The following is a 144179-nucleotide window of genomic DNA, read 5'->3' as shown; positions in this document are numbered from 1 at the left end:
CCATGAGCTAGTTGTAGTCATGCTGCTATACTTGAATCCCTCATGCTGTGTTGTCAGTGACCTCAGTGGTGACCTGAAGTAATGGTTATATTTCCTTTTTTTTTCCTTAGGAGTAACAAGTAATTCAGCTTCTGTATTCTAGGCATTAGTTCTGAGCTTCTAATAGTGAACAAAGACCAATCATTATACCAGTGGGCATTCGTTATATCTTCTTACACAGTCAGATGTTTAATGCAAGTTCACTTGAACATGCACACAACATATGTACAGCACATAATTTATTTAAGGTGTTAATGGCAGTAGAGGTAAATTTATTTTCCTTGAGCATGGCAGTGAAGTGGATAGCTTGCTTCCCATTGTAATCAGTCCCACAGTCTTGAGACCGTTGAAGAGTTTCTGGTAGCTAAATAAGAGCTTTCTGGGAAGAAAACCAACTATTCCAGAGTACAGTCAGGTAGTTCCAAACTGTATAATGAAAATTCTCATACACACTAACATTTGCAGTGAATACAAACAAATGAGAAATTAATACAAATAAAACAGAAGACAGAGAAAAATCTAGAAAGACATTTGAGCTCCAAAGTTTTAACTTTTTTTTTCTTTTTTTTCACTTCTGCATTTTTCATCTCTCTGCTTCTTTGGGAAGTTCAGATGAAAAGTAAGCTAGAAATGTATATGGTGTAAAACATATAATTCTTCGAATAGGATGAAAATAAGTAAAGCTTCTGCAGATGTGCATGGTAATGAGGATTTAATTGGAAGGCAGGTGCACATAAATAAGGAGCATATGGAAAGGCGCAACAGTAAATACAATAGGACAGAGCTCAACACTGATTTAAACACAAAAGAATTTAATCTTTTTTTATACTCATAAGATTTCCCACAACAACCTACTCCGATAAACATTCAAAATTTGGGACACACAGCTTACATTACAGAAAATAGAAGCTGTTTCAACAGTGCTATGTTCTTGCTATCGAAATTATGGCATTTACTTATAACTTTTTGGTTATGAAACATTTGATGTATTAAATGATTCTGATGAATTAAATGTGAAAATATGCTGCACATAAGGAGATAAGGAGAGACAACTACTTCGTGTATTTGCTATATTATTTCAGAAACAAAAAAAAATGTCTTAAGAAGTATTTCAAGGCACACTATTTGGATACCAGAGGTCAAAAGGGTGAGCACTTTGTGGATATCAAATATAAAAGTTCATGTTCTAAATTACGGATGAGATACCTGGATATGGAGAAGAACATGACTGTGTGCCATTTTAAATTTAAATTTCAAACAATAAACTACTACTAATAAAAATGTAAAGTTTCTTACCTCTCTGAAAAGAAATCAGAAAAAGTAAAAGTAAGCTTGGGGGAAAAGTTACAAATACAATAATAACAAATATAAATAATATTTTTTCATTTAAATTGGAAGCCAAACAGTGCTGAGTTACTACTCTGCAATATCTGCAATAACTACAGCTAATACTAGGCCTTTTCCTCAGGACAGCACATTGCTGAAACATTGCCCTGGAAACCAGGTAACTAGGTATTTCAAATGTGGAAATGTGTTGTGTTTTTTCTTGTTGTTGTTGTTTGTTTGTTTTTCAGAATGAAGTAGCAGTCTTTTACAAATATTTTTGTGTTTTGGCTTTGTTTTTCTTTAATATCCTCTCTGCTAATGTTAACATCAAGCTTGTACTAGGAGGGAAGACAAATACTTTGACCTTCCCCTTTTTATACATTCTAAACAATGAGCTAGAGTTAGATGTCTTCTAAGTACTGGCAAAAAAGGACCGAAAAAAAAAAAGCCCACAAAAAAATAAAGCCTACGATTTTTCTCAGTGTTTTTGACAAAGAAAATTTAATAGACATAATTACACTCAAGAAGAGAGGAAAATTGGTCGAGCATGATTAAAATTTGGCAAAGCTGAAATGGATATTCCTGCTCACTGGTCTGCTGGTTGCTGCAGGGAAGCATAAATACGTTATCATTTAGAATGGACAGTGTTTAAGCTAGAGTAGTATACCAAAATATTCAGTTGGTGAAACCTGGGTGATGGTTTTGCAGGTTTTACAGGTGAAAGTTTTACAGGACAGTTTTACAAAAGGCTATTTACTCTAGCACAGCAGAATGCAGCTACTCAGGAAAATAACTGTGAGCACGGCTTGTGTATCGGTACCTGGGTTGAGACAGCATTGATAAACGTCAGTGTTGTTTGCTCAGAACCAGCTAGGTCTGGGGAAAGACGGGCTGAGTGCCATTGCACAAGATCATCCAGAAGTTTAAGTGTGACTTCAGTCTGCCATTTACAAGAAAGATGAGTTAAAGCTGGGATGGAAATGGAAAAGGTCTACCAGGGGAAACGGGATTTGGGTCTTCTGGGGGGCCTCTGCAGGAGCACAGCTTGCTTAAGCTCAACAGACTGAAAGCTGACAGAGCCCCTGAGAGCTTTGTATGCAGTAAATGCCAGGGAGAGAGGGACAAGAACTGAAAAGGGACTGGCTGAAAACACCAAAGGTTTCAGGTAGAATTGTTTATAAAGGCCAAGTAACTGAAGTCTGAAGGGCAATGTATACTAATTACACATTCTCCTTCTCTTAAAAATGCAGTGAACTAACACAAACAAACAAAGAACACCTTCTGCCACATACACGTGGCACAGATTACATTTTTATGGTTTATCAGTGAAGATGAACCTGAATTTCAAGCACCCAGAAAACTCCTGGTTCCAAAGGTGCTTGATCTTAATGGGCTGAACATCCCTGAGTTTGAGAGAAATACTGCCTTTCTCTACCCGGTAGTTGTACCTCATGCTTAGTGCATTGTTGAACTTCTCTGAAGAATTCTGCGAAAGCAGATATATAGTCACGGCCTAAGTTACACGGATTTCTTAAATGATAAGTCACTACAAGAAACAAACACCCTTTTTCTTAAGAAAACTTAACCTCCTAAAATGCAAGTTGACATTGTCATTTGTAAACTACCCTTGTCTACTGTAATAAATTATGGAGCATATAATGTGAGAGTATTGCTTTATTTCCTTTGCAGCCGTCTCAGTCCAGAACTGCTTGATCTCACAGTATTTTTGCCTCCAGAGGAAACATTTATGTGAATATAAAATAATTCCTAAAACAGCTGAGAGAAAGCATGATATTTAATTTTACTTTGTCACGATAAATAGATCAAAAAGACCAACTGAGCTGCCTCATATGTCTCACTGAACTTTTTGATTCATTCCCCATAAGCATTCAAAGTGTTTTTTCCAGTCTAGCTATTAATGTCACTGGCAATATGAACTTTCACCACTTCCCCTTGGAAAGTACGCCATGGTCTGAAAAAACCTTTATTGTCAATATAATTTAGAACAGACATCAGAAAAAGCTGATTTTATTTCATTTTCATCTTATTACACCTCATCTTTGGTTATTTATCTTCCTCCACAGCATTTTGTATGCTCAGAGATGGTGAACATCACCTCCTCCTTGCAACCAAGTTGCATTGTGGGGCCTGAATTTTACATGCATTTTGTAGATTGTTCCTACAGAAAGCAGAGTAGGTTATTTCCTAGCTAGTCTAAGGGGCAGTAAACAACAGATTGCTATGGCTGTTTCTGAACACAGATGCTGAAGTGTCTCTGAATGTGATTCATGAGTGTGCCAGGAGCTGATGCCCACTGAAAGCTTGGTTGCAAGAGTTGAATCATGCAAGCATCCAGAGAAGAACAACACGCATTGCTGCAAAAGAGCTGTGTCTGTGTGTACATATAAATTGCTGATATGCCAATAAATGGTGTGCCAGTAAGAACACGAAAAGTGAATGCCAGAATTTTGTAATCATGAGAAGGCATGCAATACACCACGGATCGCTGCTTTTGTACAGCATGTGTGCACACGTGTGTTTTAGATCTTAATGGAAAGTAAGCTTGAAAAGAGAAACATACACTCCAGTGTGCACCATCAGTAGACTGTGCAAAATAACTCACGTGAGGTATTCTGTGATCTGCCTGTGTACGTGCACTAGCAAGTCCAGTGTTAGCCAAGAGCATCAGCACATGAGGCTACCTGTACTTTGTGGTACTGCATTATAGAATCTGCTACAAAATCTACCCCAGTCACAGAAGTAATTTATGTATCTGAAACAAACACATAAATAAATAAATCCCCCCCCTTTTTTTCCCCAGTTGTATAGGGATATTTTTTCAGCCAGATCTCTTCTTTTACCTAAGTCGAGACACAGCAGCTACAATGACAAAGCAGAAATGAGCAGCCAAAGCAAAGGCTGCTTATGTATTGCAGCTGCATATGTGTAGCACAGCCTTGGATAAAAATATAAATGCATGCATATGTATATCTATGTCTGTCTGTGTAGGTGTGATATGCATACATATATGTCTATATACATGTATGAACTTATATATACATGCTCTGTATAAATAAGTAGAAACAGATCTAAACCCATTTCCCAGGCCCCCTAGTACTAACATAAGCAGTGTAACAGACCTTTACCTCAACGGCAGCGTTAATTCTTCAGGGTCATCTCCTTCCCACTGCTTTTCCTCTATTCCCAACCTTCACAGTTTCTCAAGAAACGTGACACGTTTTTCATCAAACTTTACAAAGTTGCTTATAAATCCCGTGGAAACAAAAATAATTATACCACGCTTTATCTGCATATTAAAAAGTAAAACAAACAAAACCCACCCAAACGTTTTGTCTGTGAGAATAAGGAAAGTGTTGGAAGGTTCCTATTCAGGTCAGCACGCTTACAAAATATCTGACAATATCATTCTGACCTCTACTGGAAGCGCTAAGTATTTGCAGGCTGAAATAGAGGAACATCAGCAAACCCTGAGCATTACATCATTTAGAGATGTAAAAAGTATTTTCCAGTATCTTTTCAACATTAATTCGGGGATGCTACAGCGAATAGTAGTGGAGAGTTGCAACACTACCAAAAAACTAAAGAGGAAATCAAAATCAAGTGCATTTACCGAATCCTACATAAAGTCACAGAAGACGATCATATACATGGCCATAGAAGTAAGCGTATTGAAACACTGCAAAATATTTTTTTTTAAGCCTGATCATTTATATGTATTAGTTTTTACATGTCCATGGACTAGGCCTGGGAGTTATAGTCACACTAAGTACAAACATCTACATCATATCATGAGATCCTAAAGTTCTTTGTGCTTAAAAAAATCATTATGAAATTCAAAATGACATTCTGAAAAAGACAAGAAAACTATTTTCTGCCAAAATCTCAGGTACTTATGGAGGAATGATTAACCCTTCCAGGTTTGCATCAGAAATCACAAAGGCTGCACAATTAGGTTAGGGTAAATCCTGGGAGAGATCAGAAAACTTACAGCTTAGAAACCATAGCTGAAAACTGCTGTTCTGAATTTTGACCCAACCATATAATTTACTAACATATTAAAACTGACGTCAAGCCTCCTGGAACTGTTGTGTCTCATCTTGCTTCTTTTCTCAGTACATAAAAGGTATATAATGAGCCTGCAAGAGACTAATAATACTGTTAAACAGTAATACTGTTCTACATTTTGAATGGTTTTGGTGTTTGCTACTGCAAACCACTAGAGATGAGCCAAATTTAGTGTTGTTTTATTCTGCCAGTATCAGGCACGTGGAAAGCCAAAGCTCACCACTCCAGCCTGTGAATTCTCTTCCAAGATCAATATATGGTAGGTGCAAACTCATCTGTTGCAAACCACTGTAGCTCCAGGGACATACACAAGAAAACACACTCCTCCAGCTTTCATTGCCTCTGCTGAATTCACGTGTTTTTTGGAAAAAAAAAAATAGAAACTTTTTTTTTTATTATTATTTAAACAAAGTCTTTCTTAAGACATTACACTTAGAGGATGCTTATAGTGGTCACCCAGTCAATATCCTCCTTTAAATCTTGGCCCCGAACACAGATGAAAGTAAAGGTGGATGAATGTGAGGAACAGTAAAAGAACAATTCAGTAGGACTGAAACACATAGTAATCAGCTAAAACCAGTATCCCAAAATATACAGGACAGTGTGTATTCCACATAATATTAACTGAAGCCACCTGAAGCCATTTTGAGTATGCAACAACACAAAGTCTTAGTGTAATAAAGCACATGGAACTGCCAGAAAAGCTAGTATTCGGCCTGCTGCAGTTAAACTGAAGAAACTTCAGGAGAGAGTAAGAATCTTTCATAATATTGCATTTGGCAAGAACAGCATTCAATACAGCATTATTCTAGCAGAACAGAAGAACTGGATGTAATTCATATTTAAACGGGACACACTTGGAAGAGCATATAGTGGTGCATGCTCAAATGAAGAGGTTTCCACCAAACGCAAATCCAGAACTATGAAGACTAAACTGGCGATCAGGATGCCCTTTCTGTCATTGCAAGTTACAGAGTATCTCACATTCTGCCTTCCTTCTTACATAATATAGGGTGATAAATATGCTTGACATAAATCAGTTATGAAGGAGCACAAGCTTACTATACACATCTCTAAATGAAGGGAAGGATTTTTTTCTCAGCATGAGATCAAAAGCTCAAGTTATATTTAAGCTCTAATGAGAAGCAGCCTTATTTATTGATGGTGTTTGGGGCATAGGGCCAAGAAAGCTTCTATGTTCTAACCCTGTAGCATACCAAGTACTTTACAGTTTTGGACTGTAAGTCCAAAAGACTGTAAGTCTGTGACTCCATTTCTCCATCACATAAACTGGGATTATAATATTTAGTTATTTCTTAATGACATTAAGAGAATATACACAGTCATTCTTTGTTGTACTTAAACTCCTATCCCAATCCTGCAGGATCTATAATCTAAATGTGAAATATTTTAGATCTAATCTTAAAAAAAAAAAAAAAAAAAAAAAAAAAAAAAAAAAAAAGAAAAAAGAAAAAAAGCATAGGAAAGGTGCCAAATCTCAAACTTCACTCATCTCCTTGCCAGTACAAGCAAGAAGAGAGGCTCTTCACCCTATGCTAAAAACAAGGAGGCCTCAGGCATCGTGTGGCTTTCTCAAAGGACTTGTGTGGTGATGCGCTAGGGGAAACACATGGCAGCCAGGGTGGTGGGAGATCTGGGAGGCACGTACAGCATGAGCCAACCGCTCAAGTGTTATGCCCAGGCATAAGGTTTCTAATGGCATGTAAGCAGGTGCTAAATCCATGTGTTTTTAATAACAAACATGTTTGTGGTGGTGTCTTTCACACTTTATTAGTGGAAGTCTGTCCAAGTAACCCCATGACTGACATTCCAGTATTATCATAAAGAGAGGGACCACCTCTTATAGCAAAGAGTTCATGTGTCTTTTCAGGCTTTGTGAGTCAAAGAATCTCAAGAATCTAGCCACAGTGAAATTTTACTGCATGCTGCACAACAAGAGAAGGGAAAAAGAAAAAAAGAAAAAGAAAAAGAAAAAAAAAGCTTCTCTTTCAAGTCTCAATTTGAATTTGAAATATTTATATTTTGAACATTAAAACACCTTTTCCTCATTCTCAGTTAATGGTTATACTCAATGCCACTTCACAGTCCTTCTGAAGAGGCCTTGATTTGCTACAGCTTGTATGAATGCTCAGCTCTTCAGCCCTCACCTAGAAAGTAGAGGACACATTTTCAAAAAGCTCGGTAACATAAAATAGAAGTGACATGGCAGAATAACGGAAGATTTCGAGTTTTAACAGTGCAAGGGTTTTTTGTTGTTGTTTTGTTTTTAATAAATTCTGTTTAATATTTCAGAGCAGGTGCAGTGAGAAAACATGCGAGCATATCTAGATTCAGAAGTTCCACCATGAACTACAATATCTGACACTGTTAAGTAAACCAGGAAAGAATTTGGAACACAGAAAAAGACAGCTAAAAAAAATCATCATTCGCATCATTGGTTTTGACTGTTCTTTACCTGTTTAAGATTATAACATAAGACATTTAAAACAAACCTTCCAAATATTGAGTAAATCTTCCAAAAAATTATGAAAGAAAAGCTCTTGAACTGAATAACTCTATTGCAGACCAGCAACAGTTTCAAAAGTGGATGTAAATACCGAGTTTTCTTGCAAGTCTCTGTTGCTTGTAGGCATAACATTTCAAAATATGGACATTTGTACTGTCAATAAGAGGCTAAAATTAAAGGGTAGTTTGAAAGGCACTTGACCAACAGTGCATTCAATCTGTACTTATCTTGGACAACAGTCTACTGATATTTAAGACGAGAGAAAAACATCCAATGATTAAAAGATGCATTATAATTAGAAAAGGATTATTTTTAGTACTATTCTATCCTTCAAAACTGCTTACCCTAAAACTATTTTCAAATTTATTTTAATCCCATTTCTGAAAATTTACAAATCTGGTTGGAGTATTTTATAAGTAGTAAGCAATAATAAGAAAGAGAAAGGATGGCCAAGGGTTATATTGCTAGATAGAAGCTCAAGAGACTCAGACAGTTCTTCATCAGTCCCCCCCTCACACATACCTTTAAAAAAAGAAGAAAAAAAAGGGGGGGGGGGGGGGAAGAAAAACATGATGCAACCAACTTTCTTGCACAAGGGAAGAAAAGATTCTCATAGTCTGCAGGAAAAATTCTACAGAAGAGAAGACCATAACAGTGAACATATGGAAAACAGTGAACTATGGGGAGGAAAAAAAAAAATTATTAGGTTATGCATTTTTTTGTCTATACAGAACAAAATAATACTCCTCCTGCTAATTATGATTTTGACATTAAATTTGTTCCCACCGCAGTGCCAAAAACATACATACTTAATGGAAAAGAGATTAACCTAAAGACTTTTGAAGCTTAAGAAGTACTTTGCTCAAAGTTGTGCCTTTTATTTCCAAGGTGGCAGGATTTTTTGTTTGTTTGTTTTGTTTTTGTTTTGTATGTAACAGTGAGATTTGGGGGCAAGGTATAAGTATTCTAAACCATATCATACAAAATGTTTCTTTCCAACTGAAACAATGAGACCCCCAAGCTTAACATATATTTTTTTCAACTACTCAGTGATCATGCTATAGATTTAAACTAGCCATAAAACCTAGGCAAAAGAGAAGAGATGCTTTAACCTCTGCAGTGAAAGTCAGGGAGATTCTTCTTACAATATTTTTGTTAAATCAACCTGAAGCAGGGTTCCCAACATCCAAAAATCAAAATCCTTTGCCCATATATTAAAAAAAATAAAAATAAAATAAAATAAAAAATTGAGTATTAATTTGAGCAGTGAAATACAGAGTAGATATCCATAGACAGCCTACCGCATGGTTTTGTTGCTCAACACCTGAAACTGTAAACTTTTAAACATCTAAACTCCTTGTGCTGAGGTCAGGAAAATATCATCCCTGATTTTTCTGTGCTTCAGTTTGATCTCTCTGCCAAACAAACAATACTACTTTCCCTTCCTCAAAGAAAGTTTTGTGCAATTAAATTACAAGAGGCTGAAGTTTTGTCTCTTTCCACATGCTCAGCAAGCGAGACAGCAGAACCATAATTCTGGCTGGAGTTTTTAAGCACAGCTACAGTATAAACAACCCTCCAAGTCCTTTCAGAATATTACTCTTTCTCAAAAGACAGTTACTACAGATGAAAGAAATTATGTAAGGCATATAATCAAAGAGAATGTTTTAACAGTGGAAATTGATAAATTGTTTCAGTCTCAGCTCAAAAGACAAATGATCCTAAACTGGTTACAGAATATATATCAAGCTTTCTAGGTAAATCGAAGCTGTGGACAAAAATGCTATCTATATATTTAAATGCATTTTAGGGGAGAAAAAGCCTCCTTCTAAAGATGGCTCCATATTCTTTCAGAAGAAACATGCATTAATGCTAGACTTTATGCTGTTTGGCAATTGTATTCTTCGGGAAAAATAAAAGCCCTTTCTCAGTGCACATCTGTCTACATTTTTCAGCCTGGATAGACTGCAACCTCTGAGCTTGTGCAGCATTACTTGTCCAAAGGATATACATGAATGAACATGGACCTCCAGCCTGGGAACACATTTCAAGCTTGCCTGAAATGCCGTGAGACCCACGTGGGGCTTTCCAAGCCCTTGACTTTGCAAGCTGGTGTAGATGACTATTGCAGCTCTAATTTAAACACTCAAAGTCAATAGGTTCAATCAAGAAATCAGTATGAATTCCAGTATAGATCACTACAGAACCTATAATTAGCTATAAGGACATTCAATGAAGGCATAAAATGGTCGTAAGAGCAAATATGTGGGCAACTTAAAGATGACAATGTTTACAGTTACAAGTGGACAGACTCACCTATTAGTTCTTTATAATGTTCTTACACACATATTACCCAGTCTTTCTTGATGTATTTCATTTACATATTGTATTTTATTTATTAAGGCATCTGTTTCCTCCTCAGTGCAAGTTAGGACAGGGAGCTTCTACAGAAGTGCAGTTCTATTTGTAGAACTAAAGGAAATTATCCAACCTTTCTAAGCTTTCCATAAAAATAAAATAAGAAAATCATATGTCAAAATCATAGTCATGCCTTACTCTCAAATTATGAAATTATGAAAACAAACAGAAAAACAACAGCAAAAAACATCAGGTGCACCATTACTGCTCCCCCCCACATTATTTTTTTTTCTCCCTGAAAACCTTATCTCCTTCTCACAACTTCCCTATGAGTCCCATAATAGCAGTGGATTAATTTTTACTTGGTTGTCATCATTCTTCCTTTTGCTCTTCTATAGTAACTTCACTCAAGGAAAAAACAAAAACAAAACAAAACAAAAAAACAACAATCAAGATACCACCTTTCAAAATATTTCTGTGCCTTAATTTGCATGTTCTTAACAGTCAGAAAGAGAGGTCTATTAAATATGAATCCTTAATATGTACATGTAATTCCAAGAAGTGAAACTATCATCAAATCCGAAACTACAAGCATGCTCCAGGAGAAAGCAGTCTTTCCCAGGTCTTTTTGAATGCTCAGATGTATCAATTTGCAGACCATTCTGATCATCTTCCAGAGGTTCAGACCACTTTGGCTTATGAGTGTTATCAAGTGGGACCTTAGGGCATTTTTGATGGGATTGAAAGTACACGGGAAGCAAACATAGCAGAGAGCACTATATGGGGAATGTGAAGAGGGTAAATTGCATTCATGTCACAAAATATTTTCACTTTTTCAAGGAATCTAAGCTGTAGGCATTTTGCTGTCAGTAAAATAAAAGATTTGTTCCTGAACTTCAAATTTGAAGAACACAATGTTAAAAAAGCACATTAAAAACAGCATCAGCAGCCACTACAATTTTTTCAACCTAAGGGGAAGGGCTAAGAGTATCTATTACAGACCATGTAAACCATATGAAGAAATAAACAAACAAGCAAATAAGCAAACAAACAAACAAAACCAACACCAAAAAAAAGATCATCAGAAAGGGAGTTTATTCAATTAAATTCATAGGTACATGCTGAAGTAAGTCGTATTTAAATTGTGTGGAGACACAGAAGCAAGGCTAGGTCTGATAAATCAAAGCTGGATCATACCACTGTGCAACTTGCACTAGACCCTCCTTTCCCATTTGCCCCTTCAGTCCCTGGCCAACAGAATGAACTCATTTTATTTACAGGATAAATTGTCCTCCTACTGAGAAGGACAACATTGTACCTCTCAGCAGTGCAAGTTCAGTGCATTATTTATAGTCCAATTTTAATTATTTAATTTTTCATAACCCGCTGAGAAAAAAAATAACTAAAAAGACAAGCAACTTAATTGTGCTAATTTTTCCTTCTGCACACTAGGGAAGGGAATTCTTTGGGGTCATTTTCTCAGGAAAATAAAGCTAACCCTACTCCCAAGCCAAACAGAGTGAGTAGACAAGTGTTTCTTAAGAGGATGATGTTCTGTCCCTGCAAGGCACAGATTGATTCTTCTTTCTTTCCAAATCACTAAAGAAAAAAAAAATTAACCTCACCCAGGTGGCTCTAAAAAACTTGCATGTACTTTTTAGACAGAGAATGATTTGTTGTTGCAGAGGCAGAGAGCTATGAAAAAGCTTTCTTATGGAGAGCCAACTTTTATGTAATTAAATCAAATCTTGAGTCAGTTGTCCACAGATAAACCAAGATCCCCAGTCTCTAGAAGGAGCATTTTCTGTGGAAACTGGTGTAATACTAACCTTCCTGTATTCATAATATAAAATCTCCAAAAGACATCTGCTGAAACTTAGGCCAAAATATGTCTTACTCTCTGAGAAAATTTAAAATAATAGGAACTAAAACCTGCTGAGCCATACTTTAGGGAGTTAGCAAATGTCAGAGAAGCTTCCAGTAAACGATGCAAGAGTCAATAAACCAATTTGTCAGTATTTAAACCAGAATAACCTTCGCTTTCATAGTCTCTCAGCTTCTAGTTCTCACTAGTTTTAAGACTAAATGGAGCATTTTAAACTACACGAAAGTACACCTGATTTATGAAAAACTGTTCAAACTACATCATCTTAAACAGATGACATTAAAAGATGTAATAGTGGCTGCTTCCTGTCATTTACATTTTCCCCTCTGAAGAAAACAAAATTTTCAATGTTTCATTGGAGTACTATCTTTGCATACAGAAACAAAGTGGCTTAAGTAGCTTATCCTGAATGAAGAACAAAAGTAAATTGAAACCCTTTCAGCACAATGCTGGTCATAAATACTTGCAGTATATACAACATTTGCAATTACCTACCAATTAAATGCAAGGGTAGTGCACCCTAACTAGTAGCTGAATTGGGATATCACTGTATTTCTTTACTCTAAATGGTGATCTCTGCAAAGCATAAATTAAAGCTAGTTCTACAAAAAATACATTAAATTCATAGCTGTTCATGAGGCTTCCTCGTCAGACTTAGGCCCTTCAATATAGGACTCAAGACAACTGCCTTGCTGAGGAAACAAGATTTGAATATCAGCACATTTAGAGCTAGGTATTAGAAAGTGCTGAGAATGAATTAAAAACATCTCTTGTCTTGTGTCTCACCTGGGCATTAGATACTTTACACAGATTTCAAGGAAGTGTCTATATGCACCAGGGAGCCAAGACTGAAAAAAATTACATCCACACCTTTCCCTTTTGAGTCCTTTCTTGTGGCTTGAGAGTCCCTGACTACTTGGTCCTTAGCCTAGGTAGCCTTTTACTGTGTGCTTTTTTCCTTCTAATGAATTTGGTAAGTTTTTGTGAAATTTTCACTAACAGTAAGTAACACCAGAGAGGAGGCGGTGTTTCATGATAAACAGAAAAGCAGTTTTGAATATGCAACAGAAGCTTCACCAGCTTTGACACAAAATTACAATGAAATTTGGCGTCTCAAAGTCTTTCCTTATATTACTTATCAAGCATGAATTTAATGCTTCATGGGAACTTAATACTCCTCTGTCCTAAAAAAGTGCACTGAAGGCAGACATTAGGAAAAGGACTCAGTCATCTCTGCAGCCTTTCTTCCTACACTACAACACACCATGTGAATGTTGCAATCGTGAAGATGGGACGGCAGAGACAGTCCAGCCAGGAAGCCTGGACATTGGAGGCAAAGAGTGGCATAAGGAAGAACAGCAAATAAGGTAAATGTCACTCAATGTTGAACCATATCAAAGGAAATTACTTTGCTTTTTAAATCACACGTAAATATCAGCATATTTGATTAGAGAACGCCAACTAAAATAAATATTCCAATCATTGTTTTCTGGAGTGGTTCATAGTGTAGCAAAGAAAATATATATATTTCAAGGAAAATTTTTAATTTTTCTGAGCTTGGATTCATTCATCTCATAACTGAAAGAACAAGAGAGTTCTTCCCAAAGTCTCAGCTGGAGCTATGCAGCTTTCTGAACTCTTCCCTTACCTAGTCTCCCTCACATGATGTGTAAGATCTCTTGCCTCCATAAACAATGCTTTCATACTTCAATTGAGTTTTGAAGCAATTCCTTAATTCTTCTACATTAGGCCAAATCATGTTAAAAATAAGCATTCCTTGGCCAAAATGGTATTACAAAACAACATACTAACTGTTTCTTGCTTAAGTGACAGAAAAATTCACATGAAAAGACAGGAGAGAGTGAGAAGAAGAAAAATGAGATAAAAGAAAGCTGTGATGAACAGTTCAAAGCAGGGAAAGTTTTAGTTCCTAGGGACACAAGAAAAGTGTGTGTGTGCAAATAGCAGAAACTATGCAGGGAAAAGGGAATGCAAGAGAGTAAGGAGTAGGTTTGTTTGGTTTTTAAATTACACATTGATTTTTTTTCCTGGAATGATACTCTAGGCTCACCAGTAACTCATTTCAATAGGTTTACAGCCTGCTTAGTCTTATTTATTTTATAACTCAAAACTGTTAAAATGCCAAAGTGGTCCCAATTCAGTCTGATATGCCAAGATCTTGTCAGTAGTCAGTACAGATAATTTCTCTGTAGCATATGAAAAATAAATATTTATGTCTTTTTGTACCAAGTCTGGATTATGTCATGCTATAGTTCAACAAATAACATGAGGGTAAGTACAACAGCAAGTTTCCTGACTTACAAAATATCCTATATTTTACACTAGGGTTACACAAAGACCTTCTTCTAAAACAGATACTGACAAAGACTAATAGTAGATTCTGTAAATTAATCTCAGAACCCTGACGATGTCAAACCTCTTGAGCATCATATACAGTTTATGGTATGGTATCATCACAATCCTTCAATGGAATTACAGTTTGGTAACTAATCTCTCCCTATCAGTTACACTACGCAGAAACCGTGAAGTCCAAATACAAAAAGATCACAGGTGTGAATGATTGCACTTGAGTCTTTTCCACCAACCATATTTCTAAGTCTGGGAGTGATAAATGGCACACCAGTTATAAATGGGCAATAGGGTCAGTGGAACTAAAAGCTGAGAGTTCAAAGAAAAGTCACAATTCTTAAGAGTTCAGGAAAAGGCCAGAGACTGATGCTGCAATGTTTCATTGATAGATGGCTGGAGCTGTTATACTCCAATTAGAGAAGACAGCTGATTGGCAAATAACCATTGCAACACGAACACTACAGCCTTAGACCATCCGAATCACCTTATTAGCCTGTAAGTGTTATAGCTTTCCCACATCCATGTAAAATTTTTCCTTGACAAAGACTGAATAGCCACAAATAAAATAGCCACAAGAAGTTCTTGTAATAAGGAAAAGAATCACATGAATTAAAAATAAATCACTCACATCTACAGTAGTCCACATGATGACAAAATCTGAGAGAAGAGGGACTTTGCCATTATGTCTACGAACAAGATTTATTATGGCAGACTGAAGGCCAAATCTACTTAAAAATTAGGTACCTAAAATAGACAAAATTCAGGAATTATAGTTTAGACATACAAGTTCAAAAGGCTGACCAGGAAGCAGCTTAACTAAACAAATCTGTATGCACACCTGAATCTCTGACTGGGCAAATCAGAGAAGTGGAAGGGAAAGGTGACAGCATCTTTCTTTAGTTTAAGAAGCTTATGTTTAGACCATTTGCTAAGGCATTTTAAAAATGGTTTCTAGACCCCCTTCTAAGTCCTCCAGTCCAGGAGAATATCCTGTACACAAGAGTACTTTCCATCCTTACTGTGGCTGTGCAAGTGTAAAATAGAGGGATAAAAACTGATGGATCTGGAAGATGCACAGGCAGGAGGGAACTTGAGGACATGGCCATTTGCCATTATCATGCAGGAGGGAATGATAAGTTGGTTCCTTATTTCAGCTCCAATGTTACTTCTTTTTTTTAAACAACAGCCTCGTGTAAAAATAATCACCATGGTGGGGCCTGGAACAATTCTGCTTCCTGCTAGATAAGATCCAGATTCTAAATAAGCTAAGTTGGAGTCATCTCCAGAGGCTCTCCAGCTCTATAAAAGATTTGCTGAACAGACTTTCCTGGGCTGCATTTTCAGGGTTAGCTCAGATCTGGAGGCAGCAGATCTCTACAATCTTCTTGTGTCATAATGTTATATGCTCGAATTTGCAGGACCAGGGCCTAAAATTGGAAATCAAAAGGGATCACGTACTCTATATATAAAGAAAGATTTGCATTAGGAATTAAATTACATTTATTTTCTAAATTCTCTCCAAAATAAACAAACTTAATCTTTGCTTACTACTCTTTAATGCATCTCTGCAGTAACAAACAAACAAACTTGATCTGTGTCAAATCTCTTTACAAAAGATTTTGAACAGTAATGAACTAAGATAGATATATATTTGCCACAAGATTCTTTGAGACAGAACATGAGGAAATTTTACACGGAACAGCTATTCACACTATCTGAAAATATTCTCCAGAGATCTGTATCTGCTCCTACAATGAATTACATAAAAGAGAAATAATTGGCCATAAACACTATCATGTTTTAGACTTACATTATGGATTAAATGTGCTACTAATACTAAAAGAATTCACCTATAAAATGAATGAAATGGCTATCAAAATTTAAATGAATTTGCCTACCTTTAAAGACTAGGATTACAATGAGAATAAGAAACACTGTTTACAACATCCAGAACATTGTTAAATGTTACTGTATTAGGTTTATTAGGTTATCAGGTTTATTAATTAGGTTTAGTAGTGGTAGTAGTAGTAGGTTTCCCCTATTAAGTCACTCCTTACCAAGAGATGAGACTCAACTCTTGTTTTTAGAACTTAAATAAAAAATAATATAAATGCTCTTAAGTAAAACATTCATAAGGCAGGAAATGGGGAAATTAATTCCCTATCTCCCCTACATGTATATACAGACTGCACAGTCTTTATGTGTTCATATAACATTTGCTACAGAGTTCACTCCCTCATTACAAATACTAAATGGGTAGCTATTCATTTTTTTCACAGCAAAGCCATTATCTTTCTTGAGCTACAGATAGCTGGAGGCTAGGAAAATATCCTTGGGAAGTATCACTGTATGCTGATACATTATATATTCTTGCTTAAGCATCTACTAGTGTCAATTGTCAGAGAGTTACCACTAGGCTACCTCGAGTTGTGTTACAGCCCCATATGGCCACACTAATAATGCCAGAACTGGTTACAGTCCTGGTGTCACAAACACTACACATGCAGCTAGTACTGGCTCCTTTATGTTCATGTGTGAGAATTGTACTTACTGCATTTATCATAGATAATCAATCATAGATATCAAGATAATTCTTACTGTATCAGTTCTTTCCAGTATGCTTTGGAAGATGTGCTTATCTAAGAGTGAGGGGCATGCATTGATCTAGTTGTACATCTTGACATTTAACAGCATTTAAAATTTCAAATAAGCCTACCTTAGCAATCAAGCAAGCAAGCCTGACTGGTGTATAAATTATCTGCAACTTAAAATGCAATGATTTTAAGTTATTTTGTCCCAAGCACTGGCTCCCCTCCTGAAGCATGCCACTGCCTGAACACTCATCTGGGCACAGCGTGGGCAGATCTTGTTTAGTCTGGTTTCCCCAGTGCTTCAAAGCCAGCAGCACAGGCAGGACAGACAGGGAGGAAGCAAAGAAAGGTAGTTTGATGAGATGTCTGGGGAGGGCAGCGAGGAAATAAAACAAGGAGGAGACAATGATGAGAGACAAGAGAACAAGGCAGAAGTTACATGGACATCTCCAAACAGATTGATCTAGAAAAGGACAGTGGTTCCCATTCATGAAGAAAACTAAAACCACTGAAATTAGTATCACTTCACAGAAATCCACTGCCAGACAGTCATCCTTTCCTCAGCTAAGCATTTTGTAAGTCATTATTGACTACACTTACTTTGTAGAGGAGTGTATTTTTAATACACTGTGTATGATATCACTTAACTTGTCTATGACTCCATTGCCTCCTTTTGTATTTCCTTCATTTTCCAGCTCACTCATTTTTCCTCCCTCACTGCCTACCTACCTTCCACAGCAAAGCTGAGATCTCACTGAGAGCCTAACCTGCTACACATCCCCTAATTTACTCCTTGCAGGTTATCGGAGCAATGCATGGCATTTGACAAGTGTTCCGCAAGTGATACAACATGAGGGAGAGGCATGTGGTCACAGTACTACAGACTGCCCTACAAGCTAAGAGAGAAATCCTGTGGAAGATGAAGATACAAACAACAACCAAAAAAAGTGCATGTCACATCAGGATGGTGTGAAAACAAAGGCTTTCAAAGTTTGTAACTTATTCTCAATTATGGACTCAGATTCAATTCAGCATACCTCCACAGGTGGAGCACACCTCCAGCCATCAGAGATACGAACTTAAACACCTGATTTGCTTGATATGGGATTTTGCATGGCAGAGAATCCTTTTGTTCAAATTGTTCAAAAAATTAATTCTTCTCATTGATTCAAAAATGGAGCTAGAACCTTGGTCTCAAAGATCCCAGAGGTGTAACCTGATCACCACCTGTTTTGAGTGTGTCCAGCTCCACTGGAGCTATTCCGCTTTGCACAGAGTGAGAGACATTACCTGGATAGCTGGTGGCTGAGGGATAGGAGAGATGGCAATCTCGGCCTGAACCTTAGCTTGCAGTGGGAGCTTCCATAACTGAGTTACTTGCTATTTGGCAGCAGAACATGCACACACACATTCCCCTTTTCCCCTCTTATCTTCCACCCCTAACGTGTGATTAGGAAGATTTTTTATGAATCAGAATTAGATCAGATTTCTTTAACTGGAAAATTCTCAATCAGCTCCATTCATACAAGGCAGACATAGGGCAAATGAAAAACTGTGCAGTCACTCTGACAATTCCTATGCAGGAGCAGTCTGTCAAAATTAAAACCAGAATTCAGCTTTAGATAGGTCTGTTTTTTTCCCTGACAATTTCAACCTTTGAGACCAAATTATCAATTTTCAGAGCAAAGATCAACCTCACTTCAGAGTTTAGATGTCAGAAGCCGACAACTGGTGCAAGGCAAAAACTGAACTTTGAAGTCCTGGACTTTCACTTAGGACAGCAAAAGTCCTTATCATTTGCACTTAAATGACAGTGATTTTTCTCCAAAGTACAGATTGCACTGAAGCTCTCCTGCAGAAGACTGAACTTTAACTTCCATTTTGAGAATACTGCTCAGAAAAAATAAATAAATAAAAATACAATTCGGCACTTCAAAAGAGACATTTGACTTATCCTTGTTTCACATGATTGCCCCTTACAGCCCTTGAGCAACTGCAGTTTTGGGAACATTTCAAAGAGAAATGCTCTAGCAACGTGTTCATTTGGTATCAGAGCAAGCAGTTAATCTGAGCCGGTAAGTGAGTCTGTAATCCACATTATCACACATTTGCAAATGTACTACTGCTTAGCTATACATGTAGCTTAGTTTTTCTCAGTCTTATTTTTAAGCTGTGGTACCTAACAAGGCTGATATTTTACAATGCAGATAAGGTGTTTCCATATATTTTTCTTTATCGACTCTGAAGAAAAAAATAGCTGCATCCATTTGGGCTATTAATGGCTGAAAGACATCATTAGCCTCTTAAAGTTTGTGTTGAAATGTATTCTGTTATTCTTAAGAAAGCAATCATCTTTTATCGCAGTGAACTATAATGTGTGTATAGTTACATATCTACTATGCACAGGTGTACACTTTTGTTGTTGTTGTTGTTTTTGTTTTTTTTCAAATCTAAGCAACAGCACAGGCAAACACACTTTGGTTTATATATACACTTATGCTCTAAAACCATTTGCCATATTTGAAGCAAAACAGAACAAACAAACAAACTAGAATTCCCAGTGTCTTTCTGCATTCCAGTTAAAACACTTTATTATCCATACTACTTTCTTTTAAGTTCTCAAATATGCTCCATCTGACTTAAAACCTTATAGCAAGGTTACCAAGAGGAACAGAATCAGGTCAGCACATTAAACCAGATTCCTCTTTTACATCAGCTCCCAGGCAAATCTTCAGATTTTTCTTGTTAATTACAAGGACATTAAGACATTAAGAAGGTCTCATTCTTTCTACCTCAGCGATTTATTCTTCCCACATGCAGATGTTGTAATTCTTTAGATGCCAGTTAATTAAATGTTCTAGCAATAACAATAGGATCTTAATAGAATAACTTTGATTTATCAACCTTATAAAAAGTTTGTCCTTTCCTTTCAGGCATCTGATTTTACTATAGGGTATGTTGAATTACATTTATAATTCTTGAAATAAATTATCTAAAAAGTTCCATGTCTGACACCCTAAGACATGGCTACAAATTCAGTCATTGCTTGTACACAAGTATTTGAAAATTTGCCAAAAATATTTACAAAAATAAGCTGTAGTATCAGAAATACCAAAAGTTAAGCAAGTATTAGAAATATAAGCAGTATCAAGTTAATCAGCATTAGACCTGGTCAGAAGAGATGCTCTTAAACAAATATCTGCTTGTTTGTCAAATACACTTGGTGTAGCTGCAGTACTAGGGTAAAGATGTCAAATTTTGGAGGTGTTTCTATTCAGGTATTTTACACTTGCATTATGTGGACTCTATTCATAACCTTGATTTGACACAAAGCACAGAACATCTGGAACCACATGTGTTTGGCTGACTTGCTTCATGTTGTATTGCAGGGGTCACCTCAGCTGTTCGCTGTCAGAGTCATAGCCTGGTGGCCAGAGCTCTGTCAAGTTCTTCCTCCTGTTCGGTTTCCCAGATCAGGAAACACCTTGTTCTGCCTTATTTTTCCCTTGCAGAAGCATGCATTCAAGCACCCTGTCATTCTTATTCAGAATGAACTCACAAAGCTCACACAACCTGTGAATGAAGGCAGCGAGCCTGCAAACACATGTGTGCTTAAGATTGCATGCGTGAGTAGCCTCAAGGAATTCAGTCACATCATAAAGGTAAATAACAGGACCAATGCACAAGATGGAATATAACACATTATTATCACTAGAAAAATCATCAGACACCATCTCCACTATCCTGCCTGCCCTTTCCAATATTCTTCTCCTCATCCTGTCTGCTGAAGGAGACTTTGATTCACTGGGATGTTAAATGTTACATGCAGTTATATGGGATGTGAACCAGATGACTGCAGTCTGGCAGAAAGTTGTAGGTAGGCTGTAAGAAAGTTTTGAATAATTCTACTCCCCAAACAAAAATAACTGATGCAGAGAGATCTCGAGTAATTATCCAAACTTACCCAGCTTATTGTTAGAGTCATTAGTGTTACAGATTTAGGTAGGCTCAGTGATTTCAACAGGAAAATTAATCACTTACAGAAGCTTTTAAAAGAGAAGAAACCCTATAGAAAGGATCTGAGTAATCTCAGATTTACACGAGTTGATGAGCAAGTGGCAAATACACCAGTAAGTTCTGAAAGATATTTAGGTAAAACCAGAGGTATCTGGAGATACATGGAGTATTTTAGGAGACCATTTCCTAAGTGAAACGTTCAAAACTTTATCTAAACTATAACAGAATGTGCAACTAAGGAATATGTTCTACATCAAAGATGCTAAAGTTTTCCTTAACTGTCAATTAGAAAGTCATAATTTTTCACATTAGAAAATATCACAACAGTAGTTGTATATATGTCAACTTTCATATCTCAGCTTTATCATCATGCTGGTAGTAACCAGAACACAAGTACTAGGGTCCTGAGAAATAACAACAGGCGAATCTTGCCACTGTCACTGCTACCTAAACATGCTCATCAGCTTGCATGACTGGACACTAACTGTAAGATTAAACCAGAACAGATTCTTCCTCAGGCTGCTTTTGTTTACAGTTAGGGAAAAAATGGTTCTGTTCTTTAGCTACTTGTAGTTACATAGCCCGACAAAGGGTATTTCATAGTCTTCCTATACAACTTGATAGTGCATTTATAAGATACTGCTTACTTGGCTGGAAAATCCCTTAGGAAAACTCTTACCTTATGTGGAGGAGACAAATTAAACTCAAGTTTGCAGCTTGAGATTTTTTTTTTCCTTCTAAGGATGAATTTATCTCTTTTCAGTTCAGTACCTCTGCTCTCTTCTGACCTAATTTTGTCTGTGATAAATGCCAGGGTTTCAGTGACGTCACTTGAGCTCCTGTAAGAAAAGAACTGAAGTAAAAAATGAATGCACTCAACATTCCTGCTCTGACTGATTGCTTGTCAGGACACTAAAAGCCTTGCAAGGCTATAGGTGAGGTAAAGCCTCAGAACTGCCATTCTTTAGACAAAATTGCATTTCAGTTTTCTACTAATTATTCTGTACCGACATAATGAAGTTAAAGCTCATTCAGACTAAACAGGTCTACAGTTCGTATAGGCCTGATACGGAGTGTTTTATAGGATTCATTCCCAGGGGTATTGCATGGCTAGAGGACATTCAAATTGAATTTCAGCCTTGGTTTAGACGGGAGAAAGACAACAATTGCATTCTACTGAGAGGCATTGCGAAGCACAGCTGGCCAAAGAAGTTTCTCATTTTGACTGCTTTCTTTTTTTTCCTTACCCAAGCACCTTACAGGCAATGTTTTTGAAATAGCACGAATGACTTAGCACAGCTGCATCTGCTCTTGCAGAAGCGGGTATGAAATGACCACGGGAGGTGTCTGGTAGCTTGCCATCTCAACCCTTCTGGATGGATGCTGAGGTGTGGTCAAGGACCTACTGCCAAAGCCCATGCCGCAGAATGAGGTGAGCAGGAAGGACCAGGCGTGTCAGGGGACAGAAACATGAAATTGTCTGTACTGGGTGAGGCCAAAAGCACTTCCAGCCCCATACTCAGCTCCTACCATTAATCAATAACGAAATCTAGGTGAAATTTCAGGGCAAGAACTTGGTAATTGTTCCTCTATTGTATGCTCCCAGCTTCTGACACTCCATGGCCTTGGGGCTTGCTGAACAAGAAGGTGTTTTTTCCAAAGCTACCAGAAAAAAGGGCTCATTGCTCAACCATGCTAAACTCCTCCCAGGCTTGTAGGACTCATTTAGCTTTACCTCAACAAGAGAAGCATCCCTCATAGAGCAAAGAATTGAGTAGGAGGGGAAAAAACATAGAAAGCAAATCAGATAAACTTAGAATCATCTGTCATAAAACATTTAAGGAAGAAGTTTTTCTTTAGAAGCTGTCCAAAAGTAGCACCTCATGAAACAGTTGGTGGAGGGACAACAGTTAAATACTTGGCTGCATGATACATACACTTAACAACGTAATAAAAACATTGTTAAAGGATTTCTTACAGTAGAAATTACACCAAATTGTGCTACTTTAGTACCACTATGCAGTTCAGTGATCCATTCCAAACACTCCAAAGTATTTTCAACTTGCCAGAAAACACGGAAGTATATGACCTCTCTTCTGAGGTCTCAGTTTGCCAAGCAGCCAAAAATTTGTTATTTAGGAACAAACTCCTACTAACAAAAGAAGACATCTTACCCAATGTGCACAAGAACAAAAGTCTGCTAATGCTGTTAACAGACACTCATTTCACATGAGATGAACTAGAAAATACTTTCATCAGAAGAACAAATTATCCTCCATTAGAACATCTCCATTCTTGCTACAATGCACCTTCATGCCTCTGAAAATAGAAAAAACAAACAAACAAACAAAAAACCGTAACCTTATTTTTAAAGGAATAGGATTATCAAATCTCCAAACTAATGACAAAATGCAGTATTATATACATGTTAAGAGTACAGCGTTTCCCAAGCCTACATGATAAAATTCTGTAATGTCTTTAAAGGTTTACAGAGTCTCTGAAAAGACAATATTTACTAATTACATATCGCTTCTGATGTTCAGATGCCCAAGTGACAACTTAAAAAAAAAATCAATCAATATTTAAAACAATACAGCTACAGCTCTTCTTTACTTCATTATTGCTAAAAAGATGGCTGAATTCACATGACTACTGCAAAACTGTGCGCACACACACATTACTTGGGGACCATCAAAACCTGTAGACCTACACAAAAATGCTTAAGAGAGTTTTTATTGTTCCCATTCTTTCTTCTGAAAGAAGGGTAGACAGCTTCCGTACACCCTATTGCATAATCATTTCATCTCCAAAAAGCATTTGGATTTTCAAAGATGGTTAAAGGAAATTAAGTGTTGTCCCACAATGCCAATGATACTGAGATGTTTAATGTAGTAGCATCTCTTTTGAAAGCTCACCTAAATTTAAAAGAAGTTTCAAAAGGTATAGGCATATTAATTATTAATATTCTCTCTTACACAATCCTTCCCCATTTCTTACAGAGCATTTAAATACCTAAGCCAAATAGAAACCAGAGTCCTCTTTACAAAAGCACCCCGACTATGGAGAACTTCACAGAAGATCAGCTTTGGGAGAAAAAAAAAAAAAAAAAAAAAGCAGCTATGGACATCTTATCTTTACTCAATTTCTCCACAGGTAACTTCAGCACCCTAGATATTTTTCCAGCAATGAGATTTAAAAGCCTCAGTGCTTCATTCACTTCTGAAAACAGAATAATATTTTCTAATATTATTTTATTAAAATAAATTTTAATATTACTTACATAACATACAACCATTAACAGAATGCCAGTTATGGAAAAAACAGCAGTAATATCTGCAAAACTTCATATCGTTGTTGTTAAATATCTTCCTAAATTTGATACTCTTTCCATACACACTTTTTAACTTATATTTGAATTGTGCTGGCCCTTAAGACTTTTCCTCAAATTGCTAAATAGGATTTCAGAAAAAGATGTCAGGGTTGCAGTAGCGGAGGGAAAAGAAAATCACATTTTACATATATGTGCCATGTTGTTCTCTGCTTTCCATGATTAATTATAGAGATGATAGGATTTCCAGAACTGGGATTCCTAAGACAGTGCTCTTTTTCTCCACATTGAAATCTAAAGGGCAAAAAACTCTGGAACTAGAGGAGGAAATGTCAGTAGTACAGTCAACACTACTTTCTAAAGCAAGTTACTGATAGAGAAGGAATTGAAATTATTACTATTGTTATTACTATTATTATCATTATTAAAAGATCGCAGTGGATGGGTTGTCTCAATTCTTTTACACCACCTACTCCCAAGAAGAGTTTGCATGGTGGTTTGACCTACTATGGCTGTGGAACTAGAAGCAGCTAATTCTGACACTGGTGATGACAGCAGACTTTTTTCTCTTTTCCCTGTCCTTCAGGAGGAGAGAAGTACAACTAAATAAGGACTAAACGCTGGATCCCAGAAGCAGATGACCGAATGGTCATTTCAACAAGGCTGTTTTGCACTGGTATCCAAGCTGCTGCTGCTGTTTATGCAAACAGTGATCTACGGTAGTGATGCAAGAAGCCATGCACAAAACAATTCAGGTCACTGGAATCCTGCAGTTCACTGGGGACACACAAAGGCTCTGACTAAGGGAAGAAGGTACAAACTAGAAGCTGAAACCGACACTTTAAGTCTCACCTTTATCTTTAATTTTTACCAAAAATAAAAGGCTTGGCTGAAAATTTCTTTTTTGCACAAAAATAGCTAATAGCTCAGCAACTCCTTACGGTGCCCACATTCCAATAATTTTAATATTGGCATAATAAAACTCAATTTTAATTGATTTTTACGTTCCAGTTATTCTAAAACTAATGTTATTCTACTTAAAACTATATTTTCAAAAATATTTCCTTTCATATTACCTATAAGATGATAATGTTATCCAAGAGAAGAACAGAGATCAGGCTTGGATTGTGAGTATATCAGATACTGAAGGCTAAGCAACACTCTGAAACGTGATTCTGTTCCACATAGCCTTCCAAAACTTACAAACTTGGATTTCAACAGTAATTATATACATTTCTCAGTTTCTTTTATACTTTTTATTTGCTTGATTACTTTTCAAAGTGATGTTTAAGAATATTTAATATTCAAAAAAATGAAAACAAAAATATTTAAATCATTTTGTTTGCATATTTTCAAAGCCACGAATATCTTCAGACATAAATGTGTTGATTATCAGCTTTCAAGATGGAACCACCAAGTCTTTGCAAACAACCCTGATCCTACAGCAACTCATACCCATCCAGAATTCTTAAAATGCAAGTCTGCAGGTTTTTGTCTTTTGCTGAGCGTGCAGTATATTCTATTTTCTCCTTTGTGGAGGAAGAATCAGAACACACACACACACACACACATTTTGTGCCGAATTCCAGACTATGGGCAGCAACTACTTCGTCTAATCTGTAGAAGGAACACATAAAGACTAGCTTGATGGTGCACAGTCAGGACTTATTTTTAACATCTCTCAGGCTTTCTTCTAGCTTATCTAGAAGCTCACGGTTCTATAAGTAAGATTCAATACCCCGATCAGAAATGAATTCTTCAGTCACATGGCCTAACATTATTTTTCTTTATTTCTGCTCAGCTTCTTTTCTGTACACTTGGGAGGACATATCTTTTACCACCATCTTTAAAAACTAGAAGATGTTGAGGTAGCCATTCACTTTTATTGCTAATGATGTTAGGACACTGTCTAACAGCAGAACTTTCCTCCTCAATTGGTGGGATTTCAAATGCACGTGTTAGCGCTACCCAGCAGGTGACAATGAGACTATACATCTTCAAATTTTGTGTCCCTCTCTGCCACAAGTGTCAGGTCCAACAGCCCAAGGGCTGTATTTGCTTAGGGAGGTGTGCTCATGAACTGTGACAGATGATACTTCCATCTCTGAAGCTGAAAGCATGTTTCCAGGCAATGTACAATCAGCCTTTTAGAGCAAGAATAAGAGAGTGGGAATCTATGTTTCATACTTTCATAGCCCCTCATTACATCATATCGTATTAAGATTTTTCCAAGTGTATGTAATTTTAGACCATGCAAGTTACACTACACGTTCCCACTGAATGTTTCCATTACAGCTTAAACTTTGCTGAACGAACCACACAGAATATGCCTTGACACACAAAGTGGGGATGGTTCTGTACTGGGTTACTTCCACCACACAAGACAGCGAATAAGTACAGACATCTCACAGCAGTCTAGAAACAGCTTAACATCAACAAAAACACATACCATGACAATATTAAATAAATAATAATAATAATACATTACTGCACTTCCATTCTGTTACAAAGCGTGCATATATCTAGTGGTAATGTAAGGAAAGGTAAAATATTGTTTGGAGTTTGTAAGAAATGCTGTTTTGATCTCCCTTCTCTGAGCACTGTAAATACTCCTTTAGGAAATAAACCTATATCTCCATTTGGCCTTGGGTAGTCATAGGTTGCTCACTTCAGGTTAAACCCAATAAATTTGCATAAAAAGCTCTGACAAACAATCCTTTGGATCAGTTCACCAAGGACAATACAAAAAAGTAAAAAAAAGTCTCTCTCGGTACTACCTCAACAAGGCACAAAATGGGAGCTGTTTTAAATGATCCCAGGTTTTACCATCTTGCGCCCTTCCAGCTGCAGTGACACCCTGAGAACGGACAAAGAAGTGAGCCAGCAGTGCCCCATGCAATCAGAGAGCTGAACAGTCAGGCATTGGGACGGGTTGCCCAGGGAGGTGGTGGGGCCAACATCCCTGGGGGTGTTCAAGGAAAGGTTAGACGTGGTGCTTAGGGACAAGGTTTAATGGGTGACATTGGTGGTAGGGTGATGGTTGGACCAGGTGATCTTGAAGGTCTCTTCCAACCTTAATGATTCTGTGATTCTATGACTGCAGGCACCAACTCCATCCTTCACTTTCGACAAGCTCCCTGAGTGTTTGGTAATGAGCAACCGAAGGAAGTTACTACTCCTTTTCAGCAAAGCATTTGGAAGTGGAACTATGGGAAAAGCTCAGTGCCAGAAGTATGGCATATTTCCTTCTGTTCAGTGCCAAGGTTTTGATAGAGCGTGCTGGCAGCTGAGGATAGTTGTCAGCCCTCGAGCTTCCCATGTGCAAAATGACAGAAGTCCATCGTCACCAGGCTGACAGCCGCGTGATGTGGTGCCAGCAATCCGCAGCGTGACATGGCCGAGGGAGAAAGGCAGAGCTCCGCAGAGCAGGTAAAAGAACATCTTCAGTCAAGAAAGCAGGAGGGGAAGCAGCAAGCACAGGGCAGCTGCTGCATTAACAAAACCCAACAAATAGCGCTCTTCTGCTCTGACACCACAAATGGCCCAGTGCTGGCCTCCGCTCTGCAGCTCTCACAGAGCACTGTGACTTGCAAGCAGGGGAAGAATATTTATTACAGCAAGAAAGAAAAATGCGACAGTCCAGGTCTTAAGAGTTTCATTGTTTCGGTGTCTTTTTTAAACTTCACGCTGATATAAGAAAAACTGACTGTCAGAGAGATTTTGTGCTGTAAACTTGTCTGCTATTTAATAGGGCAAGTTTCAGTAAACAAACCTTTCCTGCCCATATGACCTCATACACTGAAAAGTTAAAGGAAGAAAGAAAATTTCAGAAATCCTAAAAGCACACGTGGAGAGGAGAAACGCTCACAGGAAAGCTCTTGTACATGTAATACAGCAGACCCAAATTCCATCCATCTTTATGATTTTAACCATGAGTACATCTAAATACCCCAGGTTCCCTACCATGTTGTCACAGTCGTCTTTTGCAGTGCTCTTCTGGCCTTACACACATGAGATTGAGTGACAAAGAGAAGCAAACATTGAGCACAACTTAAATTCATCAAAAATGAAAAAGTCGCCAGCCGTCCTAGTCCAAAAATCAAGAGAGACTAATTGTACCTCCCAACAGGTCCAGCAAATAACAGGACTCTGCTCTGCAACTTTTGTTCCCAATACAATTTTTCATTTTCACTTCTCTGTAACATGCAGGTCACAGGGTTTTGTGTAGAAGGAACTCTTCTTTGTCCATGGGATGAAGAAACGTGCAACGTGCCACAGGAAGGGCAAGCACAAAGGCAAGACAGTCAAAGGACAGAAAAACTCTTTGGGGAGAGTTTTCTTTCTCCATTCAGGCTGCTGCTAAAACCCTTGCTAGCTTCGTTAGTGGTCAGTGATGCAGAAGGCTCTTTGGGAATGTACCCAGACCAGCATTACATGCTGAGCACCCGAACTCATGTGCTAGCAGCCAGAGCACTGCTATTCTGCACCTCTGGCCACAACAGAGCAGGGCCCCTCACTCTTTTCCCATCTTCCCTTCATCAGCAAGTGGCCCTTGCCTGCCCCCAGCTTGGCATCCCTGCAAATGGAACCAAAGCTGGCTGGAAATTAGTTCAGTGTATGCTGACATACCACTCTGGAGAGCCTATTTAAAAGGTTAATAACTTTTAAAATCCAATTAGAAAGTCTAATTAGCTAAAGTAATCTTTGGTCTGCCTACTTAATCTCAAACGAGGTGAACGCAATAAAGATTAAGCTCATCTTCATTTTTTACTTAGGCACCAAATAGGGTGCTGCAGATTGCTGACCACCTGTTTTCAGGTAGGCACAGCAAAGAGACCACATTCACAGCAAGTTCAAACACAGCAGAAGAGCTCAAGCTGCGGAGCTGATGTACCAAGTGGGATGCTGACACATCAGTCCTTACAGGTGGCTATGGGACAATATCATACATACTAGAACAGAGGCAAAATTGCTATTTTTGAAACAGCTGCCTTTACATCTTGGGTCAAAATTACCTGATTTGATAGGAACAGTAGCAGTTAAAATACACTCCCCAAAATTATAGACAGTAATTGTATTTTCTTCAGTCCAGTATCTCTGTGGAATTTTTCCTTCATGACTTTGACCAAGTCAGATCGTTTTGTGTTCACTGTTGCTTCTTCACATGTATGTATTTCCAAACAGGTGAGAAGCCCGTTAGTTAGTTACTACACTGCTAGCTAATTGGTAAATGGGTCTGGGCATCCCCGGAAACCCTGTCCCACAGACTGTTCCTTCTCCTTCTTGCTAGACTTCAATATCCATTATAAAAAATAGCTGAAATAACTGTTTTCATAAAAACGTAAAGAAAACTCCACCAAAGTTCCCAAAGATTTACAGTGCGTGGCTATCCTGTATCTGTTATCAGCACACAGCCCCAAGGTAGACAGATTAAGTTGACAATATGTCAGATTACTTTTAAACACCTTCCAATAAGCTATCCTTGATTCTCTTGTTTACGGGCACCCCAGGGTCCCAGAGAGCCCCACCAGGTTCCTGGGGATGCTCCTGGAAGCCCATGGACCCTGCCAAAGCCACATTATTGGTACAAATCAAAAGGTGCGTTTCAGAGCAAAAGGACCAGTCGCCGTGCTCCCAACATTTTAAAATCTAAAAGCTGTTCAGTATGAGTGGCGACATTACCACAGCAATGAGAGCAACCCATCAAAAGAAGCTGCCTACTGCACCACAGCTAATCACTGGAGGCTTTATATTAAAATCTACAACTCATTTCTAACCCAGGCTAGGGAGAAAGAAAGGGAAGAAATTGTGATTCACACAGAGGCAGCAGCAAAAAGTGCAAAATTATTTTCCCTTGCTATGGCCAGAGGCAGGTAGGAAATGCCAAAACAAAATAACGTCTATGAGCCCTAAAATAAATAAATAAATAAATAAATAAATAAAGTGACTGAAAAAAAACAAATTTGTTTGGTTCTGATTTAGGCAGTTAGGTGGCTTCTAACGCCCCCAGCAGCTCAGGTGTCCAAGCACGAAGCACACCGTCCCCGAACTGCGTGCAGCGCCCGGCTGCGGCCCCAGCAGGGAGGCAGGGAGCCGGCCCTGAGGCCTGCCCGGGGAAGCGGCGAACGAGGCTCCGGGTGGGAGGGAGCCGAGCCCCGCTGCCTGCGGGCGGCCAGCAGGGGGCGGCCCCGGCCCGCACACGGGCGGCGGGAGCTGCGCTGGGCCTGGGCCGGGCCTGGGCCGGGCCCCGAGGCGCAGGGCTGGGCTGCTGCTGCCTGCCCGCGGCCCCGAGGTTGGGGAGGGTCTCACTCTGAGGGCCCCCAGCCGTCGGTCTGGGCTTTCTCCTCGCCCAAAGCCGCACTCTGCTGCGTGTACATCTCCACAGATGGAAGAAGCTGAAAATATTTCGGGGTCTTTTTCCCCCGGGGTTAAAAACCAGATAAGCAGTAGTCTCTGTCTCTGAGGAAAGCATTCACGGCTTTAACTGAGAGCTGCACTGTTGTACTCCAGGCCTCAGCAGTCTCTCTCTTCCCTGAGAAAATACATCACCACAAGTACAACAGGCATCGAAGTAAACCAAGCTAGTCCAGACAAAACATCGGCACCATAAAACCTGCAACATGAAAGCATTGCAAATAATATGCATGATTTATACACTCAAAGAAAAGCTATCCAAGTTAATGCAATCATTTTAAATGACTAGCTATATAAGTCAGCTGAAAAGTTTAACAGGAAAATGCTATTAAAAATATATAACATATAGACTGTCACTGAGAGTTGTGGTGAAAACTTCCAGATTTCTAGTTTAGGGAAACAGACAATTTCAGATAAGAAATATAAATTTTTCAAATATCATGTATGTGAGAGTTTGGTCAAAACTGAACAAATAGGAAACTTCAGATAAGTTGTATCGTACTCCTCGCTGTCAGGCTGTTGCCATGTAAGGTTTTTCAGAAAACAAAATGTTTCAGTTTCACGTATCGGTGTTCATTTGCAGTCTGTCTTAAGTCATTTTAACATCAGCATTCATCTTTCTCTGGTGTAAACCCACCTTAACGCTGAAATGTGTAACTCAGGGACTTACCACATAGAAGTAGCTTCCTATATGCAACCTGATAATGTCCTACACAACCCTTCTGTACGTGCCGCTGGGGCATCTGCTGCTGCCGTGGAGAGCCGTGACAACTACTGTATGGCAGCACACCATGCTCGGGTCAGAGAGCCTACTGCAGGTCTGACTGCCCGAGGCTGTGCAGGGAGCTACCTAACCAGGGGGAACACGGACTTCCAGAAGCGCTGTCCCGTCAGTCTTGTGGCTCGTAACTCTGCCTGAGAAGGCCACAACACTGAGAGTTGATTTTGCCTTCCAGAGAAGTTTTTGTGGAATCATGGCACATGTTTCTTGTTACTGGGAACTAACTTTCCAGGGGAAGCATTGCTGGTGAAGGGAGGGGAAGGAGTCGGGTCCCACAAAGGTCTCTTCTTCAACGACCTGAAATATAAGCACTAGCTGATGTAATCTGAAAGTGCTACACAATTTGAAGGAAGGACAAATTGCCACGAGTCAGTCAGAACTACAACATATCTGAGATTCCTCGGCAAGCTGGATTAAAGTTTAATATAGGATCCTCCGCTTCACTATTTAGGAAGAAAGAGCATCCCTTATCTGACAGGGCTAGTATCCTGGAAAAGAGAGCCTCAGAAGGGACTTAAAAAGGAGGAGAAATAAGTTTCTAGGCAGGACACTAAGAGGAGAGGAGCAAAGCAGGCACTCAGCCAAAGATGCAGGCTGCCGGTGGATAGGATCATCAGCACTGCGCTCACTTTGCCAGCATGCTGGCCCTGGAATTGCCATCCTGCTGGTGACACAGGGGAATAGAGGGGATGGATGGCATATGGACAGCAATTCCTAGAAAAAGAGGGGGCTTCTTTCAGCTACTGGCATTATTCCAGCTTCCTGAAATGGCACGCCCGACTCATCCAAAACAAGCCCATTTCCCCTCCCTCTTCTACAGAAGGGAGCCCTCCTCCTCCTCTCATGGCAAACTCCAGCTTTACCTACATCGCTGAGATACCTTCTGCACAAAGGGCATGAGGTCGATCAAATGCAAGATGAGAGAATGTAGCAGCCTTCACTCTCTCCCACTCTGCAGAAATCCTGAAGGAATATCTGTTCATTCACACATCTGAGTGTTTCTGTGGTGGGTAATGCCTCTAATTTCTTTTTTGGTCTCTACTGGGATGAAACTCCACAATACTTTCACTCTGGAAAGATGTTTTAGACTATAGCACTTGGGAGCCATCAGTATTTACTCATAGTCTGGCACTTCATTTTATAAATTCTTTGTATAGCACCCTTTTGTAGAAGGCTTGTAAATAGCATTAATAACAATCAGCACACCATTTAAAACCAAACTCAGTCTTAACAGCAGAAATAAAACATAACAGGCTAGCTTAAACTGGCTATGTTAAAAGCTTCTCTTACCTAGAGCTTACCATTCTTCGGTGGCCACGTTAGACAGACCTATTGTAAGACTCTATGCCAAACAACTGCTTTCTCACCCAAAAGAGGAACATTATAGTCTGCCATGAGTTCATTGCTTTGTTTTGCAAGTGTTTTTGGTTGGGGAGGAGAGGGGAAGTAATTACCAAGTGAGTAAGATGGAGGTAACAGCAAAGTTTTTCAAATTCACTGAACTTCTGATAGACAACAGCCGCCTGAATTCATTATATGTTTTTTTGTTTGTTTGTTTTGTTTTTGCTTATAACCAAGAACTGACATCATTTATATTACAAAAGAAGCCTCTTTAAAGCAAATATATATATAAAGCAAAAATACTCATAAAATTACTACAGAGAAGATAAAAATGTCATAAATACTTTTCAGTGAGCATTTTTAGCCTACTTCAAGAACAAAGACAGAAGAATAAACATCTTATCTATGCAATCTGTTGTCCCTAAGAGATTATGGCCAGCCTTAAGACTTGTCAGATTTACCTAGTAGCTTCTATTTCTTAGAAAAGATACTCAGCTTTCCAAATCTTGTTGGGCACTGTGTCAAGGGAAAAAGAAATATTTAATTTTACTTTGTTCCTAATTAGAAAACATCATTATGTCTCTTCTCTGTCAACTGTGATGTGCATATAATTAGGCCTATCACTTTCCATTTCAGTTAAGACAATTTTACAGAGCATAAAGGACTGAAGTATTTTAAGAAGCCTAGAAACACAGATATCATGGCATCCAGTGGCAAAAGTAATGATGGCAGTACTATTTTAGTTGCCCAGTGCATTTGAATAACTGAAATCCACTGGACCAAAAAGGGGGGGGAGAAAATGATGACTCAGTTCTTAAAACACAGCAGTACAAACCCTCATATGCAAAGTATACTGAGGACTCCATTCAAGAGATGGCCAATGAAGTGCAAAGTATTCTCTGTCATCTGTCCAAATACCTTGCAACAACCACCCTGACAAACTAGAATCACCATCAGCTGGAAGTGAAACACTTGTCCGTGGCAAATACAATGGGGCAGGTCTTAATCTCAAATTCAAAGGTTTTGAAGATAACAAATTCTCCTTCAAAAATTCAAGCGGTGATTGTACACATTCCAAAGCAGAACTTACTCGTTAAACATAAACCATGAGCACAGAAGGAAGGAAGGAAGACTTTTGACCATCCAAACTCAACTCAGAATACCAAAAACAATAATCTCTCCCTCAAAAAAGTGTTGTTGTTGTTGTTGGGTTTGTTTGGTTTTTTTAACGTTTTATTTTGGGGGAAGGTATGTTTCTTTTCTTTTTTTCCCCTCTTCTTTTATTTATTTATTTTCATAAGCTATCTGCTTCATGAAATGCAAAACTTAAAAAAAAAACTTTTCAAAAAAGCTTCCTAAACAGCTTACAAGAATAAATTATGCGGGGCTATTAAAATTTATAAGATTTCCAGTTACATAAAGGTTTTCTCAAAAACCTAACTCTCTAATCTGTCCCCTGAAAAAACATGAGCTTTTTCAAACTGCATTACTTAATTCTGAATTATTTTTCTTAGAACTTCTTACATGACATAAAGTTTTTTGTCCTAGTCCATATAAAAGTTTATTATGTTTATGTAGTAATTCCCTCCAATTTATAATCCCATATTATCTATAGAAACAAAAAGAACACACACACACCCTCCGCCCCCAAAAAGTAGCACCACTCCCCACACAGATTAAGGTCACAGACAAAATACACATTTTGTTCCTTGAAGGAAGCCTACAGCAATTACTGTTTTCTACATGTTGACTACATGTCCATGAAATACAAATGGATTCAGAGAACTAAAACACAGATAATGAGGAAAAAAATCTTACAAAGCAATAGGATATACCTGGATACAGAACACACATAGGGTAGGGAATATGTGGATACCATCTAAAACCCGCACAGCAAGAAAGAGCAGCTTTTTGCCAAAGACTATGTTTGACTACAATTTTAAGAGCTCTAGACAAAGCATGAAGATCAAATTCAATGTTAGGCACAGCATCTACAACCTTCATAAACCTGGATATAGTACTATGATACTCCCTCACACTGCTAAAACACTCAGCCTCTCAAATACCGAGTGTTACCAGAAGGTACGTGCGCGGACTGGGGCATTTTATCTAGAGATCCTGCACATACATACACACCACAGCAGTTCCACGGAAAGAACTCAGGTACCTATAGAGGGGAAATGAGTTTACACTCACGAAGAGTTTACACTGACAAGGGGACGGAAGCAGAAGCAGCAGAAATGGAAGCAGAAAAATCCTGGTTCCATACCACTAGTTCTACCTGGTAACGAAGACACGGTGGTTAGACAAGGTAATGTAAAAGTATTAACCAAAAAAAAAGTAACCAAAAAAAAGTATTAAAATATTAACCAAACTAGAAATCCTGGAAAGTGGATATTCCAGCGACATGCAGCATCAAGACAGGAGGAAAAAAAAAAAAAAAAGTAAAAACAAGGATGAAAGTAACATAGAGCCAAAACCTTTATCTGAGAAATACTTCAATTAAGATATGAAGGGAAAGACGCAGGATGAGCCTTACCCTTCATATTGATAATGAATCCAAGCAGCGAACACTATCCTGAAAATAAGCCCATCTCACTACTTATTTCCCAGTCTGTGAGAAGGGGATTTGGGTTGATTCTGGCCACCAGGAAGCAAGCCAAGCTGTTCTCTCCAAGTACTGCCTCAAGAAGCCGTTTCTGGGAAGCGAGAGCCTCTGTCTGTGACTTACAGGGAAGATCTCAATGGAGAAAGAAGTTCCTAACCAAGTTCAAGATTTTAAAGACATGACAGTAAAGTTGGAGTACACATGTACATTAGCAATGGTTGGAATTAGGGGAAGAAAAAAAAAAAAAAAAAAAAGCATGTGTTTGCCAAAGCTTTTTGGCTTGGCTCCCATAAGAATCAAAATTGAAATAAAAGAGCTAAGCCAAGCAGGAAGGTTCTGCTGATGGAAACACAATCAGATGAATACCGATACTGTTCGTTTGCCTACAAAGAGGCAACGATCCTTATAACAATCTTAATTCATAATGATCCTCGTGAATTAGAGTGTTTTCAGTTAGGAAGCTCATCCATCAAGCCTTGGATTTCAAAAGATCTTCAGGGACATAATACATAGAGGAAAACTGGATATCAGTCACAAGAAAAAGAATTCTGTTTTGTTTGAAAGAACTCAAAAGGGAAGAGATTCCACCTATCACATTTTGCTAAAAGACCTCTTTGGATAAGAGCTTTTATGTATCTATTAATCTCCATTCAAGGAGCAATGCCATGACTGATACTCCCCCTCCCTCCCCCCTTTTTTTAATCATTCTAGACAAAAACAGAATATATATTTAAAAGATTTATGTACATACATGTTAGAAAATGCTGCATAAATTAGTCGATTTATTATATACTTGGTACAGTATATAATATAGCGGTACACTCTTTCAACAACATTCTTAACTTTTGTTTATATAAGGCCTCCCACAAACATTTGTGTATTCACTGTATTTTGAAGGAAAAGAAACAAAAGGAAGAATATGAACGATCACCATCATCTGTCTTTACAAAATTTTTTTTTTTTTTTTTTACTCGTTGGACAATGTCTGTCCTGTGTGACTGTCCTGTGTGCTACTGTTCACTCCAGGTACTTTTCTGGAGCAGCGGTTTTCACATGCATGTCAGAGTAGCCTAAAAATAATCTGAAAGATATTTAGGTGTAATACAGACATTATCTGTTGGTGGTTTTTTTTGTTTTGTTTTGTTTGTTTTTTAATGTTTGAATGTGAAACATGCTTTTGACTGTACTTACACCTCACGCTTTCTAGAGCAAATCAGTTCATTGTATCAGTCATTCACTGCAGTTAAAGTACATCTGTCCACAAAGCCATGGTGACTCAGTAATGAAGTACTAGTCTATACCCTTGTGTCTGGAGTGATTTCAAGATGATCATTTCTAACAAATACATATTCACTCCATCAGTCCTCTTTGTTCACATTAATTCTCCTGTTGCTCATGGTCTTCTAGGCTGGAGCTAACATCTGCAATCACAGCTTTAACTAGGAACAACAAGATTTCCGATACTACCAAAATATCAATGGATGTGCAACAATATTACAGGTCACCTAAAAAGAAGTCATGTGAGTGAGGAAAAACAAAAAGGTACATAACAAAGACTGCAGTGTCTTCAGGGTCCTCCACTGTATGAAGCAAAATCTGGAAAAAAAAATACCCTTGCATTTAGTTCCTGGTGCTTTATAAAAAAGTTTGGGTTAAATTCCCTTAAAGTGAATTCCTGTATAATTGAAACAGCCTCAAAAATACCACATTTTCCATTTTGAAGAGAAAAAAAATATACACATTATTAGGAAGCCAAATGAATCGTATGCTACTACCTTTAACAGTTGTGCTAGGCATTGTGAATCCAAGCTCTCTTATTTCAGTGAAAGAACCTACCTTTTAAGACAATATAGTATGTTAATGATTTAGCTGAATGTTTAGATCCATACAGAATACTTAAGAGATATCAAAATAGTAAAATACATATATATTTACTTCTACTCTACTGGACAGATCTTCTTAGTTCTACTCAAAATTCAACAGTCATTAGAAAATTAATACATATTTATCTCGTGTATTATGACCTATGATGGATTATTTTTGCTTGCTAAGAAACTGAAAAAGCTGAAATTAAAATAATAATAATAATCTTGTCCTTGTTTACATCTTTATAATTTAAATATCTTACATATTCTTCCCAAGTGAAATATTTTCTTCCTCTTTTTACCTTAGAAAGAGTGCCTTTTCTCCTGTGTTAGTCATGGGAGATTAAACAGATGCTGAGGTTAGCTGGTTCCTGAAGGGTTAGAGGGGAGTTTTCCTTACAATTTTTCACAAACATTTGAATTCAAAACCTGTTAGCAATAAAGAAATTAAAGTCCTCTTTCACTTTTAATTGTTTTTTTTTTTTTTTACCATTGCTTAAAAAGGCAAAGGACAAATTTAATCTGTTCCAAACCTTGTTTAAAAATACATAATGCTAAGTAGGCATATTATTCAGATTCAGATGGAAATGAAACAGATGCAAAATGTGACATCCTTTAAAATGCATCTTCACCCTTTTCATAATATGTGTATCTTTTTCCTTGAAAGGTCAAATTTCATAGACGTACTCATACCTACAAAAGAAAAGGCTCCTGAGTAGTACTGTCCTAAAATAGGAAAATACCCCTGAAAAAAACTTTGAAGTGAAGCCCACATTCTATTTACTCTATATACAATCCAGTGTATCTCAAGAGTGAACAAATTTCAAGACTGACATGTGCTAAGAGTGAATTCAGCCTCTTCTTGCATGTGAGATGCCTACATTTATTCCCACTACACCTCTAGGTGATCTGAATTCAATCAATCTTTCCCTCCCTCTGTGTTATTTTGTTAGCAGAAATTAGAATATTCTCCACTTGAAAGCCTGTAATAAGAAGTTGGGTGCTGCTCCAATAAAACATACAAACAAATATTCACATATTTTACTGTTCTAATACAAAATCTTCTCTATAAAGAATAGGAATCAAAATAGTGTCAGGTAACAGGATTATTTAAGGACACGTTACATTTCTTTTTCCACAAAACAATTAAATTTCTTCATTAAAACCAGACAGTATTTGAGTTCTACAAAACAAGCCCTGTAGATCTTTTCTTTCACTTCCGACAGAAATTTAATTAGGACACACATAAGGTTTCAGAGATACTTTGTTGCAACAACAGCAACTCATTTCAAGTAAGGAATTAATGAAAGGTTTTATTTCTGATCACTTACATAACTAAAATACCAATTAAAAATAACCAACCCCCTAATTAACCCTTAAGATTCACAAAGTCCATTTTTTCAAAATCTGTATTTCCTCTACTCAAATCAATTTCTAAAAATTTTGCACAGCAGTTGTCATAGTTCTACTGAAAATAGTTTTTTTTTCATTTTTTTTTCTAAGAAGAAAAGGAAGGTGCCATTTTTGTTTTGCTTCAGAAGCCAGTCCTTGCCATCAGAATAGATGTGGCATGGCCACACACATGCCAAAGTGTTCAGGTGCAGTATCACATAGATCAGAAAAGAATATACAAAAAAACAGTGTATAATACCGTGACAGGTATTCAATATATTCACATATAGTAATCTTTGACTACTTGCAACTAAACTGGCCATAAATCCTGAAGAATCTTGTCTAAAAAATTGAGTTACCCACCAATATACTGTCTCTCTTCTAAAAATACCCGTATTTTACACTAATACACAAGGTATTTGCTTGCAAACACAGAAGTAGCCATAAATAAAACTTTATTCTTTCATTTCATTTACAAGCTACCAAGTACCATGTATTTACACAGCACTGGACACTTAAAGTAGTTGCAGTCACAAAATGATCCAGACAGCTGTTGATAAAGTAAAGGATCTTAAGATAAAAGCAAAGTAATACTGTAACAGATAAGTGGCAAAAAAGCAGTTTTGCCGTAATGATCAGACTTGCATGTTGCATCAATTCTGGTTGAAACGACTGAGTGCCATGCGATTCTCAGCTTTAATTGTTTGCAGTCTGGCTAAAGTTTGTACAGTCATTTCTCTTTTGCAGTTATTAAAATAAAAAAGTTAAAAACTATAGCAGCAACAAGCAAACCCTGTGACAGGAAGGCAAGGTTTAAGAACTAAAAAAGTTTATACAATGTGCTCAGGAAGGCTGCAGAATTTATCTTCCATCAGCTGGAGTTCGACTGAGTGACATCATGATTCGGGCGTATCTTTCACACAGTTCATGTGTGGAGTAGGAGGGTAACTTTGGCGGGTCATTGAAACCTTTAATCTCTGTAGAACAATCTAACAGTTTTGGCAGGAAATCTGTCAGCTTTTCTTGCAAGTTAGCTGCAAATGAAAATAAGAAAAACAACCATAAACGTTTATATCTGCAGGTGGAATTTTCCTCTTTCTGCCCCAAACTAACTCCCCCCCACCCAGGGTGGGAACAGGGAGCGTTACTTGGAATAATTCACTTTCTTCAGGTGCTTCAGCAATAACTAGGACACACTGGTTCCTAGCAATACCTTAACATAAATGCCCCTTCAAATGGTCTATCAGCTTGAATGTTTTTCCACTTGGAAAAAAAAAAAAAAGAAAAGGACATCTTTCCTTTAAGGACATTGCTATATATGGAAAATATTGCAGTACCCCACTACTATATATGGAAAAACTGCTCTTCATTTAAAAGTGTGCAGGATTATTCAAAAGTCAGTGTATTTCAAAATATTTTACCAGGACACAAAATATACTGGGTCATTTCAAGAAAACAAAGCCAATACATTTTAAAAAATAAATAAATCAGGAGCACATAAGAGCCTTTTACCTTAATAAATAAATTACTTACGTTCCATTTCTTGTCCAAGATATGAACACCAACGGTTTCTCATATCTTCCACAGCAACAATATCTTTTTCTTCCATCTCATCCACCAGTAGTAATGGCAAACATGGGACAATAAGCTCATTCATAATGATCAGGCCATTATTTACTTCCTGATCATCTCCTGATTCAAACAGTGCTGCAGCATGTTCATTTAGTTTCTTCACGTACCACCACAAAAAAGGAAAGCCTTTAAGTATACAGCATTTCACATTTTACCATGCAGCAGTTTTTGATTTTCTTAGGGCAAATTTGCAATAACAACAGTTGAGCTTTAACATTCACAGCAACGATAAATATACTCTATTAAACCATTTGATTTTGTGCTATTCCTCAGGCCACTTCGATTGATACCTGCCAACTCAACCTTTGCAGCTGCTTTTTTTTAAAGACTGAGGTCCTACCAGCTGCTCTTGCCTCTTTTCACCATTGCTTAAAAAAAAGTGACACAATCAAGGAAAAAAACCTCACTTCCTGATGGAAACTTTTTCTAATATTTGTGTCCTTGTCCAACTGTGGCAACGTTGCAAGTTCACCCACCAACGCTGTCAACTGCTGTTCCTACCTAGACCAGACACAATGGCAGCATGCACACTTTTTACAATGATAAAAGAAACTGATTATACAAAAAAAAAAAAGTAATACATTTTTTATGCTTCCTACATACACTTCATTTTTTTCCTACACAAGTTTAAAGTATTAATTTGTTAATGAAAGGTGGTTTTATTTTGTTTTTAAATTATGGCAACACTGTCTACTAGCTCATTTTGTTAAAGCTATGCAGCAAATCCAACTTTTGAGACATACTTCACCCTTAACTTACTAGCAAACATTCTCGTCTGTAGTGAGATATCAGCTCTTCATCATGCCCTCTGTATGGGCCTTTGGACAAGAGTTCTTTGTTATTCTGGTAAGCATAGATAAGGTAGAGCAAGGCTTCCATATAGCTAAAGCAAAGTAAAGAGACAAAATAATTAGATGCAAATCCAGGTACCACCTGTTTCAAGTTAACTACGGTGCTCTTCAAAGGATAGGTAACTTACTCATTTGAATGTAAAACCTCACCTCCCCACCCATCTTTTCATAATGTTGCTTTTTTTAATAGACGTTTTCTTCTTTTATGCACATTAGAACAATGTATTTTATTATCAGGTTAGATCACTTCAACATGAAGTCTGATCCAAAACTCACTAAAATAAATCTGTATTGTTTCACTCACTTCATAAATGGCTTTGGATTAGCTTTGGGTATACAAGAAAACTTGATTTTTCCTGCATGCATTTATGTCACATCAGATTTGATCTTCTGTTGCTATTATCTTGATAGCATTTTATGCCTTAGCAAATAAGAATTAAAGCCGTCACCTTATTTCTAAAAATAAACTGTGAACTTTTAGCCTCACTAACTTTAAGTTTTTCTGGACTACTGAAATCTAAAGTGATGGAAGAAGCCACAACGGCATTTCAAAATCAGAAATATCAGCACTCTATCGGCACTTCTGCCTTTAATCTAAATGCAGAAAATAAATACATTCTTAACTGGTAAAGAATGAGTAACAGAGGATCTAAGAACCTAATAATTAATAATCAGAGATCTCATGATGCTCCGATTAATAATCTCCCCTCACACTGCTGCATACCATTTTCAGCAAACACCTTAAAGCGTTAATTCTCTGATTTGCAGAAAGCCTGTTATGATGGACAGCCACTGAAAAAAGTTCAGGCAACTATCCTAAAAACAAGCAGTTAGAAATCTTATTTTGTTCAAACAACTAGAATAACGTAGAAACAGAAGTTTTCTAATGGAGTGTTAGAGGAATAGTATGTTACGCACTCCTAGTGAAAATGGAAGGTCAAGGTTAGGGCTTAAACTACCAAAACACCAAACTAGTAGAAGTGGCTAAAAATTATGTGTGAGAACACAAAGCGTATAGGATACATGAAAAATACACGTCAGAATTTTCTAAAGTAGGCAAACTCAAGACTTACATAAGGCTTCCCAACAAGACAACATAAAAAGAAGGGAAAAGGTTACTTGCAATAGCAATGGCTACTGAAAGCTTTACCTTCAAATATCTCTGCTTGGAGGAACAAGATGAACCCCAACACCAGAATTTCAGAATCTACTGTGAAGTTATTTTTTCCACCATGAGAAGGCCATTCCATCACAGTTTCTTGTAATCCTAAATATTTCCTACTTGAGTAATACGTTACGTATATACAGTCACTAGTCTCCACCTTCTTGTCCTCAAAATACAAAACTTTTCATTAAAGTAACAAGTCCTGTTGCCCTCTTCTCAAGTCTATTTCTCCTGTCCATGAAAACTCTACATAGCAGTAACCTCCAACACAAGTGACTGGACAGCAGAAAAGTTAATGTAGGAGGACAGGGACATATTGCACAATATGACCGCAAGGAACTGGGATTGCAAGATACAAAGCCAGAGGAGCAGGACCTTTTCTCCCTTTCCATTCTTGGTACAGTTACTTGTGAAACCACAGGTTGAATTAACAGCGTCAACAACTCAGTTGATCCAAATTAAAAACTTGCTCCTGGCAGCGGCCTTATTTCCCAATCCGTCTTTTCCTGCTTTGTCCTCTAGTTGCATGATTGTTCCCCAAACCAGCAATAGTGCTATCTAACAGCAACGTAAGTCATTTTAAATGATCATTACTGTAAAGCCAAGCTCAGAGGCCTTCTGTGTCTTGAGCATCTGAGGAATATTACTACGATTTAAATTAAGCAAACAGATGCTACCTTTTCACATATAAAGTGCATATAAGCTCCAGTCTGTGAAGCCTGAACTTAATCTCTCTGAACTTAAAATCAGTAAAGCTGCTCACAGAATTATGGAGCTCGCTGGGTATAGACTTTGGAAAAGGTGCAGGAAGCACAGGTATGGTTAAACTAAATGTTAATGCTGCTTTCAAAAAGGAAATTCTGCCAAAGCTGAAAAAACATACTGTGCTTCCAGAAACTTAAAATCTAGCTGCTGAGGTCTACAGTTTGTTCACTTTTCAGTCACTGCCACAAGAACAAACTGCGAGTAAAACTCCTGCCAAGGTTCATTAGCTGACTACATTCATCTCATCCATAGCAGATTCCTACTCTACAGTACAATCAGAGAAAGTACCCCATAAAGATCCTTTAGATCTTCATCTGCTGTGAAAAGAAGGCCTTGTCAACCACCATAAGGGATCATGACTGAACTCTGAAAGTAGGCATGACTTCTCGGTACTCAGCAGAAAACATGCTCCAGGTGATTTTCAGAAGTACTAAGCACCTGTTGTTTTCTTAGCCTTCAAGTACAGCCTTCCATGCTCAGCAATCCAGCATGAAGACCTCTAAATGTAAGCTACCAGCATGAAGGGAGTAAAAGGTATGCCAAACTGCATTTTGTGTTTGCTCCACAAAGCACTGGTAAGAAAATCAGACTACCTGGGTAAAGGCCAATTTTTGGCTCCATCTAGAGATTGAGTGCTGCAAGGTATTAATTAGTGTTATTTACAATAAGAAAAGTTAGTCAACTGAGGGAAGCAGGTTTCTGAAAAAAAGCCTCAAGACAGTCCTGTTAATGACAGTCATGTTTCAATTACGGAAGTCTATGTTTTCATAAATATTTTTAAAGTTACATTTTTATGATTTAAGAGTTAAGGGAATATTGAAAGGAGATCAGAAGAGTCCATCAATTTAGTCTTGTTTTCAGAATATTGAAAATTAGCATTGACCTAATGACCATAATGCTAATGACCATAGAGGTCATTAGCATTGACCTCTAGAGTGTACGGGATCTGAACCTCAAAAAATACCTCAGCCATTTGGAAAACACAGAAGTGTAATTGCAATAGATGCCTTTAAAGTCAGCCAATGGATACCCAGATCCTCACCTATTCTCTAAGCATGCTCAACTCTAATCTTTGTGTCTTTGTATTAAATACCACTTGAAGCATTTATGAAATGGCATTTATTGCCAAAAGGAATGAACGCTACACTTAATGGATGTTAGATGAGTCTGATTAGATTTTATTTTAATTTCTTACCAATACAAGAATCTAAGACTAGTGATTATACACTTGTTTTCTAAATTATGAAGACGTTTGGTAAAAAAATATCCTAATTTTGCCAATCAACTAGATAGCCGTACCAAAAATACTGTTCAGAATAAAGAGAAACCTGTGCTTCCCTCCCCCAGCCCAATCAGAATATATTACAGTAAGAAGCAGATTAGTGAAAACACTGCCATTTTCCAATTAAAGCTGCCATCCTGGAGTCCCGATGCCAAGGTACTTGAGGAACTTTAAGCTCAGAGCGTGCACAATTTCCAAGGGAAACAAGGAGGATTCCTATATATCACACTGATAGCTGTGATATTTTTGCCCCTTTAAGGCATCCAGCAATATCAGACTGATTATTTGATCAAATAAATCACGCAATCTTCTGACCAACCTTTGTATACAAGCTGTTCAATACTAACAAAGTAGTGTATGCTAATTTAGAGTATTAGTGAATGTACTATTTATTACATGGTGCAAAAACAAGGTTATGAGCTCATTTTGTTAGCCACTACATAAAAACATAGCTTACAAGAGAGATAAGTAGTATTGAATTATCTTGTTTGTTTGTTTGTTTGGGCCTATTTTCATTGGGAGCATACAAGACAAGAAAGAGAAATATGAAGCAATTTCCTGCACAACACAGAGTCAACAAACTAAATTTGGTTCCCCTACATATTGTATTATGAATATCAGTGATTGCCAACAATTATTTTTTTCCACAATTAAACATTTTTATCATGTGACAGTTCAATTTGCACACAACAGATGTCAGCTACTGAATACTACTGAATATTTTTCTGCTAGCCCCCCTGCCCCCCCTTTGACTGGGGATGGGAGGAAGAGGTAGTTTTGAACAGTGCTTTTTCAAAGACTCTCTCCTGTAGAATGCTTTGAGGCATTTATCCTGTTATTTCCATCCTTGTTACATGTAGTTGATCACAGTATAAGTTTTTGCTGTAATGAATTAAATACATTAATGTCACCAGTTTGATATAGTTTCTGGATTGGTAGGAAAAGAGAAGGGAATGAATTAACATTGACACACAGAGCTAAGAAGAATCAGCCATAACTATGATAATAATGTGTGATAACTTTCCTCAAATATGTGGTGTTTTTTTTTCCTGATCTTTAAAGCCCATCATGAGTGGAATTTTGGCTCCGACAAACGCAGGAGGCAAAATTTTGCTTCTCTGGGAATCCCATTAAAAAGACAGGATAATATAGGGACTTGGCTAGCAGTGATTATTGATAAAAGCAGATAGATATATGTGCACATGTGATGCCAGAGAATAAAGATTTTTATGTTTGAGGGATACCCAGAGCACTCAGAGTAGGAGAGAATGAGGAATACAGGTGCATGTGGGGACACTGAAAAGAATCCATTGCTTGATAAGGTGCAAAGAAATGGAGATTAAAAGTAGAAGGTTGAGTGAAACTGAGTAAATTGTAAATAAAATGAAGAATATATTAAACAATTCTTAATAATTGTTTTACTTTATCAATGTTACATTTTGCCTTCAGATCACTCTACCACATTTGAGTTCTATACTACCACTTACCTCTTTTTTTGGAAAAACTCCAATCCTACCATGAGAAACATGGTTGTTTCCCTGAAATTTCTATAGTCTTGATGCCATCTCTGCATATAAGAAAGGGTATATAGAATTTCATCCACAAACATGAAATACAATTTTACACACTTCAGTGCTGAACATTCACATTAAGTGATTAGGAAACCCAGTAAGCTTGCATGTGGGAAAAGTCAGTCTGAATCCCCCCTCCCTCAATGAAAGTAAGATTCTTAAATTCCTAAAATATTCCTAGATGAGATTTTTTTTTTCTTTAAACAGAATGCATTGCCATTTGAATTGAAAAGAACACACGGCATTTTTGGAGAATCACAGTCAGAATTATGGGAATTGTTCCCCGCCCCCCCCCCAAAAAACTAAGAGGCTAATAGCCACTTTTCTTCTCTATATTAGACTCAGTTATTTACTCAGAAAGGGTTAGAAAGCATTTTTATGCGCTAAAATTAAGTTTAAATTTCAGTGTAAGAAAGACAGAGAAAAAGCCTGAATACATTAATTTGGAAGTGACAAAAATCCAAAGTGTCTTGTTGAGTACTTCAGACCATGGAGATGTTTATATTGGAGCACAACATTTATTTACTGCATCACCATTTTATACAAAGTGACTACTGATACGCTTTACAAGAAAAAATGCTTTAAGGGAGAAAGGTGTTCTCGCGTCCATTTAGCAGCCAACTTTCAGTTGCACGTTAAGGACTAAATAAGTGACAAAATACCATAATACATAGCCACTTAAAGATTCAACACAAAGAGCATGAGAAAGGTTCCACGAAATGACAACTCCCTATACAGGGCAACTTGTGATACAAGTCTGTAGTTTCTCCAAAGATATCTGCCTCAAGAGCTAAAAAGGCGACATATATCTGCAGGGGAACAGACGATCTCCCTCACCCCCTCACTTAAAGCTAAGTCCAGGATTGTTACTCTACTTGTGTAACTGTATTGGGTTTAAGTGGCAAGGCCGTTCAGAAAATAGGAAGAAATTGAGCCTTGCACAGCCAAAAAAACGCAACAGAAACCCTACTATGAGAGTCCCTTCCCCTCACCGTGGAGAGGGCATTTAAATGTAGTAGCATCTCCCGTAGGTCCTAAACCTGGTAAACAGAAATGACAAGTAAATATTTTTCACTTGGTTTGTTGAAGGGAAGATTACTCCCATAGATAGTCCTTCTGAACAAGCTGTTGGGACTTTCAAGAATAACAATGAGGTTTAAGTGGTGCACTGGAAGCTGCCTAGGATATAAATAACCCCTGTTCAGAGGCCTTAATGAAGAGTATCATGCAGAGTTGAAGCTGATGTAAAACCAGCTACAGAATTAGCTTTATATATGAGATGAAGTACTTTGGCAAATATAAGTCGTGGTTCTTTAGTATCTGGGATTTGCTCCTTTCTTCTTTCAAAGTTTTTGTAGGTAGCACAGAAGGAAAAATTAAATGCATAAGCTGGTTACATATGGTCTTGGCAAATGAAAGAACCTGGTGCTAATAAAAGAATGGGAATGGTTGCAAAAACAGCTGGAAGAAAAACACAAATGTGACCCTGATGCCTGTGACCCATTTCTGGAGATGCATAAGGTTTGGCCTTAAGACTACTTTCACTCCTTCACTGCCAGCACTTTCTGACTAGACAGTGCCAGTTGGCTCACATGGTGCTAAATTATGAAATACTGCTAGTGACATCAAGACGTGTTAAGGAGTAAGGACAGGCTCAAATTTGATGTTTATCTGTGGCTCAAGTCATATCTGACCTTGGAATTACAGATGTGGAAGAAAAAAAAGCTTTATATCAACTGGTCAGAAAGCTTTCCTGCAAATAAATGATGTTTCAGTAACTAGTTTCAACTTCTCAGGGTAAGACAAAAAGAAATGTGTTAAGATTAATTCTGATTATTCATAGTTATTTCACGTTACAGTTTCATTTACAGCATAAGAAATACTGACCTCATATTCTTCCATGTTTACTTCATCTGGTTTTATCATTTCAAGCTTAGCTTGAGCAACTTTCATTATGTTACGGCACCTTATGAAAAGCAACAAGAAATCATGAAAGATGGAAATTTGCAAAGGATATTATCCATACAAAGACAGCAACCTCATAGGCTATAGCCTTATGCAAAACAGTATAGAAACATTATGGAAAATGTGCTTTATAATATGCATTGTATAATCAGCAGGGGAAGGCATACTTTTGAAGTACATGTGATGAATGCTTGTGCTATTTAAAGAATTACTTCTTTTATTTTGCTAAATTGCCACATTACTTAGTTTTTCTTTCTAATTTAAATTTCAGGTGGCTTGAAGCTCCGCTATGTTTATTTTGCCAAAGTAAAATTAGAGGATTGGATTCAGAGATTTTACAACTGTCAATATGCAGAAATCAGACTAACATTCTCAACATTTCAATTTTTATGTTTTAAATAAGTGAATATATGGAACTTCAAGCATAAGAGACATGGTCTTGTTTTCAGATAAGTTACCCATCTATTCTGTTGTCCCTTTTTAAGACTTTGCTCTCTACTGCTGGCCTTTAGGCCACTGAAGAAACAGATTTCATTTCAGTGTTTCAAAACAAGGTACAGAAAACTGTGCGCAATCATGAGCAACACTGAGCATTTTTCCTTACTTCATATAATAAAAACCTAACTTCTTGTTTATTCTTTTTAATAGAGATTTTTATAAAGATTTTTTTTTAATATATAAAATTGTTCTTCCATACATTGTATACTTTCAAGCTATTAACTAGACGATGAAGCCAAACACACACACACTGTTCTTACCTCTATTATACACCCTATCTGAATATAAAGTAGCATCTTTACACATCACAGAACACTCACAAGCACAGGAAGTGAGACATGCTGCTCTTATTACCTTTCATCAAAGCTAAGATTGTGATCTCCAAACTGCTCCAGTAACGTTCTCTCAATTATCTTCTTTGGTGCCTGGTTCTGGATGAAGTAAACAATTGCATGACGCAAACGATAATCACATTCAGGTGGTGGATCCTCCTGGGCTAATTTTAGCAGTCGTGCATATTCCAATTTAATTGCCTAAATAATTTTAAAAATATATATTATTCTTCGTCGCTTTTAACTCAAACTTCACCAACACTAACAGAATAATTCCCATGGACACTTGGCTACAAAATCACTTTTAACAATCCCACCCACCAAGTCTAAATTACAAAAAAACAGACAAATATAAGGTTGTTCCCCTGCTAAAGCTGACAAAAATCCAGGTAGACCTTTATTTCAGAAACAATCCCAATCTTGCTCTACATCTTCCTGATGAAGTGAAGTTTCTTTAAGCATGTACAGTCTAAAAGCAGTATAATATTTCAGACATTTTACTGAATTAAATTTTCTAAAATCTCCTAAGGTCAAAAACTACCCCTAATACATGGCTGAAATGCAAATACATAAATAAAACACAATCTACATAAAGTTCAATGAACATGTATGGTTTTGAAAACGTTACGTCAGAATGGAAAATGATGTACAACAAAAATCAAACTGTATGATCTCTAAAGAAAACACTTTGATATGATTAGTATCAGCCTCCTATAGGGCAGGACGGACTCCTCACTGAATATTTTAGATAAACTTTAGAGGTCATCAGAAGAGTTTAGTTTGCCAGCATATTAGATTTTAATGAACCACATCTGTTATGTTCACTAGATTTTACTCACTGAAACTATAGAGCATGAATAAGAGTAACAAGAAAAAAGAAAGGTGACAAATCTTAGTGTGTTCCATAATTTCTGTCTCAAAATATGGAGGTGATCAAATTGCTGGCTAACACTACTTATCAACTTGCAACACGAGTTAACGCCTAAGCAGTTTCAATGCGATATACAGCCAAAATAAAGCTCCAAACCATCCAGAAAAATACCCTGTTTAAAATTCTAAATTCCTTTAAGTTAAAATACCTAGCAGCAGCAGCAGCATTTTCTTGATGCTTAACTCTTGGAAATTTGGGCTGCTATCCTCTACCAAGAAACCTTGTGATTCAAGACTAAACACATGGGTAGGATACTATTCATACAGGCCTAAACAGATAATATGTGGAGAACCTTAGAACTTAAGAAAACGTTCTGCATTAACATTTTTAAATACTAATCATATGCATTATCATTAAAAAGGAGGTTTGGGAGAACCAATATGTATCAAAAGCCACAGATAAGAGTTTTTATTACCTTATATGATAAGACATTCTACCATTAGCAAACCAACGTGGATAACTATGCAATTAAACCCTCTTTAGTGGGGTAGGCTAGAAGCAAAAAGCAATTGCTATTTTGCATTTGATTCTTCAGAGAATTATTTAGAAACGGGAAAAATGCAACACGAAACTTAGATTTTCATATACATATTAAGCAAAATTTAAAATGCTATGCTATAGATTCGTAAATCCTATATGCAAAGGAAGATCAACGCTATTTATTTAAACTGGATATAGGAAAAAGGGGTGGTAGAAAGAAATATCATAAGCTTTACTTTTCTCACAGAGAATGTTATATATATAAAGATCTTAAGGCAAACATACTACAAGGAACTGCCTATAAAGTTTAGAGAAGGACGACAGCAAGAGGTCATTGATCAATAGACGTCTTAGTTGGTTTGTATTAGTTATGTCTGAAGTCTGAGATCTAAAGAGGGAATCAAACTTTGGCAATAACAACTCATATCAAACAGGTTCTACCTGCATTACACCAAAACAAGGACATCATAGAAAACAACCACAATTTTTTATAAACACTAATTTTATAAAAAAACAAACACATGAAAAAACAGAGTATAAGAAATATCACAGAAGCTTCTACAGTAACACGGGATTTCACCTGATACATTTCAAAATATGAAATCTGGTACTAAGTAGAATCACTTCATCCACAAACATCCATACTAATGTATTACTCAAAAAGCAAAGCATGTTCCACCAGTTCTAAGTTGCTTCTAACAGGAGTCAGCAGAAAATGAGAAAGGAGACTTTCCCACCCTCCAACAATTTAGTTTTAATAACATTTTCTCAAAGACAAATCTTGTCTCCCCCCCCACCATGTCGACATAAAAATGTTTAAGCATTCAAAAGTAAAAAGATAAAAAAAAATCAACTGAGCATTTCTTTGATAATTCCAAAGAAATTATTATTTTTATTTTAAGTTTGATCAGAATTCCTATTTTGTTTTTAAACTCACCAAAATACTCTTCACATTAAAAAAAATTGAAATAAAATAATGTAATTAACCTTTCTGGTAAAAAGTTTGATTTGATCAAATGAGTACTTTTTTTTTGTAATTAAAAAAATGAAGCTTTTCATTAAGTGAGAAATTTGAAAACATAGCACTGAATCGCAAGTAAAACGTATGTCATTAAACAAAGGCTATGGCAGGTGTCTCTCCATTGCCTGAGTGCAGTCATGACAACCGAGTCCAGAGACAACCATGGAAACAAACGCAGTATGGTCTGGTCATAACACTTGTCAAAATATCCATTTAAAAATAAATAACAAAAAAAAGACCACGAGATTTCAATTCCCTTACCAAGAGACTAAAAAGTTTTTTGTTTTGCTTCATTTTTGTATTTTTAATGTTTTCTTTCAGTGTAACTGAGCCATAAAAATTAAATAGGAAACAGAATGCTACTCAAAGGCAAGCAAGAAACTCTCCCCCACATCACCACCCATAAAAATCTCATTTGAGAGGATTTTACATCATGTCAAAGAAATTCCCTTGCTAATACTCTGAAAATTCAAAAGATTATGAGCTAGAAATGCTCAGAACTTTGTTCATTTAAGAAAACTGATGTATTTTTTAAATCTAGTATCATACTGAAGACTAACAACCACAAAGAGCCTCCCATCCAATTCCTAGTAATAAAACACTGCATAAATAAACAATATTGACATCAACGAAGTTAAAAGAAAGTGAATTGGATTTACTAAAAATCTTTTAAGGAAGACAAAACAAGAACGTTTTTTTTGAAATAAACAAATAACTAAACACTGAAGTCCCTTAATGAAAACACTGATGTCCCAAACCGCCTAGTGAAGGCATGCTTTTACGAACAGGGAAAAAATACATATTCTTATTGATTACAAATCCAGGTTTCAGGTTATTTGCTACTAATATTGAAAAGGTAAAATGCATGAAGGTATATAGTTTACTAATATGAAGGCAGCATACTGCTAAATCAAGATTGAAACAGCTATAGATATTTCTTCCTAAAAAAGTATATAATTTAGAAATATCTAAATGGAGGACTGATGCCATAGAAGAGCACTTATAAATGCTGGAACAGTCTTAATACACAAAAGGTGGGGTGAGAAGGTATGTCTAACAAGTCAGAGGAGAAAAAGTTGAAAATGTTAGTTGTACCTTAAAGAACCCTGCTTCTGGCCCACACCTGTCATAAACATTCCTGGCTTTACCTATAGCCATGATAATACCTTGCATGTTCGGGGTCAGCATGACCTGCCATAAGGGATTTAAGGTAAAAGTTTGGAATGATTAATATTTTAATGATTAAATTCAATATGCTTTTAGTCTCATGCAAGATAAAAAGCAACTTAATGCATGCATACATTGAAATGGCACTTTCAATACAAGATCTGTTGTGCGTATTCTGCAAATCAAACACGGCACGTGTATATATGTTTACCGCAACAAAATATAGTTAAAGGAAGCTTAACAAAAACTGAACAATTGTGTCAAATGCAATTTAAAAATTACATGGTCAAAACTTCCCAGAAAAGGAACATGCATCATTCAGCATTAGCATCCATCAGAAATTGTGTACGGATGGAGTGCTACCTCGAGAACTCATGGCCACCAAAGGGTAAAATAAACTGTTACAAATAGAAAAATCACCCAATCACACTTTATATATACTATACTAAAAATATAATAAACTACACTGCCTGTATTTTATACATACTTCAACATCAAAGTAGGGACCCAAATGCTGCAAATACAATTGGTCCCCGAAGCATTTGCAGACAAATACTTAAAATTAAACCCAAAACATTTAACAAACACAACACCAAACATAACACACACATCTCACTGCTAATCACATCAATTACATACAAACAATTTGATACTTTTAGGTTACCCAGAAAGGCCTTTCCCCTCTGTTATCTGTGACCAAGGCAAAACACTCACTCCCTCCCAGCCCAAGGTCTAGCTAGCACCCCCACTGGCACAGCAACAAAAGCTGGCCTTTAAGAACAGAAGATGAAGAGCCCTAAACTCTCCAGAAGAGTTTCCCGACACATAAAAACAGCCTTAAAAAAGCAAATGTGCTTACAAAAGAAACAGGCAAATGAGGAATAAAGTTAGCATCCTCTATAAAAAACAGTGGCATGTGGGCAACAATGCCAATAATAATAATAATAATAATAAAGGCAGGTCATTAGATGAAGCTAAATCTTCCCATCTTTAAAGGTGGAGACTGCACGTTGGTGGAAAACCGAACTCAGTGAGATGATATCATTTAAATTGTTTTATTCCCCATCCCACACTCCTCATCGCTAGTGCTCATACAGGACAGAATGACCAGAAATACCCATTTGCGCAGGGAGGCAAAAGCTCCCTGCAGCCTACCAAGAACACATGCCCAGACACCCGAGAATTGGGGCTACACCAACTCTATCCCCAGCCAAAACTAAGATGGAATAAGCAGTGTCAAGGCAGAACAGTTTGATGCCCTGGCAGTGCTGATTTCTGTTGCCAAAATCAGCCAGAAGAAAATATTGTCTCCTGTGTTAACATGGGTCTAGCATCTGTTTCTCAAGTAGTACCAGGTACACTCCCCCACCCTGTGCCTGAATTGGGAAAAAGCAATTTCTTTTTTTTTTCAGCTTCAGAAATAGTCACTTCCTACAGCCATATATATCAGTTTCAGGTTATTTCCATGGATAATTTAATCCTTGAAGTCTAAAAAGCTTAACCTGAGCAAATAAGAGATAGGACTTGAACGTTAGCTTTATTGGACTGACAAGAAAGCACAAACATTAAGAACATCACTCACTATCCCGACTTTTTTTTTTTTTTTAAATAATGCAATAGTCCACAATCTATCACCAGCATTTCAAAGGCTACCTGACCTAACACAAACATTCAGCTTCCACAGCTAAAAAGACAAATATACCTCCAGTGTAAACAGTACCATGCAAAGCGTGCCCAATTAGAGTAGCTTGTGCTTTCCTTTCATACTTCATTACAAATTAAGACATTGTTACGGTTACAAACTGCTAAGCATTTAGTTATGCAGAAATCTGTTAGGTGTCACGATGTGCAAACATGCCAAAAATTCTCATCAGGCAGCACAAGAAAGCACCGAGTAGGAGCGGTGCACACAATTGCAATCAAATGTACCTCATCGTCATAACCCCCCTCCTCTGACTCAATCACAAAAGTCCCTACATCAGGGATCGCCACCTCTACAACTCGCTGGTTAGGAGCTGGTGGAGCTGGGGCATTACCAGAGCTCTGCAGAAGAAAATCATTATCAGTACGTGTGGGGAGGGGAATCACAAAATAGAGAAAATCAGAGAGACGCAAACTAACAAGCCGATTAAGTAAAATCAAGCGTGCTGCTGAAGTTCTGAAAAAATGATAAACATCACTTATATTCTCTAATTACTCATACTTTACTTTAAGCAGTACATTTTAAAATTAGGGCATAATTTTACAAAAAGGGTTCATTTTTCCTTTATTCACTAATTACATCTTCATAGGCCAGTACGCCAGTACTACAATTCTGTAGCATCCATAACAAATTTAAAGCAGTTGTTAAACGTTGAGTCTGTGAATCACTGTTTCTTTTCATTTTAGTAATTTTGGGTGGAATATAACTGAGATATCTGAAGAATTCATACTAAGGGATGGCAGCAAGCCAAAGGCTAACATTTTCTGATGCACTGAAAAAAAAATACAAAAAGGCCTCTAGCAATTAAGGTATATGAAAGAATATTTGAAGGTGCAGTACACTCACCAGGCTTTTTTTTTTTTTTTTTTTAATAATTACACTTAAAATCAAGGGAAGATTATGTTAGTCATTGAAACTCTTGTTATGTTGAAGTAAGCTTTTAAACAACTGAGATGATCTCAGCTACTGCAGTCTGTCATTTTATAATCACCGGTTTACACCACTTGCAGAACTTCAACCTTCTCTCTGATCTAAGCAATCACAGAGTACAGAAAGAATGCTGTGCTGCTGTTCTGCAGTTATTACAACGGCTTTATTTTTAAACAAAGATTCCAGAAACACATAGTATCTATTTACAACCAGCATTGTATAAATACAAAGAAAGACTGTGCAGAGAAATAAATAAATAAGAACAAAGGTCAGAAAATGGACACAAATGATCATGTGGTGAGCAACCTACAGTCCTGTTTGGTTTATGTCCTGATGTTGTTTTTCCTTCTTCCAAAATGGACAAACAAAAAGTGGAGGAAAGAGATGTGGCTGCATGTCAGAATGCAAATGGAAGTAGAATAATTAAAGAGGGCTGATACACTGAGAAGGAAGCACAGTTCTCTCCACGTTAAATTTGGGTACACAGAGGGTAGCTTTTACACACTGATAGAGTACCCTCAGATTAGTTGGAAATTGGCTTTAGATTTTAACAGTAGAAGAACATTTGTTTCTAAGTAAGAGAGTTTGTGGGATTGTGGTTTGTATTTGTGTTGTTGGTTTTGTTTGTTTTTTATTTTACTTTTACTTTTAAATATTTCATCCCCCTTGATGCGGTACAACGCAATGGAAATTGGAATAATTGGAAAAAGGAAACCTGTCTCTGTCTCACTAAGCCTACCATGACGTTTCCCAGTCACTGCCCTGTAAAGCCCTAAGGCCGACGACTGCGCAAAATGCCTAGCCTAAACAAAAACACTTGATCCATGGAATCAGATTCTTCCACATCCCACCGGGATGGATGCCCACAGACTCTAGAAAGAGGATTAGCATCGGGCAAGACACTTTGTCATGACTTGGACATCATCATAGCTACTCCCTCCAGTGGAGGTACCTCATATTAAAGCAGGCTCCCCCTTAGCTGGTCTGTGCTCTGAGAACTCAAGTCAAATTTGCAGCAGCCTAAATTGTTAGTGGCAGGGCACCTTTTCATAGGTGGTTAGCTTCCGTGTTGGTTTTGATTTAGATTTAGCAGAGAAAGTATGCTTCTCTGCTCTCCTGACACCACAGGAGAGAGGGATGGAATACACTCCAGGTCTAAGGGTCAACACCTTGTCACATCATTTTCAAAGGCTTTGAAAAGACCTTCCTGTTGACACCAAAGTTATTTGGGGCTAGACTGCTTCTGTTTTATGAGGATTCATACCAGAATTTAGGATTATACTTGAAATTTTGCACATACCTAAATTGTTCATATCACTAGTGGTTACTTGTGGTACTTTAAGAAGGTATTATGTTAGTCACTGAAACTCTTGTTATGCTAAAGTAAGCTTTTAAACGACTGAGATGATCTCAGCTACTGCAGTCTGTCCTTTCATGTACATTCTGCGTGTTTCATCCTTAGGGATATGGTTCCAAGGCAGATTAATACATTGCTTTAAAGGAATTTGTTTTTGTGTCAAATACAATCATCTATATACCCACAGGGAAGCAAAAAAAGGTATTTGATGAAAGAAAAAACTGTTAAATATTTGTTTCACTAATAGCTCATGAAGCGGTTAATTTCCAATTCTTCTCAGTATTTGCGACATGAAAACAGTATCACTCAACACTAATTCTTATAAACATTTTAACATATGCATCTGATTAATCACAATTTTCGTAAACTTCTGAATTTGCACTAAAACTACAGAATAGGGTTGAACTAAGAGTTTTATTATACTACAAATTTTCTTGACCATTTTTGAGCTTCCCTCCATAAACATAATGTTTAGAAAAAACTCGTTTTTGAAAGCAATTTTAATTTCCATAGATCTTTCAAGAGAACTCAATTATATTCTCAAATTTCTCCGATAAAAATTATGATATTTAAAGTAGCATTTTTCAAGTCTTTTACATGGAATGTCAGTGTTTACTCCTCAAAATAAATGGAACCATCTAATGGTTTGAAAAGATTATTTGATGGTGGGCATGAACATGTGATTGCCATTTGAACGATATACTGTACTCTTGACAAGTACTTGAATCACACAGAGTACATCTACCGTACTGTTATTCTTCTATTATGCTCATTAACATAGTACATACTTTCTGGATGGACTTTTAGTGTTGGCATTCCCTGAAGAACAAAAATTATTTGTTCAAAGCTTTTCTCCCCCCCCTTTTAGCAGCTATCATCCTTTCCACTTGCAAAATAAAAGAAAAAGAGGTATTTCAAGCTTCAAAATATCCTCACCGTATCCATTATAGCTTCAGGACCTCTATCTTCTTGTTCAGCTAAAGCTTTATTGATCGCTTGTACAGAATCTTCTTTTAAGTGCTTTGAAAGATCAGTTCTTGATGGCTGCTCTAAATATTCTGGTTCTCCTGCTTGAACTTAGTGACAGAAATAAGATAACAATTCCATATGTTAACAGAAGCATGAATTTTGAATTGATTAATTTTATTTGGATCACTGTCTCATAGGTAAGGTAACCCACACAGAAGATGCAGGGTAGGTCACATCCTTTAGAAATCCAACTTTATGGCAGCCTGTGTCTCAGCACATTACGAGCTCTTTCATATAAATGGACTCATATTTTTACATTAGGAACAATAGGCCTGTCCTGTCTAGACACCCATTAAGGATTGAGTGAGGGGTGTTTATCAGTCATATGAGGGACAACTGAGAGCAGAGATTCTGCTTAGACTTTTAGTAGTATATAGATCCAATATATGGAACAATCTACACTTGACTTCCAGATATATTTTTACTTTGTAAAATAATCAATACATCATATTCTTCTGACTTAAGGGAAATATCAAAGTCTCCTCCCCCACACTTGGGAGCAATAAAATTGATTAGCATAACAAGAGCAAATTTTGGCAGACATATATATGTATATATACATACATACACACACACACACATTTGGTATATGCCCTTACTAATAAAATAACTAAAACTAGTCTCAAAGCATTTACAAAGTCAAAACATATAGAAGATAAAGTTCTTATATTTCACGTAAGAGAAACATGCTCAATCTGAATGACTCAAATACAACAATGAAAACATCTGGACAGCAGCTTCACTATACAAATCCATCATGTAACCTTTCATATAACATATGTGCAACCTTCTGCAATGGAGGAAAAAGTGGATGTGACCTAAGACACAATAGGTTTACCTGTGTAAAAACAGGCATATTACTTATAGGCAGTTTGCCAAACCTGAAACAACGAACCAAAACAAAACAAAACAAAAACAAAAAAAAATGAATTTTGTAAAAGCTAAGCACAAAACTGGGAAGAAAAAGGCAGAAGAAAAAGTATAAGATGCAAAAAACTCAGATTAAACTTCAAGTGCAGTTACCTTGGCCAAGTAAATAATTATAATTTAAGATTACACAAATTAACAATTCTTCCTTTCTTAAGAGGCAAAAAAATATTCCCAAACCAATGAGTTTTGTTTCTACTTCTTTTACAAACAGATAGAAGAAGCTAACCTGGTGCAGGTGAGGGTGCTGGTGCCCTGGGAATCTGAGATAGCAACTTTTCCTGCTGTGCCTTCTGAGCAAGTTCTGCATCCCATTCTTCTAGTTCTTTTTCAAAACGTTTATTGTCTTCCTTGACATAATCCCTTAGATCAGAAGGTAGTGTGTCCATTCCTAGAAGTATCTGTCCCGTTTCTTTATTAAACTCCTCTGTGGTAATATAAAATTTATATTTCAGAAAAAGAAAAATTTTGAGAAATAGATATATATGTTCAATTGCCTTAAGTGAATTACTGAACACATGCAATACAACACCAAATCTCCCAAACTGTTTTACTGTCTTAACTTTTCTCATCATCTATTTGGCACTCATCATCTATTTGGCACTCCTCTGCTACTAGGACATATTGCTATCGCTCTTTCAATCTTTTGATTACAAATTCTTGGGCATCATCATGTCATAGCTACTTTGAAAGATGAGCCTTTGGGCCTATGAACACCCTATGATTCTGATCATTCAAAGCAAAGTTGCACACACACACAAAAAAAAAAAAACAAAACACAGTTTTGTTAGCGCCATGTGGAACTGGAAACAATGCAACCCCTCAGAAGAAAAGGGGAAGGAAAGTGGGCCTATATGGAGGCACAAAGTCAACTGATAAGAATACCATCTACATGAAGTGACCTTCCTTTTTGCTTTGAGAACAGTCTCTGCAATAGCATACCAAGTCCTGGGGGATCAATCAGTGGTAACTGTCCCCCCAGAAAGCAGGCCTCCAATTTAGAGGAAGAGCCACGCTAGAGGGCTCATAAACCCTATGGCTGCAAGTCCACTATTAATCTGACAGTCTAGAAATGTCAAGGTTAGTATCAGTTCCCATCTAAAAACAGAACAAATGCCCACTCTAGCTTTTTGCCCCTGTGAATAGAAAGGAACATGGAAGTTTTCAACTGTTTGTTACTGAATCTGGCCATTTTCAGTCAGTCCCCTAGCCACTGTTAACAGTCTATAAAACTTGCTAAGGGCCTTCCCACTCTCACCACACATGTCCTTTTGAGCCTTTCTGTGTAGTTATATTACTACACAATCTGAAAAATAAATAAATAAATAAATAAATCCATATATTTCTTTGGTTTAATGTGTGGTTGGGAAGGCTAAGTTATTCATATTTTAATATATTGCACAAAGCTTCACGTTTTCATCTTTCCAATAAAGTTCATTCGAGTTCTGAAGCTTATGAAGAAAAGCTATGTGAGGATTTTAAGGTCAAGAGTCACTTTTGCATTTTCATATTTCTGCTCTATTCTTCAGTGAGATAACACCTCCAAAACACTGAACATGTGATGAGATGGCTAAAATGTTTACAAATTAGCCAGCTTAGTTACTTTTGCTCTCTTAATAATGCCAAAACACTGGCATTATCTTTATTAATCTGAAATTTGAAAAGAAATCATTTCATGTGTGAAAACAATTTGACTGACAGTTATGAATATAAATAGAGTTTTTAATAATTCTTAAAACCATTTCAAAAATCTGGAAATCCATCTGAAAAAATCTTTCTTTGTCAATGTACTCAGCTATTCTATATCATGCTGAAAACATAACCATAACATTACCTTGTATCAAGTACTGTTCCTTATCATTGATATACATTAAACAGTATGCACTGGCATTCCTGTAACCACCAAAAGAGTCCCGTTCCAACTCTTCCCAAGTTGACTTTGTCACAGAAATGTCATTGTACTTCATCCATCTGCTCTGATGGTGGTCATAAATATATGCCCAGTAGTGTCCTGCATTAGCTTGACCTTCATGAACTAGCACAGCATGTAATCTATAAGGAACCTAAATAAAAAAAAAAGTAAAAAAGTCAAACTCTTCTCATCAGCATTTAGTTCTGTCTACCCGCCATAATTGCTACGTTAAAAGTAACAAAAATGAACAGAATCAAAATATGACAGAGAGGCAAACCAAAAAGGTAAAACTAGCAAATCACTAAGCAAAATGACTTTGAACTACTGAAGCTACTATAACTAGTCACAAGAGATCTTAGAAAGCATTAGTGAGTCTGCAGCATAAATGTCTACTTTGCTATCTTTACTGCCAAGTAGCCTCTTTTCTTAATTCCTTAATATTCTTACTTTCCTTGTATCTCCAAAAACCCCTCAATATGTCAGCCTTGAGCATCTGTGATGTGCTTCAGTCCTGACCTGGTAACTTAGTACTGAAGTTCGGTAAGACATATGTAAATTCAAGCTAACAATAGCAAATAAAAAGTACAGTATTTAAATGACTTTATTTAAAGGAATATCTCATATCTGAATACCTCATTTTCCAAAAGGTAAAATTCTTCTAGTGTTAATCTATGTATGAAAACTACAACTGTTTTTCCAGTATGTTAAATGTATCAGTAAAAACATTGCTAAGAGAAGGCTGGAAGAAAAGGAAAATAATTTCCAGGACCGTGTAAAAAGTATCACAAGTTACATGTGTTCACTGGCAAGTAAGAGGAATGGAATACTTAGCTCCTACTTAAGTAGTTTTAAATTTGAAGAAAAAGAGAGAAGCAGAGTGAGTGCCTCCTTACTTATATTTTAAAAGCATCTTAGTGATTGACCCATTTTAACCTGCTGAAACAGGACATGCAACAGAAAACTGATTTTCCCTCATATGCCTGACTGATAGCAGCTTAGCTAGGATGTAAAACCTAAAACCATCTTTTACTGCTATAACAGTCCGTACTGTAGATGAAATGTCTACTTAACAAGTTGTAGTGAATATTTGTTTTAAATGTGATTTAAACACCACAGTAATCAGTATCCATAAATATATGTGCAACTATGACTTGACAAACTCTTTCAAGTTATTCTTAACCTGATCTTTCAGATGATATGCAAGTACTGAAGATTTTGCAACCTCCGTTGAACTGTAAAGCTGGGTGATGGCACAGCAGCTGGAATCAAACAGACTCTTATCCCAGATACCAAACTGCACTATAAATCTTCAAACACAAGAAGTGTATACAGAAGAAATCCTAGCAAATCCTTAAATCTGAATATGCTGGGGGGTTTTAACATCTTATCAAACCAGCATGAAAGCCTTCTTAAAATGATGGCAAGTCCATGCATATGCATATATTTTATATACATATATATATATATATATGCAGATCCTGATTAAAAAAGGTAAATGAAGTCTCTTCAGATTTCAACAACAAAATTTTCTCACTGAAAAATAGAACAGTACAATCCCAGGTGAATTCAAATCCTTTTACTGAAAGCCATGATAACTGGGTCAGCTTGGAAGTCCCTATCCTTTCCTCCAGCTCTGGAGGGCTGGCTGTTAAAGTCATCCACGCAGTTTCCAGGAATGTCCCCCCCAGAGTCTGTGGCTGAGACACAGGCAAATTCAGTGCCGACAGACATTTCTTATGATAATCCATTATATCAACAGCAGTTAAAGGTCCAGGGCAACAGACAAAGTAAATAGTCTGCAGTAAGCTCCATAGCTTATATTTACTACTCATGAAACAGAAATGGAACTTCACCACCCTCTTCATATGCAGTTACAGAACAGATTCATCAGAGCAACAACATGAAACAAAAAGAACATCCCCTAAACCAAAATAACAACCTGGTAGAAAAAGTTATGAGAATCAGAATGGCATCCTTCCAACGGCAACATGACAAAGAGTACTTCAGTGTGACATAAAGCATTTCATTCACATGTGCACCACTGGCCAGCTTAGTATTTTAAGTAGACCAGGAGGATTGCAAACAACAAATTTTTAGACAACCAACATCTTCAAATCACACTTATGATGTCTTCACTGATTATATAACTTTACCCCATCCGGTCAACAGTGAACTTGCACGTTATACGTATGAACATCAAGAACAGTGTAAGGGCTATCAGTGTAAGCTATCAGTCTAAACAACTGCACTGAATAGTCACTGCAGCAATCCTCTTCAGCATCACAAGCTACCTTACACATATTTTTTTCCCCTTCTGGTTTCCACATTACAGAGTTAAACGGAAGTCAATGTTCCTTCTTCATGAAATGCACAGTAACCTAATATGGAAGTTCATGGAAGGAGGAAAAGAAGAGGGGAAATAAATAAGCATTTGATGGAATCTCTTCATTCAGGAGGATGAAGAAAAATACAAATTTCAGGAATATCTGTCATAAGAAGGGATCATTTAGCTTCTGAACCTGTCTGAAATAACAGACAAAGTGAAAGCTGCTCTTCTGCAGCTCAGCTGTTTTTGTCTTTATGGGTACTTTGGCACAACAGGAGAGAGGCAGGTGCATACAGCTGTATCCTTTCTCCTGCCTACCTCTGCATCTGAGCAACTGGATAGCTTAGTATTGCCCCATTCCCTGGGAACAGATTCACAGTATTGATCTTTTCCTCTAAATGATACAATTGCAGGAACTAAAAGCTTTTCTTTTGTGAGTCAATAAGATCTGGGCACATAAAATTAGACTTTTTAAGGAGAGTATTTATATTTGCAGAATACTTCCTAGTGTTTGTATGAACTATTTAAGAAGTTCTTTATCTTCTCCTTGTGTCCTCCTTTGATTCTACGGAAACTACAGATATCCTTTCTCCCTTGTCAAAAAACATTCCCTAAGAATAACTTAACAACAGACATCACTACTTTAAGGCATGGCACAGTAATTCCCTCTACAACACTATATACTGTCTTTATCTTCTCCATTTCTGTTTTCTCCTCTTTCAAAACAAAACAAAAATCTATATTGTACAAATCTGTACTAGGAAAAAGTGTTTTACTAAGTAATCTCCTTTTTCCAGTGTAACGATTGCTGACTATTATCTTAGTCAGATATAGGAGGAATATATCCAGATGTATTTCCTCCTATAAACACATGAGCCAACAAAGGCTAGCTATGTGAATGTGAAAACAATAATTACTTCATTTTAGTGCTAGATGATGTAGCCTGTAGCCTTCCTGTTATAACAAGCATTGATGAAAAAAAGCCTGCCAGCAGCAAGCTTAAAGAATGCCATCTAGGCCAGTCGGCCTGGAACTCTTAACATCAGAGTTCAGCTGCCACGAACTATCACAAGCCAAGTACAAAATGAAACAGTACCTCAAGGAAAACTAAGCTGAACAGATCTTACTTGGAAGGAAAATAACTCTTTTTACTTTCTGTTAGCAACAGAGGAAGTAAGCCTTAACCTTAAAACCTGTCTCAGTGAGCAAACATGAGTATGTGAACATCAGAAATACTGCAGGAGCCACAACTCCAGAATAGAGCATTCTAAAACTGCTGTTTAGATTACAGAACATGTGAATCTCCCCAAAATGCACATCAGCCCAAAAGTCAAGGTTGTGATGAATATTAAATATAGACATAAAAAAAAAAAAAACACACACACACACACAAAACCAAAGAAAAAAAATCCAAATCCAAGAGGGTCACACTGGCATTACTAGCTATTAATTAAAACCTGAAGCCTTGAGTTTGCAAGTCTTAGTATGGAGGCTGCAATATACAATGGCAAATAAACATCGAGTATAAGGTATATAAAAATAATAGTTTCTTATGCTTAATGTATTGTCACCTTAAAGGCATTAGACTCCCAAGTGATAAGGTCAAATTGGGGGTGAGAAAATTTTATAGTTGGATTAAAACTTTAGTTCTGAATTCAAATCAAAAGAACTGATCAGAGATGGAACTTATTTTGGCTTTTCATCATGAAGTTGCTTAAACTTAAGCATGGTGTGTGTTATATCTGTCTCACATCACCCGTAAAATATTGTAATTGTCTTTCATCTGACTGTGCATAATTAAAAGACTTGCAAAACCTATAATGATTTTCCAACGAAATTTCTCAAGCCACTGTATGTAACAGTTGTACACTTGCTCTCTTTTTCAAGCATCTAAGAATTTTAATAGAAGTGACAAAAAACATCTATTATTTGATGCAGAAACTGTACTTACTTGGACCATTGTTTTGTCAGAGTACATCAATTCAATTGTTCGATGTATTCTAGCTATACTTTCTTGTAAATCTAAAAGAAAAAAATAAGAAAAAATCTCTTCCATGATGCTGTATAAATGTGCAGAAATATATCTTTATTTTTTCTTGTTAAAGGCTCAAACAAGGGTACATTTCACATATGATGCATCTGTTTACCTACCTATAGGCCAAATGCTGAATTTCAGATGAGAAAGCAGACAATGATTTGTGATCCACTGTTGCTCATTTCCTAGAACTCAACCAATCCCACCCATGCTGGAACAACTACTTACATGGTTTTCCTCAGGGCATCAAAATGGACTATAAGGTCTACCCACTCCAAAAAGCCTTCGCTCAGAAATTCACTGAATTCTCCCTCATTGAAGGGGCCACTCTACCCTAAACACCTCTGCAGATCACCAAGTCTAGGCCTAGCCCAATATCACACTGACAGCTAAAATGCATTTGCAGATGGTCCTTCAGCATGGATCCCACTTCCATTTTGCTCTACTCTCCCCCAATACCTTGCATGCAGAAACCTTTGTTGAAAAAGCTGTGCTAAACTAAACTCAATGCCGTTTGCATCTTCAGTCAATATACCTCCAGTCTACTAAGATGTATAACTGACTTACATTCCTATATGCTAGAGATAAGTTCAGAAGTACGAAAAACAGTTCAACACACACATGCACATTAAGGCTACTTCCCCCCCCCCCTCCCCCCCCCCCCGCTTCCCATGTCCAGAAATCCTTTCCAAATGTGGCTACACTCTCCAGTTTGTGCCAATACCTCTAGTGTCATTTTCTACTTCAGTCCTCCAGCGATGTAGACAGCCTTCTAGGACGGAAAGCTCTTCCTCAGTGATGTGCCTTGGTGCTGGATGCATTGGCAGATCAGGAGGAATTCGTGATTGTGTGAATGGTTTATGTATTACTGATCTTTGTACAGGAGATGTGCTTGGAACATCTGAAGAGGAAGGCCCCTGCTGATCTATTGTGCTGCATTCATTCGAAACATGAAATACCAAAATTGAATCATCACATACACATACTAAACGCTGCACTATAAAAACAAGCTTTTAATCTGAATACAAAAAAATTAATGGTAATTTCCTACAGAGCAATCCAAGAGAAGTACCTAAAATATCAATATGAAAATTACTACATAACTCCTGAAAACTTTGTGGTATACCACATTAGTACAATAACAACTTCGGTTACTATTATCATAAATAAAGGAATTGGATCGGTCAAGTCACAATTTACTTTACTTGAAATGCTATTCAACACCTTCAGATAACGTCACACAATAAAAACAATAAAAGAGACTCTAATATTTATGGCTCACTGTGAATTTAGCACTAAACTTGTTCCAAGCAAGTCTTGTAATTCAAACACTAAAGTGGCCAACTTACAAAAATTCTATAAGAGCGGCAGAATATTAAAAATGAAAATCTGTTACATGTTTTTCTCCTCCTATCAACAAGATGGCATACATGTAATCCAAGGCGTAACATGAATCTGCAGACCTTCCTAGCAAGCCACTGTTTATTTACTTTGGGTATGGCACCACGATACAGCCTGAGGAACCTGAAGTCTTCTGTAGTTCAGAACATTGTCAGAACATTAAGAGCTTAGTGTCACTCCTCAAAATGTGTTCACACTTCTACAGGTTGACAAAAGTTGTAATGCTTGAATTTTTACAAAACAAACTTTCTATATAGGAATCTGAACAAAGTATAGGACTTCTGATATTGTACGTCATGCAATCAATGACAACTTAAAAGCATTTCTTTTCTTATCAGTCATCAGTAGATATATATAGGCATTCTATCAGTAATACATTTGAAATCTTTTAAAAGCTTCTTAGACTTATTTACTTCACTTCACCAAAGTACAAAATATAAATATCTTGACTGAACCAGAGCCCAGCTTCCTGAATGCAATATAAAAAGTTCTGTTATAAATTGTTAGTATTCACCTAGCCAAGACCTATCCTAATTTGCACTCTATTTTATTAACCATTACTAACAGTTACTAACTTCAGTAATGAAGAAAAAGAACTTTCTTAGACATTTATCTCCCTAATGCTTTGGCTACTGTGAATTTAAAGTCAGGCTGTTAAGTTCCTGACAATCTCAATCAGAAATGTAAGAGGAGCAAAGTAGAAAAAAGAGCAAAAATTAAAAAAGTCTACACCAGAAACCTGAAAATTCTGCAGCACATACACGCTGCCCAAATTCAGATTCTTAAAACAATATAAGCCACCTGGGAACCAGTAACGTCATCAGATACTGTGTTTATTTGGAAATGTAGATATCCTTTCAAGTAAGCAAAGGACAACGACCTGCTGTTTAAAAAACTACACAAGTTTTGATGTTCAGGACCATCAAGCACTATAGTTCTTGTGTTTCATTTGAAAATGGTAGTTCTCCACCTGAAGAAGTTCTTATAAGCACATTAGACAACCCCAGATTATTAACTTTTTGTCTTTATTTATTTTTAAGTCTGTCATGATGAAAAATATTTCTAGGAAGAGAGCAGAAATCGTACACTATAAGCCTTAGGAGATGCCTAGTTGTATCAATCCAATGAATGCAAGAGATTTCTTCCCTTCTCTTTCAGCTGTTGGGTTTACACTGAACAGATCACCTGTGTCGCACCCTAGAAGGAGAGTCGGGAGGCAGCCCTTACCTGGGTGAGGTCTGGGCAGGCAGCGTCCCACTGGAGGGGGCACTAGCACCCAGGTCATCCACTGGAGATGTGCACACCGGTTTGCTGGAGGCAAACTCCAAGGCATACTGCAGGACATCTACCAAGGGGAATCGTTTAGGACCAGAACCATAGCTTAAATATCTGTTAACCATAAAATGTATTAATGCCATCACTCACATATACCAAAAAAAATTAAAAAAAAATAATAAAAAAATAAAAATCAAACAAACAAACAGATTTTTTCTGGTTGACTGCAATTAAGTAAAGCAAGTCTTTCCCAGCAAGTTTCATAAACCACAACTATCATGCTTAAACAGTTTCCAAAGGAAACAATAAAAGAAGAGAGATACAGCAGTGAAATTGACAGCAAACAGCTACACAAAATGTAGAGTTGAAAGGAGTTATGCTGTTCTACATAGCCCATAACATTATTTCCATTTACCCTGGGAACAATTATCTATAGTACCGTTCTAATCTCTGTTGTAAAACTGTGAGATACTCTTTGAGTCTCTTGATTTCATCCCGTTTAATTCTTGTTATTTCTCTGTTTTTGTGCATATACCTGTAAAACATGAAAGTTACATCAGCTCATATAATTAGAACACTGAAAACAAGGTCTGTACTCATCAGCAATGACACTTAGTGCTAAAATCAAAAAACAAAGAAAAAAAAATTCACTCTCCAAAACTTGTTTTACCTACAACATATCAAGCAATGGAACAGACCTGAGAAGTAAACTAATTATGCCCATCCCCGTGCCCCAACTTTCAGAAATGTTTTATCCCCAGTGTCAAAAGCTCTGTTCATACCATGGATGCGTCCTATAAATGTATACAAACAAATATTTAGGAAAGCTTCTAAAGTGGTTTTAGAAGCAGCCAGGTAGCAATAATCTTGCTTCATTGCTTAGGCTCACAAATAACATTTAGTATCTAACTGAAAGCCATGGTGATAGTTCACCTCTACATATAGACATCATGCACTGATGCTGCAGGTCCTTAAATTCTGAGTATCTTCAAACCATGCAGTCTATCTGGAACACCATGAAATATCTGACTTTTCTCACCCTCTTTCCTGAGTTGACCAATAAACACTGCAAGACAGTGACATTTTACTGAGTATTTTGCCTGTGTATATAACTACCTAGTAATAAGTTAAAAACTGAAGTGTAAGCGGGTTTTGGCATGATGTAGCAGTATGTCTTAAGTTGTTATATGTGTATATTTTCTGAAACAGTCACTGAAACCCATGAAATTACAAATTTTTCAGATAGAATAGAAATTTACTGTGATTTACCTGAGTATGAGATACACTAGCAACTTCGCCAAACTCATGACATTAAATTTATATTTATACTAAGACTTTGCAGATAATATACTGTACCTGTCCAGGTATAAAATTGGAGGAAATTCTAATTTGTTGTGTATCTTCTCTGGTCTCCCCAAAGCCTGATTAAATTCAAATCTTGATAGCTCAAAAGTTAAGACAGGAGGAAGCTCAGTGAACCAGTGCTGAACAAAACAAAAACAGAAAAACCCACAATGAATGTCTTTCAGCAACAGAACTGCAGTAATAATGGTACAATACTTGCACACTGACATAGCTGTGGTAGAAACTGCTTTTAGAGAGTGTATCAGCATAAGCTTTCTGAAGCTTCTGTCTTTCAACTTCACAAAAAACAGAGATCATTTGTCACCCGTGCACATCAGAGCATTTCAACTCACCTACTGCTAACTGCATTAAAGCAGAGAAGGCAGGAAGGCTTCTTCCTTTCACATTTATCTCACTTGTACTAAAAGCAATCTACTCTTGAACCTCTCTGCCTTGCCAATTGTTCTATTCTCCTATAACTCTCTAAGGCCAGTGAAAGGCTTGTTTATACTTTATGAAGTGATCTTCCCTCTAGTTCCCTCAGACTCGTTTCTGACCCTTTCATTCACCTGATAACACTCTAAGTTTCTAATGACCTCCTTACACATCAGTAAGTGCTCTCAGCACTGTAAAACTGAAAACTTTTTTCTTGAAATCTCCTTTGTATAAAAAAAGCCTCTTGAAGTTTTTTCTCTCTCATAATCACTGCTAACCTGTCCGTGGATGAACATGTTATTATCACCTTATCCAAGCTTTCTTTGGGTATTCAATGATGCTCTATCCTTAGTCTCTTTTTATACTTTGCTTTTCAGTAAACCCAACTATAAGACAAATTCAATTCCATCTCCTGAATTAGAATTACTTTTTTATCTCCACTCCCCCCAAAAAAAAATTTAGTCTATGCATTTATAGATGTCTAATATGTTTTGGATGTCTAAACATCAAGTTGAGCTTCTCCTGATTACTGCAGACATGGCTGTCAGACAATTTTGATGCCAATGTCCAATGCATTTGACTCAGGGCTCATTTCAAGCTCTCTACCCAGCAAAACGTCTTGAATATTCTTTTCATGTAATACCTCCAAGACAGGCTTTTCTTCCTTTGCTCATGGCTAAAATTCTGGTCTAGGTTCTAGACTATTTACTATTTCACAACTCAGTGCAATGTTTCCTCTCTTCTCCCTTCGCCCAGCCTTAGCAAACAGTCTTGCCGCTCTAACAGCTACCCAGGCTGTTGCTGAATTTTCCTAGTTCGCTGCTTTCAAAGTACCTCCTCATCCTCCACGCAAAATGAGCTGCCTTCCCTGGTCTTGCCTATGTCAGCCTTCACCAAGCACCTCCTCAGTTTTAAAGGAGCCAATTATAACTTATGTTGTGCAGCTCCTTCACACAGCAGTAAATTTCAGTGCTAAAATCAGCAAACCCAAATCACAATCCTTCCCTAAAACCTTTCTATTGCAAGACCCCAAACCACTTAACAATGACTAAACTCCTAACGTGCTGAAGTTCATCAACCATGGTGCTGACAACTGTTATCTTATTTTCCTCTTACTTCTAACCCCATGTGTGTACATTGACCTCCATCTTTTCTTGAGTTTGGATTTAAGTTCCTTGGGATAGGGAATGTTTCTTTTTACCTGTTTGAATGTTAACTCATGTGCCAACACCCTACTGCATGGCTGAGGTCTTTAAGCACTATTTTTATAAACACAGTGAACAATGAACTAAACATCCCATTAAAAAGAATGGTTGCAACAAGAAAGGATCTTACTTTTAGGATAAAATGGATCTCTCAATACACAAGACTACCATATCAAATTAGACATCTACCACCTCGGATGAATGCCACTTGAAGACTTTATTCAGCAGAGACAAGAAATTCAGCTTCCTTCAGTAATTCCAAATCTTCTAACTTTGAGGCATTAATGTTTAAGCACTACTAATAGCTGCAGCCACTACAAATCAATTATTTAAGTCCAGGGAAATATAATCAATTTACTTGGCCCTGGTAGTAATAAAGTAATGTTTTCTAGATTAGGTTTTAATGTTAACTTTCTCATTTTGCCACTGCTGCCAATATGACTATGTCACTTCATTTTCACATGCTAAGAAGCTACACTGATTAAAACCCAGACACCTTCACAGAGCTCAAAGTTTAACACTCTAGAACAGTACGTGACTATCCTTCCATCCACTATAGAACCTTTTTTAACCATTAAAGGTTAAAAAAAAGAAAAAAAAAAAAAAAAAGAACAGACATATGACCTCTCTGGAGATCAAATACCAACAACAGGTCAGAATCAGTGATGTAATACCAAAAGATGATTCTCTCAATAATCTAGAGGAGATACAAGCCCCAAAATTAATGATCCCATTATGCCAGCCATCAAAACATGCAGAGCAATAAACAGTGGGTCACAAGACAAAAAAAAAAAAAGACAAAAACAACAACAAAAAACAATGAAAAATAAAGAGCATGACAGTAACATTTTGAGAGAAGCCCACAGAAGCATTCAACTCACCTCTTGACCAGACTTTGCAGAGTTTTCTGAATGGAGAGATTCAATTTCCCCTTCTATCATTGCAGCTTCTAGGCACTCATGCAGATCTTTAAAGCCATTAACCTGGAGTGGATACTGGCCAAACATTTCTGTGTTTTCAAATTTTTTACCTTCATATAAGAAATCAAACATTAAAGGTTAAATGATCATTCCTAAAACCATAAAACAAAATAAAACAAAAACACAACAACCACCAAACAAACAATCCTAGGTCACCTGGCCTAGTGTACTGAACAATACTCATATTTCCTTATTGAGCAACTCATTTATATGTCTGAAAATAAGATAGTTCAGAAGTCGCTTTAACATAACATTGAAAATGACTGTTTTTCTTCTTAAATAATTTTTATTGTTTCTGCACTTATCTGTTATAAAAAAAAAAAATCTCACAATGTTTTATACGTGTAAAACTGTGATGTGAAGTCAAAGTCCTCCACTTGCAAATAGCAGCTGAGTAGTACAACCCTGTACCGTATCATCAGTCAGTGGAACTGCTGGTATGAAGCAGCCCTTTATACAAGTACATTTTGCAAAAAAAAGCCAAAAGAGCACATTCACGATTTCTGTCCTGAAAACAAGATCATAATTTGGTAACAGTCTATAAAGTTGTAAGCTTAAACATGAGAAGAAATATGGGTGGCAAGTGATTTCAATTTAAAATTGTTACTGACTTTAGGATGAAATAAATTTAGTCTTCTTGCATCAGCCAGTTTCTTTTTCTTGGTTTGTTTTTTATATCTCCTCTGTTGAGATGAGAATGTGAGGGATTAAAGTACTCAAATGCAGAGCAGAAGAATAGGAATACTAGCTAGTAGCAAGGAATCTGGAGAACAGTTTTTAAGTCTAACAGCAAAGCAGCATTAGCTACAGTATTCCAGGCCAAGAAACAACCTGGAAACCACTTTAAAGATTATAGCTGCTTCATTCAAACACATCTCAAGAATCATTTGCTCTTGGGATGCGGACTGAATAAGCAACACTAAAAATGCTTTCACAGCTGATCGCCTCCTGGAAATATAAAATAATGCAATTCTGCAAATTATATGCAGATAACAAAGGGAAGCTCATTCTACACTCTCTGACTCCTCAGCACACTCTCTGACACTGCCCTTGATCAGGCTTCCAATGGTTCCTTGTTTTGAAGGAACAATACTTTTTAAGAAGGTGAGTTATCCGTACCAGAAACTGTACAGAAGAAAATGCAATAATTGAAATTTAAAATTTTATAAAGTGAAGCAGAGCGTCAGAGACTAGCTGTAGGAAATGCAGTCATTTGACTTCTGTACACCTTTAGCAAGTGGCACCTTTAGCAGGGCAAAAATGCCCTGATAATCAGTTCTTGCAACCATTTTTGCTCAGCGTCTCCCCTTAACTTCTGTGCTTCAGGACATACACTCAACTCCTGAAAGGTATCAAAACAGTCTTCCTGGATTGCTGAAGTTCACTACATTCACGTTCAGTCTCATATTCTCAGGACAAACCTTTTGACACACACTGCAGGTGTATTCTCCAAGTGTACTTCTGCAGACAGCTAAAACCATGTAACTGCATCATTCACCTGGGTACTTAGATAAGCACTCAACAGGCACCAGCACAGAAGTCCAAGCAAATTCAGGTGCATACCTTCAAGTACACCAACTGCTAGAAATCGTCCATAAAACAACTCCACCATTGGGTTCTTTGGTTTCTCTCCATCCCTGAAAACAGAGTGTGTTAGCACAAGATCCCACAAAGCCACAAATCTTTTTACAAAAATAAGAGTAGAATATTTTGAATTCATTATGGAAATGCCACCTATTTTACTTAGTTACAGTTCATTATGTTTTGTTCTTTCCAGTAAAGGCAATAACAATTCACGTATTTGCAATGGTAAGTACAATCTGAAATTAAGTTTCAGAAGTGCTTCATTTCAAGAAAATTTATGTAAATCAAATTCATTTTGTGAGTGGTTAAATTGCACATAGCCCTTGTAAAAAAAAACTATTTCTTCCAACACTCTAGAAACAATTGTATATTCAAAAGACAGTTTACAGATGTTCACTTACACAAACTATGAACATTATCTTCTAAAAAGGGAAACAGGAGCAAGGTTTTGAAGAATTTAAAGTATAGTATTGAAAAGTAAAACTGCACTCAAGTGAGAAAAAAGCTAACATTACTGACAATATATATCTCTACTGTTCAGATATTTTGGAATTCATTCATCAAGATTTCTAACACAAAAGAAGAAGGTGAAAAAGAAAATTAATGGTAAATTGAAAGTATCAGCATATATGGAAAATTACATTTTAACTGAAACAAGCTATAGAGTTGTATCTTTTTCAGCCACACAGTTAGAAGTGGACCTTTGTTTGGTTGGTTTGCCTTTTCCTTATTGAAATGTTCAATTTAGAGAGTAGTAGAACAATCTTACCTCTCTTCTTCAGCTTTAATTTGGAAGGCATCTTCTAACCAATCTAATAATTTGTGTGTAAATTCACTAACATCTTGCTGTTGGAAAATATTAAATGGTCAGTAAACATTCATATATATTACAGAATACAATGAAGTACCACTTTACACAATCAGCATAGAAGCACATCCTCTTACAAGAACTCCAGAGTCACACTATGCCTAAGACTATGCCATGGTTGTTTTTTTTTTATGGGTAGCTTTCAGAGCACATTAATCCTCTAGTATTCCTCAGTCTTTAGAGAGTCCTGTGATTCTTATTACTTGGGCTCAGCTTTCATACCATGGCAGTTCAAAGGCATCTCATGAATCCCATTGTTCAAACCCTTTGGTATCTAACAAGTGGTGACTAATATTACTTTCACCAAGCACTAAATTCAGCATGTTGCTGCAACTAAATACCTTAACCATATAACCTCATGAGCAAAAAATAAATCTTATGAAGACATGAAGTGTTTCTCAGAAAAGCAAAATACACCTGCAGTGATTTAGGCAAGATCCTTGAATATGAATATTATGGCCCACCAAACCAATATCTAGACAGATAGTATACTTGGCTTATACGGCCTTGGATGTAATACTTGGAGATCAGAAAAATTAAACTCTTTCAAAAACCACAAACTTAGAATTTAAACTAAGCCCTAAAAGCAAAAAAGTGGGACTACTAAGAAGGTTTCAAAAACGGTGTTAGGTACTTTACTTTGAGGTTTCTAATATAATAAAAAGAAAGTGTACTGCGTCTGGTAGTCATGATGCCAGAGATTATTTATTAAATTCGTTTTTTATTTTTATTTAAATAAAGGTTACTGGAGATCACAGTATTAGAAAAAAAAGTTCAAAAAGACTGATAATTAGAATTCTCTTTTCAGCACCTGTGGACATTTTGGATTTTTGATTGTCCATTTTAAGTATTCCCTATTGCTAGATGACCATATGAGAGCATGCATAATTTTGAATAAAATTACACAGAAATTACCTGTTGGGAATCATTTGATTTAAAAGCATCTTTAAGAATCTCAACCGCTCTAGATGGGTCGACATATTTTCTCTTTGAACCAACTAGAAGTGCAAACAGGTACCTCAATTCACGCATGAAAGGCAGATTCCTATGTTCCTGTATTTGAAGAAGAATTAAAAATATTTAACAAAGCAGTAACAAAAACATAGTTTAAAAAAGTGTTACTGAATGAGCTAAGCATATATTCTGCCAATTGTCATACTAATACTTAAGCTTACTTGCATTACTACCAAGGTTGTGTTGCCTGGCTTTTACTTTTTAGTTTTATCACAGAACCACAGACTGGTTGAGGTTGGAAATGACGTCTGGTGGCCATCCTGTCCAGCCCCCTGCTTAAGCAGGGACACCCAGGGCCAGCTGCCCAGGACCATGCCAGGGAGCTTCAAAGGAGCTCCACAACCTCTCTGGGCAGCCTGTGCCAGTGCCTGGTCAGCTGCACAGTGAAGTGCTTCCTGATGTTCAGAGGGAACCTCCCACTGCCTCTTGTCCTGATTACAGATAACGTCCTATTTACACAATAATGTTCTCTGGAAAGAAAACTACACTTCAAAAACTGAAACCTCCATGAAACCACAACTAGACATGGCTGTTTAGCTCAAAATAAGGCTGAATGGACATGTGGACAAGCTGAGCTGTGCTTAAGACAGAACAGTCAATCCCAAGACTTACTACTAAATATTACACACCTAGCGCCACAAGCCAACTTCTCCATGCTCATTTCTATTAGGCATGTGACCCCAATTTTGTATGTCTTACCATGAATCTTATTTGGGAGCCACTAAACAAATTTCAGCTGATATACATAGCTTACAACCATACTGGAGAACGAAAGGGGAAAAGAAAAGAGAAACCTTTTCCCTACAGGATAATCGATGGAATTTAGTTTTATAAGAAAAATATTTTTCCATATAATCATTGCATCTCATTATCAGGTATGACATATCCCTAGACTTATCATGCAACTCCGACATAGCAAAAGTGAAGTTCATTGGATAAACAATGGAGTAAAGCTATTTACAATTATGTGTGCATCTGATACACTGAGCAGAAGAAAAAAAATGAAGTTGGGTGAATTATTAAAAATACAACACAAGAATAATGAGATGAGATAAGAAATAGCATGCAAGCTTCATTTAATATAAGAAAATTGAAAGCATGCAGGTTCCTCAAAGGACACCACATACAGTCCTATCAGTTAGTACATGCAGATTTTACAAAGCCTCAAGTAAAACGCTGCAACCATATGCATTGATTTTGTTGACTTAGCATCGCTCTCTAAATCTAGCAGAATTACTTGTGAGCCTATGCACTGCCTAGTATGTTTCAAGTTTTTTTTTGTTAACTGAAGACTCTGAATTTATAAGGTGTAAATAGATTGTTATTTCTCTTAACAGAAATAAGAGAAATAGCCTGCTCTCCTGACAACTTAAAAAAAAAAAAAAAAAAGTATTATCTATGGAGAATATGTAGTTCTTTTTTCTGGTTTCCAGAAGAGAAACAAAAGAAATACCTTCTGCCTGTATAATGAAAAACAAGTAAATTGAAACACAATCAATCACACCGTAGATTAATCCACAGGTTTACTGCTGTGGAGATTGGATATCATTCTTAGTCCTGAGCAGATAGTTGACACGCACTTGTGAAATTAAAACCCACGTAATATCCACTTGTATGTAGAACAAAGTATTCTCAAACACAGCACAGATGTCAGATACTGGCCAAACTGGAATTACTTGGTGACAAACATGCTCATCAAAGAGCAGACCTGTTTAGTTATTCACATGTGAATCCAGTGCACATAAAGCTTCTAGTACATACAGTCTTTTATTTCAGCTTTAAAAACCATGCATAGTGTGGAATTGGAATGAGTTCTGCTTATTACCTAAAAACTACTTCTAGTCATGTAAATCCCCAAAATGTTTTACTTGCTCTTCTTGTCCACCTTGCAAAAAAGTGACCAATTATAACCAATGTTCACAGAAAAGGCTGAAGACTTCGTCAAATGCCACCCTAATTCAGCAATAAATCTTCATAATTAAAGAATGAAATCAGTTTTCCCTTTACATCTTTAAATCAATTTCTAACAAGAAAACAGAGAAACAAATTCTAAAGTGATTTGTTCTATTTTCATAAAGTGATCTACTAAAGATGAACAGAAGTTTTAGATACATTTTATCAAGACGCTTCAGAACTAGCAATTATCTGTTCACATGCATAATATACATGATTGACCACAGAATTATCTAGATATCATCTTTCTTTTATTAAATTTGAATTACAGAAGCAATTAGCACTCTTGCATTACCCACCCAGTCTTACGCTACTTATTTTGCTGAGTTTCAGAAATAATTGTAGTTTTGGGTTATCAACTGGCTCCTGATTTCAAAATGATTACTCAGAACAAATGCTTCTCTAAAGCCAAAAAAAAGGATCTCTAAAATGAGTAAAATCTTTTTTTTTTTTTAAGCTCTCTTTAACGCATTTGCCATCATCCTTGATGAGAACATGTAGACATTAGCTCAACAAACAGCGACTCTGACTAAACAAAGCCTAAAATCTTCAAGTGGATGTGAGCCAGTCCCCAAGACATAGACAGTTCTACAAAGGACTCACATTTCAGAACAAAAAGAACTGCTGAAGTAACTACAGCACAGCACAAAGCTCTCAATATTCAAGTACACTCTACATGCAATAAGAAAAAAGTTAAAATCAATTTTAAAACAAAAGCTGTACGGAAAGTTTATCATCGTAAATGTTCTCTATTTTATCACCCATCTTGCCCGCATAAGCAACTTCTTAATGCTCTGATGTTGGGACGATCTATGATTAAGAAATGCTTCTAAGGCAATCTAGATGTTTAATGCATAGCAAGCATTCATTATTCTCAATCAGTATGCCAGGACAATGGCATAACAATAATGTTGAAACACAGGGAAGGATGTGCTAACCTGTAATACAGTAACCCCTTCCTTGTGACAATAAAAAGTTTCTTGAAGATCCAGTCCACACCAAATATTCAGGTGGCCTTACTGCATACAGCAGGAGCTGCATGGCAGCAGGAGCTAAGAGAGCTGGGAGGGCACATGGGCTGCAGTGACTACAGCCAACCATATTTTGTTCCGCAGGAAGAAGCTGAGTAACACACCAACAGAGGAAAAGGAATTTCAAATGAGAAGAAAAACTGATTTGAGATTTTAAATGTATGCCAAAGTTTGAAAAACAAGAAAAGCAAAGTCCAGTTAACTGAGGCAAACGTGTGCTTTTTTTTTTTTGTGCTAGTGGTAGTGGGTTTTTTTTGTTTGCTTAAGTAAAAAATTTATACAAATGACTCTGAATGAAAAATTTTACATGTCAAATTATTACCAGTATTTAAATTCAATATATTGATAGGAAAGGATGGAAACAACCTACTATGAAGTAGGGTTGCCTGAAGTGCAACCAGATGCTTTAATTCTATACCAAGACACTGTCACAATCTTAGCATTAAACCCTACTTTCCATCAACCAGAAACAAAACAAGACGACAAGATGTAAACCAAGGTCTTGAAAATATGAGATTTATATTAAAATTTGTTCTTTATTAACAAGTTATGTCAGTCACATCCAGCATTTAATATTAGGTGAAAAAAAAGCAAAACAAAACAAGCAAACAAACGGACACACAAACCACTACCACCACCAGAAAAAAAAAAAAAAAGAAAAAGAAAAAAAAGAAAAAATAAACACAAAAACCCACCAAGTCAAGATACTTTTTTTAAAACAAGTAAGAAGACAGAAGTACATTTTCCAGGGCATTTTTTTCCAGGGCTTTTTTTTTTTTTCCTTTTCAACTGGAGGTTTATATTACAACTTTAAATCAATTTGACTCTACTTGTCTTCACCATATAATGAAATATAAGCACCATATTTGGGGACATGCATGTTTATTTCTACTGTTAGTTTATGTTTCAACTAATGAAGAGTTCTCTTGTCTGAAAGTCTCCCCACAACATATTTCAACATTAATGCAATCCTTTTTGAGCTACAGATAAGAGATATGAGTACATAAATTATTTACAATTCCATTCTGGTATTTAGACGTAGGAGAGGATACAAACTACTGCCAGAGATTCTTACTAGCAGGCTTGCAGCAAGCAAGGTTCCTACACAACTCCCTATCATTTGCTCGGTGTCTCACAATTTTACACAGCCTTAATATCATTTGTCACGGTCAAAATTTCTAAGAAATAGCACTTTGGAATTGCTAAAGTAGCATATGGCTTCTAACATCAATGCTCTGGTAAGACATTTTTCAAAGACAACAGCTTGGCATTATCTATTTCATATCACCTCTTCGATGCCAACTGCCCTTTTAAGCCCTCAAAAATGACGGTAAAGAAATCTGAGTACTGGAGTATATTATTAAAACAACCAGTAATGAAACTCAGGGCAGAAAGTCAATCTAAAAAAATAATTTAAAATATATTTCAAGAAAACTCTTTGGTAGAGCATAGCATGACTTTATTCTATCCTTACTAAAATACACCATCTTGCCACACTCCTGTGATGTGTTCCCAGCGCTACCAATGCTGTATGTGCACACCATCTCACGATCTATTGCAAACAATTTTTCCTAACGAAAACAAGTGGGGGGAATGAGGGTGCAGGTGGAAGGAGGGATTATACAATTCTGACTGAACATGCAACTTCCCTTTTACGGTGCATACCTAGAGGTTTAGAAAATGGACACTAATTTCTCCATTTGCTTTTTGCTTGTTTGTTTTTTCAATTGCAGCTTCATTTTTGCTAGTGAACATTCCAGTCAAGCCTGAAGTGCCAAACAAATAAAAATAGGCTGACAACACGCTCCATTTGTAAAATCTGAAAGGAAGGGGCAAAAGACGATGGTCTAATTTCTGGATATGCAAGAATTCATTGCTCTATTTTGCTAAAAATCAGGACATGAAGTGTTTTCACACTTCATACAGCTACTTCCTCTTTCCATTTCTTTAACTATTTCATAGCACAGAATTCAGTGTACTCCCATGTACTTTTCCTCAGAGAGCATCTACTGAAGGAAGAAAAATTGGCCTGTTTTGTCCATCAGTCCATGCCCATTCTTCCACATTAGCCTGACGTGTGAGGGGTGCAGAATAAAACATGCTTCTTCATACAAACTACCTCCACATTAAAAATGCTCACCTACTAGCATCAATGCTGCCACAGCTGTTGCACAAGGTTCAGAGTAGCCCTTCCACTGAATCTGGTCTATGCTGCTGTTTGCTGAGCAAAGTCTACAGGGCAGGATGTTAAGAGAGGTACTCTACTACAAAGCCAAAGTGTTTTATGTAAAGATCCATAATAAGAAGCTCAGAGCGATGTTAATTGGCACCTATAACATCTGTGCTAATTTGAACTAGAGAGCAGTGCAAAAATCAATTGCAATAGAGAAATGCCGTTATTAACCACTAGGGGAAGTCGGCTTCTAATTTTACCTTTTGGTTTCGGGGCAAGTCTTGAGCATTTGCAGGAGGATTGAAATTCAAAACTAGTCTTCGAAATTCCAGTAGGTTAAATAATGACTGAAAAGAAACAAATAAAGTGTTTAAGCACATGTGCAAACCCTAAGAAATTATTCCAAAGTGTGCCAATAAATTAAATGTTAAACATATAGCTTTTAAAATGAAACTTTAGCATTATATATTTTTTTACTTAACTTTGCTAAATATATTTTCAACATTACGCAGTTATTTTACTGAAAAAGCATAATTAAAAAATCTTTATACTTAAATGAAACAATAGGTTTATATGATAGGTAGAATAAATTACTTTTTACAACACATTTTATTAACTTTATAGCTGTTAGTTTTCAAATCAAAATAAGACCTTCTTTGACTATGTAAAATTTGTCTTGTAGCCCCTCTATCATCTACCTCCTCAATGCAGAGAGGCTGTATCTTTGTACATACAACTTAAATCTACTTGCAATTATCTGTACTTATTCCATTCTGTCCATTCCTTCAGGATTTGAATACTGCACATTAGAGTAAGGAAACTGGGTTACACAACTTAGCGAATAAGGAACTGCTGTTATTCTTATTTTATGTACAACAGGACAGGAAAACAGGTGTCTACAGGCACACCTATGAAGAACACCACAGTGTAACACAGAGCCTGGAGCCAAGAGAGTACAAGAAAAAGACAACAACTGATTGCAAAAATAGAAGTCCAAAGCAGTAGCTGAGAACTAAAGTCCAGAGCACTGATGTAACCGCATTGTTGCTTTTCTGTATAGGCATGAACTGCTTGGGTTAAAGTTGAAGATGTAGTGCTTCTTAAAGGTAATTTAGGCTTAATTCTACCACTTCATTACCACAGATCAGCATCTGGATGAAGAAAGGGTTTAATATATTTTGAACACGCTCAGAGAAGCACAGGAGAGGTTTACCCTCTAATTCATCCCATTTGGTTTTACAGCCTGTAACTTTTTTTTTTTCCTGATCACATATTAGCTATTTATCTTTGAAAGGCAGAGCTTGCCTACCCTGGCAGTAGACTTTGATCCCGCAATTTGTTGTACACAGGTAAAGACTTAAGTCACAGACCACAATGGATTTAACAGGATTTCAACTCCATAATGCCAAGAAAGTGAAACTCATATTATGAAGAGGCAGTAGGTTTATTCTAAGAATTTTAAACACATTGGATGGAAAAAAAGATGAGTTTGTGAGAATTTGCTCTCCTCACGAAAGACCCTTTTCTGAGTTTGACCTCTTCCCATACACCAGACTGTACACCATCTCCAGCAAAATCAGGCGGCTATCAAAGTTGTCTTTCCTAACATTTTTAGATTTAAGAAGACAAAAACACCAACAAGAAAAGTCCTTTCTCACGTTGTTAAATCAATACAATCAAGTAGGCAAGCTTTTTTTCTCCCTCCCTGTTTTGACGGTCAGAATACAGGTTCCCCTTTTATCCTTCCTTGCAGAGAAGAAAGATTAAAACATTGAGTCCTTTTGTTTACTTACTCAAACCATAGAAAACGTTAATATTTAATTCAAGTGTCATTCTAGAAGTTCGTACTAATTGAAGTTATGTCTCATGATGTAACAACATTCCACTGATGGGCTCTTCATCAAGCGAAACATAGCAATGTCTTACATACAAAATAAACCAGCTGTTGAAATATAATGTCCAAGGACTGACTTCTCTCCATGACTAATCCAAGTGCTATCAAAGTGCCAAGCAGCTGAGCTGGCCAATTTCATAACACACACATCCAAATTTAGTACAGAAAATTGTACTAAACTCTATGATTTTGCCTGGCATTTAATTTGAGTAAGTATTAGCTCTTTACTTCCCACCTTATTCCTAATTTTCTTCTTTTAAAATTATTTTCTCTTATTTTTTGTTAAATCTGTTTGAATCCTTTTTAAGTACCTGTACAGGTATTCCAACTCATTGTTAAAATGTTAAATAACACCCCACTTTAACAACTGCAGTCAGAACATTTGCTTGACCAAGCAAAGGCCGACCATCTCAAAGATCCCCAGCTTATCAGAAGCCTCTCTGATTCTCAGTGAACTTTTAAAGATGACAGACAGCAGCCTTGCTAGGACTTGGCCCTCTTCTCTCAACTCCACTGGGTGGAGCTCAGTGGGTACCATGGAATATTTAATATGGGTCCAGTTGCCTCCAGTAACCACTGACTCAATCCTCACCCACAGCTCAGAGCCAGACCCAGGTCCTTCGACTTTTTATTACCAGTACAGGAAGAAAAACTCTTCTTATTACCATAGGCATCCTTTGCAAGCGTTAACCCCAGGTGAGTTTTCACTTTCCTAACACCATCTTTTCATGCCTGTGCAATGTTTCCAAACTCCTCCTCAGTAGTCCACCTCTGCTTCCACTTCCTGCAAACGCTTGTCCTCTCAGCTCATTAAGCTGACAGAAAATGATTAATTTTTACTGTTTTATTTTCCTACTAGCTTAACACCTGCTTACCAAGTGGACAGATTAGCACCACTGCTAGGAGAGGGAATCACAGTAGTAGCAAGTGATATCAGTTCAAATTACCATGAAAATGAACAGATTTTCAGAATATCTTTCTGCTACTACTTCAGTTAGGGACAGAACGAGAGAGTAACAGAAAATGAGAATAAACAAGCAAACAAAAAAAAAATCCAGTGTCAGTTTAGGGAGTTCAAACTAACAATGCTGAATGAGAATAGACTTTTTGAGGCTTTCCCCTAGAACAGGTGGTAACGTAGATATTTTCTGTCGGGCTAGAGAGAACTATTTAGAGGTGTAGCTTCAAGAATGTAAGATAACAAAAATGTTCAATTTTCTGAGTAATGTCTACCCTAGTTACATAGACAGACACCAAACAGTTTCAGAATATAAGTAGCCTTGGTTTCACTTAAAACATCCTGCGTATCCCTTTTCCCCTCTTAATATCTAGGATTATCAAAACAAGGGCCTTGGCAGAATTTAGGTTGGCTGAATAAAGGAGTAATTCTTAATATTCAAGTACTGTGATGCTGCATTAATACTGCAAGAATGTAAATTAGTCAGCACATTAAATCCATAAAAGCTTAGCATGCAACTCAGATCATTACCAGCTGCCAATGGAGTCCCAAAATTGTAAAGGTACTGCCATCAACCATACTTGGAGAGTAGGAAACAGTACTTTTACATCTAGATGAAAGATAACCTATCAAGCTGTTGCATATAGCTTTGAACAGGCACTCTTTGATGCATTCTTGAAGATCTGTAAGCACAGGGCACTAAAAACAGCTGTTTCAGCAACAGATGTAAAAAGAAATTGACTAGCAATTTTGTATGTTTCCACTGTCCAGGTCAAAGAAGCAAATATTTTTTGAGCCACAGCTGGTGAATTTTTAATATTGATTAGCTTTCTAAAGTTTACATGAAAAACACAATCTTGTAATACAACAAACACAGACATCTTTCTATTCAGTTTGCAAAGACTAAACTCAGAAGGAAGGAAGGGCTTTCAGATTATTCTGTGAAGCTTGTATTAAAGCAATTCAGGCTACTGATTCTAAAACAGGCTGTAAGATGCCAAAAACATTTCTCATTTCACAGAAAATCATGATGATGTTTAAGCAGAATGAATATATTTGACCAATGTTGTAATGGCTGTAGAAAAATGAAACTCTTCCTAAAGTGATAAGCAAGAAGAAATCTTGGTTATTAAAGCTTAGCCAACAAAATAGGACATACCTACAGGCAGACAGCTGGAACACTGGCTTTTGTGAAACGTGGTCAGCATTGAGGTTTCTCTTAACACAGCCACAAGAAAAGCTGTGCAATTTCCATTCTTGTGGCATGCTACTTTGTAGGCTCCCTTTCAGCAAAGTGAACTGAATTAAAAACGAATAAGAATGCCACCACTAGTGTATGTCTGCATAACAATAGCAATGTGTCTGCAGCAAATACTAGCAAGAAAATTTGTCTCAATTAGTGCCAAAGCATAAGATTTAACAGGAGAAAATTATAAACTTGAATTTTGGCAAAGAAAATTTAGCAAGGACTTAATTTGGTTAGAAACCAAAATTGAAAGGTATCTTGTTAGTACAGCTTAAAAACCAATTATTAGGCAGGGGGGAAGAGAAGCATGCGTTCCTACAGAGCTCTTAAATGAATCCCTTCAGGTATTGGCATTTAGCCAAAACATGATCTTGTGCAAGTCAAAAGCTTATATATGCATTAACACCCTGAAACAGCCATTTGCCAAGATGACATTTAGCCACCGTGGGCCCTTTGTGCTTTCCAATTTTACATTTATTCAGAGTCTAAAGCCACAAAGCAGCAACCGTATCTACCTTCACCCTGTATAGCAAGCATAGAACAATCTTAAAGAATTCATACATTATTATTGTTCTGAAAATAAAGAGCAAAAAATAGAACTCTGCCTATGTCATTAAATATATTATTCAGAAAAGTTTGCCTCTGCCAACATGACAAATTAGATTTATGTTCTTACTTCACTTTATAAACAACTCTGGTGTTTTACTGTACACAGAGCTACTGTTAGTGGGGCAGACTGGCCATTTTTAGGGTTAATTTTTCATTCATGCCAATAATATAAATCAAAGAAAAAACAGAACGCTATATGCTAACCTGCACATATGAGCATATACTCTTGTCAGTAGCATTACTAACTTCAAGTATTTTAACTAGTAAGGATAAAGTGCTAAGGGTTCCAAAAAAAAGTAATCCTACTACACTCATGATTATTGGTGTCTTAACACTCTCACAAACTGCGGATTGAATATTAGTGTCTAGCAGAACTCAATATTGCAAGAACACGTGCAATTTCACCAGCAAATAACTTCACTTCTCTCCAAATTTCAAGTCTTTTGGACTCTATACCACTAATTCGGGAGAATTGCTTCTCTCTCGTCTCTAAGGCATTCCCCACCTTTTCTATTCAATGATGTACTTTTACCTTTTGGTTCATATTCTTGAACCTACTCTTTTGACTACAGAAGTCCATGAAGTAGCTTGTTTGTTACCACTGCACCAACCATTCTACTTATGCACTATGCTGCTTTCCATCCAGCACCTCCCTGTAACTTACTCTGGGGCTGCTGGCTGCTCCACTTGTGTGTGTCTCATTCACGGTAAGAGGTAAATCCTGTTTATCAGAACAGAGACTAATGACAGGCATTAAATGTGCTCATCAGACCTATATTTAAGCCAATGCATACATCGCATAGCAGTAAAACACAGACAAGAATCCTTCCTATAATGCTTAAGCTAAAATGAAATTGAGTGCTATACTTGGCTTTTGCATATTAAATTAAACGCATTTTATTACAGTGTAGAAAATAATTACTGTTAAAAAAATATAGAAAATTTTCAATGTTTTCCTCATGAGTACATAATAGCCCTGTGTATTGCCTTCTACCTTTTAGAGAAAAAGACCTTGATAAAACGAGGAAGCTATCCAGAGCATAATTCTGATATTGCTTTTTTCCATTCACTGAGAACTTGGCACAATCAAAAACTTTCCTAAAAATCCTCACATTCCTTAGAAACCTGCACATAGTGACAAAGAACAAAAAAGAAGGAAGGAGCTTAAAAGCTAGGACTTTAGCAAGTTTCTGTTCCTATACTTGTGAAATTATAGGTATGAGAGTTTTTTCTGTCTCCTTCTCGGAAGCAAAACTCCTACAGACAGATATGACACTATCTCATGGTTGAATTTGTGCAGAACAACTCCACATGCACAGTGGAGTCCAGGAAACGTAGTATTTTCAAAGTCACAGAGAGATTCAATCACAGATCTTAAAAGCATTGGAAAGCATCTCAAAAAGCATGTTCTTATTCTTAAACAATCAACAATTCAGCATTCCAAACTGCTGAAAACCCAAGTATAAAATGCAGTTTTAAGCTGTTGTGGTTTGTTTTTTCTAGAAGGCTTAGGTGTAACATGGAAAAAGATGGAGAACAGCTTTCATACTGTTTGATCTAGAAAGTCAAACTAACTTAAGAACTCCAGCAGACTTGGGTTAAGCCGACATTTTAAGTAAACAGCAGCTCACCATGGTATCACCAGCCTGTATTTAGAGAACGTTTACTCATTTATAGCAACAAACTCAGAACATTACTGTAATTCAGAAGACTGATAAGCATGATCTGAGATGCTTCCAGAAGAACTCATCTTATATTCGTGTCTTGGCACATATTAAAAAATGCCATTCAACCACTCCTCTGTTACTTGCTTAAAGCAAGAAAAAATTATGTTAAGACAGAAAATAACAGCCAAGATTTCCTTATATGGTTACAGTTCTCAAGTTCTTGCCTAAATGCACAAGTAAACAATACACCTAAGCAATTTCATGGCTTTATGCCCTTCTGAACCTGGAAATTACACATAAGATCACAACTCAATGCATTTATTCTGTATCCTTTATTTTAATTAAATGAACAATCATGTTATTAATCAAAGTTAAAGCCATCATCCATTAAAGCTTTCAAACCCTTCAGAAAAGAGATTTCACATTATATACCACTAAATATAAAATAAGTTTGAAAAATCACAAGGAACCAGAGGAACTTGGAGACAACAGAGAAGAACAAAAAGAAGGAAAAGGCATATCCCAACAGAAAAGATCACAGCATGTCTGAACTTGGAAGTGACAGCTAGATCTTTACTCAGCAGGGTAACAGAGGAAGTAATGGAAGGAATGAAAGAGAACCTAGATTTCCAACATCCTTATTCCCCTGCCTATGAAACCCTACAGAACAGTTTATATCACATTTCCCACCCACCCCCAGCTCAGACTGTTCCACAGAAAAAATAGGAGAAAGAAAATATTCTGTCAATGACTCTTAACTTAATAACTCAAACAGAGATTGACACCAGAAGTTCTTCAACACCAAGCCTTCCATTTACATGCCCAGGGAAGCAAGATAATCATGTACAATGTACATATATGCAACTCTTTTACATAATAAAAGGCATTTTGCTATTAACATACTGGCCACATCATCCATCACAATCCCTTTCATTCAACTTGACAAACAGGAAAAACGAAACAATTCAGAAATTAGCTTTTTGCAGAAAACTGCTTCAAAGATGGAAGAACAATAGCTGAGCCAACAACTGGGAAGAAAACATTTGCTTGATTCTCACCAATCAAGCTGGCTTCCTAGAACTAAAAGCTTCAGATCGAGTGAGATCCTAGCCCCAAATATATTGAAATAAGGAAAGAAAGAAGGTTTCTTCTAAGCACAAAATGAGTAGAATACCAGAAATGGTACTAGGGACCCTGAAATTAAAAGCTCAAGAGCAGCCACGGAGAATTATAAGACTAGCTTGTTAATTCTTTGTTCTGAAAGCTATGCACTTTCAGGGAGAGACAAAAAAAAAAAAAAAAAAAAAATCTTGGCTCTCAGTGACTGACCAGGCTCCTACAGACTCACATAGAAAAGACTATGGAGACACCAAACCCCATCTGTCCTGTTAGGATAATGCATTTGCTTGAGTGGGGAACTACTATCCAGATAAGCACTCAGGAAGTCGTGAGTCCCAGATAAACACTGCATCTAGTACTTTAGGTATGGGACTTGGAGGCAGAAATAGAACAGCATTTACAGTGCAATTTTCATGTGATCCCATACACACTCTTTCTTCCTTCCATCAGAACTTGTCTTAGTGCGCTGACTGGATGGCATTCACTGAATGGCCAGCTACTCGCACTCCCTCCCATGACACCTTTTTCAAGGGGTAAACATTGCTTATACACGACTAAAATCCTACTTCAACCTCAGAAAGATAAAGTTAATCTTGCACGATGTTTAAAAGTAAAAGACCTTGCAGACAACATGCACAAGTAACAAACCTACAAACAATTCCAAGAGGCTCAGTAGTGCATGCGCCCTGTGAGTTACATGCATTCTGCAAACACTTAATTCATGCTCAGTATGACAAAGAAGAGACAGTTGACAGGCTTAATAAATGTATTATTAATAAACCCTTTGCAGACTCAGGGTTCAGACTATAAACTCGTATAACTAAATGTGAGGTTACCTTTTTACAAAGGAACTACTGAAATCTAAAAGAAAAAAAGAAGTAGTATATTCGTGTTTTGTTTCTTTAAAGACCTCGATATCTTAGGACCTATTTCAAGTTCAGATATATGCAGTTAGAATAATGAGAATTAAAACAAATAAACAATTCTAGAACTCAACTGAAACCTTAAGATTTAGAGACCCCTCTATAAAAGTTAATCTACCTACGCAGAAGGAAAAGCATGTATGGGTGAATGAACTCCTTTCAGAAATTTGGGTTTATTGAAAGCTCAAAAGGAGGGGAAAACCGGTAAGAGACTTGATAAGTTTCTTGGCAGATAAGGAAGAAGTGAACATGCTTTAATACAGTTTTGTTTTGACATATTTTCTTGGGGACTCCTTTCTAAACTCAAGCTATTATCAAGTCAAAAGTCTTCAACAGCAGGACAGGTTTTGAAAGTTACATTAAGGAAAAATATCGTTGTTAATTCTAGTGATACTGAATGTAACTGCTGAAAACAAATCTTTGTTCTGGAGCTATCTGAAGAAAGACTTCCCTCTTCCCCTACAAAAAGGGATAACTTCCATGTGTGTATGCACAAATAGAGATTAAAGGGCAATATTTATATTTCTAGATGTGTTTGAATCATGTTAGTGGTTGCTGTCACTCACTACAAATGTATTTTAAAGAATTTCATGCTCTTAATGTAAATACAACAAAGCCATTGATGATGGCATTTGACTAAGTCAGCTAATTGGTAGCTATAAAAAACAATATACATTGCATAAGGAAACTGTCAAAATGTCAAAAGGATACTTTTTAAACCATCACGCCTTAAATAGAAAGAATTTTTTTTTCCTTTCTCTGCAATTTAGTTTTTAGATTATATTACACAATATATCATTGTGACTGACATTAGTTAACATTTAGATATTGTTGACCTATGTGATGTGTCAAGTTTCAAAAGACTCCTAAAGAAAGCTTGAAAATACTTCTACATAGTCAATGCAACCCAAGGAGTCAATCTGCCCTGTGGATAAATAAATATGGTATTAGCTAATGCTCTAAATTAACGTGCATTAAATTTCCTGGGGTGTTGGTTTGAAACATAAGTCTTTCTGGCTGGCAGACAATAACCTAAATTTTCAACCAACTGAAGTTATAAATCTTTCAGTGGTTTACTTGAATTACATTCTATAGACCTAAATACAGAAGGTTAACTATCTTTTAGGGTCAAAACATTATAATTCCAAATGCCACATATTTTCACATAATATGGGTGATGGCCATAAGAACTAGCTAGTCCTCTTTATAATCCTCTTTCAAAGTATAAAGTTGCATGCTGGGTATAAATAACATGAGATCATAGGTCTAGCATTTTTACATTCCCTAGCCCCTGTCCTTATCTCTATGATTAATGAAGTAAAATTCAAATTCCCTTGAAAACATTTATTAAAGAATTTGCAGTCCTTATGAATTAAAAAAATATATATTTTACAGAAATACAAATACACCTAAAATCAGTAGTCCTGACATTTGGAACTGTTATGGAATGTAAAAATCTGATTTCACAACAGAGAAGGTAAAATGCCAAGTCATATTAGCTCTACAAAGAGCTTTATGGAGATAAAATGTTTGTCTATACTGGCACCAAGAAAATGTTTCTGCTATTGGAAAAAGAGCTATGCATGTGAGGGAACAGGGGAAGGAAGAGAGCAACAAGGAAAACTTCAAAAGATCTCAGAAAAACAGAAAATTCAAACTTATTCAAACATGATAGTTTAGTACATGCTTAGAGGCCCAAGAAGATGAAATACCTCCCTTAGGTGGCAAGGGAGGTGGTACGGAGAACAAATACAGAAATGTTTCCATTCCATTATCTGAAGTATTACCTGCACCTAAGTAAATCCTGCCTTAAAAAAAAAAAAAAAAAAAAAGTACAACAGCAATCCAATTTATATAACCTACTGGGATTTCAGAATGATTTCTGAAGAAGTAATTCAATAAAAAATGTTAACAATGCAGCCATGAGGTAAGAATGAAGATCCAGGCACAGATAAAGGGGTAACTAAAAAGAGAAGGAGGGCAGGAGTAAGTAGTCTGGTCCAATCTGAAGGTAGGTTACTGCAAATTCACTTAGTCCATGCTGCAGTCTATGCTGGTGAGCATATTCTGAAAGAATCTAGAAAAGGGATCAAGTATCAAGATGACCAAGCCTGCTCAGTACAGAGACACGCAATGTGGTAAAAACAAGAGCTGGCAATGATGAACTGACAGAAGGATCATGTAGCACTGAGTGACTATATAGTAAGATAGTAAATTTCAACACGGGTAAATGTACAGTGAGGTACGTGGTGGAAAACCATCCTAAAATTCATAGAAAATGATGGGCTGCAACCTATAATTATTCAAGTAAGACTTTGAATTTTTGACAGATAGTTCCATGAAAACATCTAGTCAATGCAAGTAGCCAAAAACAGAATAAAATAATTAAGAAAGGATGACAATGTAACAGAAAACATGACTATAGAATCATAGGGTAATTCAGCTCAGATTGGACTGATGGACGTCTAACCTCCTGCTCTAAGCAGGGTCACCTGTGAGATGGGCCCAGCTGCTCAGTGCTTTGTCCAGGCAGCTCCTGAAAGCCTCTGAGGTTCAGCAGAGCCTGCACAGCCTCTCTGGGCAGCCTCCTCCACTGCCTGCCTGTCCTTATGGGCAAAGTGCTCCTTAAACCTAGACCGAATCTCTCTTACCTATACTTAAACCCATTCTCTATCACGAGCCATAGAATGGTTTGGGTTGGAAGGGACCTTAAAGATCATCCAGTCCCACCCCCCCCGCCATGGACAGGGACACCTCCCACCAGACCAGGTTGCTCAAAGCCCCATCCAGCCTGGCCTTGAACACCTCCAGGGATGGGGCATCCACAGCTTCTCTGGGCAACCTGTTCCAATGCCTCACCACCCTCATAGTAAACAATTTCTCCCAAATATCTAATCTAAATCTACCCTTTTTTAGCCTAAAACAATTATCCCTTGTCCTATCACTACAGTCCCTGATAGAGACTCTCCCCATCTTTCTTATAGCCCCCCTTTATGTACTGAAAGGCTGCAATGAGGTCTCCCCAGAGCCTTTTCTTCTCTAGGCTAACCTCCCCCCTCCCCCCCCCACCACCAGCCCTCTCAGCCTTTCTTCATGGGAAGAGAGGCTCTCCAGCACTCTCATCGTTTTTGTGGCCCTTCTCTGTACTTGTTCCAACACGTCTATGTATCACTTGTGCTAGGGGCCCGAGAACTGAACACAGTGCTCCAGGTGGGATCTCACTAGGGCACTGTAGAGAGAGATTCTTCACCTCCTTCAACCTGCTGGTCACACTTCTTTTGATGCAGCCCGGGATACAATTTCTGGGCTACCAGAGCACATTGCTGGCATATGTCAAGTATTTCATCCACCAGTAACCCAAGTCCTTCTCTACAGGACTGCTCTCAATTCATTCATCACCGAGACTATACTGATGTGTGGGATTGACCCGAACCAGATGCAGGACCTTGCACTTGGCCTTGTTGAATTTCATGAGGTCCTCCCAACATGCATTGCTGTGCAAAGCCTGGCTCCAACTTCTCAGTAATCAGCTGAGTCCAACTATCCCATAGCTCCGCAGGTTGACACTTTGGCCTTTCTCCAGTTATCAGAAGCCTCTCCGATTCTCAGTGAACTTTTAAAGATGACAGACAGCAACCTTGCTAGGACTTGGCCCTCTTCTCTCAGCTCCACTGGATGGAGGAGCTCAGTGGGTACCATGGACTTAATATGGGCCCAGTTGCCTCCAGTAACCACTGACTCAAGCCTCACCCACAGCTCGGAGCTCCTCTCCCACAGGGGAGACACAGGGGTCTGGGAGACCTCGTTTCTGAAGACTGAGGCAGAGCAGGCACAAAGTACCTCAACCTCATATGAACCTGCTACCACAAAATCACCTGCTCTGTTCAGCACCAGACCCAGGTTCTTCTTCTTTGGCTTTTTATTACTAGTATAGGAACAAAAGCTCTTCTTATTACCATTGGCATCCTCTGCAAGCATTAACCCCACGTGAGTTTTCACTTTCCTAACACCATCCTTTCAAGCCTGGGCAACACTTCCGAATTCCTCCTGAGTAGTCCACCTCTACTTACAGATCTTCCTTGCCTTTAAAGAAGGCTTTCTTCACATCCTGATCCAGGTCAGGTAGTCTATAACAGACTAAACAGTGTCATCTTTATGAGCCTCTCCTCTGATCCTGACCAACGAACTCTCATCTTAACAAATTCATCACCCCACATGAGCACTGCATACATTTGAACTGCTTTTTCACAAGGGAGGCAATATTCTGCCTCATTATCCCTGCTTTCTTTCCTGAAAAGCTTTTATCTGTCCATTGCACCACTCCATAAACTCATTACTCACCCACACCTTAAGAACTTTTCTGGTTCTTCAACTAAAAAGCTACTAGAGCTAGAAAAGACCTGGAGGATGACAAGAAGGCTGATCAGAGGTTAGATCAGGTTCTATATAAGCAGCTATTCAGTAATCAGCTTGGAAAAAAGACACCACCAACTTGTAGAAAGAGAAACATGACAGAAGTCTCCAGAAATGTAACGGCAATCACCTTTTAACTGTCTTGTCAACCAGTTGACATGAAAGCGATCAGAAAAAGCTAGTGGGAGTCAGATTCAAAAGCAAAACTGAGGTGATTTTTCACGCAACAGGAAGCAGAACTATGGAACCCCTACACAAAGGACCCTGTGAACAGAAGAAGATGACAAGGTTCAAGGAAGATGAGGGCATAAAAGAGAAGTCTAGTGGGGATTACCAACTAAAGCTGCAAACAATCAAGAACCACCGCCCCAAGACAAAAGTACTTGAAAGCTTGGGAGTGTTTTTTAAACAGAACAGTATCGTGTATACTTACTCTGTATTTCTCTGCAAGCATCCATTTTTGGAAATTGTTAGGCAGAACATTGATCTACATGGACTTTGCCAAAGTATAACACCAATCATTATGAAAGTAACAATATTTTTTATCTGAAGTGCTTCAGCCTGACAGTAATTTGCTGAAAATGGGTATGAAATATTTTATCCCTCTGAAAATTGCAGACTATGAAAAGTTACAATATACTGAATTTGGTTCTTGTAAATAAATTTTAAAATATATTTTAAAAAATCCTACCGTATTCCAGATTTAGCCACAGTTATCTGTGGGTTTGGATGATTTTGAAGGTAACTACAGAAACACATACAGATTTAACAATCACAACTAACAAACTTTTAAGAGATGGATTCATAATTATACAATGAATGACTGATAGTAGAACATTAGATTCCACCAGACAAGTTGCAGTATCTGTACTCATCTTCCTACTAAATCTATCTTAAAAAAAAGGTGGTTTCTAATTAAATGAAATAGGAATTCTACATATAGGTAGAGCTCAACAGTTATTATAAGTCAGCAATCAGCTGTATATATACAAACACAGCCTAAGAGCACACATACTGGCTGTAATAAGTAACAATCTAAAACGGATGCAACTTTATCCATATTTTTCACTTTCACCTTCATATCACCTTCACTTTCCTGCTTCTCAAGGTTTATTCTCTACCAGTTATTTCTTCTTTTGCCCTACTCAGCTACATATTTCCACACAGCTATTTTAGTGAGCACTCCATGACAGGATGTCTCATTTCCTTTACCTACATAGTCAGCCACTGCCTTCCAGTCATTTGCACATTTTTTCTAATACAAAAAGTCTATTTCTCATCCCTAATCCAATTTTCAAGTTTCTATGCATCCACAGTCATCACTGATGTCAGCATGAGCTGCAGGCACTCAGAATCATCAGAGACTCAACTCCTTGTCTTCAACAAGAAAAAGTCACCATTTTGAAGCTTCACTTAGTTATGCTATAGTACTTTATAATCTTCAGATATACACACAAGCAAGTTAAGATTTGCAGTAAATAAAGTAACACTCAAATATGTCTCATTCAATGCCCTAAACTTCCAAGGAAAACAGACATCTTATCCACTTAAGATAACTTACCTTGCATTAAATAAAATGAAGAACATTGACAGCTAATGAAAGATGGTGCTTACCTGAATGACAGCACTGAACCAGCACGTGTTTCCAACATTCTTTAATCCTACTGGACAGTTGTCTTGCCGTTTTCGATCATAAGGGTTTGGAGAGTCACTCCATACCTCTGGATGCGTCCTCTTTAAACTTGCTTTATTTTCTGCAATACTGGCTTCTAGAACTCTTTGGGAATAGAAGGAAGGGGAAAAGAGTAAGCCAAAGAAAAAAAAAGACATACTAAAACACTTTCAGATACTAAATCAGACATTTTAATTGCATCATTTGATAACTTATTGCAGCTGAACTCAGTTTTAAAGTGGATTTACATGCAATAATATATCTTCAAAAACAAGACGCCATTTTACAGTTAGTTATATTACAGTAACTCTGTTACCTTTTGGAAAATAATATCAGTGAGTGAGTGAACCTCCTGTAAGAGCTATAAATATGATAACCATGTCTATAAGTCATTAATTATTTAAGAATTAGATTTAATACGATGGACAAGAAGAACTTTTAGGCAGCACTATTAGCGTAGCACTTCCATCTACAAATGCTTTTATTGGTATATAAAACACAAAGTCACCAATATTTATTTTACTGATAGGAAACAAAAGCTATCTAGGTAAATTTCAAAAATGTGCAAGCTTTTTTAATTTCCTTTTTTTTTTCATCTTATAACAAGGTACTAATTGCATTACGTAGCAACAGAACTTTATGAGCCACAGAAAGATATCTTCCCACAATTTTTAGAATGTCATCCAACAAGTTAATTGTATGCATCAATGACCTTACTCTTTGCAGGAAACTTTTCCTATGATATCTTTGCTAAACATCCATATTTCACATGACAGTATGATCTGGTAAGTGTTATGCTCCCAAGCTCGAGCTTCACTTAATACAGTATTCTTATGTCAGCACATATCCTCAGCCTGGTGACAAAGCACACCTTAAAGGTAATTTGTGGTAGCTACATATTCTAAATAGAAAGGCAGAGATCGATACAGCCAGGTCATAAAGCAATGACTAACTAATAAGCTAAGTTGCCTGCCATGTGCACAACTGCTACCACCCCCAACCATCTAGTCCAACTATTATACAAAAGACTGAGCTGCTGTTGAACTTCTAAGTTCACCAAGCACAGCATTTCAGGAGCTGCATGACAAGCATCTAAATGGTTGGCCTATGCAGCTTGAAAGGTTGCCCCCTTAGGTTCACTAAACATTAAAGAAGAGCAGGTTTAGCCTGGTCTATAAATGGGATTGCTAAAGGACAAAATTTGAACACCTTATTCAAAATAAATAAATATTAAAAAAAAAAAACTCACAAAGTAGCAGGAAAAAAAAGCACACAATGTATTTACCAGTTTCCTCTTCTTTTTTTTTGTTTGTTTGATTTTGTTTTTGTTTTGAACTATGCTTTTGTCAAATTAGCAAGGGACACGTTATAAGACATAATAAAATTATGAAGCTTTATGTGAACAGTACATCAAATCATTTGGGGAACATACTAATTTGTTATTGCTATGTATATTGGAAAAAAAGAAAAATTCAGAATTTAAGACCCTGTTTGGTATAAACATCAACTCTGTATCAATAAAACTTGGCAGAATTTCAAACTTGGCATTTCCTTGGTACTAGTCAATTTCTGATATTTAGTTTTTGACAGATAAAGACCAAAATGTAAAGAATCACTTAGATTCTTCTCCCTTCTCCCTGACACAATCCTTCAAAAGTGTTAGAAGTACTGTGCATCTCTGCATTGAGAATAAAAGTGATTTGATGAGGACACTAAAATCAATTCAAAACAAATGTTATACTTATTTTAAATGATTTCTCTTTCAGGAAGGTTTATCTAAACTCCTTTAAACTAAACTGGAGGGATCTTTAAAACTGAATAGAAGACTGACAGACTGAAATGAATTTAGAATAATTTTGTAACAGGACTACAGTACCCACTCCATACTACTTTCGTTCCATGGAAACAATCAAACTTTTTTTTCCCCCAACCTCAAGAATATTTCAAGATATTTCAAGATTCAAGTTCAAAAAATACATATTCTCAAATCAAAAGTGTTTACAGACCTCAAGAGTAAGGTCATTTATCAATTTAATTGTATAGTAAAATTTTTATTATATTTGTTTTTGTGTTTTGTTTCTTTTTTTTAAGCAATTGAGACATTTCCTCATTTCTAGCTCCACCTCAGATCAGTTTTCACATCTGTATTGACTGATGTATTTGATTCTCAGAACTTAATGTTGTAAGTAAAAATAAGGAAATAATCACGATTTGTCCTCAGAGAGAACACGCACACTCTGTATGCCAAATTCATTTTCAGTCACAATGATAGTTGTGATGCAAACTGAAAGAAAAGTGAGCACATTAAACTAGAATCTAGTGATCAGCTCAAAAGCTATATAAATGCATTTTCCAGTATATCAAGAATGCCTCTTCTGTTATAGTATAACATTCACTACAACCCAAACAACGAAGTCCTGATTTGTGATACTACCTGGACAAAGTATCTTGCCCATCCATGCATTGTTCTTGAACAAAATGAATATCTTTTCAGAAAGTTAGTACAAGAATTTAGCAATCCTGAATAAGCAGCTGAAATACCCTCTTCGTGACCATCAGAGCCCACAGCAGCTGTCACTAGCAGCAAAACCATCAGCTATGTGCAGCGCATGACATGTCCCTAGCCTCATGCGGCCAAAGGCTTCCCCACCTCCAAGTTTTGGTATCTTGTTCAGAGGGTAACTTTTAAATGAGGGTTATTTAATGCCAGGCTTGGCAATGGGACTTGAAAGCAGTGTTTTATTTCTTGCAACAGCAAGCTGGGTGTAGCTAAGCAGCTTTCCAGAGCTGCTTGCATGGGGTTAACCAAAAAAAGAAAAAAAAAAGAAAAAAAAATAAGGCAAAATGAGTCTGCAGCAAAAAAAGTGCAGCCAAACTATTTTGAGGAAGCCCACTAAACATGCTGAAGAAAAGCCCACTTTGGCAGGCTACTCAACAAAAAGAACAAGAAAAGGTCTTTATACTGTGACTGCCTTATAGCTGGACAGCCAGGGGTAATGCCAACCCTACACCCCTCCCCAGTTTCACCTTTTATCCACACAGACAATGCTTAACAACATTGCAGAGTCCCCAACAGGTTCAATGACCATGCAAAAATAAATAAATAAAATGCCCAGGGGTTGTGCACTTCCTTATGCACTTATACTATGGGCTTTCATTTTAACATGGCCACTACTCTAGGTACAATGTTCCTGTCAGCTAATTTCTCCCTTCAGTCATTGTGCTAGTTTCCCTAGTGAAGCCCTATCTGGCCAGCCTCATTCTCATTCAATACATGAAAAATTATATAGATGGGAGAAGATTTTTCATATTAGTAAATATACTGAACATATGAATTTCCCTTGGAGATTTAAAGAGGGAACAGTAAAAAGTTTTCAACATGCCACGTACAAGATGCTCAGTTTTGACAGTCAGACATTTCAGCTACACTCCTCTTAATACCTACATAGTAATCAGATCTGTCCCCATTAAGCAGCACAAGGCAATTACATCCAGGAAGACAAATTCTACATGCATTACAACATTAATTACACAAGTCAATAAATTCCATTAATGCTCCCTTGGAAACGTTAACAAAATCAGTGCAAGTTAGATTCCAAACTCGTATGAATACCTTCGGAAAAAATTACCTACAAACCAAAGATTATTAAATATGCACAAGTCCTACATTATTAAAAATGCAAGATTCCAGCCTCAATGTATTTATCTCTGAGTTCCTATTTGATTTCTGCTTCTTATTTAACTTAAAAAAAACAATAGTAAATGGGTGCAGCTTGACCTGTTTACAACCACACTGCTCTACTTGTTTTTAGAAGTCCTACACAGATACTGTGATTCCTATTGGAATACCAACATTCTTCTACAGGGTGTTAACTACAAAATATTTTTTTTAAATAGTCTGAAGTCCTGCCCTTCAAGAAACTGATTGAATGGCTCAGAGCAAGAATTCTGCATTTCCTGTATTTGTACAACTCAGACATAATTTGCCATCAACTCAGGGCGTATCTTGATATGTAATTGAGTTCATCTAATACCTCAACGCTGCCAAAATCCCAGAATTCTCAGTCTTCTCTGCCTCCATTCAAAAATGAAGTCCCATCCTTTTTCTTGTGCCATGACATGCTTTGGATCTGTTTCTGAATATTCTTGTACGGCTTTGGAGCTGGACTGGTGCAACAAATGCTCCAAAGAATACTACAGAAGATGTGTTATAGAGAGTATGCGATATCCCCCTTGGTATCAGCAAGCTCTTAAATTGGCCCATGCTGTTGTGTGTAATTTTGCCATCAAATATACCTAACAGTTTCATTAAAACAAAATACCAACATTTTTCTCTGTATATTACCGAACAGCGTTACATGCTCTTGTACATGTTACATATGGAAAGAAGTGGCACACTACTTCACTATCTTCTGCAACTAGAAAAAGTTACACCATAATTTATATCAAATATTTAGTTATGAGCTAAATGGGTAAGATTAAAACGAGCTTTTCAGTCTGAGAAGTGAAAAACAAAGGCTACAGGACAAACCTAGACCTTCAAGGCCCACAAGAAGCAAGTGCAGCAGAAGCAGTCAAAAGCCTGAGGAGGAAAAAAAAAAAAAAAAAAATGGCAGGGGGGGGTCTTTCCTATCCAGACATAGGCCCGTATTTCTGAGTGGCTCCCTAAATCACAGCTCTGTAATTATGATGACTCTGTCCTTCAAAAAGGAACACACAAGAGCTGAACTTCTGAACCAAAACTGGAGAGAACTTTTACAATAATCTTGAATACACACATATCCTGAGGTCTCGGGGGGGGGGGGGGGGGGGGGGGAAGAAAAAAAAAAATTAAAAATCTTCTTCCAATTATTAATAAGAATCTAAATCTCTCTCTCTCACCCCACCTTTCTTTCCTAAAATATATTATGCTGAACTAGATTTGTCTTTTTTTCCCCAGAAAGACTGGGGGGGGCATGGGTGAGGGGGCACACTTTGTTGGAATGTTGATTCTCACAATTAGTACATTTGTTTAATAAAGTAAAAAGAAAGTTACTGTGGATAAAGTAACACTGGCCATATTCTTAAAATTGGACTTAAATGGATAAGCCATTACATCTGCCAAATACAGTGCACTGAGGAAAAGAATTAAAGAATTATTGTGATGAATCTCTCCCATCTAATGTATATATTTTTTTTCTTTTTTTTTTTTTTTTTTTTTTTTTTTTACAAGCAGACAGTACTTCACCTTCCAATCCAAGGATCAAACCATTGCCCTTCTTCCCCAGAACAAGGCCAGTCACAGATGAAAAAAGCAAAACCGCTCCCACACAGCTCTACATCCAGGCTTATTTCAAGTCTCAAATGTTTCATAATTATATTTATATTTACATATAAATGTACACTATACAAAGGTATTGTAAAATCTGATCAAGGTTAACTTACACACTCTTAACTTCCACAGCTTGGGGGTGATAAGTTCATAAAATTGTAAACCAATAAGTTAACTTCAAGCAATGTTTATAAGTCCTACATGTTAAATAGGTTTATTGTTAAATAGGTTATTACATACTTAATCAGCTAAAATATAGCAGCTGCTCTTAGCATACTCAAGTTATAGCATCACCACCCCCTCCCCCAGTCTCAGCCTTATCACAGGGGTAAGAAAATGTTACTGTAAAATGAGCAGTGTAAAAAAAAAACAGGATAGATAATTAGCTTTTTTTCTTTCATTGCTTTTTTACTTGATACAAAAGAGAAACTTTTAGTTTTAGGTCCTATTTAAATACGACCATATATCCTCTATCTCTTTTCACTTCCTCAATATTTAAACAAATACATCAACATGAAACATACTATTAACTCCTAGCCCACACATAATAGACTATTTTCCAGTGTAGAACATACAATATATTAAAGCAACATCCTGAAGCCAGGCATATAAGTAGCACAAGTGAAAACAAACAAGTTATTCTTTGTTAAATTAAAAAGTAATAAAATGCAATACAGGCCAATCTCCAACTCTTTAATTTCTGCTTTATATAAGTTGTTTGTTTACCTGCTAATGGCTTGTTCCTCATCTGTTATTCCAGTCTCCCTGAATGCCCTGTTTGATTCCTCCAAACTCAAGGCAATTGCCCTCTGAAGATCATCTTTATCATCTCCAGTGAGATCAATCACATCTGAAAAGCAAAACTATCTTTCTCAAAATTAAAAGTGAAACAGAAGGAAAGGCAAGTCTTACTGTAGAGGAGACAAAACCCCCAAAGACTTCTAAGCTGCATTCAAGTCCATCCCTCTTGTGGCTTGCTCTCTTCCAACAACTAAACGTGCTAACTGCTCCCTTCCATCTCGAAGCCAAATAAAACCTCAGCAGCTTGCTCTTGTTAAGATATGACAGCCAACAGTCTTCCTTGCTCCCCATGGTCTTAAGTATCACAAAGCTATGGGATAAGTTTAAACATCTGTTGTTTCTGAAAGCCCTTTCAAAGAAATGCACCTAAGTGTATTACTTCAGCTACCACTGCTCCCAGGGTATGTGAGGAGGAAACAACCTTCTCTTAAATATGGTACCTGAACTGAGCACAGTTATTTTTTCCTTCTCATGGAAGAATATGTGTTGTGCTTTCCCAAAATACAGGCAGAAGTCCCAAATTCAACAAGTGTTTCTGTACATGGGAACTTTTACACAGTTTCATTGCATGTGGGAGAGTTCCTTTCTTAACATAATTCTTTTTCCATTCTGTCTCTGTATTCATTGTCTGAACATACTTAAATTAAATTGCTGTCTGCCAAAAGTATCCCCTCTCAACAGGAAAATTAAGAAAGTAAATAGTGAAGTCAAAATAAGGATTCATACTTGGACAAGTAGGGAATGCTGGATGGGATACTAACCAGGTAATAAAATGAAAATGCTATTCTTACTTGCTCTCCAGTCCTGATTATCTTAAGAATCAGATGCATCCTCTGCACATCTCCCTGTTTCCTGAGTGTGGCAACTGATCGCTCTCCCCCTCCTGAATAAAAAGGACCACTATCATCCACTGCACACCACTAAACCAGGTGTTCCCCAGGTGGGCTCTGACCCACTTCCCAGAGCAGTCAGGGCCGACAGGAAAGCCTGTCAGCTGTATGAAGCCTTCAGAAAAAACAAGGTCATTGGTCATCATGATTTCAACAGCCAAAAATCTCAATTTGCAAGTCAGCCAGACAGAAAGAGAAGGAAGGTGCAAAAGTGACTTTCAAGAGCAATGGCAGACAGATACACACACACGGAGCTGGTTTCCTTCTCCCTCCTCAAAGGCCAAAGTTTATGCAAAGAGCTATGGAAGGGATTACTCTCCAGCCTAGGCTTTGAATGTTAGAAGTTAAAAGGCTCCAGGAGGAAAAGAAACAAATTCAAACTTGACTTCTCACAAAAAGAGATGAACTCATTCCCAAAGAGCTTCTCTGTTTAGATTCCAACTTTTCTCCTGGATGGGCTAACCTGCTGTAGAGACAGCTTACACTGTTTCCCTGGGCTTACTTGTCTCTGATGCTTCTCACAACGAACTCATGATACAAAAATCATTGCCATAACTATGTGTTAACAGAAAACGGAATGGCTCATCCACACAGAAACCTGAAACTAAAGAGAAGTTGAAAAGGGAACTTTTCCGTTAACACTAGCATCTTCAAGAATTAGTTTTCAGCTAAGGCCTTTCTTCCCCCAGTGAGCTTCTAATGGGAGCACTCTTACCTGCAAAACAAACTGTGAAATCTGTCATGATCTGAAAGTATGAGAAAACACTATGACCACAAAAGCAGCACTTCATCATTTAATTATTATGTCTTTTTACAGTCAGCTCAGATACTCAAGTGTGTCAAAAGGATACTTCAGCTCTAGATGCCTGAATTTCTCTTTCAAAAGTCATACAGTAATTACAAGAACTGTCAGCAGAGGTCACACCCACAGGACTTTTGATATACAAGCTGTCATGTTGAGAACAATATAATTCAGGCTAAAATAATACCTCGACCTGGGTCACGTACAAGCATGGCTTTGTTCTACAACCTGTGAACAGGAGCAAGGGTATAAGGGTCACAGCAGTGATAGTATCCTGTTACTACACATACTGCCTATTACGCTCTAAAATGCATTGCTTATGTTGTATTTTCTACCCACTCGCAGGTAATCCCACACAACTGGAGTCCAGTCCCACACTGGAGAGGACGTGTTTTTCTGAAAGGAGTAATGGTGGTCTCAACTGAACATAAAACAATCCTCTATCCATTAACCATACATGCTGCCAGTCAAGTATGAGATTACTCTGACCAACTACTTACAGAGGGGAAGATTACTTTAGCTAGTCTCTTTTAAGGGAAGAGTGATGAAACTCTCATAAAATGATAAAGAAGAAAGTTAGATGGGGAGTATTTTCCAGAAAACAATTCATAGCTGAAAATCATACGTTGAACAAAAGCTCCCACTGTCATACAAACCAACACAGAATATCAAGATCAAATCCAACTCACACTTTCATTAAATTATTCAATTTCTTTGCATCTCTCCAGACCCTTGATCTTTGTTAATCTATTGCACTACCCTATGCGTTCAGAACTTTATTACCAGTGATTACATCATTTTAGTATTAAAACCCCAAATCCTTGACTTCCACTTCCTTTCAGAAAGCAAGTTAACAGAATAGCTTCTTTTGTCATGCAGGGATTAGAATAGGCATTATAACATTCTCTTTAGAAACGCTGTTTTTGCATACATATTGTTCCTGATTTGCACCAAAAAAAAGGACAATATGGTGAAGACCTGCTGCCAGATACTACCACCACATGTGATCAGTGCAATTAACGTATATCACATAGGTTTCACCTACAATAACTTATGTCAGAAAAATAAACTTTGAAATATGTGATGATCACTGGTAAACTGTTCCATGTAAGTTCTTCATCTGTAGCAAATGTAAAATTGTTTTGAGGATTTATGCTAATGTATTTTAGTTTGTTTGCTGTACTTAGAGCATGTCTAAGATGTTCTTCAGCATTTCTGCTGATACAGTAACTCATTCAGCTGCCACAGGTCAGGTATGGCTTGAATCCTAAGCGTAAAGAGGAGATCTCAGCAGAAGTCCTAATAGAAGGGGAACAGTCTGAGACTAAACTCTTCTTGTAATATAAATAAAAAACATTTAAAAAAACAGCTTACATATCTGCATAGTTTGCATCCTTGTCAGCTGCTTATAGATTATACAAATGTAGTTATAATAACTGATATTCGCGCGAGTTTGTTGTTGTTACTTTAATAGCCTTATGTATTGTGAATTCTTATACAGGGATTTTTTTAGTGAAAAGATGTCTAATTTTCAGCAGTTAACTTATGTGTGTAAACATTTTGATTTCTCATAGTTATTAATAAATTCAATCCTAGCATATATTTTTAAATACTTATTTCAAGTGCGTAATGTTAATGCAAACCAATGGCAGTATCTATTCTATAAGAACTAGCAGTGGAATTAATTTGTGTGCTGTTCTACTTAGGTTTCCTATCTGACCAACTGATTTCTGTGTTCAAGGAGTGAACTTGAAAAAAGCTGACTTCTATCCAAAGTATTTATCAGACATACATGCAAGTTTGCTGTGATAGAGCTGAAGGTATACCTTTATTTCATAAAGGTATAAAGAAAAATGCCAAATTTATAGTCACCTGGCTTTTAACCTGACTTTGCTATATGGCTATCATTTAGGCCAAAGAACACTTTAGTTTACAGTGGCTTATACTTATAAAGGTAGTACTCATTGTAAATCACAATCTTCAAAAATGTAAACATGTTCTTAACTAAGCCGTGACTACAAAGCAAATGAAAAAAGTTTGCTTCTGCATCTTTATGAAAGGAAAAATTGCCCATCCAAACAGTATGACGTAGTGGATTCATGATGTTTATTCAAACAAAGTTAGTATGCAGAATTAATAAGCTGTTTTACTAACAGAGGTGTTTTTGTTTCACAATGTTATTGTATAATAATGCACACTTCCTGTATATAAGGTCCAGAGTTTGATATCATTTGTAATTATCTTACAAGCAACTTTTAGTTGTATGTTGAAATTTGTGATAAATATACTAATACATGTAATAAATACACACATATATACATTAATATATCTTCTTTCTTTTCTTATATACTTTCTTATCAGTCTGTTTACTTAGGGATTACTTCGGTAATTGCCTAAGTCATCAAAGTAATTATTGTCTTGTGGACTTGTTACTTGTACCAGGACAAGGCAGAGAGTAAAATCTTCAAACTTAGGTAGGCTGAGAAACTCAGCATGAGGGAAAGATCTGGAGTAGTAATTAAACACAGGGACAAGCAATAAGCAAACACTGTGATGCAACTGCTGACACAGGTAGGGAAAAATGAAGTGGCAGGCCTGCTGGGTTCAACAGACAGGTGCCAAGTATGGAAATCCAGCAGCAAGACTCCAATTTCAAAACATCAACATTATAAGAATAAAAAAAAAAAGTTGAGATTACATTATTTTTATTTATGACAAGCAGACCTAAGCAAGATGCTGTTTTCTATGGTCTATTCTGCAATGTTAAACGTTGTGATGGACTCGGGCTCCCAAGTGAAGATTTAAGGAATTTATTTGGCTGTATATGCCAATTTCAGTTCAAACTGGATGGGGAAACAACACAGAGCATACCAGCAGGTGCTTAGCCCACCCAAACAGTTCTGATGAAACCTACCTATTAACAAAATAGCTAACAAATATGAGGCACCAGCATCTCACAGTAAATTCCTAATCTCAGGTGCTCCCTCCATTCATGCTATCTGAGTAAGGATGATAGCATGTTGAAGTGATGATTCTCACACTGGCAAGGATTGGAAGGAGGGATGTAGCCATAGAACAAAGGAATAAGTGAATCAGTAAGATGAAAGGAGAGCCTCAAGGTACAAGAATCCTGACATTTTGAAGAAGAGACCCTGCCATATCAAGCTGGAGACACTCCCAGGAACCTGGATAGGAGATGACACAAATGATCGCTGAAATAGAAGGAACCATCATGAAGAGGCATAGTGATATCCAAGCTGGGTAATGTGACAGAAGGAACTAGTATCAAATTCTGCTCACAGAAACAATAAAATGCATGGCTACAGAATGGGGATGACCAGGACTCATACCAAGAAGGACCTAAGAGCTACAGCAGACCCACATTCAACTTGTAATTCACATCATCACAGTGGTGAAGAAAATATGAAGCGTTGCACTGAGGTATAGCGACAGAATAAGACCCAGAGGTTTAGATAGATAAGGATTGTTTATGGATTTAAAAAAAAAAAAAACACCAGCTACAGTGTGGTTCTTCTTTTCAGTACTGCATATCAAGAAAAACACAGAACAATTAGAGAGGAAAAAAAACGACACTAGGTACAGAAAATGCGGCCAAAGACTTAGAAATAATTTAAGCTCTTTATTCTTGAACTGGGAAAACTCTGAGGGAACATCATGATACACCATCTTCAGATATGCAACATTTCAGCTCAGACAAAAGGAACGAACTGTGCTGATCTCCAAATGGGATATCTCAAAGAGTAAAGGGCTTAACCTGAAGCAAAAGGAATCTTAATAAGACATTAGGAGTCAAAAATTACGATCAGTGAAACACTAAAACAAGCTGCTCTATAAACTTTTCAGTGTCTTTGGAAGAGAAGAGTTGTAAAAAATAGGTTATATAAAAATCAGTTTAGGTGCAGTTAGGAATGCCTTGTTGGAATGGGTTGATTGAACGACTTTTTGAAACCTCTCCAAAGGACCTAAACTCTAGGAACATGACGATATGAAAAGTCAGATCCCCAGAAGAAATGAATTCTGCAACTTTCTATATGGTGTGTGTGTGTGTGGCATTCTAGAGCTACACTGTACTTATGTATGTCCTTATAAAAGGACTTCAGGTCTTTTGTCTTGGCTGTGGAATGCGCAATTCTGAAGACTAATAATTCAGTTTTTGTGACAAAGAATTCTTGAATTTTCAAAATATGGGTGGGAGAGAATTTGTCTTGACAGCTATTTTATTCAAAGACAACACTTTTTCTAAAGCACGTCTTCTCTTTATTCTGCTGCTTCCTTTAACCCTGGGTTCTGCAAGTTTCTCAAATAATGAGAAGGCAAAGGGATAGATGCTTGGAAATGCAATAGTTCTGCTGTGCAGCCATAGATAAAAATACACTGAACTATTGCAAATTAAAAATAAAAAAGTCTCTAGAGATATCAAGAAACTGAAAATATTGTAAAATACTACTATACTACTACTTTTGCTTTGCTTTAAATACAGTGCCTAGGATTTATGCAACTAAGCAGAACATTAAATTGATCTGAGATTAAAAAGTGTTCACTTGTACATTGCAACCCTAGTATTTAAGCACTTTTGGCTAACAGATTACATCTTAAAAAAGGGTAGTACCACCTTTGCATAGGGATCAAATAAAGCATGCATCACTTGACGTGAAAATGCTGTACTTGCAGGTGCTTGCACATACTGTTTTGAACAGGCAAAAAGGCAAGTATCATGAGTAACACTGACTGTGCAAGTCCATCTGATTTTAAAGAGACAAAATCTTTATGCAGGCTCTAGTATACTTTTTGCCAATGCTGAAAGGCCACATTTGCTAATAACAGGATATGGGCTTCTTTATACCTTCTAACATTGAATGCTATTTACATGCTCAAACAGTTGAACAACCACTGTCATAATTGGTAGAGCCAATGCATCACAATCCGGACTGATTGTTAAGGTATAATTTCCTGTTATATATGCTTTTATTTCAACCCTTAACTAAGTAACCTTTTCAAAGAAATGTCATCAGTCAAGCCCACAGAATACATTAGCTATACCTAGCATACATTCAAAAGCCTTGATAAGTGGCTGACAGTTTGTTTTTGTTTGTTTGTTCCCCCCCCCTTTTTTTTTTGGGGGGGGGGGGAGGGGAAGGGGAGGAATAAAAGACAGTTCTGTTATTTATCTGTTCCTGTATCATCGTCAGTTTGAATGACCTAACTTGGTAGGACTGCAAACACAGGTGACTCATAACTTCCTAAGCTCCAAATGCACACGTAGTTCAGCAGTAAGGAACAGTAAGGGTGAGTTATAATTATTTTCATGCAATTATACCTATGTGTACTAGGAAAAGAGGGTCAAATCTGAAAGGCAAGATACTGTCAGCAACTGCACATGGATGCGGAGAAGTGGGAATAGCATTGTTTTGAGAAGGAAGAGCTGAAGACTGAAGCTGTTGTTACTGAATATTCTCCCAGCTATACCCATCCTTCCACTCTCTTCTCCCAAATCATCCACTGTCTTTCATGAGACTCCCTAATGTGATAGAACTTACCAACGAACGGTCATGAAACTTGTCCACCTTAAATGTATTGCATTTTTGAAATTCATAATCAAAATAATTGCGGAAAAGCAAATCACAATGAGAGAACTGCAGGTTTCTGCAAGAAACTTTTACTAGAACTCTGCCTTACAGATGAAGGAGAGGGCTCTATGATCAGATTGGTTTAGATTTTTGCTTTGCTGTAGATGTTTAGTTCTTGCCCTGGGGTCCCTCCAACATGAGGAACAGTTGGCCAAGATGCCTTTATCTCCTAACTGGCTTTCAGTCTAACTAAAAAAGTAAAAGTTGGCAAAGGGCTCTCATCTTTTTTGCCAATGAGGAGCTGAGTAGACATTAAAGTTGTCAAGAACATCTGTCTAATGTTTCAACAACAGTTGGCACTTCTTGACTACTGACTTAGAGTGCTATATAATTGTAAAGAATTTAGGTCTACCTTCAGCTCTCTAGAAAAGAAAAGATCCTGAAATCCAGCTTGGAATTTGCAACTGAAGAATTGCTCTTTCCAGTTTGACCATCAGTCACAGTTAATGTTGACTCTGCAGGCTTGACTCTTCCCTCTCACCTTGTATCTTCAATAAGGTTGCATAGCACATTAAGTGATGCCAAAACTAAACACTTTTATTAATGAGATTAATATAATAAATCTAATTAAACACAGACTGCAAGAGAATCCAGCTTACTATTCCACTGCCACAGTAGATCTTCATTACTGGATAACAACAGCAAGCCTAAGTTTGTAGAAAGTAGTCTCCACTTATTCAATGCCAATTTCTTGTCACAAAACTAAGTAGTGGGTTTTTATGTTTGTTTTCTTTCTAAAAGTGGAGGATTAATACAACCCTCAACTGATAATAGTGCACAATGTATTTTATAAAGGATGTTCATAATGCAGATGATTAAAACACAGTTTTCAGATCTGAGATTTAAGTATAAACTCATCCTCAATTAAAAAAATATAAGCAAAAAATTAAAGCTGTTTATTTTGAGGTGTCAGAGACAAAAGGATAACTGTATAATTGACAAAGAGTTCTACGTAAACTTCTTTACAATATTGCCACCATTGCCAACCCAATATTAGTGAAATAAGAGAAAAAATCCTGCTGTGCCTGAAGCTAAGTAATTCTACTAACTTCATAAAAGCTACATAGATATACACCACACATAGCCAAAGGATTAATATTATTTTAACTAAAAAGACTGTATGACTAGGTTTAGAATCTTGGAAAGGAAATACAGCATCAAGCAACTCAAATTTTTAAAATCCATCTGCAAAACTTCCTTTGATTTTTTTTTTATTTCCCTTATTTATTTATTGTATTTATTTCAATCTGCAATATTTATTTCAATCTGCAAGACTCAGAGAAATATAGGTTTATGGGACCTCCCATATCAACTAGGTAAAATTGTTTTAAATTAAGTACTTTAATATTAATTTCACGTATTGAATACCTACTCTTTCACTACAAAATGCTAACCTCTCACCTGTCCCTCTGGCAAAGTCACCTCTTTTAGGGAGAAGCTACTCTTAAGTATATTAAGAAACACGTTCATAGACTCTTCTCAAAAAAATTTTTTTTGACTGTCAGGCTATCCAGCTATTGCCTTTAGCTATGTACTGCAAAACCCACAAATAAATCCTATAACAGGGAGGGGAAGGGAGAAGGAAAAAAAAAAAAAAAAGACTGAAAACCTAGTTATTCACCCTCACCCTCTGATCAGTACATCAGTACCATAAGTACATTTAAAGGTAATACTTAAAATATAGCTCAAATTTTAAAAAAGGGAAAAAAAATTTGAAGTAAGTAAAGAAAGATAGTAATACTCTAAAAAGTGTTAAGTAAGAATTATCAGTCAAGATTAACAGTCATCTTACAGGCAAGTTTTTAGTTTCCTTGCCTTTAAACTAACCTTACGAAATGAAAAAATACCTACTCGTGTCTGCCTGGCTGCCCACACTGATGTATCTGTCATTTCCAGGAAGAGCTGTCTGATAGTAAGTTGCCTCCTCTTGCTGGGGCACCTTGGCATTCTTCGCAGTGAGGAAAGCCACAGCCAACTCCAAATTACCATTGCTGTCCTTTAGCCATCAAACAAACAAACAAAAACACAAGAAGTGAGAGTTCCCTCACCCCCTTTTTTTTTTTCCTTTCTTGTCAACAATAAAGGACAACATTTCAAGCAACTTATTAGATCAATGACATATCATATTTTCAGGTGAAATACTGGTAAGAAAAGAAAATTTCCAAGCTTGTACGTTCTGCAAATTTCACTATTTCTAAACAAAATAAAACAGCTTATAAAAATTTTCTTCAATAGAACACCACCTATAACAGAAAAACATAAAGATACTGTAGCGTAGGTCAACCCATTAACTTCCATAATGACCACACTCTCACAGACTTCAACAGCAGTTAATCATATTCCTCCAAAAATCTGCCATTTCGATTTTAAGGCCAGAAATATTGACTTTTTGAAAGGCAGTTGTGTGCATGACTTAAGCTCAATCAAAAGCAATATATATATACATGGTTTAAATTGACTAAATGCTCATTTTCTATTTTTAAACGGCTAAAGAGGTCCACTTGTTGGATACAGTGGATTTTTATTTATATCTGTTTAGGGAAACAGATCACAGAGAAATCTCCTGGTCTTTACTTGCATCAAAACTCTCTTGGGCTGTGAAAGAATTTATGATGGTTGCAGAAGCAGAGAAACAATGCCAGATTAGCAAAGAGTGACAAGTTCAGATGTTCTTTGTTCTGTACGCTGAGCAGGACCTGTCCATGCTAGAAAACTTTGCTACACCTTGATAAGAAAACAATTAAAGAGCTTAAGTCATCAGGTGTCAACCAGCTGTACTAGCATCAAAGTACATGAAACACTTGAGCCAAAGGTTACCTTCCAGGCAAGTCATACCATTCCTGTCTTTTCATGTTTGATCACCAGATTAATTTTTATCTCAGTATCAAAACAGATCAGGCTTGCTTCTAAAGTGAAGAAGCCATCATTAATATTTTTTTCCCCTAAAATACATCTAAAAATAATTCAAGCTAGGTAAGGAGAGAAGTGAAGAAAGGATGCAGCTCTATGGCTTTCACAATTAGTTAATGACAAGAGGTACACATTCAGCTACAAGACAGACACTTCCCAACATCCATCTTACCTTCAGTGCCTGTTGTAGTACCTGGATGTCATTGATACCAGTGATCTCCCTCAGCTGATTCAAAAACGTCTGCTGGTGCTAAAAACAGGAACAGATGAAAAATAAGGTAAGAGCCAAATTACAGGAAAACCACTGCTACTGACGAGTCTGCTTCTCTATAAACATCTCTGTATACGCTTTATGTACCACTAAGGGGGGAGAGAGACTGTATTATTCAAGTTTGGTTTAGTTCCTGCAACTTGAGCACTTTTAATTCTCAAATTTGATGGAGTTTGTTTGTTTTTACAAATGATGAGTGAGCTTATACAACATCGGTATAAAGAGCCTACATAAAGCCACAATTAGCCCTCCTAAACAAATGAAATTCTAACTTGGTCTTCAGTGGCAGTAGAGGAAATAATTTACTGAACTCCTGTCAAAACCAATTTATTCAACTCCCAATTACTCTCAACACCAGCATTTCCTCAACATACACAGTTCCCAGCCATTCAAACTTCAAAACTCAGAAAGTCATCTTCACTGAATATCTCTGTGTTTTAGAAGAAATACTAAAAAAGTATTGCTTTTTAAGAAAAAGACTAAAGCAAAACATTAGGAATCCATCTTAACCACCTTCCGAGACCAGCTGAAACCAACTCTCACAAACTGAAAATCAGTCAGTGTCCGTGGCTGAGCTTCAAGTAATGGTTGTAGTTAGAAAGAGCAAGAGGTTAAGCATCTCTTCAACATTCACTTCATATGAATTTTGAGCTTTTGTTTTGCTCTGTTTTTAAACAAAACTGTTCCCACCCCTGTTTACAGCCAACAGCTGACTCCCTCCACTCATGTTCAGATATCACATCACAGAAGCAAAAATAGGCACTAGGCTGGGATAATCCTTGAACTTCACTTAACCATTAAAAGCATCCTAATAATTAAAACCATGAAAACACAGAGGATCGACCATTGTTCCAAACTAAACAATTCCATTCTTCCTTTGGAAGACAGGAAAAGGAGAAAAGCTTGGTGGTATTTGCAAGTGGTTTTTCTTTTTCTGTTGTTTGCCCACCACATCCTGAACTCAAAACAGTAATTTCATCTATAGAAGAAAAGATTTTGTAAAATACAGGGTTTTGTTTGCTCAACAAAAAGCATGTTTCCTATCAGTGACAAATAAAAGTTTTCATGTTGCTCTCCAAATTCCATTAAAAAAAAAAAATTATTGTCTTGCAACCACTTCTAAAATACTTTTCTTTAAACTGAGTTATTTGGAACGAAATATCCAAATAGCCTTATTCTCTCCTTATCACAGCTTTGTATAGAGGAGGAAATTAAGAGCTGCATGAATGCTGAATTCCCCAGTGTGAAATTAACCTGGCAGGCACTACTTCATGCCCTAATAAGTTGAAATAGAAGGCGTATAGTTCAGGATGTTTATGAATTACATACACAATCCTCTCTTCATTTATGATCCTAAGGGACACTGCTAACAATCCAATTTGCTTTTCTTCTTTTCCTTTTTAAAAGCCCTGCTACTGGCACGAGGAAAGTGAAGGGATGTAGGCAAACAAAATCCTGCTCTACCCCTGTCCCCCCTGTCCCCCCGTTTGTTTACGCCACACATTTCACAGCACTGTACAAAGGCAGGACTTGTCTCCCCTCTAAAGTTGCTTTCCTGCCCCTGGGTCTGGCAAGAAGCAAAAAAAAAAAAAAAGAAAAAAGAAGAAAGAATATTTGGGAATAGTAATTACAACAGCATTAAAACTGGTAGGAGCAATTCAAGGGCAGAGCACGGCAGCAGAACTGATTTCTTTTTCTATTAGCTACCAACATGACAGTTACTAAAATGGAAAATAGTTGCAAAATAAATTACAATGTTGAGTTATAACAAATTTCTGTATCTTCCACAATATATATAAGAGTTGGAAAGGCTGTGAAAGGACTGGAGGATATTGCTCACACAGACTGGGAAAAGGCAGAAGAGACAGTTTACGAACAAACAATCTCACAGCAGTTCAAAATATTGGCTGCTAATTTATGAGCACAGCCGTGCCATGTAATCCTAGACTTCTGTAGCTGACATCCAGATTTCAATATTCTGGTGCAAAGCTGTGGTTTGAAGCCCCCTTCCCAAGGACAGGCAATTCACAGATCAGAACCAGGCCCAGAGATGCTCCTTCCTCATCAAGAGATGATTTCAACACCTAAATATACATATAGGGCCAAAAGTTTAGGCACTCAGCTCACAAATTTCTGACTGGTAACTGAGTAAACAACACGGAGAATCCATAAACATCCTAGTTACAAATGACAGATATTGAGAGGAAAATTAACAGTTATCCTGATTACCTTACAGGGAGCTAAACTGCTGTGGGGCCACAGACACTTGATTTAGACATTCCTGGCTTTCAGGTTAAATGTGGACAAGCTGCCATTAATTTCTAATTGAGTTGTTTCAAATCACACAGAGGTTGAAGAATAACGGTACATATCACTTCCTGGAAGAGGAGGAAAAAATAAAAATGAAACTGAAAAAAATATTAAAAAGTATAATTTAAATTGCTTGCACCTCATCAGTGTTTTACGTTGATACTTGAAATGGAAACTAACAGGTCTTTGGAAACAGCTCAAGCTGCGCAAGGCAGCTGAATGCTCCTTAACACAGCACCAGGCTGGTGGCCTTCTCTGCCACGCGTTCATCGTTCTCTCCTCTCAAACCCGACATAACAGCATCGTGCTCGCTGCACACAGATCTCTCCTGCAACCGCATCTTTAACTTCACCATTACTCTCATTTACTGTTGTACTGATGATCTGTTATCACCCATGGAACTATATCAATACAGGTAATTCTGCTCCTTTTCATTACTCGGGGCAGTACAGACAATTACTATCTATGAATAACAATCAGACCCTTTCCTCATTCATCAGAGGATGAGATTAAATTTTCCTTTTCTTTTCACATAAGAAGCTTAAGAAACACAATTGTATCCATATTCAGAGATCTGATGTTACACTTTAATTTAGTGCATCTATACTAGACTGCCAAAGACACCCAATGGGTGAAGCTTTTTGTTCTGAATTACATTCCTTTAGAACATACTATTATGGCACATAGGATGATTTAAACATTTATATATATATATTTTACTACTACCCATGTCTGAAGTTTGCAGATCAATTTCTATTGCAACTGCTACATGCTTCAGCCCCTCTGGTACCACACATGTTACTTAACAGAATACTGAGGCCAGAGCTCCACATAAAATACAGCCCCCCTCCTTGCTCCGGTTAATGCTCTTTCTGATTGTGTCTGCACTACAAGCTTTACTCTTCATGGAGTTTTGGGCTAGTTTGAGTTGAAGTGACTGCAGCATATAAACCCTAAAATGTCCAAGAATACTATGATTGTCATTCACTGAAAAGCTTACTAAAACCACCCCGAACCTCAGAGGTCATGCTACAGCTTAAAAATAAGAGAGGCAGCAGCATACAAGCATTTGCAGGTGTCTGAAGCATCTACATTAATATATGTTAATGCAATCAGGTCAGTGGGGGAGACTCAATATACAACTAGCAGCCTTAACATAAATCTGTTGTTCCCTTTTTTCAGCAAAGCTCTTCCCTGGTTCTGTGTTCTCTCCAACCCTGCATTAGTAGAGGCTCAAATTGTGGACCAGAACTCACTGCACTTCAACTCGACCTAATAACCAATCCCTTACTTCTAACACAGATCCAACCGATTACTCCAGCAGAGCCAGGCACAGCTACTGGTGCTAAGAAATCCACTTCCATTCTTTCAGCTCTTATTTGCCTACGCCCACTGCTGTTGGCCGTCCTCTCCCCCAGAGTTTCAAATTTACATGACAGTAAATCTTTTGACATCGTTTATCTATAGCACAGATGCCGCAGTTTAGTTAGGAAGAACTCCACATATACCCACTGTGTACACGTACCGCTGCATGCCTACACAAGACACACGCACACATATTCCAAGCAGCTTCAACTGCTTTTGGCCAAGGGCTCTGAGAAGGCTCCAGGACATGGTCTGTGCCACCAGGTTCTGCTGGTGCAAGTGCCACAGGGTAACCCAAGTCCTTGGCTGGGCAATGGCCAACCAAGGTCTACTGATGCTACTACAGCTGCCTCGAGCTGCAGCTGCCCACAACCCCATCCCAGCACGTAACACAGCATCCAGTTCCCCAGGGCTTTCTTGCATGAGCTGTTCCCAGCCTTCCCCCTTCCTCTGACTCTCCGAGGTACGTGGTATGTATCCCGGAGCTTTCAGCTCTTGGAAGATCTTAACTAACAGGAAATTCTCCTGTTTTCCTGGACAAATGCCAAATTCATATATTAGGAATGCATGCCCTTATTTCCAATTCTTTCCTTTTTCAGCCATCCCTCCCTTCCTCTCAGGAAATGCCCAATTAAGATTATCTGGTTTATAACCTCACACAATAGCACATTCAGTAGCTGTGCCAGTGCTAGTGGAGCAGAAAAGGATCTACACTATTATCTGCTTAGGAAGATACCGTGCCCAAATTAGTTCCACAACAGCACTGTAAACTCTGATAACTTTTCAATGTGTTTTTGGATAATGTAAATCTCATAAATTGACTAATTCTGAATTATACTGCAGATAAATTTGAAAAAAAAATAGTCACATTTTCATCTGTTTATTTCCTCATTTCTTTAACTTCTAAAGAAGTACGGGTAGGCTTTGGCTTTATTTGTGGCAACATCCAAATATTTGTATTTGCAACACAAGCACTTTAAAATTTAGAAAATAAAACAACCCTCACCAGTTTCCAAGCACAGAAGTCATCTGCTTAGTAATAAATGAGATGGTCCAAACATTACTAGGAGAAAACAGTGCCTCGCAACATAGGCTGCTTAAAGAAAAATACATAACGAAAACAAACTACATGAACCCTTTCCTTCTCAAGGGATGAATACTTTACTATGGACAAATAAAACAATGACACAACCAACACAAATGTCGAGAACAGCATCTCGACTCATTTCCCTCCGCACAAAACCTGCTTACTCTACTTTCCGAAGCAATGCTGATCTGAAAGAGCTATTTGCTGGAGGAAAGCCAAGTGAGATTGCAGAAGCTATTTCATATTATAGACTGTTCTGATGTGACCTGAGCTGAAGAGGACCTGCTAACGGTGAGGACCGCAGACAAGTAGCTAAGCAGCTAGTTTCATCATGTGATGTTGCAGTAATGAGAAGAATACTGAGAGATGAGAGGAACGCAATCCTCCGCATACAGGCTTTAAGTTTCTGCCAAAAACAATACAAAATAGAAAACTTGAAAAAGTATGAGCATACCAAAGGCCCTCAGTTACTAACCAGGACCAGTTAAAAGGCCCACAAGCACTGCTGAGCATTATGACTTCCAGCAACACTGATACATTAAGCGTCATCTAAATAAGCCATAGGTGAAGTCCCATCCAGGCAAACAAAAGCTAGCTCCTTCAATGAAGAGACAAAGTTTCAACACTGGGTAACACACAGTTGACTCCACAATGCATGTCTGGGTTCCTACCATCACCGTCCTTAGGATTTTTCTGTGTGTGTGTATACACAGAACAAACAGACACATGAATATATAAATTTGAAAGTGTGTATACATATCCACATAAATTTAAAAATGCAGTATTTTTTTAGTGTGAAGACCAAGTTAAATCACTGCACTGGCACTGATCATTGTGATTCTTATAGCACCTTGCTAAAACACAGTGGAATTAGGTTCCCTTGTCTGATATCTACTAACTGGGCTTCCTTTCATTCAGTCACGAACAGAGAAAGCTCTCGCATGGCATTGTATCCACTATAAAAGTAGGTAAGAATACAATTCTATTTTTATACACATGCAAATGCAAATTTCACCCCAAGCTTTGGCTTGGAAAAAAAGTCACCTGCAGAGAGACAAGGATGTGCAGAGAGACTGCAAATTTTCAGCCTGTGACAGCGCTGCAAAGGCGGCCAAAACTGCCAATTACAGCAGCAGCTTGTGCGAAGTGGGCAGTTATCCACCGGGTGCTGGACTGCGAGCAAACTTACTTTGAGGAAGCAGAAGGACACACCAACCACAGCCTGGATCAAACAAAAAGTTTAGTGGGGGAAAAGGCTTGAGCGCATCACTTATGTGCATACAGTCCTCCCTGACAAATTAAAGGCAGGATCCCTTTTAATCATAGTGTTACATAGCCTGTATTCATCATAAGACTACACTCAGAATACTCACCACATTTCTATGGTTTCCATGAACAGTAACAAAACTGCACTACTTCAACTGAACACGCTTTAACGAGTGGCTTTGCAATGAATTTCAGGATTTAATATTAAGGATTCCACACAACATGGAATACGCATTCACGTGAATATTCGCTGTTCTGAGCCTCATGTATCGGCCAACAAAAATCTCATTTACTGTCTTCTCCATATAACATTTACGTTTATTTTAGTTCAAGCTATCTAATATTTAAACTGTTTAAATGAGATTTTGAAGAGCTGCTTGAGGAGTTTGGTTTCTATTTACTGACATTAAGTGTAGGCCAAACCTGGCTCAGATACTTACACACATTTATAAAACAACGAAATTTAAATGCGAATCAAATCATCACCTGCATTCAGAAAGCAACAGAAACACATTTCCTCAAACTTGTGTAGTAGATTTTGTATTGTTTCCTCTTAGGCCACAGAAGTACTGAAGCTCAGTTCTAGATTCCAACTCAACTGCCCTACTGTTTTACTACCTGGCTTACAGCTAAACGTACCAAGTTTACATTACCAACAGATTTTTCCCCGGTGAAATAATAAGAAAAATAAATCGGTGCCTGAAGGCATTAGGTATAGTCATTAAAAAGATAAAGCACGAGTAAGGACTAGAAAGGCAGCAAAGCCATTTAAACCAGCTTACAGCAATATGATAATAAATGGTGTGATCTACCACAACAAAAATGTGCATGACTCTCAAGCCAGTTCAATTTCCATCAAAGCACCAGGGTTTAAAAGCAATCCTCCAAATGAAAAGAAAGTAACAAACAGAAAAAAATGTAACAGAAATTCTTTCTTAAAAGTAGCCTGTGAACTGGTTTATAACATTGTTGCTTGAACGAAGCACGCAAAGAATTGCTTAGTTCCACATTTCTGATTCTTACTGATAACTATTCATAAACCAGCTTCAGTGACAGGCTTATAATCAAGAACAGACAGCAGTCTTAGTATTACACTGAAATCATGAAAGGTGTCAGAAACATAAAATCATTGAGAGTTTTGAGGTCTGAGTGTTTTAAACCACCATCACCAGTTTTCACATCTGGCTCAGCACAAGAGAAAGAATTCCCAACAAAACACTGTCAAGCTATGGCTTTGTTTCTTGTCACTCTGCTGTTATCATAGTAATATCAACTCTAAGAATTAACTAATGTACACAAATGAATTCTTTACACTCACTTAACTAGGTATAAGTTAAATTTCAATTTGCAGTCAATCGAATAGCCGTGTGAAAGCTTGCCTCCTCACAAAAATTGCTTTTGATTCTTACACACTCCAATAACTGTGACAATTAGCAAAAATCTCTCTATTCCCATTAAAATCTCGTGGGTTATAAGAATTACCAGTGGTGGGTCTTTCAAAGTACAAGCAAACGTTATCTCCAAACTATGTGCAAAATTCAGAAAGATTCCCCTGGGAATCTAGCCACAGGCAATGCAATGCCACTTCCTGACAGCATGTCTGAACTTCAGTTCATGTCCCCATCCCACGTCAAATGTGTTCAGACCCCAGCATCAAGAGAGCTTCCAACAGTATATACAAGCCACAGCAAATAAAAACCAATGGACTCAATGACAGGTGACATTATACAGACAGAAAGAAGGAGGAAGATAGAGGATGACAGACATACAGCCAACTCTTCATATAGATATTAGTTGCAATTGTTATTATTACAATGATTCCTGGTCACTTTCTGTTGTAAAAGGTTCTTTTTAATTTTTTTCTTCCATTTATAGACATTTACCATCATGCCTAAATGTGAACTTTTATAGTGTCTGCCCATACAATGTCACTAAAATACAGGCTTTCTCCTCACAGAAAAAGTTATCGCCCAGGATATTTTACTGTACCAACTATTACAAGTGTCCATTTGAATGCATAAAGAATTCATGAAACCTTGTCTTTCTGAGGTCTAAAACAGTGCTGCAGAGATTCACACTTTCAGCTTCCTGCTCAGATGTTTTCTTTGCATCCCAACCGCGGTTCAAGCCCCCATGCCAAACATAAGCTATTCTGGCTCATGTTTGGGATACTTCGCAGTCCTCTCATCACCCATTTATTATCCGTTTGTCACTGAAAGGCTAAAAGCTACCTCTCAACCCAACGTGGCAGTTCTGCTGGCCCACTCCAGTAGTTGTTGATTTGTTTTTTGTTGTTGTTTTTGTTTTGTTTTTGTTTTAATTACTTTTTTCCTAGACAACTGTCATGATTTCACACTCTGCTCTGCACAATAAGGAAGAGTTCCCAGTCAAAAACCATCAGGCTAGTCTTTTCTTCTCACTCTGCCATTCTGGTAATGACAACAGCTACTCTAGGAATAAACAAACAAACTCTGGAAGCTGCAAGCACGCTAAAACCAGCGGGATCCTGGGCTCTGCACTACCTGCAAACAGCAAGGTCTAAAGGCGCTGTCAGACCACAAGCTGCTTCTGAACAGGCAGCTGTGCTTCCCAGGTTGTGGTTCCCTGCAGTGTCAGCCCACGCGGATGCGGCCAGGTGCCATCCTCTCCTCCCTCTCGGCCAGCAACACTTGCCCGAAACTGCGGCAGGAGGACAGCCCAGGCTCTTGCTACGCTGGCAGAAAGCTGCTCTTTGTTTTTAATTAATTTCCTGCTGACTTAGTGAGAGCCAGAGCTGGCGTGAGGGAGAGGACAAGATCAAGGCTGTGCCTATTTAGGCTGGATTAAACTGTTGTGGAACAACAGCCTTATGAGATTCAATTGTTTCTCTGCTTTTGTTTTAATCCTATTTTTAATTGAGTGAGAGAAACTGAGGGGGGAAAAAAGCCTCTTGTAATGTTTGTCCTATTTCAGCACTGCTGCTGAAAACTTACTCCAACAAAAGGGGAATATAAAATTAGCACAGCAGCAGAGCACTTGCAGTGATCAAACACTCCTGATGTAGCTCTACAGGGCAAAACTGCACAGCAGGCAGACACACACACCAAGACCTGCTCCTGCACATACTGAAGCTGCGTTCTGCTCTCCGCTCCATGGCTTCGGTCTTCCAGTCCAGAAAGATTGCTTTGACTGCAGCTGTTAAACACCAGAGAGTCCACCTCACCGCTTTCAGAATAGGACAGCATGAAAATCCTAAATAGAAGTTAAACTGCACTGTTTTAAGACCGGTCTTTATTACAAATAGTCCATGGTATCTGACAGCAGCTGCTTCCCGCCTCTCCCCACAGGGCTGCGAGCGCTGCCGTGAGGTGCACCTGCAACATGGCCGCTCCTGCTGCGGCCTGGTCAGCTCCCTCCCTGCAGCGTCTTCGTGCGATTGCATTAGCAAATGGAAACCCATCAGAAAAGAGATGCAGCAGCACCAGTTTGCAGCATTCAGTTGAGCGATTTCGTAGCTTATCCTGTTCATACTAATCATTTTATTAAAAGTCCTGAAGAGACGCACCTTGTTAGCTTGTGGGGGAAAAAGAATGAGACTACTGATAACATGAAGTCAACCAAAACCTGGGGCGCTACCTGAGAGGTGTCCTGCAAGGCTGTGGCCTGCCAACAGCCCCTCCTCTTGCAGAAGAGCCTTTCTGAAGCTGGGCACCAGGAAGCCCCAGCAGACACCATGCCCCGGCATGCAAGGTGACAGGCGCCCGGCCCATGAAGGTCAGTGAGCAGCTTCCACCTGCGTTAGGGAATAGCAACCTGGACAGCTGCAGATGACACTGGAACTAAAGCAACACTAAAACACTACAGAGACTATAGTATTTAAAGATGTGTTGAGATTTGTAGCGTGGATCAGCATATAATTTTACTACTTCACAATCCAAGAAATAGTAAGTTTAGCAGTGTTCTCCCCAGAAGACAGTTGACATTTTCTGGGCCAGTTTATTTCAAAGAGAAAGAAAACAGAAAATCTAAAATAAACTTTTTTTTTTTTAAATGAACTTTGAATTATGTCATATTGAAATACACACTTGCCTCAGCCCCCAGGGAGAAAGATGAATATGGTCTCATCTGACGGCTGTGGTTTCTACCTGCCATTTGTTGCAATCCAGTCCTGTGTCTCAGTGGTGTTATAGCAGTACCACCAGTAGTGACTCTCCGCCACCCATCATCACCACATACACAGTCAAACCTTGTAGGCTGACTTGAGCTAAAGGACCATGAAAGACTACTCTAAAGAGTTGACTGTTTTGAAAAATAACTTTAAACATGGAAAACTAAAATAGTACATTGCCTTCTTATCAAGATCATTATGTCAACACATTCCCCATCAAAAAATAGAGATATCAATAGCAAAATTTTCAATGATTTTCCATTCAAGGGTGTTTTGTTAAAGGTTAAATTAATTGGGAGTGATGCCCAATTCATCATTATAAGTCCGGTTGCATTCAGGGTACTAAATTGTCACGATTACGGATACACAAATAACGTAACACACCTAATTGCGTTCTAATCTAATTGCGTCTAATTGCGTTCCATGAACTACCATGGCCACACTTAAAGAGTTTGGTCGCGTCCAATGAGAACTGCCATGGCTAGATTAACGAGTAGTGCAATTCATTAAAGCAACAGATACACAGGTTCTTTGGAATGCCGATGATAGATTCACTGTCTGCAAAGCACGTGCAAATACCAAGAGTATGAGTAGCACTGCCTGGCTACAAACACATTAAAAGATATAAAGCAACTCTATAGAGATTCCTAAGTTTCACGGGGAGGCACTTGGCATAACCAAGTGTTTGGATTTTACCCAAAGGTGTCCCGATGTGGGAAAAGAGAGGCTCAGCCAATCAACTGGTCCCAGAAGTTAGAAGGTTATCTTCCCTTACACGATGGTATCTTGTCTAACATCCTCTCTCCCTTAAACTAATTTATATTATTTCCTATCTTTCAGGTAGACCTTGAGTGACTCTAGTCATACATACCTTTTTTTACAACTGGTGTGAAATTTTCTTGCTTTGCTTTTAAAGCTATAGACTAGAAAAAAATAAAGCGTAAACTCATTGAGATGTGTTTACACCTTGGAGGTGGGTAGCTTTTTGGATGGAGGTGTGTCTTGGTACTATAATGATACTATAATGAGCAAAGTTCACCAAAAGGACAGCATTTTGTCAAAAACATGACAGGCTGTTGTCCCAGGGTAGCAAAGATGTAGCTTATCAGTTCTGATGTACCTTCAAGTTCCCATCCTACCACAGAGCCTGGCTGTGCTGTCTCCACTCCATGCTCCATACAGTTCCTTTTAGAGTCAGCACACTAAGTTCCCCTGGTGTGGTCAACATCTAAGGTTGGAGGCCTAGGGAACATCTATGGAATACATCTACACTCTACCCTGGAAGCTTCTTCAGTGCTGTACCTTTTCTTTAAAACGGGAATATAAGTTTAATTTCTAAGTCACCTCTGACAATTATTCCACAAAAGGTCACAAAGCAAAAGAGTCTTCAGCTTGTTTGCTGGGGACAGAAGGCAACTGCAAAATCCTTCCCTGGTCTCAAGTAACGCAGCATAGTCTGTACATTGCATACACACCCCCACCAGCACTAGAAAGTAGGTGGCACAGTTACCAGTCTTTAAATCAGACCTAGAAAAAGCTCCAAGGCAACATGCCAAGGTAACAGGAGCCGGAACTGGTGACGAGCAGGGAAATCTGTCCATCTTTAGCATCAATAAGCCCAGAGGTTATCCAGTAGGCCAACAGACTGGTACCCAATGCAGCAGCCCCGTCAGCCTCAGGTGAGAGGTGATTTTGGTTCAACCATGGTTGTCACAAGAGATGTTCTGTGCCTTTTGCTGAGTCCCATAAAACACATGAAAGAATAGAGAGAACTTTTAAAACTTCCTAGTAAGATGACGACTTTTTTTTCTTTGCCTTCCAAACAAATAAAGGAATATAGAGGTAAAGAGAAGGCTTAATTCCAGTATGATGTTTACAAGAAAAAAAAAAGCAATAAACATAGGTGCCTGAATCAAACAAGCTTGCAGATGACTACCACCAAATAATGAAAAGGCTCTAACATAACAGAAACCGCTAGTGGGAAAGTCTCTAAATGAAAAGAGCATGACCGTATAACATTGGAGGAATTACATGAGAAACAAAAACAAAATTTGAAGAAAAGAAGCTGACAAATGAGAAAGTAGATAATTCCAAGAAGGGAAAATGGAACTCCACAAGCAGTTCAAAAGCTAACTTTTTTTTTAAATCATATTTACAGGCTTAAGAGCTTCACTCATATTTTACCATAATTCTGTACAAAACAAAAAATAAAGCAAAAGTTGAAGTCAGCAAAATAAAGAAATGCTTTCTCAGTCACAACACAGGATTTCTAGGATACAACAAAATACATGCTATTCAGTTGTTTAAGGCCACTTATACCTATGCACTTCGGAAAGTGTTTTGTTGTGTTTTTTTCACTTTTTTTGTTTTGTTCTGTTTTTTAATACAAAGTTCACTGCCAAGAACTTTGTTCCCATAAGAAATTTCTCTTTCATTAATAAAATGAAACTGAACACAAAAGGAAAGCAGAGTAGGAGTCTGTTCTCACCATCTCCTCGTCTTCAGCAAGGAACACCAGGTGCCTGTGCATACCCATCCTTTTCCAGCGGTTCACTTTAAAGCACTCAAGCAGCATACACCTGGATGTACATGAGTACTACGTTCAGCTTCCAAACAGCACCTTTTATCCTGGCTTACCACAACACAAACACAGTAAAATTCAACTTCTCAAAATGAACTCATAAAAGCAGTTTTATTGAAATTTGGACGAAGTTGTTTTTGGTTTGAGTATAAGAACAGAGGTCTTCATGACAGATACCTCGCTTTCCTTGAACTCGCACAGCTGTGAGAACAGCTACCACAGAAACCATGTGCAAATTCAAGCCTATCATTAATTATTCACCAAAAGTAATAAATGGCTTCAAGTATAGCTACACAGTTCACAATCCAAAACTTCCAAGTCTCAGACGCTAATGACAAGTCAACATCCTGTTTAAATCAAAGGGAACCCTATGGATTATGGGGTACAACACAAGTGAAATTATGACAAATTAATTGGTAGGAAGAAGCTACAGAGACATATAATGCCACCATATGACGTGTTAATTTCCAAAAATTCTGCCTAGACTGAGGCAAGACATAGGGATCAATTAAATAGCTATGGATCAAGCCTTTAAAACACTACTAGCTCTCTGAGAAGCTGCTATTAAATATATTATTTTGTCTACATGTGCTTACTGTAAGGCTTAAAAGAAACAAAAGCATGAATAAATGTATGTGCTTTCACCTGATGGCTAAGAAAATGTTACTCAAGGATGTTATAAGCATAGTCTGCATTTGCTTGAAAACAACTTTGATAAACTTGACTGTTGCCAATTTGTGGATAAGAAACAGGTTAAATGCAGGATGCAAGGTTTTCGGCAAAATAATTCAGACGCCTACTGTAAACAAAAGCATTAAGTCAAAGCAGCACACCTCTGGAAAAAAAAATATCAGAATTTGCATACAGATATTTCTGCTACTTTAAAAAATGTTTTACATACCCAAATTGATGTCAGGTGTTTTTTCCAGAGCTAACCTAGTTGCACTCCAGCCTTCAACGTATTCACATTGCACATTGATAGGATTCCATCTCTCTAACACCTGTACTTAGGAGAGCTATCTTAAAACTGTGGCAACTCAGTGTTGCCATCTCTCACGACAGTGCTGTTTCTGTTAAAGTCCCATCAACAGATAACATTCACTTTCAGCAAAACCCTCCTGCTGATGGCTTTCAACATTCTCATACATTTCAACCATTTATAGCAAAGAAAAGCAAAAGTATGTAGCTAAGGACAGTTTGAAGACAATAACAAATATGATACCTAACTGGAAAAAAAAAAAAAAGTCTTCTTAAATTGCAAGAGTCTAAATAAATTAAAATTTTACAACGCTTGGAATCAGTGATGTTACTAAATATATGGAAAGCAAATCCACAATTACATAGACAAGAAATCACTGGGCTTGCTGCAGACACCTGATGTTATTGTAGTGTCTTAATCATGAAATTGTGTGTCAATCTGTCTTTTTCACTACCTTAGGTTCAAACTGTTTCTTCACAGCATTTCTCAGGAATCTTACTATTGACTCAAATTGTTGCTTAACTTCGCATTCCTATTAAAGCCTAAAACCACAGACTCTGCACCACATTCACCAGGAAACTACATAGTTTATTACGTTAAAACCACCCCTCTATCAGAGGATACAGCCCCACAGCTATCAGTAGAAGGCAGCATGAGTGCCTCAATCACTCCCAGTGCAGAGAATGAGATTTACATTCCCCCTATGCATTTCTAAAAACTGGGATAGTTACTTCGGGCAAAGAGGCAGTACAGACAGGCTCACTGAGAAAGCTGCATGAATATTTTCCGATGATGGTTTGTAGACTCCTTAGTCAATCTATTGCAAGCTTTGATGACCTAAAGAAATATAAAGCCTGCAATACAATAAGGATGCAGAAATTTTAATGCTGTAAAAATGCAGCATTTTAGGCAGTGGCTGCACTCAGCATGGCACAAATGAAGGCTGCTCTCTATTTTACCTACAACTTGGGCTAAGATGCATTGGCATAACACAGCTTATGACAACATTTATTGCCTTTTATTAATGCTGTAATAAATATATTTAAAAAATCAGAGATACACCATTTGGAACACGCTGTTGCCAAATTAAGAGCTACAAGTGTTCACAAAAAAAATTAAGAGATGCTCTTTGCCTACCTGATGCAGAAAACTGGAGGGGAAAAAAAAAAAAAATTCCCTTTGCTTTGCGTAAAGCCTGAGTTTGTCCCATTATGCAAGGCATGCCCCCGCTATCCCACTCAGCAATAAACTATTTCAGTACCTCAGCCTCAGCTTTAAGCTACTTTGTCACTGTTATGTTCTTGTATTTTTTTTAATAATCCAACAATTAAAAAAAAAAAGTATATCAGAAAAGCTTTATCTTTACCCTTATTTTCTATACAACTAAATACTGTGATTCAGGGTACTTACTGGCAGTTCCTCTTGACCACTCATTAACCAGAACTTTGCATGTACCCTATGAACGGACTCACTACCACCTCTGGCAGAAGTCGCGTGCAAGTTGCATTAATTTCACTGAACTTGGTTAAACTACTGTTCGCTCCAGTCAAATATTTTCCACTCTTGGCAGATAGTGACTTCTTCAACAGCACCCCAACTGATGAGGTGCAAACCTCACCTAACAGAAGCAGCCTTTATTTCCTAACAGGAAGATGAAGGAAGTTTAGCTGGAATTCATCAAAACATCAGCTGTGTTGCCACCACACCCTCTCCCGGGCTGCTGTCCGAATGCCCTGGCGTGTTGCTTGCCCAGAATTGCTGCTCAGCTAAGCCCAGGGAGGAGAAAACAGCCCCCTGGTGAGAAGCTCAGCCCCTCGAATTACAGGTGCCTGACTTCTGACGGAAGAACATCACATTGCCAACTCGGGCATGGGTTTCTGGCAGGGAAGTTTAACACAGCCATTAAAGGGGAAAAAAAATGGAAAAAAAGGAAAGGAATGAAAAAAACAGACTTTGTTCTAAGTTGATGCAATCTTCGCCACCCTGCATAACCACGCTCGCTGGGGCAGGAGAACAAGAAAGTGAAAGCACTCGGGACACTTTCGTTTCCCAGAACAGCAAAGCTGCTCTCGCACATCTTTCCAACTCAGTGAAAGCAGGAAAGACTTTCCTGTCTCAGCCCAGGTCCTGGCAAGACAGACAGCCTCACACACACTCCCCCATCACTCAGAGTTTTGAGAGCCCTGCTCCATCGTAAGTGAAGTACAAGAAGTCACAACGAAAGCAAAGAAGTTGGGCTTTTAAAGGAATGTATTCCTACATGAAAACATGCAAGAGAAGACATTGCTGTTAAGCTTTGTTTACTTTTTCTGCAGAGGAATATCAGGAATGTCACGCGCGGCTCCTAGCTTTTGCCAGACAGACGATGGGCTGGGCACTGCAAATCAGTTCTTCACTACAGAAAGCAGGAAAACACAGAGGAACCCCAAAAGCACCCACCGGGTGCTGGGTAGCTGTCTGTCCCTGACACTGCTGGGGTGACTTCTGGAGCACCGCGAGCACCACTTGGTTCGGACACCTCGCTGTCAGCTCTGGCCCAAGAAGGCAGCCTTGGTTTGGGTCAGGTTATCAAGGCCCAGGATCGTGAGGCTGAACTCTGTCCCCCAGCCCAGCCCTTTAAATAACTGAAGTTACGGGCTGAGATTTGCACGAATCAATTGAATAAACTAACTGGTGAAACTTTGGTATGTTCTTCAGCCAGGAATAAAAGATTTAGTCAAAAACAGAATGGAAAATAAACATTATAATAATCTTCTCTTCCTTGCTCGTTATCAGAACACAACCATGACAAACCTGCTGATTTCATTATATCTTCAGTTAGAAAAGCCCACAAACACCAACAAATCTCACAGGATTGAAGGGACGTTACTTCCTCCCTTAACATATCTTTCCAGCCATAAGAGTGCAAGAAAAGCAATTGCTCTGTTATCCTCCCACTTATCTTTACAAAGCACTCTTTAAAAATGTGAAATATTTTGCTAATTTGAAATTCGGGTAATTTGATTTTTGACCTTTTCATAGAAGCTGCTGGGTTGTGCCATCTTTTGTAGTTACTGCTCAGAGTAGCTGTAAATACTATCTTAGGGTTATCCTAAAGACCCTTTAGGAAGTAGTGAAGATATTTTAAACTATTACAGAAGGTTAACAGAAAAATGTATAAGCCTTAAATATTCTCAAGTAGTATTTTCCTTTCAAAGTGTGGACCAAAAGATATTTAAAGATGTTATTTCAAACAGATGATAATGATAATAGTATAGTTGTAAACTCCTGCTATCACTATCAAATTAGTGAACATTTGTGAAAGGTTTTCTAGAAGGCAGCACGTTTTAAGCCACTACTAAAGGTTTCAGAAAGGTGCAGATCCATAGCACATTATACTAATGTAACACGAAAATGTCCAAGATTCAAAAAACTGCATAGCTACCAAAGTAATAATAATTAAAACTGCCCACACACTCCCACCAAAACCCACCAGAGCATTCCTAAAATTGGAAGGTATTCAACATACCTTTCTGAGGAGAGCTTGCAAAATTGTGTCACTGGTCTTTGCACAGGAGTCTATATGGAAGGTGTAACTACAGATATATGATGGGTTTTATGAACTTCTTTTTTAATTATGTAACAATACGATTATATCTGAAACTGTGACTCGATGGCACTCCATATAATTATTGCGAAGTACATAGCTGTTGGTGCAAACTCGATCAGTAAACTAATCTAGTTACTCCCCACTCTCCATCTGAAGGAGGCATTAAAACTTTCAGTGCCAGCCAAAGCAGGTGTAGCTCCCATATTCCAGCCCCTCACGGCTAGCTTGCCTGCCACACAAACAGCCCGAACACGGGCAGCCTGCCCAGGGGGAGACACGTAATCCGGCCCCGTTACGCGGCCCAGGGCACCCTTCTCAGACACAGGAGGATGCCTGCGTCTTGGCCCCAAGCAAGACAGGCTCTGGCCACATGACGAAAGCAGGAGCCTGCAGTCCCGTGGGTCCGTCAGCAACCCTGAACTTAGCTGATGAAAACACCAAGGTTGTAAGGTTATACATCTCCCAGGAAGGTTACCACCTACCAAGGTGAGAAAGCAGCACAGCTACCAAATGCTTCCCACGAGCATCAAATGCTGGGGGGCATGCTGTGAGATCGCCTCCTGCCACTGAGAACTGCAGAGCCATCGCCGCCTCAACTGTGGCTGTATCACCCTCTGCACGAACAGCTATCGTGGCATTAAGAAGCCAGTGACTATGCTTTCAGGAAAGAAAAGCTGCCATTGCCATATTACTAACAGTCCTTCAATAAGCATGTCAAATTTACAGGTCAAGCAAAGCAGAAAGGCACACATCAGCTGACAGAGTTTTCTCTGTAATACCCCCAAAAAAGACCAAAAAGGAGAGAAAGTGAATAGTGTTGGACTTTGCTTAATGCCATGCATTATTTCTGGTGGTAAATATCCCCAAAGGCTTGTGCTTCTTTAAAAAAAAAAAAAAAAAAAAAGAGCTGAGCAGAGCTGATACACCTAACTTTATTCCACTACTCCTGTGATTAGACTGCCAATATAGTGCTGAATCACAGGTCTGAAATAACAGTGGGTGTGGGAAACGAAAGGACAGAGAGAACAGGCCTGGAATCCACGCACCAACCAACACTCAGTCTTCCTCCTAAAGCACTGGCACTCGATAACACACAGTGCTCAGGGGCCTGCTAAGATTCACCCCCTAAAACCCAGTTTCTGCAGTCTATTGTTACGAGCTGGCTGTCACAATAATTACGAGTTAGGGCTGAAACACATATGACCTCTCCACGCTGTTTTTTCCCAGTTACTAGAAAGTCACCTTCCCCCCCACCCTCTGTCTAAAGGGCACGGACCTGGAGAAGGGACACAGCAAGGGCGTCAGCCTGTAACTGCGTTCAAGCACTCTGGGCTTCGTAGGAGCGTTACTGATAGCCTACAAGCCCCCTACAACACTACAGAACCGCACAAGAGTCGAGAGCGACGAGAGTAACGTGACTAATTTGCTTCAGAAGATAAATGGCTAGCTTTAATGAGGAGTCACGATGACCACTAAGCATAAAAGAAAGAATGTCTTTTGAACTGGTCCGGATTCTTTAACTACAAACTAAAGATAGCTTCAGCGGGAAGGGGGCTGTTTGTAGTTAGAGCATTTATTAATAAAAATCTGCTTCGCCCAGTGCTGTTGAAGCTTGACACATACTTCCTGTATGACAGAAAGACAACATCTGATGAACAATGTTGGGAACCACAGCTCTGAATAAGGTATGCTGGTGACTCAGACATCTCTTGGAAATCCAATATATTTCTGTTTGCGTGTGGTTTCTTCACGCTAACAGAAAACAATCATGACAAACTTTGAGGTCTGCAGAACAAACTCTCTTTATTTGTGGAGCATGGGATTTTCTTCTTTTGAGGGAAGAAGATGAGCTAGTGGCATGGCAATCTCTCCAACCATGCATCAGTCCACCGTGCTTTCAAGATTATTTTTTTTAAATGAAAATAAGCTGAACAATGTTGAAGTTTGTCAGCCAGTTAGCTATTTGCTAACCTCACCAAGCAATGTGACACTCACTTTGGAGTCAAACAGCATTTTTTGTAAAATGTTCTCAAGATTGCTTCCCCCTCCTCCAGCATGCAATTAAGGATAAAGTAGGTAATAAGAAGTTTCAGATAATACAACAATCAGATGATTCAACAGAAACAAATCCCTAGCACGAACGAAGTTTGTAATTCTATGCAATTTCTGGGGATACTTAGAGAAGTAATCATCACGCATGGAGAAATTTCAACGTTAGAAGTCTTAAACTGACTTAAGTTCTTTGCTCCAGTAGGGATTACCAGGTGACCTATAAGATTCAGTCCCCAACCACTCTGTAAACTCATTCTTGGAACTAAAGTAATCCTGAACTACTGACCTACAAGCAATGGTTTAACTGAAAACTGTAGCATTTCTCCTTCCCTATTCCTGACAGACCATCCAAGCCTTGACAAGCGCCCAACAAGTATTATGTAACAGAATATCTGATACAATAATTAAGGGATATTTAAGTAAACCATCAACAACACTTCAAAAAAAGAAGATCAGGTTACTCAGGAGAGTCGCTGGACACACAGCAGCAACAAACGAAGCACTTAAACACAGAAGATATGGCATGGGCCCTTGCAGCAAAAGCCTGCCACGGGCGTCTGTCAGTGCACATCAGTCGAAATCAGGATTGACTAAGGAATGAGGAGACAAAAATCGGTCCTTCAGCCCTTGCTGTCCTACCGAAGCTGCCAAAATCAGCGCTTCCCACGGTGACAGCACGCACGCCTCTCCCACCAAGAGGGCTTCCCGAGCGCACGTTGTGCCACCCTACCCAGTCACACCTTCATCGCCGCTTCTCCACTGACCGACCGCTCTCAGGACCGGTGCTATTAAACTTCCTCACCGACTATGCCAATGCAAATACACCTCCATGATCGCATAAAAACATCACGTGCCACTAAAAATAAATAAATATAGGGAAGAGGGGGCACAACTATGCTGCAGCCAGGACAGTTACGTTAGGCAGCAACAGATACCTTTGGGGAAATAAACAGAGGCAGCATGGTCAAATTCTTGGTTTCTCCTTCCCTTGCCAGTCCCCCCCGGGCAGGGGGGAGCTGCTGAAGGTGTCCATTTTTGAGGAGGGATTGATTTCTCAGCAGCTCCCGGCCCGCGTTAGCAGCCGGAGGAGCGCAGGCCCCCTTGGCCCCGCTCCCCGGTGCACAGGGGCACGACCCCCAGACGAACCCCGGCAGGGGCCCTGCTGGGCCGGCCGGGCCCCGAATGCCCGCCCCCCCCTCGGCATCCCCCTCGCTCCCCGCGACACGGGCCTCACGCCCTTTCCTCCCTTCGCCCTTGGCCCCGGCCCCAGCCGGGGAGAGGGGGAGAAGTTCCCCGAGCCCGGCGCAGGCCCGGGCGGGGAGGGCAGGGCAGGGCGGCGGGCTCCGAGCCGAGCCGAGCCGAGCCGTGCCGAGCCGGGCCGTGCTCTCACCTTGGCGGCGCCGCCGGGCTGCAGCACGTTCTGCTCCACCGTCATGGCCCCCGCGCGGTTCCCGGCTGCGCATCGGGCTCGGCGGCAGGCGGCTGGGCCGGGCCCGGGCTGGGCGAGCGGCGCTGGAGGAGGCGGCGGAGCGGGAGGAGGGGCGGGAGGGGGAGCCCGAGTCACCGCCAGGCGGGCGGGCCGCCGAGCCGGGCGGCCGCCATGGGGCAGCGCCGATCCGCTCAGGCCCCGCTGTCACTCCCCGCGCCCCCGCCGCCGCCGCAGCCCAGCGTTGCCGGGAGCGCCTCCGGCTCCGCCCTCGGCACGGCACCGCCCCGAGCACCTGCCCCGGCGGCCGGGCACCCCTCGCCCGCTGCCGCCGCCGCCCTCCTCCCCGGCCGGTGCCTAGCGGGCAGGGGCGGCGGCGCTGCCCGCACCGCCCGCCTCCATCTTGGAGGCGGCGGCGCCCAACCCCCGGGGAACAGGGGGGCAGCCGGGGGAGACGGCTGCCCGGGGGCTCTCGGTGGGCTACAGGGCCCCGGGGCGGCCCCCCTGCCGGCGCTTCCCCGGCAGGCCGCCGCGTGGGGCGGGAGGTCGGCGAGCCCGGCGCTGCTGCGCCCGGTGTAGGGGTGTAATTAACCTCTCCGCCGCTAATAACGTGAGGAAGGGCTCGGAACCCAGCGTTTTGGAACGGCGTTCAAAAAGGCTTGATCCGTGTTTTTCTGTTCTCCCCCCATTCTCTGCAGTCGGGAAAGGAGCAAGAAGAGAGTTTGGGGGCGTCGTCGCAGCCAGGGAGAGCCGGTCTCGGAGAGCTGGGGGCCACCCGGACCCGCTGCCCTCCTCACGCCGTGGGATGGGACCCAGATGGTGCTGGGGCTGCCCCTGCCGCTTCCCCGCTTGCCAGGCCCTGCTGCTGCGGCAGGGACGGGCCCTCAGGCCTGCTCCACAGCCACCGGGAGGGCTGTGGAATAACTGCAAAATCAGCTTGCTCCCCGCCCCTCCCAAAAAAAGGTCTCACAAATTTATGCAGCACCTGGTTTGTTTTGGTTGCTGCGTGGCTAAAATGCACTTGAATTGAACCAGGGTAACAGAAGGACCCACCCCATGTGCTGGATCATCTCTAGGTTATATGGTAGCTGTATGCCTGGTAGGTTTCCCAAAGCAGGGAAGCCTGTTCTGTAGGAACAGCTCCGGGGAGCAGCAGCACGCTTCTGCTAAACACTACGCATCTCAAACTCTAGACCTGTGAGCCTGATGCAATGAAATGAATTGTGTCTGCTTGCAATTCAACACACAGAGCCTTTTATGACTCAGTAATTCAATTCTGCCCCCCAAGTAAAGTGAGATTACCAGGTAATAACTTCACTGCAAGGTCTTGGTCTTTAAGAAAAACACCAGTTTTTGCACAACTCAGGACGACCTGCAAACACTGCCTTAATTCACTGTAGCTTCAGAGCAGGAAATGTTGCAATTTGATCAATATTTGCTCTCTAAGGTTTGGTGCTCGTAGATTGTATCGGTTTTAATGTTTTTGCCTTTTATGCTGCAATGTACAAGGTAATTTTTAAAATTGACGTTTCCAAATAGTTTATTGTGCAGAAGGCAAGAAACTATGAAGATAATATAATGAGATCAGGAATGGGTTGCAAATTACTTTTCTGGGAATAGCCAGAAATTCTCTCTCCTTAGACTGATAGCTACATGTGAGATTGCTAACAGCAGGAGTTTATCGCATGTTCTTTTTAAAAAAAATAAAAGTAAGTTTTCTGTTGCACTGCTGTACCAGAGTGCTAGACCAATTTCTCTGTCCTCTTCCAAAGTAGTCATGCTTTTTCTCATGCTCTTTTACAGCTTCTACTACACTGCTTGGTTTTGGTGTATGCTACACTACTTATGTTCAGATAATTTTTGTCAAAGGTATTTATTGCTTATATTCTTTGAAAATATTTGCTTCAATGTAGCATTAAAAATAAAATTTGTATTGAAATAATTCAAATCTCTTTCTGAGTTTTATTTAACTGAATGGAAAAAGCTTCCCCAACAGATAAAATGGGTCCAAAAAGAAAGTGTTGAGAAGAAATTTTACTTTTTGTCCAATTTACCTCAAATCAGGATAGGATAACAAAGTATGAATTTCCATTAAATTCCTTCCCTTTCCTCTACACACACCCTGAGTTAAAAAATAGACAAAACAAACAAAACAACAACAAAGCTAACACTTTTAAGGGCTCCTTCCTGCTCCACTTCCTTTAAGAAGAAGAAGAAAAAAAAAAAAACAGCTGAGCAATACACTTCTGAGACAGGGATTTGAAATGCTGACACAATCTGAGCCATAGCCATGCAAGGTATGGTTCTGTAGTATATACAGTGTCGCTGGAAAGCAGGTGGAATTGAGATTCATGCTCTGCAGCACAAGTTCTATATCACAAGTACATTCAGCACAAAATTGCCTTTTATACTTTGTCAGAAAACGGTAACAATTTTGTCAGGGCCACAGTTTAGAAAGAGCTCTTGGCTTGATGATATCAGTGCTCCTTAGTATCTATAATATAGTAAGGAGCTATTTTTTCAGTAGAAATTAAACGAGGTTTCTTGGTTTCTAGGGATCCAGTCCTTAATTCCTTTTCTGCCTTCAGATCCCATTGACTGGAACCCAGATTCATTTGGTGTGTGCAGCAGAGTTCAGCGTGACAACTTGAGGTCCACAAGCTGTCAGACCTGCACTGTTGCTGCACAGTAAGAACCATGCAGGAGGCTTGTTCTTTTTTTTTTTTTTTTTTTAACTATGTAATTTCATCTAATCTCTGACAGCACGGTACCCATAACGTGTTGTTTCTGAGGTGTGCCACCTTAACAAGGAGCCCACAGTCTTAAAATCCTGAGCTCCTATTGCTAGTCTGCAGTGATCATTTAGCTGTCACACTTCCAGAGCTGCAAGCATTTTCTTGCTACTCTTATTGATGACGCTAGCACACAGAAAGAGAAGTGATCGTAAAGGGAAGTTTTTGCTTCACAGAAAAATGAAGGCTGCATGATCACATTTGCCTATGAATCTCAAGAGATTAAATGTGTTTGTTCTTTTTTTATCCCTTCCTGTTCCTTATACTGCTGGTTACAAGCAGGGCAGTGTACCTTAATGCACCTTTAATATCTTAAATAGTATAAGCCATAGCTATATATGGCTTTTACTTCCAGGATATTGCTATCCTGGAAGTTCCTCACATCTCCACCTAGTTTCTCCTCATCTTTTACAGGGTACAGTGGTTAAACATTTGGCAAACACGTTGCACAGTCTCTCGGTGTAGTCCTCACCTCCAGCTGCTTGCTCCCCTCTGCAAGGCTGCCCCCATTTACACGCCCTCTCCAGCAGCCCCCGTGGAGAGCAATCCACCTGAAAGACAGCTGCAGCTCTGCCACCCCGAACCAGTTGTTTTTCTGCTAGATGGCTTCCCCAAAATGGTTGACCAGCTGGCTGTCCAAACTGCTGTGCCAGCCCAAAAGAGAGGGGGACACAGGCTCAGCGGTAGCACGCGTTAAGCTTTGCTTCACCTATTTCTGAAACCAGCAAGTGACCGTGCCTTTGTGCAGACCGCCTGCTGGACGCAAACTCTGTTCCTGCTCACAATTCTCGTGGTCTTCCCGTTTTTATGAATAGAGAAGAAAACCCCAGCCAACCACAAAACACTTTAGCACATTTTATCGTATACAAAGATCATGTACAACAAGAACCAGCTCATTATTTCCCCTGGTTTTCAATAGGCTTGTTTTTGTCTTTAATTAAGTGCATCATTTATTTAGGACTTTAATTATATTGTGGCTACATCGGATACAGTTGGGGAAGTGCAAGTCAGGACTTCTTGGTTTTATTCTCCCAGATCTGTAACCTGTTACATCAGCCATGAGAAGGCACTGTTATAAAACAGTAAATGCTGTAAACATGCAGCTTCTGTAATTAACCCTAGAGAAGAGATTCTCTAGGTCTGCATGTATAAAACCTATTTTGAAACACTTTTACTTACACCTTTTTTCTTTGCAGTAAATAGTTCAGCCACCTGAAACAAAAACTCAAGAAGCTTTTTAAGCATGACACCTTTTAAACCATAATTTAACAATTACTCTCTGTGTCACTGGTGACTGTTCAAACATTGCTTCTGTGCTTGCAAAATCTTACGATGGTTACGCTCTGGGGGAACCAAAGCGAAAGCTAACCAACACTGTAACTTAGGTCAAAGGGAAATCATTAACTGAGGCCCTTCAAAAATCTGAAAGCCCTTTGAAAACCTGAAAGCCAAGCTAAAATTATATGAATGTAGGTTTTGTTAATGTTCCATATTCCATTGTTTGTATATTTTAAATTTAAAGGTTGCTTACGTTCTGTTTGCTTCTAGACAGCATCTGCCTATTCATGTACCTCCTAAAAGTCAAATGCTACATTCAAAGCAAACAAGCAAAACAAAACAAAACAAAAAAAGAGGTTTAAAGTACTGAGTACCTGTAACTGCAGCTGAATTCCACTGAAATTATAGATTCTCAGAGAACCTAAGAACCTGGTTCAAGTGTCTTACATTTAATCTTAGCCATCTTCACATTTTATTTACTTTCTTGACCACACTTGTGCATTGATCATATATTTCACACAGCTTTCCTGAGAGGCAATAATTTTTTTCCTATGTGGCTAAGGGTAATTTAGAGCTCAGCAATGAATACTAGTCCTTCCACTACTCATTACCCATCATTTATCAAGCAGTAGAAAGTTTCACAACTTTCCCCTAAAATGCTTCTTTCTGTCATTGAAAAGGTAACTCATTTAAAGGAAAACATTTCACAAGTTACTGTCTCCACTGAATTAGAAATACAATAACAATAAATAATATATGAATAATATAAATACTACTAAAATAATAATAACCTAAATGTAAAATAATAATAATAATAAAAAAACTTTCTTAAACTTCATCTAATGATTCTTTCCAATGTTTAGTATGAAAGCTTATCAGCTCAAACATTTACAATTTTTAGCATTGTGAATATGTAACACTCATATTCAAGGTCTAAGCAAATTATTTGGGATTTTTTAAAATAACTAAGCTAGTTATGCAGATTTTTTTTTTTTCCATTTTTACTTTGAATATATTTTTTCAAATGAGAGAACATCCTGCCAGATAATAAAGTCACATTCTTATCTTCCATTCATCCTCTCAGTTATTTCTTTTCTTTCTGTTCAAGCAAATGCTTTCTGAACATAATGATAGCCTTTCGTACCTCCTGGACAAGTTTCCCATGCATGCAGTCATTTACATACATGTACTCTTCCTTAATTAAATAATGAAAGACAATTGTTTCATTAGCCAATGACCTTACATTTGATGGCCTACATGGATAAGCAAGGCTGCTCTCCATCCTGTAATCCACAGCTAAAAGTAGAAGGCAAGGCTGATGGGACTAGTACAGAATCTCAGAATCACAGAATCATCTAGGTTGGAAGAGACCTCCAAGATCACCTAGTCCAACCTCTGACCTAACACTAACAAGTCCTCCACTAAACCATATCACTAAGCTCTACATCTAAACCTCTCTTAAAGACCTCCAGGGATGGTGACTCAACCACTTCCCTGGGCAACCTATTCCAATGCCTAACACCCCTTTCGGTAAAGAAGTTCTTCCTAATATCCAACCTAAACCTCCCCTGGCGCAACTTTAGCCCATTCCCCCTCGTCCTGTCACCAGGCACATGGGAGAATAGACCAACCTCGCTACAGCCTCCTTTAAGGTAACTGTAGAGTGCGATAAGGTCACCCCTGAGCCTCCTCTTCTCCAGGCTGAACAATCCCAGCTCCCTCAGCCGCTCCTCACAGGACTTGTTCTCCAGACCCCTCACCAGCTTCATTGCCCTTCTCTGGACTCACTCGAGCACCTCAATGTCCTTCTTGTAGCGAGGGGCCATTTTTGCTTCTGTCACTTTTTGTTGCCTCTTTGTCTTATTACCCATAAACTACTACTCAGGGGTAGAGAGATGAAAGGACCCACACCACTGATGTGCACTATTTCTCCTAGGCTCTAGGTATTCAGTTCTTAGGGTAACATCAAAAATCTTCAAGTAGTCACGTAATCTCCCTGCCCTAGATATGGAAGGGATTTAGACGGGATCTACATCACCCAGCAAACTCTGACTTGCTAGATTGCTGAAAGAGGCCCATGCCTAAAATCCTTCCACTGCCATGGACTGGGAAGCCACCTGTGGGCAGGTGGGAAGGAAGCTGCCCTAGATCAGGATTCATGTTTCACAGCTCACGCTTATTGATTCATCCTCGTGTCCCGCCACGCCACTTCCCATCGCAGCACAGTCTACAGCCTCTGTATCTGGCCGCTCTTCTGCAGTGACGAAATGCCAACTCCAAACCCTTGCTGGTGTAGGAGGGCAGAGCACTCTAAAGGACTCTAAACACTAAGAGATTAAATAAAGCACAAACATCATTGCTACCTCCTTTCATGGGCTGTATTTTTCATGTAAGCACCAAGGCTGCTGTGTGTCATGTAGATTCATTCCTGCCAGCGTGCTCCAAGCATACCTACAAGTGGTCGCAGGAAAGATGAACCAGGGAACACCTCTTCCCATTTGGGAAAGCTGCCACGCACTCAGCCTGGGCAGGATGGATGCACATCACGGAAACAGAGCTTCCTGGCACTTAGGAGGCATTACTGATTAAAAGTTAGGTGGGACGTTTGATTATTTTTTTTTGCTTTTAGATCTATACTTTCAGTCAATCCAACTGTAGACAAAGAGCTTTTTATAGAACATGGCGGGATTAGCAAAAGGTTCATTGTGTTCAACCCTTAGGAACATCCACAACAATCTGGACAGTCTTCACAAATGACTATAGCCTCCATTGCAAGACACGATTATAGATTTTTTTTCAAAAAAAAAAAAAAAAAAAAAAAAGGACAAAATAGGCTTTTAGGATTTATAATATTTTAGGGTGTTATATGATTTTTGTAACATAAAGTTTTTATATCCTCAGCTCAGAGTTTTATTGTTCTTGTTGCTGTTTTTTTGTGTTTTTTTGTGTTTTTTTTTGTTGTTGTTGTTTTAATTTGTACTTCTCAGTCTGCATCACACAAAACTACTCACTATCCAGACTAGGTGCAGTCATTTTTTATTTTTTATTTTTTCAAACTGAACTGCAAACTTGCTTATTTTATATCACCTGAGAAGTTTTCTCTCTCTTATATCCATTTATCCATGTCCTTCATTTTCTAGAGTAAGTGTCAGTTTGGTTTGTAACTTATTGCTGACTGTAAGATACTGTTTAAAAATACAAGTAAATGTGAAACACTATTGAAATACGTGTGATTGGCTCCTGTTGTCTCATATTTTTTACCTGTATGTAGATTTATTTTTTTTTGTAGGAAATGACGTATTCTTCATGCTATTTCAGTGACCGATGGTGCCTGACCACATTTACTGACTGCCACAATAGCAGCTTTGTAAGTCAGAGGGCATCCGAGAAAATAAAAAAAAAAACTACTTGTTTTTGTGTCTTGTCATGGTTGTAACCAACAAGCCTGGTCCACCTAAACTGTACAGAACAACACTGACAGTTACAGATCATTTTCACATCTCTGCCACATTTGACATGTTTTATCTGGGCACAGTGTTCATTCGGCCAATTAAAAAGTTACCATTTTAATAATTTGTGTTGGGAAGGTTACCTACCAGAAGGAAAGAGGAAGAAAGTTTTTAATCAATGTAAAATGGCCCTTTAAAAGCCTCCTTACTGCCATCGATCTGCTCGCAGCACTGCCGAGGTTGCTGCCAGCGGTCGCTCCGGCCACAGCTGTACAGCAGCCTCTAAACAGACCTACAGTGGTGTTCCCTGTGAGCTCATGCGAAGGGCGATGTTGGACCCCAAGACTGCAGCTGGCACCATGAAATCTGTCACTTTATGTATTCTAATGAGATTTCCAGCCCTACTTGTGCTGGACAGACCAAGTGAAAGCAAAGCCATTTAATATGTGGAACTTTTAAAGCTGATCTTGTCAACGGAGTTGACTGTGACTCTTCCTCATCGTGTTTGGTAAGCAGCAGTGAAAGCCACCTAACAGCACGCTCAGCTTAGTGACCTTCAGCACTGCAGCATCAGGAGCAGACCCAAAGCCTTTAAATGTTAAAACATGAACAGCTGGGGTGAAATATAAGACTGAAAGGGTGACACATTAGATAAACTGGAGCCTGATGAGATTGGGTCATAAATTGTGTTAGTCATGCTGCGTGACACATGATCTCCCATGGCACTTGCTTCTCAGTGGAGGCTTTAATTGAGGATTCTTTGTGCTGTGCTTGGAAGAATATTTAACAGGAAACCTGTTAAAACTTTATTCAACTTGTTACACTATTACACACTTGTTACTTCTTACCAAGGAAAGCCTTCTTGGGGCCAGCCCTGGTGGTGTGAAACTCAACATTTGTAGAGGCAGGAGGCGGTGTTGCAGCCCGCAGGACACTGCTGCACCACTCAAGCGATGCTAATTTGGGGAGGGAAGGGAGTGTCCATGACTTAAACTGGAAACAGGACTGAGGCGGCAACATCAGGCAATGCCCTCAGGGGACACAGTGGTCTCATCTGTCTTTGTCTCCTCAGAAACACCAGGTACCCACTGACAGTGAGAACCAGTCTGACAGCAGTCCCTGTACTTTGCACTGAGGCATGCTGTACTTGCATGTACTCTGCGATTTAAAACAAGCTCAATATTATATTCCAGATAATTGATGAGGCAAGAAAAACTCCAAAGACAAAAACCAAAGGGAAGTGTCTATTGTAAAAATGGACAAAATGATGACAATAAAATAATCACATGAAGCAGGTGCAGATAAATCACCTAAACATGAAGACAGAGACAAATGAGAAGCTTTTCCAAGTGTAGCAGATCAGCATTACCGGTCGGAGAAGTTTCATACATTGAGTGGTCCAACTAGAAAACAGGCTCAGAGCTATCGTTTCTGATGGCTCCCTGTTTTAATTAGCCCAGGCTGGGAGATGGCGCGGCTGAAGGACACACACAGCAGCAAGGAGGAGCTGCAGGAGGATGGCAATGGGCACTGTGGGTGTGCCAGGCTTCATGCCCTTGGTCATGCAGCCCACGAGCAGGCAGCATCACAGCTCCTCCCCTGCTCCACGAGCCTTTCCAGAGCAATGCTTCGTGGTGTGCTCTACTGGAAGCGTGAGCTCCACGCACGTGATGACAGAGCGAGACAAACAGGGCGGGACACAAAATTCCCCATCCCTCCTAATCTACATCTGCAATAAGGTGAGAAGTTCAGGCAAACAAACCTTACGTGGTGTGGTGGTGGTTTGCTGTTGTTGTTTTTTTGCTTGCTTTTATTTCAGATGCACGGTAAAAAGGAATTCAAACTGTTTTCTCTTCTAGGGTACTCTGTTCTGCACAGAAAAGACACATGGATTGGTGTAACAGGCAAAAGAAACATGTCTCAGCTGAAGGCATCCATTTCCTCAGAATCAATGTTGCTTTATTTGATCCATTCAGATTTCCTTCTTAAAGCCTCCTCTGCATTTTGAAGTGGCCTAAACCTAGACTCATGAATGATACAGCTCCATTGACAGGCACATCCCTGAGATTTTCAGAGGTGACCAGGAAAATTACCAAGGGCCAACTGAGAATCCTACCTGTCAGACTCATTACTGTCTCTCCTCTCTCATGGAGCCTGGCCCCACAGCTCATCACTGAGCCTGCTGCACTGCTGCACCACTGTCTCTGACAAGAGCTCACTCATTCATTTCCTTCCCAGCTGCTTACAACTGCAGATCTTTCAAAATGTGTCTTCCCTTTGCTAGCCCTGCCAGACAGACATCCTTATGACAAAGCAGGAAAAGACAAACTAAGGAAGTAGATTATATCAGCTCATCTATTATTACTTCTTAGGAAGTTGCAACATCTTCTGGTTCTGACACAGCCATTACTGCAGCAGCCTCATCACATCAGACACCTCCCTGACGGCATTTCAAAATGCAGGCCATTAAAAGTGGGCTCGCTGCACCAACGAGGTAAGGGAGCTTTGGGTTTGCAACCTGCAGAGTTGTGTCCTCCTCCCCTTCTAAAAGGCAGTTGCATTCTCGACCACAGTGCTGTAACTTCAGCTCCCCAGGAAGCCTGCATGAAGCCTGCATGAAGACGCGCATCGTGGCACGCGAGCAGACAGCAGATACTTGCTGCTGTGGCTGGAGCAGCCCTGCTCCCTCTGTCTGCAGCGAGGAGCTGTTGCCCATGCCACAAGACCAGGTCTGCTCACCAGGAAAGGAAGAAATGGGGTAAACTGGGTGAGAACCACAAATACCAGCACTGTTGTTGGTAGAAAACTTACTGCTTGGTTCCAAGTTCAAAGTGAGAGATTAACAAACCTGAGCTATAAAACAGTTTAGGTAACATCAGAGTCTCTAAATTCAGATTTCGTACCTTGCCACGAGAAAAGCTGCAGCAGAACTGCTGTCATGTTGCCACATTGTGTTCATACAGTCAGGAACTTTTCCTATAATTCCACTTGATTGTTTCAACACAGACTATCAAGAATAATGCTACTAGGGAAAAAACAAGAGGTCCACTCCCAACATTAAACAATTCATTGCACCAGGATAGATTAACTTGTAATTTAAGACAGCTCTCCAGCTATTCCAGGATGGTGGCAGTAGCTTGTTTGAAAAAATTGTATTTTCTGACTGTGTGCATATGTTATGTTGCCATTTAGGTGGTGCCACTCCTTGCATACAATTTACTTTGCATAATTACAGGCAGTTTTGCAAAATATTTATTTGTATTCTTTGGTGCTTGCATACCAGATAGCTTTTCATTTGGTTGAGAATGTTTTTAATAGCCTTCTGTTGTAGCTGTTTAAATGGGGCTAAGGATTGACTTTTGCAATACCATAGGAAAAAAGTATACAAATCTTTGCAGACTCAGATCACAGAAACATACTTATGACAGAATGAGTGACAGTTTAAGGTTCTAAGCCTTTCTTCTGCTTCTAAACCCTTCACAATTTGTCGCCACTCATTTGTCACGGACAGACATCTCCACAGAAAAGCAGCTGGCTGGGGCTGCGTGTACATGCAAAGATGCAGATGCAAAGTCCAGCAATTTTCTTTCAATTGCTGATGAAAGTCGGTCTGTGCTAAGACAGCAGACTTTGTGCTGAGGTGTGCAGGTGTTCCATCCTGCCAAGCCAGCTGTGGGAGGCGATGCTTATAAAAGAGGGACAGAACAAACAGCTGCAGGGGTTGTCTCAAGCAATCCCAACTCAGTTTGCCAGACTGTCTAGGTCCATGTCCCTGGACCGAAAGAGTGGGTAAACTGCTTTGTTCAAGGAATAAACACGAGTGTTACGCCCAACAGTGTACTTGCACTACAGAAGAAGAAAACCTGTGAATTCTCCCATTTGCAAGCAGAAGAAATTATTGGGAGAATTCTAATTCGTTGAATTCACTGCATTTATTTTACAATACCCCAAGTTTGATGGACTTCTGAACCCAAGGCAGAGTTCTGGTGAAGCCTTTGCACAGTTACTGCAGACAGCTGAGAGCACAAGAAGACCTCTGAGCTTTGTGGTTGTGCATCAGAGCCACCAGCTGAGATGATTAAAGAGAGCAGGCGTGTTTGCACAGTGCAGAGAAGCGCTGGAGCTGCAGGCAGCGTCTCGGCTTCAGAGCAGCGCGGTGCCAATGAGAATGGTAGCTCGTGTGCGTGCTCCCAGAGCGCCCTGCCGCGCGCATGCGGCTAGACCGATGGCACTGTGCTGCAAACTGCTCATGATGACATGAAACATGCGTACCCCAGCCTGGTGGGCTGCAAGGGAGGCATGGTAAGTTGGCTAGGTCAGACGGCATGTTAAGAAGGAAGAAAAGCACAAAGAGCATGTACCATATGCAGTATATATGTAGGGGAATTAACAGGGCGAGGGAGGTAACATTATTGTGTAACACACTGCACATCATTTTTAGGATTCAGCAAGTATTTTGTATGCAGATTCGTATTTTGTAGACATTTCTCCCTCCCTTTTCGTTAGATTGGACTAGGCGTTTGGACTGAATTTTTGGGTAGACCTGTGTGGTGCCAGGATTTGGACTCGATGATCCTTTTGGGTCCCTTCCAACTCGGCATACTCTACGATTCTAGATGTCAAACATCTTCAGTACTTTGTCCTCATTTTATCCC

General features: G+C 38.3%; 1 protein-coding gene across 3 annotated transcripts; it reads right to left on the bottom strand.

Annotated features, from left to right (window-relative positions):
- Window positions 1-39366: 39366 nt before the first annotated feature.
- On the bottom strand, window positions 39367-132256 carry USP25 (ubiquitin specific peptidase 25). Of its 3 annotated transcripts, XM_035545640.2 has the most exons (26): window positions 131970-132256; window positions 111105-111182; window positions 109874-110018; window positions 100608-100731; window positions 94513-94675; window positions 80330-80416; window positions 74814-74951; window positions 73800-73876; window positions 73010-73083; window positions 71348-71496; window positions 68839-68966; window positions 67922-68017; window positions 67435-67596; window positions 65531-65739; window positions 64723-64793; window positions 60368-60596; window positions 58763-58960; window positions 57514-57653; window positions 54518-54631; window positions 52517-52612; window positions 49012-49190; window positions 48082-48160; window positions 46111-46190; window positions 41320-41443; window positions 40462-40657; window positions 39367-39962 (listed from the first exon to the last, which is right to left on the bottom strand). In XM_035545640.2, the coding sequence occupies exons 1-26, from the start codon at window positions 132012-132014 to the stop codon at window positions 39790-39792; spliced, it is 3354 nt and encodes a 1117-aa protein (XP_035401533.1). In that variant the 5' UTR covers window positions 132015-132256; the 3' UTR covers window positions 39367-39789. The 3 variants fall into 3 exon arrangements, with proteins under 3 accessions (XP_035401533.1, XP_035401534.1, XP_035401535.1); XM_035545641.2 differs by lacking the exon at window positions 52517-52612 and having other exon boundaries at window positions 131970-132218; XM_035545642.2 differs by lacking the exons at window positions 52517-52612; window positions 54518-54631 and having other exon boundaries at window positions 131970-132218.
- Window positions 132257-144179: the final 11923 nt, after the last annotated feature.

This window comes from Cygnus atratus, chromosome 1 (assembly GCF_013377495.2).
Source record: "Cygnus atratus isolate AKBS03 ecotype Queensland, Australia chromosome 1, CAtr_DNAZoo_HiC_assembly, whole genome shotgun sequence".
Classification (NCBI taxonomy): domain Eukaryota; kingdom Metazoa; phylum Chordata; class Aves; order Anseriformes; family Anatidae; genus Cygnus; species Cygnus atratus.
The sequence above is the reverse complement of the archived record's forward strand: the minus strand, read 5'-3'. Positions and strand labels throughout refer to the sequence as shown.

Coding starts and splice junctions, on each gene's coding strand:
- USP25 (XM_035545640.2), bottom strand. CDS start 132,014: ATGACGGTGGAGCAGAACGTGCTGCAGCCCGGCGGCGCCGCCAAG. Junction 73,084..73,799: donor ATTAAAGCTGAAGAAGAGAG/GTAAGATTGTTC, acceptor CTCTGTTTTCAG/GGATGGAGAGAAACCAAAGA. Junction 54,632..57,513: donor CTGAAGCTATAATGGATACG/GTGAGGATATTT, acceptor TTTCTTCTGCAG/AGCTCTGGTAATGCCCCAGC.